This window comes from Cetorhinus maximus, chromosome 1 (genome assembly GCF_964194155.1).
Source record: "Cetorhinus maximus chromosome 1, sCetMax3.hap1.1, whole genome shotgun sequence".
NCBI classification, from domain to species: domain Eukaryota; kingdom Metazoa; phylum Chordata; class Chondrichthyes; order Lamniformes; family Cetorhinidae; genus Cetorhinus; species Cetorhinus maximus.
In genome coordinates this window covers 124,698,565-124,842,743 of record NC_135879.1, presented here as the reverse complement: position 1 = coordinate 124,842,743, position 144,179 = coordinate 124,698,565, and positions in this window count along the sequence as shown.

Genomic DNA, 144,179 nt, shown 5'->3' with positions numbered 1-144,179 from the left:
AGTTCATGAGGCCTCGGGAGCATATATCCTTGCTGAGATGAGGTGTTAGCTGGAGGAGAGCGTCCAAAGAACTCCAAAATTTTCAGACACCATGAGGCACTCAAGGTGGCAAGTCGTTAATAAAGAGCAGGCTTCAGCTTCAGGACATCCTCGCTGCTATCCCATTGCTTCCCTCAACATTGCCTGTTGACAATCTACGATGTGCACCTCCAGAGCATGCACAAAGGCTCTGTTGGCCACCAGAAATCACCATCTGCAATTAGCATCACTCGTCTCAGTGAGTGTTTCGGTGATGGGACCCACAGCGCTGCATCCCGACATTATGACAAGAGACTTGTGGCCCCAATCCAGACAAATACAGGTTGAGAAAAACTCAAGGCCGTATATTTGACTGCCAGGGCAGTAATGTAACTGAGGGGGGCAGAGCTTCGGCACTTTGAGGTGGCAAGATGCTTCCACTTATTGGCCAGCTTAGCAGATGTACACTTGGTAAGTTGGAAATGCGGTTGGCAGGCAGCAGCGCACATGAGCTCTGACTATGGGCCCTTATGAGAGACAGTGAGCACATGGAGTTGCATGAAGGGTATATGAGCCTTCTCCATGATAAACACATCCCTCCTTGTCCACTACACCTTCAACCAATGTGACAAGATAGGAGAACCCCTCATCCTCAATCTTAAATAGCCAAGAATAACATGACATGACCCTGCAAAGCATACGAATGAGATCCCTTCCACAAGCACACTTAACATTAAGGTCAAGGTATCACTGATGTTGAGAATGAACTGAGAGCAGACACAGACAGGTGATATGGAAGCACACTACGTAGATGAGAGGCCCATGATAGTGACATCTATGATAGGTTGGGGGACGGACCATGGTATCGCAACTAATTGTCAGCAACGTAGCTCTTCATTAAAAAGGAGGCATACACAAAAGGAGATGTGAAAGGGTGTGATTCTATTTCCATTATATGTTGTGAATACCCATTCCACTGTTGTGCTCCTAATTTTTTTTTAACTTTCATAACTCTACCACTACATATGAGTACATCCCCGACATCCACAGCGGAGGTGGAGGCAGCCTGCTGGCTGAGGCGCCCTGTTGTCTGTGATGACCTTGGCGGGCATCCTCTGAAAGGCCAAGACTTTGAGGGCCCTGGCCTGCTTTGGTTATCTTGTTGTGGGGCACGTGCACCCTCCTTGGCCTGTGGCATAGGAGGGGATCAGGTCACAGGAAGAGGTTGATTGGGATTGGCCAGACAACCCTGGGGTCACCTGGGTGGATGGCCCTGGGGTGTCCAGCTGCTGCTCCTTCTCTCTATGGTTGCCTAAGGGCTCCTGGCTGACACCCCGAGAAGGAGGGGCAGCCCGAGTAAGATCTAGGTGCCCTGCCCCTATCTCGCACAGCCACTGATGGTTGCAACCAATGGCCATAGCAATGGAGTGCTGCCTCTGAAGCAGTGCAGGAGCTGGGTCCTAGACCAAGGTCTCCATGGCAGCTGCCAACCTATGAGTGTTGACCTCAGTGCATTGGCATGCCGGTGCAATCTACTCTGACTGAAAGTGGACAGACTCCTTCATCGTCTGTTACAATCTGAGAAATGCAGTTGACATCCCTTTCTGATGTTCCCATGATAGTTTCTGCAGCTCCACCAACTGATTTAGGAGTGAGTCCGGAGGCTCATCGTCTGACACAAAATCGGCAGATTCCTAGCCTCCAACAATCCTTCCAGTGCTGGCAACCTCAGATGTCCCTGCCTCTGCCTATTGTGGATCAGATTGTGTGCTGTTCTCACCAGATTGTGACCCCAAGGCTGCACTAGAACTTGATCCCGCTGAGGTGTGTGTCTCTGCGATGCTGGAGGGTGCGTGTGAGTGCGGTGACAGGTGTCTATCGTGCTCTGCTCTGCTTCCTCATCTGAGGTGTTGTCGGGGCTGGAGCTGAGGGCCTGGCTTATGGGTAATCTTGGGAGCTTTCCAAAGGTGCCAATGAAAGAAAGGAGAGATAATTAGCGCATGGCAGGCAACTCTAAAACAAGGCAATGCACTTAAAGTATGGTTGTCTGAGGGCTGAGCTGGTGCAGGATTGTCACTTGTGTGTGCGCCACCCACCTCACTGTCGGTGCAGTGCACATCCTCTCCCACCTTGATGGCTTGATTCTTGCAGGAAGTGAGGTTGAGTTTGGTCACTCCACCCCAGGTCAGAGACCTCTCCCTTCAATTGTGTGCGAGCTTGTCCTGCAAAAAGACAGATGGAGAGTGTGAGCAAGACGCATGCCAGGACAGGTGATAAGGATGCCTGTCGTGCGTGGTTCATGACTGCAGCCATGGATGGGTTGAAGACCAAAGGATATGAGCCCAGTTGGAGATATGAGGGTGTGTGTGAGAAAGTGCATGGTGATGTCCCTTGAGTTGGCAGCATGTGAGATGCCAATGTGTTATGAATGTGTGAGTTGAGGGTGATGAAATTATTGACTTACACTGGCAGCATGGATCACATAATTCATCCTCTTTCTGCACTGGGTGGCTGACCTTTTCTGTGCTGCATTGGCACTGACCACCACTGCCACCACCTACCAAGCCAGAGTGGTGAGTTTAGTGGACCTCCTCCGGCCATCATCGTGTAGAGGACATCACGGCGGGCCTCGGCTGTGTCCAGCAGGCCTTCCAGGGAGGTGTCACTGAATTTGAGCACGTCTGGCTTCTTTCCTTTTGGTTGTATAAGACAATGTGCATAAGTTGCACCAGCAGCAAGTCTTTCTATCCCATTTGTTTTTGTATATTGAACGCATGCTTGTTTTAATGTGTAAATGTTCTACTTTTTGATGGAATGAAGTTAGTGATTATTTTACCTTAAAATCTAAAATATTAGAAAACTATCATTGAGAACGCTAAATTATGTCTTCTGAAGTTAGCCTTTAAACACAAATGGTAACGAAGGTCCGACAGTCAATAAAAGGTAAGCTAAACTGCTATCTGTGCAGGAGTTTCATTCACTCAGCTCTTCAACCTTTTGCCCTTTGTTTTCATTAAACATCACCATAGGAAATGAATCCGCAGAATGTTTATTGATGTTATAAGAGGAAGTCCAACTAACAGACCTTTGCTCAACCTTAAGATGACTCAGCTGACCTTAGAATAATAGACTACATGATGGTTTGAGCTATGTTTATTATAAAGACCCTGATATAAATACAGCTCAGCTGGAAAAATGGAAATTGGATAAATCGGTCACCATAAGTCAGGAGAGTGTTGAAAGAATTTAATTTCCTCAAGCTTTAAGGTCATCTGCTGATTGCATTACTGGAGTGTGTGAGTGTGTGTTTATTTAAAAAAATGCGTTCTACCCAGTTAACTACCTTGGAAATCATCACAAATAATCACGTTACTTGGCTCTTTAAAAATATATGCAGCTTATAACAACAACAACTTGTGTTTTTATAGCACCTTTAACATGGAAAAACATTTGAAGGTGCTTCACAGAGCTACAGGAAAAAAAATAGATGCTATATGCCAAAAGGGGATATTAAAAAGGTGTCTCATAGCTTACTGCTGCACATTGCCATGCTAGCAAGCCATCCCATCCATATGATCTACTTCTCTCTTCAGCTGCCTTTTTAGTTAGGCTTATTAAGTAGTACTGTATACACTCCCATTGCTTCATATCAGCTTCACATCTTAGAAGAGAAAGCGACTCACTTTTGAAGGGCAAAAATCTTTCCAGTCCCATGGAGGCGGATTTGAAGGCGGGATCGGGGGATCGGAGCAAGATCGGGGGTAAGGGCAACGGATCAGTGGCACCGTGCCTTCCTGCCTCCTAGCATTCTTGCCAGAAGCGGGTAAACATTGACAGTGTCTAGCTGCCCAGCAGTGATAGGTAACCAACAATGGTCAATTAACAGTTGACTAAGCAACAGTCGGAGAGAAAGAAGTCAGGTCTTGTCAATGTTGCATGGGGCCGACCTTATGTGAGCACCTCGGGAGCTGAGCTGGGGCATAGTGGGAAGCCAGTGTGCACTTGAGGTTAATGCAGTCATGAACTAAGAGATGAACATTTGCATTGTCAGATAGCTGCCATGGTGTAGTACATGTTCTGATCTCTAAAAAGGGTGTGGCGATAAAGATTTGTTTAATTTGGGCCATTAGAATCATTCAGGACACCAGCACGGAGTGCTGCACAGTAGTGACATATACAATCAGTCATGGGGTCCACTTACTCAGTGGTCAGATGGAACATGGAAAATGAACAGAATGAGCAAAAGGAAAAACTAGCGAAACTTGTCCAAACTGGTCGTATATATCTTAAAATGGAACTCCAGTATTACTGGTGCCAATATTACTGATTTTTACTGGGATTTGAGCATTTTGAACTGGTTTTCCCTTCTGATTTGGGGAGTCAGGAGGGCAGTTACTCATTTCAGAATTAGCAGCCTCTGATCTGCTTTTGTAGCCACAATATTTATACGGCTAGTCCAGTTCAGTTTCTGGCCAATGGTAACCCCCAGGATGTTAATAGTGGGGGGTTCAGCGATGGTAATGCCATTGAATGTCAAGGGGCAATGGTTAGATTCTCTCTTGTTGGAGATGGTCATTGCCTGGCACTTGTGTGGCATGAATGTTACTTGCCACTTGTCAGCCCAAGCCTGAATGTTGGCCAGGTCTTGCTGAGCATGGGCACAGATTGCTTCAGTATCTGAGGAGTTGTGAATGATGCTGAACATGGTGCAATTATCACCTAAAATCCCGACTTCTAACTTTACGATGGAAGGAAGGTCATTGATGAAACAGCTGAAGATGGTTGGGCCTAGGACATTGCCCTGAGGAACTCCTGCAATGATGTCCTGGGACTGAGATAATCGACCTCCAACAACTACAACCATCTTCCTTTGTGCTAGGTATGACACAAACCAGTGGAGAGTTTTGGAACATAGGAAAATAGGGGCAGGTGTAGACCATTCAGCCCTTCGAGCCTGCTCCGCTATTCAACTAGATGATGCCTTCTAGCTCAATGCCACATTCCCGCATTATCCCCGTATCCCTTGATGTCATTGGTACCTAGAAATCTATTGACCTTTGCTTTGAAAGTACTCAATGACTGAGCCTCCACAACCCTCTGAGGTAGAGAATTTCAAAGATTCACCACCCTCTGAGTGAAGAAATTCCTCCTCACCTGAGTCCTAAATAACCTATCTCTTACACTGAGACTGTGTTACCTGGTTCTAGACACCCCCCCAACTTAAGAAAGATCCTTCCTGCATCTACCCTGTCGAGCCCTGTAAGACTTTTGTATTCAATGAGATCACCTCTCATTCTGCTAAACTCTAGAGAACAGGCCCAGTCTCCTCAATCTTTCCTCACAGGACAATCCCAAAGATTAGTCTGGAGAACCTTCATTGCACTCCCTCTATGGCCAGTATATTCTTCCTTAGGTAAAGAGACCAAAGCTGTACACAATACTCCAGGTGTGGTCTCACCAAGGCTCTATGCAACTGCAGCAAGACTTCATTACTTCTGAACTCAAATCATCTTGTAATAAAGGCTAATATACCATTTTGCTTTCTAATTTCTTATTGCACCTACATGTTAGCTTTCAGTGAACAAGAACACCAAGGTCCCTTCGAATATCGATACTTCTCAATCTCTCACCACTTAAGAAATACCTGCATTTCTGTTTTTCCTACCAAAGCGGATGACTTCAATTTTTTCCACATTATATTCCATCTGCCATGTTCTTGCCCTCTCACTTAGTCTGTCAAAATACCCTTGAAGCCTTTTTGCATCCTCCTCACAACTCACATTTCCACCAAGTTTTGTTTCATATGCAAACTTGGAAATATTACATTTGGTCCCCATATCCAAATTATTGATACAGATTGTGAATAGCTGGGGTCTAAGCATTGATCTTTGCAGTACTCCACTAGTCACAGCCTGTCAACCTGAGAAAGATCCACTTATCCCTACTCCCTGTTTTCCGTCTGTTAACAAATCCTCAATCCATGCCAATAAATTTCTCCCAGTCCCATGAGCTCTAATTTTGCTTACTAACCTCCTGTGTGGGAGTTTATCAATAGCCTTCTGAAAACCCAAATACACCACATCCACTGATTCTCCCTCATCCGTTCCGCTAGTAATATTCTCATAAACATGGTTAGCATGATTTCCCTTTCATAAACCCATGTTGACTCTGCCCAATCTACAAGACCATAAAATGTAGGAGCAGAAGTAGGCCATTTGGCCCATCGAGTCTGCTGCGCTATTCAATGAGATTATTGCTGATCTGATAGTCCTCAACTCCACTTTCCTGCCCTTTCCCCTTGATTCCCTTACTGATTAAAAATCTGTCATATCTCAGCTTTGAATATACCATAATGTTCACTTTTCATATTTCACAATCGTCAGAATGTTACTATTTTACACTTGTTCATGGCATAAGTTAATGGTCCGATTGTAATTGATTGGATTTTAATTTTTTTATAAGACCATAAGATGTAGAAGCAGAAGTAGGCCATTATTTTCTAAGTGCCTAGTTATCAAATCATTTAGAATAGATTCTAGCACTTTCCCCACAACTGATGTCAGGCTAACAGGTCTGCATTTTCCTCCTGATTCCCATGGACTCCAGTTTTTCTGGGGCTTCTTGATGCCAAACTCAGTCAAATGCTGCCTTGATGTCAAGGGCATTCACTCTCACCTCACCTATTGATTTCTGCTCTTTTGTCCATATTTGGACTAAGGCTCTAATGAGGTCAGTAGCTGAGTGGCCCTGATGGAACCCAAGCTGAGTGTCAGTGAGTAGGTTATTGCTGAGTAAGAGCTGCAAAATAGCGCTGTCGACAACCTATTCCATCACTCTACTGATGGTTGAGCGTAGGCTGATGGGGGCGATAATTGGCCAGGTTGGATTTGTCCTGTTTTTTTTTGTGGACAGGACATACTTGGGAAGTTTTCTACTTTGCTAGGTAAATGCCAATGTTGTATCATGGATCCTTCACTTGGCATTTCTGGCTGGTTTGTTGCAAATGCTTCAGCCTTGTCATTTGCACTGATGTGCTTGGCTCCTCCCACATTGAGGATGGGATATTTATGGAGCCTCCTCCTCCAGTGAGTTGTTTAATTGTCCACCACCATTCACTACTGGATGTGGCAGGGCTGCAGAGCTCTGATCTCATCTGTTGGTTGTGGAATCGCTTAGCTCTGCGTATCTCATCCTGCTTCTGCTCTTTGGCATGCAAGTAGTCCTGTGTTGTAGCTTCATCAGTTTGACAACTTATTTTTAGGTATGCCTGGTGCTGCTCCAGGCCTGCCCTCCTGCACCCTTCATTTAACCAGTTTGGATCCCCTAGCTTGGTGGTAATGTTAGAATGAGTTATATGCCGGCCCATGAGATTACAGTTTGTTGGTGTATATAGTTCTGCTGCTGCTGATGGCCTGTGGCGCCTCATGGATGCCCAGTCTTGAGTTACTAGATCTGTTTGAAATCAATCCCATTTAGTACAGTGGTAGTGCCACACAGCGCAATGGAGGATACCTTCAATGTGAAGACTAGACTTAGTCTCCACAAGGATTGTGCGGTGGTCACCCCTACCAATACTATCTTGGGCAGATGCATCTTTGACAAATAGATTGGTGAGGATGAGATCAAGTAGGTTTTTCCCTTTTGTTGGTTCTCTCACCACCTGCCGCAGGCCCAGTCTAGCAGCTTTTTCATTTAGGACTCAGCCAGATTGGTCAGCAGTGGTGCTAACGAGCCACTCTTAGTGATGGGCATTGAAGTCCCCCACCCAGAGTATATTCTCTGCCATTACCAACCTCAGTGCTTCCTCCAAGTGGCGTTCAATATGGAGGAATACTGATTTGTCAGCTGAGGTGGGGAGTGGTAGGTATTAACCAGCAGGAGGTTTCCTTGCCCATGTTTGACCTGCTGCCGTGAGACTTCATGGGGTCGTGTCGATGTTGAGAACTCCTAGGGCAACTCCCTCCTTACTGTACACCTCTATGCCACCACCTCTGGTGGGTCTGTCCTGTCTGGGGCATTGTCTGTAAGGTATGATTCTGTAATTATTACTATGTCAGGCTGTTGCTTGACTAGTCTGTGGGACAGCTCTCCCAATTTTGGCACAGGTCCTCATTATTAAGGAGGACTTTTCAGGGTTGACAGGGTTTGGATTTGCTGTTGTCATTTCTGTTGCCTAGGTTGATGCCAAGTGATCTGTACAGTTTCATTCCTTTTTGCAGTCTTTGTAGCAGTCTGATACAGGCTATTTTGGAGGGCATTTTAAGAGTCAACCACATTGCTGTGGGTCTGGAGTCACATGTAGGCCAGACCAGGTAAGGGCAGCAGCCTTCCTTCTCTAAATGACCTTTGTCAAACAGATGGGTTTTCGTGACAATTGACAATGGTTTCATGGTCACTCTTGCCAAGACTAGCTTTTTAAAAAACATCAGATTTATTAACTGAATTTAAATTCCAAAATTAGGATTTTCAGCCATGTCTCCAGAGCGTTTGCCTGGGCCTTTGGATTACAGGTCTAGTGAAATTGCCACCACATCCCACATATCCATTGCATATGGACATGGACTGCTTCAGCATCTGAGGAAATGCAAATGGAGTTTCAGCCTTGTCTTTTACATTGTTGTACTGGACTCCCTCATCATTGAGAATGGGGTCGTTCATGGAACCTTTTCCCCATGTTGGTTGTTTAATTGTCCACCACCAGCCATGACTGGGTGAGACAAGACTGCAGAGCTTTGATCAGCTCCATTGTTTATAGGATCGCTTAACTCTGTCTATAGCATGCTGCTTCTTCTATTTAGCATGCACGCAGTCCTGTGTTACAGCTTCACCAGTTGGCACCTTATTTTCAGATACACCTGGTGCTGCTCCTGGCATACTCTCCTACACTCATCATTGAACTAAGGCTGATCTCTTGGCTTAAAGGTTATAGTAGAGTGAGGTCCTGTTACTTGACAACTCTGTTGAACAGCTCTCCAAATTTTTGGCACAAGTCCTCCAATGTTAGTGAGGAGGGTTGACTGGACTGGATGAGCTGAATCAGCATTGTGTCTGAATCTGGTCTCTAGGCCGATGCCAGCTATTCCATCTGAACATATGAACTATGAGCAGCAGGAGGCCATTTGGCTCATTGAGACTACTCCAACATTTAATAAGATCATGGCTGATCTGATTGTCAACTCAACTCTACTTTCCTGTCTGCCCCCTATAATCTTTGACTCCCTTGTCAATCAAAGATCTATTGAACTCAGCCTTAAAAATATCCAAGGACTCTGCCTCCACTGCTGTTATGGCATAGCCAACAGTAAATGCTGAGTTGCTCAAATCCCAGAGGGAAACTTGAAACAACTTGTTTTGCAGTTTGTATAAATTTCCAGATTGAATTCAGTAGGAATAAGACCACCGAGTCTTATATAGGTTTTTACAAAAATAGATTAAACATTTATTAATAAGAAAAATGATTTTTAAGCACATACATATGTCTACAAATTACCACTATAATAATTTGTAAATCCCTTACTTGATCTGGCTCCCAGTCACACTTTCGATAATGCAACATTGAGATACACAGATTTTAAAAGACCCAGGCAAAGAAACATGACACCCTGAACAATCCAATTCAAAGTGAGTCTTCTTAACTTCATACTTTGTAGACAGCAGCTTGAGGCTTAGATGCTGAAGGTTTTTCACACTAGTTACATCTTATTATGCCTATCCTTATACACAGGCTTCTCTCATTTATTCATATTATGCTCTTTGAATGCAAATTCCCATTGTTTCACTGTGTCTTTGGGCTTTAGCTTTCTGATAATAAAAATCTCTCATAGTACTAAGTTTTACCAGTAAATTTTGGGAAAAATAAACACACAGGGCGGAAATTTATGAGTTCATTGGCGGCAGACGTGATAAATGGCATGCACAGGAAATATGCCGTGACCTGCTTCACGACAGCATGAAGGCAGGTCGCGACCGTCTGCTCAGCCCGCCAATAGCAGGCTGCGTTTTCTGCCTTCAGTCGGCGGGGAGCAAAATGTCACACATTAGCATATGACTAAAAGGCCAGGCTTTTGGAACCTCGACATATCGTCCGTCCACGTTGGCGGAAAAGCACGCTGACGTGTTTCATAACAGCACACAGGCGAAATGCACTTGGCGGCCTTCACTTTGTGGGAACTGAGGTGAATGAGCAGCAGCGTTCTCCACAGCTCGCCCGTTGTTTACAGGCCTCAGGGGCGCTGGGGGCGGAGGCAAGTGTTGGCCAACCTCGGAGGCACCTATTCGCGGCGGGGGGTGTCAAGTGCTGCCCTGGCGCTGCATCCCATGCACAGGCAATCGAGGTGGGGGTCAAGGTAAGCAAGTGAAGTGGCCCCCTCTATTAGGGACACCTGTATAAACTGACCATGCCTCTGCAACTGAGACAGATCAGGCGCAGCCACAGTGATATGATTGGCGTCGGGTTAGACCATAAGACCATAAGGTATAAAAGCAGAAGCAGGCCATTTGGCCCATCAAGTCTGCTCTGCCATTCAATGAGATCATGGGTCATCTGATAATCCTCAACTCCATTTTCCTGCCTTGTCCCCAGAACCCTTGATTCTCTTACTGATTAATCCTCACTGATTACTGATTAGGTTCCTAGCCTGCCCACCCATGCAAGCAACGCGATGGCATCAAAGGGTCACCAAGCGCTCCATACCTTACCCCTGCCCCCGCCACCCCCACTGCCCTCAGACTTTGAGTCTGCTACCACGTTATTGGACTGGGGGGCAGTTGGGCTGCACACAATGTACAATCTCATCGCCAACGCTGGCCATATAACAGTCACTGCTGGAGATGCTCACAGCCCCTTGCAATCCCAGCATCCTGGTTTGGGCCAATGTCCCCCATGTTGCAGGTTGACAGGGCAGCCATGCAATGCACCCATCTCTGGCTATCTGAGGGGTGACCAGCACATTCTGGGAAGCGTTAAGGGGCCAGGAAAGGTGAAAAATACAGCCATGATAACTACGTCTCTCTCCCTTTCATGGTGCGGGAGGACCACGTCAGGATCATGGATACTGGTGACCTAGCTGTATGCCTGATGGCCCACAGAGACCATAGAAGATGGAGGAGAGAGTGACTGAGGCACCTGGCAGCGCAGAGGCAGGAGCAGCAACCTCATGAAGAAGGAGCAGCAGGAGCTCCCGTATACACTGCCCAGGTGCGACAGCAAGCTATGGCTGGTTGGTGCCTAGCAACACCCAGGGTCTATAGGCTCCGCTTGCCATTCCTGCAGATGACTGAGAACCAGTGTCACCAATGACTGCGCATGTCTAGGGACCTGGTGGCTCACACCTGCCACTTACTGCAGGACTTGGCACCGAGGGGAGGCTTTTGGAACCCCGACATATCATCCGTCCACGTCGACGGGAAAGCACACCAACATGTTTCATAACAGTACACAGGCGATGTGCACTTGGCGGCCTTCACTTTGTGAGAACTGAGGTGAATAAGCAGCAACGTTCTCCACTGCTCGCCCATTGTTTACAGACCTCAGGGGCGCTGGGGGCGGAGGCAAGTGTTGGCCAACCTCGGAAGCGCCTGTTCATGAGGAGGGGTTTCAAGTGCTGCCCTGGCGCTGCATCCCACACACAGTCAATCGAGGTGGGGGTCAGGATAAGCGAGTGAAGTGGCCACCTGTATTATGGACACCTGTTTAAACTGACCATGCCTCTGCAACTGAGACAGATCAGGCGCAGCCTTTGCCAGTGGCTGTGAAAGTGACGGCGATGCTCAATTTCTATGCCAGTGGCTCCTTTCAGGGCTCCACAGGTGATCTCTGTGGGATTTCACAATCCGCCACCCACAAATGCCTCCATGAGGACATGGATGCCATCTTCTCCATGGCACACAACTTTCTGCATTTTGCCCGGGACCGGGACAGCCAGGATGCAAAGGCCATTGGATTCACCCAGACCTCGGGATTGCCACAGGTGCAGGGTGCGGTTGACTGCACTCGTGTGGCTCTCAGGTCTCCAACGCTACACACGGTGGACTTCATCAACCGCAAGGGCTTTCACTCACTGAACATGTACCTGGTTTGCAAGCACCAGAAACACACCCTGCAGATATGCGCACGGGTTTCCAGGGAGTGTGCACGACGCCTACATCCTGAGTTTCTCGCAGATCCCTGCAAACTTCCAGGGTCCACAAAGGCTGCAGGGTTGGCTCCTTGGGGACAAGGGTTACCTTCAGAGGCCATGGCTGATGACACCCGTGCGGCGGCCTCACTCTGCAGTAGAGCGACGCTATAATGAGGCTCATGCTGCAGCTCACAACTTGGTAGAGCAAACCATCAGGATGCTGAAGATGTGGTTCCGGTGCCTGGACTGGTCTGGTGGAGCCTTGCAATACAGTCCACAGACGGTGTCACGCATCGTCGTCATCTGCTGCGCCCTTTACAACCTGGCGCTGTAACAGGGAGAGGAGCTGGCTGAGAAGGAGATGGAGAAGCTGGAGGTCTCCTCAGATGAGGAGGACGCTGACAGGGATGAGGGTGAGGGGGTCCTCGCTGGTGATAATGATGGGAATGAGGCTCTCGCACTGGCTAGATGAGGCAGGCGCACTTGGGAGGCCCTCATCGCTGTCACTTTTGTGGAGGATGATGACGACATGCAGTGAGGTGTCCCCATGGGTTCTCACATTGCAGCTGTGAATGTTTGACTCCTGTTTGGCTTATGGCAGCGCCGATACCCTCTGTGAGAATGCTTCTGTCATGAAGATGCAGTGGAGGCCCTAATATTTGCTCGATCGTAGGAGGATGATGACAACATGCAGTGAGGATACTCCATAGATCTTCACATAGCCTCTGAGAATGTCTGACTCCTGTCTGACCGAGGACAGCTCGCTTGCACTCCATCATCAGGGCCATCCCAGAGACCCAGCCATGAAATTTTAGATGCATCTGATGCTGTGTCCGCCTTCAGCGCCTCAGCCCTTCAGGAGCTAGTGCACAGCGTCACTGGTCGCAGATATTGGTGTGATGGGGGCCAGCCCCACCTTAAAGGTGCTGAGAGCACACAGAGAGTATGAGAGAACTCTGTGGCACCTGCCCACTACATTCTGGCAGCAATGACCAGCACTGCCGAGGTGCAGGCATCTGTAATGTTTCCAGGGAGTGTGAGGCTGGACCATCACTGTAGTCGGAAGGCTGCACAAAGCACAGGGAAGAGACCCTGGACTGAGACACCTGCCTTTATCTTGTGCAGAAAGGTATCACATCTGAATGACAAGAACACTGCTCATCAGAACAAGGAGCATCAGGCAGGGAGACATTCTTCGGGAGTTTATTGACAATGTTGAACAGTATGTACAAGTAATCAACACCTGTGCCTACGCTGTGCAACTACTTTTACTTAACTTTCCTAACCCTGCCGCTATGTCTTTGTGCTCCCTGGACATCCACAGCAGATGTGGAGGCAGCCTACTGACTGTGACGCCCTGTCTGTAATGACTTTGGCGGGGGTCCTCTGGAGGGCCGAGACTTGGTGGATCCCGGCCTGCTTTCAGGGTCCTGCTGTGCGGTAGTGGCACCTCCCTCGTCCTGGGAAGCTGAAGCTGCTGAGGTTACAGGAAGAGGGGATTTGGATGGGCCGGTCACTCCCAGAGTCACCTAGGTGGATGGCCCCTGAGTGTGCACCTGCTGATCCTCCTCCCTGTGGGTGTCCGAGGGCCCCTGGCTGACTCCGTGAGCAGAAGGGGTAGCTGGAGTGAGATAAAGCTGCCCAGCACCCCTCTCGCATACACACTGTTGGAGGCCAACTGTGCCATCAGCAATGGAGTTGTGGCCACGCAATAGTGCAGGAGTCTTGTCCTGGGCCAAGGTCTCCATGGCGGCCGCCATCCTACCAGTGTTGACCTCAGTGCATTGCAATGCCGGCGCTTTCACCTCAGCCTGTTGTTGTAGGCACGGGAAAATCCATGATAGCCTTTATTTTCACGTCTCTCGAAGCCACCTTACCATGTCCAATGGTATGGCCCAGATATGTAACTTGCGCTTTTGCAAATTCACTTTTAGTCAAGTTCACTGCTAAATTTGCTTCTTGTAATTGAGTAAATAATTCTTTTAAATGTTGTAAATGCTCCTCCCGTGTCTGACTGAAAATTATCAAGTCGTCAATAAAAACAGCACAATTCCTCAGGCCTCCAATTATTTTACTGTCAGTCTTTGAAATGTTTCAGGTGCATTTTTCATACCAAACAACATGACTTTAAACTGATGTAGTCCATCTGGCCTCACAAAAGCTGACAAACCCTTTGCTCTCTCTGATAACGGTACTTGCAAATATCCTTTGGCAAGTCAATCTTTGTGATAAATTTTGTTTGTCCCACTTTCTCAATGCAACCTTCCAACTGTGGTATAGTACATGAATCTGCTTTTGTCACCGCATTCACCTTTCGATAGTCCACACGCAGTTATGGGTTCCATCTGGTTTCGGTACCAGCGCAATAGGCGAACTCTGGTTACTGCAACTAGGCCCAGTGATATCATTTTGAAGCATGAATTCAATTTCCTTCTGTACCTGTGATAATTTACTGGGTTTAATCTATAAAGATGTTGCCTTCGAGAAGATGAAACTTCTACAGACTCATCATGTATAGCTAAATTTGTCCTTCCCAGCTTATTTCCACAAATATCTTTGAGTAACCGCAATAGTATTTCCAAATCACTCTGACAGTTGTCTGGAAGGTAATTCAATATTACATTTAAATTTTAAAGTACCTCCTCATTATCCAATTTGATTAGAGGAAAATCAATTTCAGGGTCCTGCATTTCTACCTCTTTCTCATTATCTACCATTACTAACACTTACTTTTGATCCTCTTCCCTGTCAAAGTACTTTTTAAGCATATTTACATGACACACGCTCTGCTTCTTTCTCCTATCTAGAGTTGTTATTAAATAATTCACTTCAGTCATTTTCTTTTCAAACCTGTAAGGCCCACAAAACCTTGCCTTTAATGAGTCACCCAGTACTGGTATCAGATCTAGCACTTTCTCCCCAGCAACAAAACTATGAGCTATAGCTTTCCTGTCTGCTTTCATTTTCTCCGCATGCTGTGATATCATTAAATGTTCCCTAGCTAATTCACATGCTCTGACAATCTCTCTCTGAAATTGGATACATAATCCAGGAGAATAGTTTCTGAATTTTGACCCACCAATTTCTCATGAATCAATTTCAGTGGCCCCCTCACCTTATGACCATAGATTAGTTCAAAAGGTTGAAAACCAGTCTATGCATTAGGAGTGTCCCTAATAACAAACAACAAGAACGGAAGCTCCCTTTCCCAATCCTCTGGGTAATTCTGATTATATGCTGCCATCATTGTTTTTAGAGTTTAATGCCATCTTTCAAAAACCCCTTGTGATTCAGAATGGTACGCTGTTGACTTAAATTGTTTCATCCCCAAACTGTTCATTACTTACTTAAATAGCTGTGACATGAAATTTGAACCCTGGTCTAATTGTATTTATTTAAGTAAACCATATCTTGTAAAACATTTAGTTAACTCTTCCATAATGTTCTTGGTTGCAATATTTCTCAAAAGGCATTGCTTCAGGGAACCTGGTAGACACATCCATTATTGTCAGTAAGTACTGATTTCCATTTTTAGTCTTAGGGAGGGGTCCTACATAATCAATTATGACCTTAGTAAAAGGTTCTTCAAATTCTGGAATTGGAATTAAAGGCTTAATCACTGCTTGTGGTTTCCCTATAACCTGACATGTGTGACATATTCTACAGAATTTGAGTACATCCCTATGCAATCCAGGCCAATAAAAATGTTTTTCTTATCTTCACCTGTGTCTTCCTAATTCCTAAATGTTCCCACATTGGAATTTCATGAACTATCCTCAGAATATCATTTCTATATCCATATAGTAGTATAATCTGATGAACATCCCTCCAGTTTTCATTTGCTGATGCATGATAAGGCCTCCATTTTCTCATGAAAACATTACCCTTAAGGTAATAACATTCTGGAATACATTCTTCCTCTGTTTCTGAGCAAGCGGTCTGATATGAATGTTGTATTTGCAAATCTTTTTTCTGTAACTCCACTAACCACCTTGAGTTAAACATTTCAACTTAATTGTCTCCCAGTCTTTCTTTCTGAACAACCTTATCAAACTAATTTCAATTTCCTCACCTTTACCCTGTCTTTGAACTTCCTGTTCTTATTGTTTCAACCTATAAGACTATGATCTCATTATCACACAGTCTGGAAATAATTCAGGGTGCTCTCTCTGCAACGCTTTTTGTTGAAAACACTTCTGAAGCCTGCTCAACCACCATAGACATCACCTATGTTTGTGATTCAGCTACATCATTACCCAGAATAAATTGAACCCATGCAATGGGTAATTTTTCCATTACACCAACAATCACCTCACCTGTTATCACCTTACCCTTTAAATTTTACCTTCCACAATGGAATAGGTTTAGCATCTCCATGAACCCCGCTTATTATGTTCCTGCAATAGTCCCTCTGAACAATGGATGTCACAATCCCACGTTGTTAAGGATTGACTAGTTCCTGTGTCTCTTAAAATTTTAACATGTTTACCTACTCCACCCAGTATACATAGAAAGACTTTTCCTTCTCACACAAAATATCTAAACATTTCTGCAACCTGCTCCACTGAGTTCTCTTGGGTAAATTACCTATCACTGATTCTCCCAGTTTTACCTGTGTACAAACCATTGGTTTTTCCTGTGCCTGAACCTCAAATCCACAGTACTTTTACTTCCAGAACTTTTCTGCACCCTATAATTCCAACAGATTATCTGAAATTTCCAGCACATAGATTTAATATGTCCAACTTTATTACAATGAAACACCTCAATTTCTACCCTCAGTATCTTCCTTTTTATTCTGAGAAAAAACTTCCTGTGAATTTCCACCTACTCCTTCTTTTCCTGACTACCCACCTTCCTTTCACCTTCCCACTTTCTATCTTCTTCTGATTTAAAAGGGTGACAAAAAATGTTTAGCTCTATGAACTAATTCATACCCATCAGCTATCTCTGCTGCTTTTCTTAGCACAAGCAGGATGAGGTTTCCAAATCAAATAAAAATAAACCAAAAACATTAATTTTTCATTTATAACATGTCCCTGCTCATGTGACAGAGTCACATGAGGGGACATGTTTTGTTACATTTTTATTTATTTTAATTTTTTTATGTCTCTTCATCTCCCTGAGGCAGCTCTGTTCCTCAGGGAGATTATGCAATTCTCAATCACACGCATGTGCGAAGCTTGTGCTCAGCTGGCTCGAACTCCTCCCCACCCATACAGGGCAGCACTCAGCACTGCCACTCGTGTTTCACACTGGGCGGGCCTTAATTGGCCTGCCAACATGAAATCACGGTGTGGTGCCAATCGCGGGCAGCAGTCAGCCTCCCGACCGCCCCCGCCAAGGGCAAAAATTCTGACCTAAGAGCTGCATATGTTGTTTCTACCTTTAATGCCCGTATCCACCAGTCGAAATTACTTTGTTTTATTCTTTCTAACTCAATATAACTTTTCCCAGGCTGTTTTCTCATATTCCTAAATTTCTGCTGGTATGCCTCAGGAATCAACTCATATGCACTCAAAATAGCCTTTTTCCCCACATCATAATTCACCGACATTTCTTCTGACAGTGAAGCATAAACTTCATGTGCTTTACCTACCAAACTGGATTGTAACAACAACATCCAGCTTTCCTATGACTGTTGCATTTGTTTAGCTATCTTCTCAAATGAAATAAAGACCCAGGAAAAGAAACATGATACCCTGAACAATCAAATTCAAAGTGAGTCTTCTTAACTTCGTATTTTATAGACAGCAGCTTGAGGCTTAGATGCTGAAGGTTTTTCAAACTTGTTAGATCTTAGAATGCCTACCCTTACACCCAGCCTTCACTCCTGTATACATATTTTCCCCTTTGAATGCAAATTCCCATTGTTTCACTATGTCTTTGGGCTTTACCTTTCAGATAATAAAAATCCCTCATAATACTACGTTTTATCAGTAATATTTGGTAAAAATCAACACACTGTTTCTGAACTTCACCTGGCTAGGTAACACAATTCACTCCCTCTTTTGAAAACAATCTAGTCTGGTTTATTTAAAAATGCAAATGTTCTCTTGACACCTATGTTTACCTACTTAAATTTCAAACCTAGCTCATATTCTACCATATCAAAGCCTTCAGATCAGCTGCCATTAATCCAATTAAATCACACACACACACCACTATTTTACAATAAATTCTAATAACATTATGAGAATTATTATATCTTCCTGACAACTGCTCTCTGGGGAAAATAATTCCACAGACCAATGGCCCCCTGAGAGAAAAAAATTCTCCTCATCTCCACCTTAATTGTTTTTTTATTTCTATTTTGTGACTGTCAACCTGTTGCTTCCTCCCCTTAGCAATTACCTTAGCCTTGGCAACTGTCTGAGGCTAACTCAGACTATTCGCAATCTCTTTGTCACATTTGTCGCCAAAATGAGCTGCTGACCTCAAATTCGCCCTATCACGAAGACCACCTTTTCCCCACCTTCATTAAATTGCCTGGCTTCGCTCCAGCCTCAGCTCAGCTGCTGTGGGAACTCTCAATCACACCCTTGTTACCTTTGGACTCAACTATCCAAACATATTCCTGGCTGGTCTTCAATATTCTACCCCTTGCCCCTCCATGTCTCTGTAATCTCTTCCACACCAAGATCTTTTTAAGACATCTGCTCATACCTAATTCTGGCCTCTTGAGAATCCCTGATTTTAATTGCTCCACCATTGGCGGATGTGCCTTCAGTTGCCTAGGCCCCAAGCTCTGGAATTGCCTCCCTGAACTTCTCTGCCTCTCTACCTCACTTTCTTCCTTGAAGACACTCCATAAAACCTACCTCTTTGATCAAGCTTTTGGTCATTTGCCAATTATCTCTTTCTGTGGTTCGGTGTCATGTTTTGTTTTATAAAGGCCCATAGTTTCAATGGGGTGGCAATCAGAGTTGATTGATTCCCAAGTTCCCGAGGCCTTCAGTTGAGGGCAGCTGAGTTGGAGGTAAGGAAGACATGTCCTCTTTTTGAAGGAACTAGCTGCTGTAAAGCAGATAAGGTTAATTGTCTAGCCACTTTGAGAAGTCAGAGGTCAGGTAGTATTCGAAGGTAAGTGGGCAAGATTGGTGTGGGGGGCAGGGTGGCTGGTAGGGTGGGCTGGGTGGGTGGTCGGAAGGTCAGTGGAGGGGAGTCAGGTGATTGGGGGGGTTTTGGTTGGTGGGTGGGGTCGTGGGGCCGGGAGTCATTTGGGGGAGGTCGGGTGATCAGGGGGCGAGGTGGTCAATGGGGGGAAGTCTGGTGATCAGGGGGTTGGGTAGTCAGTGGGTTTCATCAGGTAGTCAAGGGGCTGGTCAGCAGAGTGTGGTCAGTGGGAGGTTGGTCAGTTGAAGTATGAGGTGGTTGGGGTGGTCATTGGGGGTTGTGGTTAGTCGGGGTGGTTCAGAGGATAGGCAGTGGGAGGGGCAGTCTGGGGACCCCATTGGGGGGCAGGAGTGTCAGTGGGCAGTCAGGGTTCCTGTATGGAATTGGGTAGAGTGGGGTATGTCCCATGCGGGATCGGGATAGTCAGGGAGTCCCTTTGGGGGTCGAGGGGCCCTGTAGGGGGGTTGGGGTGTACTTAGGGGGTGGGATGTTTTTGAGGCAGTGGGAGGCATTTGGCTGGGATTCCTTGCGGGGTCGGGGGTGGGGGGAGTCCTGTGGGGAGTCAGGGGGTTTTAGCACTATAGTTATCCAGAAGTTAGAAGTGATTTTAATTCTTCTAACTTTTTCTGGGTACCTATTTTGGTCAGGCAGTTGGAACCATCCAAAGTTTGTGATTTATATCATACTTTTGGGTGGTTCCCAGTGCAGGGCAATTGTCTAACAGAAGTTTGAACTTCCCGGGCAATTGCCATGCAATCCTTACCTGGGGACCTCTGGGGGAGGGGGTTGTTCCCTTGAGCACTTTTGAGGTACACTCCTAGTTATCACACCCCGAGGTTCGGAATTTACTGGCCAATTTTTCTGTGAAGAGCCTTGGGTCATTTTATTACATAAATGTAAACTCTTGTTATAGGTTTTTGAGCAATTTTCATTTAGCAGAGTTGCTTGCTAGGTCATGTTAGAGGGCATTTGAGAGTCAGCTTCATTGCTACAGGCCTGGAGTCACATATAGTCCAGACTGTGTATGGAGGGCAGATTTCCTTCCCTAAAGGACATTATTGAGCCAGATTTTTTTTTCTCTGACAATCAGTACTTTTGCAGTCATCATTGTTGAACCTAGCTTTTCATACCAGGTTTTATGAACTGGATTTAAATTTTCCTGGCCAATTTGGGATTTGAACTCCTGCCTCATGATTAATAATCCAGGCCTCTCGATTACTGGTCCAGCAGCATAAATGCTTAAATGTCCAGCTTAAATGCTATTGTTTGGCTTTTTAATGTATTTTTACACAACTATTTATGTGGAAATATGAAATTATGGTAGACACCATAATTACTTGTTTAATGCACATAATTTATTGAGTTCAACGAAATGTGCTGGATTTTCAGTTTGGAGCCGGGAACCTGAAGTTCCAGGTCCTGACGCTGCATGTCATGTTCCATACACGCCAACTGGAATTTTTAAAGGGCCAGGCCAATCAATGGCAAAAAGTGGGGTCACCATCCAATTAACGATGGCGGGCCGACTCCCGAGGTTGGTGGGCCAATGTAGATCCTCCAGCACTGATACAGTGGTCCTGGCTGAGAATACATCCTTGGAAACAAAAGTCAGCATTCTTCATGTTTAAAAATGCCACAGCTGCTTGGCCATGTTCATGGAGAAGAAACCCCACCAAGAGATGACCAGCAAATGCAGCTGTGGACCGGTGGCCATGACTGATGTGGGTGCGGGTATCCATCACAAGATTAATCATGCCCCCCTCTCTCGTTCCAATTCCCGACATGAGCCCACCATAATTCACCGGTCATAGTCCAGGTTGATGTCGCTTACCTGTATTGCGAACTGGAAATCCCAGTCTGTGCAGGAGCAGGGCCTTATTATACCCTTTAATTGGCCCTAATTGCTAACTGCTGTTTGCCTCTCCAAAAATGGCCCGGGATTAGAATTGTGACGCCAAACCAGCGCAAAGGCTGGTGCTGCAAAATTGTCAGTCTGCTTGGCTCCAATTGTGACCTCGACCTGATTTAAAATACAGCCTATCATTGTAAAAACATTTTACTGGTTTTTCACTGCTTTACTACTTTTCCCCTAAATTATACTTTCTTAACTTGTAATATATCTCTTATTGTCAAAGTAAAACCTGCTCACTTTTCTTAGATGTGTTTACTGTGGGTTCAGTAAACCCAGTTTATATGTAGATTATTCCATTCAACATGGAGGCATCTACACCAGTGTTTCCATTTATCTTCCCTCTTCCTCAACTGAAAATGGCCCTCCACTGTGGTTGAAAGGGCCCTTGAGCAACTATTCCATTTCCTGCCATTTGGTTCTCACTCCTTCCAGAACTGTGATACGTTACCCCTTGTCCTCATCTTCCACTCCACCCATCTACACATTCAACATATCATGTCCACCATTTCTGCCATCTCTAGCATGATGCCACCACCAAAAACATCCTCCCCTCCCCTTTCAGCATGCTGAAGAGACCGTTGCCTTCGCAACACCCTGGTTCGCTCCTCAATCACCCTCAACATCCTCTTTTCTTCAAACGGCATCTTCTGTGGAAGCAGAACTCCTGCTGTTTTACCTCCTGGCTCATTTGTGATTTATTTTTATATTCTCATACCTGTACATCATAAAAACATTTGGAAACTGCAATACATCTAAAATTAGCTATGTTTAACCTTTAATCTGAGACTATGTTTATATTTTTTCCATCCAATGCATAAAAATTTTTACTGCTTTGTTAGATCCATGTCTGAAACAGTGAATCAGCATATAAAATCAAAGCAATTTGTAAATCATATTCCCATTGTGTATAGAAATTGCAAAACATTAAATATTACCGATCTATATATTATAATATTATTAATTAGCCCAAGAAGATCAGAGTTATCAGAGACTATACATACAAAGTGCTTTCCATATCTGTGTTATCTGCTAGACATCGCTTTTGCAATGATAAGCACCATTTCCTCCAACATTATAAGACTAGTTAATAGGACAAGACTACAGATTGTGATGCTGACTCAATGGATTGCTGGGTTATAAAAACTGAGCAGCATGTAAATCACGTATAGCATCAAGTTCTCCAAGGCAGGGATCAATTTTGTCTGTTAAGTAGATCAAAGCAGCAGGTCTGAGGGCACAAATACCGAAAGACTAGAATCCTGATGTGTAACTGTGCACAGGTTCAAAATGTACCAGTGATTTTAAAACCGACTCAATTCAACCATTTTGTTGTGTAATATTGTGTATTATTCATGAGCTAGGAGGAAATTACTGCACTCAAACAAGCTCCTGTATTTTTCTGATTTATGTGTATTCTATTTAAAATTATTCTGATGTGCAATTTTGCCTTCACGTTCTGCCCCTATCACAAATGCTTGATGAATCAGTGCACAAATGGACTTTGTGAAGTGACCAGGGACTGGATCAGAAAGGTGTGATCTATCATCAATGCTCAGTTATATGGCTCATTAGGATTGCCAGTGAGGACACTACAATTTTCCCTGGTTTCTTTGGGTCAGAGGTAAAATTAGTTCAGGGCTCCTACGCCTCATTGCTATCTGGTGACTGCTGCTAAATGTGAGTGAGTATGGTTGCTGGGGAGGATGTCGGCCAATCATCAGTGACCATGGTCTTTCATCCATTTCATTATCAGACTCATCAATATTTTACTTTATCTATGGGTTTTCAATTACATTTTCGATTCAAAGAGCAAGAATTGTAAGGGTAGTTTCCTTTTCTCTACAAAGCACTCTTCAATCTCGGTCATAAAAGCTGTAAAACTACCTCCCTTTTTTGTCGTAAAAATGATTGAGCTATCTCTTTCTTATTAGGAAATTTAAGCAAAGTTTCAGGGAGACCCACCATTTAGATGAGTTAGTTCCTGACTATGAATGAGAATAAAGCAGAATATTGGAGCGAGCAAACAAGGCAAGAGAAAGGAATATGAATACAAGGGATTAGTAACGGAGATGTGTTGAGAGTAGAGGAACCTTGGATTGCATGTCTATAGATCATGGAAGATAGCAGGACAGGTAGATGAGTTGGTTGAGAAGATTCAGGTTACTTTTGGACAAGGCATAAACTATTAAAGCCAGGTATTGTATAAAACTTCAATTAGGCCAAAGGTAGACAAATCTTTGTTTGTTCTGATCATCATTTTACAAGAGGGATACCTTCACACTAGAGAGGGTACAGATTAGAGTTGCAAGGATATTGCCGGGACTGGAGGAGAGATTGGATAGACGTGGGATTGTTTTCTTTGGAACAGAGAAGGCTGAGAGGGGATTTAATTGGCATGTATTAAATTTTGTGTCAGCTATGACTGAGTTGGTCGCACCTTTGCCTCTCTTTTTGATTCTATTGTTTCAGGGGATGTGGGTACCACTGGCAGGGCCAGCATTTGTTGCCCACCCCTAATTGCCCTTGAATGAGTGGCCTCCTACTAGGCCATTTCAGAGGGTAGTTAAAAGTCAACCACATTTCTGTAGGTCTGGAGTCACATATACATCAGACCAGGTAAAGATGGCAGATTTCCTTCCCTTGGGGGCATTAGTGAACCAAATGGGATAGTTTCATGGTCACCATTACTGAGACTAGCTTTCAATTCCAGATTTTATTAATTGAATATAAATTCCACCAGCTGCCAAGGTGGGATTCAAACAAGTGTCCTCAGAGCATTAGACTGGGCCTTGGGACTACTAGTCCAGTGACATTACCACTACACCACTGGCTCGCAGTGAGTTCCACGTGTGTGAGTTTAAATTCCACTCCAGGGGCAGGATTCTCTCATCCCGCTCATGGCAGGTTTCGTAGCTGGCGGGAACGGAGAATCCAGGGGAAGGCAAAAAGTCCCAAATCTGCTGTCATAAAAATAGATTGTAATTCTACCAATGGTGTGTTCATGGCAGATCGTTTATCGCACCAACTAGCGGCGCAAACACCATTTGCATTCAGTAATGACATTATTTGCAAAGGTGCAGTATGTACTCAGGGTAGGGGGCTTCAATGTCCATCACCAAGAGTGGCTCGGTAGCACCACTACTGACGGAGCTGATCAAGTCCAAAAGGGCATGGCTATTGGACTGAGTCTGCGGAAGGTGGTGAGGGAACTAACAAAAGGGAAAAACATACTTAACCCCATCCTCACTAAACTGCCTGCCGCAGATGCATCTGTCCTTGACAGCATCGGTAGGAGTGACCACTGCACAGTCATTGTGGAGACGAAGTCCCGCCTTCACATTGAGGATATCCTCCATCGTGTTGTGTGGCACTACCACCAGGATAAATGGGATAGATTTTAAACAGATCTAGCAACTCAAACTGTGCAACCATAAGGTGCTGTGGGCCATCAGCAGCAGCAGAATTGTACTCAAATACAATCTATAACCGGACTGAATATTGAGTTCAACAATTTTAGATCTTGAACTCCCTCCTCCATCCCCATCCCCTTTCCGTTTCTTCCCCCTCCTTTTTGTTTTTTTCCAATAATTTATATAGATTTTTCTTTTCCCACCTATTTCCATTATTTTTAAATTTATTCCACCCATCATTTATTTCACCCCACCCCCACTAGAGCTACCTTGCTTGTCCTGCTCTCCACTCTTAATTAGCACATTCTTTTAGATAATATCACCACCTTCAACACCTCTTTGTTCTTTTGTCTGTGACATCTTTTGGTTATCTCCTCCTATCACTGCTTGCTTGTCCCGACAACCGCGCCCCCTCCACCCCTTACTTCTCTTCCAACCCCCACCACCCCCCCCCCCCCCCTCCCCCCCTTAAACCAGCTTATATTTCACCCCTTTCCTATTTTACTTAGTTCTGTTGAAGGGTCATGAGGACTCGAAACGTCAACTTTGCTCTTCTCCGCTGATGCTGCCAGACCTGCTGAGTTTTTCCAGGTATTTCTGTTTATGTTTTGGATTTCCAGCATCCGCAGTTTTTTGTTTTTACAATCTATAACCGCATGGCCCGGCATATCCCCCACTCTACCATTACCATCAAGCCAGGGGATCAACCCTGGTTCAATGAAGAGTGCAGGAGGGCAATGCCAGGAGCAGCATCAGGCATACCTAAGAATGAGGTGTCAACCTGGTGAAGCTACTTGCGTGCCAAACAGCATAAGCAGCAAGTGATAGACAGAGCTAAGCGACCCCACAACCAACTGATCAGACCTAAGTTCTGCAATCCTGCCACATCCAATCGCGAGTGGTTATGGACAATTAAACAACTCACTGGAGGAGGAGGCTCCACAAATATCCCCATACTCAATGATGGAGGAGCCCAGCACATCAGTGCAAAAGATATGGCTGAAGAATGCTAAATGCTTTAGTGAGAAGTGCTGAGTGAATGATCCATCACAGCCTCCTCTGGAGGTCCTCAGCATCACAGATGCCAGTTCTCAGCCAATTTGATTCACTCCACATGATATCAAGAAATGGCTGAAGGCTCTGGATACTGCAAAGACTATGGGCCCTGACAACATTCCAGCAATAGTACTGAAGACTTGTGCTCCAGAACCTGACGCGCCCCTAGCCAAGCTGTCCCAGTACAGCTACAACGCTGGTATCTACCCGGCTACGTGGGAAATGGATGTATGTCCTGTACACAAAAAGCAGGACAAATCCAACCTGGCCAATTACCGCCCCATCAGTCCATTCTCAATATCAGTAAAGCAATGGAAGGGGTCATCGACAGTGCTATTAAGCGGCACTTGCTTAGCAATAGCCTGTTCACTAACACCCACTGATGCCCAGTTTGGGTTCCGTCAGGGCCAGTCAGCCCCTGACCTCATTACAGCCTTGGTTCAAACATGGGCAAAAGAGCTGAACTCCTGAGGCGAGGTAAGCGTGACTGCCCTTGACATCAAGGCCGCATTTGACTGAGAGTGGCATCATATTTGATTGAATTCTTTGAGGAAGTGACAAGAAGGGTTGATGAAGGTAGTGCAGTGGATGTTGTGTACATGGATTTTAGCAAGGCATTTGACAAGGTCCCACATGGCAGATTGGTCAGGAAAGTAAGAGCCCATGGGATTTAGGGTAATGTGGCAAACTGGATAAAAGGTTGGCTTTGTAACAGGAAACAAAGGATAATGGTCGATGGATGCCCTTGCAAATGGAAAGTTGTCTCAAGTGGTGTTCCACAGGGCTCGGTGTTGGAACCCTTGCTGTTTGTATTATATATTGATTTGGACGTGAATGTGGGGGGCACAATTGGGAAATTTGCAGATGACACAAAGATTGGCTGAGTAGTGGATAGTGTAGAGGATAGCCATAATCGCCAAAACGATGTAGATGGGTTGGTGGAGTGGGCGGTAAAGCAGCAGATGGATTTTAACATAGAGAAGTGTGAGGTCATACATTTAGGGAGATCAAACAGTTTCAGGGATTACAAAATAAATGGGAATATACTAAGAGGGGTAGATGAAGTGAGAGATCTTGGCATACAAGTACACAGGTCCCTGAAGGCAACAGTTCAAGTAGACAAGGTTGTAAAGAAGGCAAGTGGAATGCTCTCTTTCATTGCAGAGGTATGGAATATAAAAGTAAGGATATAATGTTGGAATTGTATAAAACACTGGTGAGGCCAGAACTGGAGTATTGTGTGCAGTTCTGATCACCACATTACAGGGAGGACGAAATAGCTCTGGAGAGAGTGCAGAGGAGGTTTACAAGAATGTTGCCAGGGTTAGAAAAGTGTAGCTACGAGGAGAGATTGGATAGGTTGGGGTTATTTTCCTTCGAACAAAATAGGCTGAGAGATGACTTGATTGAGGTGTACAAAATTATGAGGGGAATAGATAGAGTGGACAGGATAAAATTATTTCCCTTGATGGAGAATTCTAGAACCAGGGGACATAGATTCAAGATAAGTGGCAGAAGGTGTAGGGGGCCCATGAGGAAGAACTTTTTTAGGCAGAGGGTACTCCAGCCTGCTTTCAGGCTCCTGCTGTATGGCAGTGGTACCCTCCTCAAGCTGGTAGCTGCAGCAATGCAGGAGTGACATCCTGGACCAAGGTCCCCATGACAACTGCCATCCTGCTAATGTTGACTTCAGTGCATTGCAATGCCGGCGCTATTACCTCAGCCTGAAGGTGGATGGGCTCTTCCATCGTGCCTTGCAATCTGAGGAGTGTAGCAGACATCCCTTCCTGATGTTCCCGACCTTACCTTTGCAGCTCCAGCAACTGTTACATTACTGAGACCAGAGGCTTGTCATCTGACTCAGACTCAGCAAATCTCTGGCCTCCAGCAGTCCTCTGAGTGCTGGACAGCTGGGAAGTCCATGCCGCCACCTACGATGTGCTCACCAGATTGTGATCATGAGGCTACTCTAAAGCTAGCTTCCACTGAGGTGTGTGTCTCTGCGCTGGTGAAGGGTGTGGGTGAGCGCTGTGACAGAACTTCAAGGAGGGTGCCTTCAGATTCCTCTTCAGAGGTTTATTCGGGGCTTGATTGCAAGCCCTGGGTCATGGTCTCTGTCAGCTGTTTAGCAGATGTGCCTTGAAAACAAGGAGAGATAATTAGTGCATGGCAGTGACCATGAAACAGGACATATCACTCATGGCATTGTTGACTGATGGATGTTGCACTACTGAATCCTCACTTGGTAGGGCAGCACCGACCTCACCGTCAGTGCAGGGATGACCCAGTTCCTTACCGGCCAGCTGGATGGCTCTGTTTTCAAAGTTCATGAGGAACCTGATTTCAGGGATTCCTTCACCGGTCTGCGACCTCTCCCTCTTGTGTGCCAGCTTGCCCTGCATTAATAGAGATGGGGAGAGTGTAATCAGGATGCCTGCCAGGCCAGATGATTAGTATGCTTGGCATGTGTGGGTGCTGAGTGGTCCCATGGATGGGATGAGGACAATGACGGTGTGTGTGAGAGAGTGAATGGTGATGTCCCTTGAACTGGCAGTGAGCGAGGGCCCTGTGGATGTGCGATGGGTTTGTGAGTGTGTGAACTGAGAGTGATAAGAAGAGTGACTTACCCTGGTGGAACTAAGCAGATCATTCATCCTCTTGCAGCACTGGGTGGCTGCCATCTTTTGCAAGGCACTGGTGCTTACCATCATTGCCATCGGCTCCCAACATGGATTAGTGAGATTGCTGCCCATCCTGTGGCCAGAGCTGGGGTAAAGGACATCACGGCCTCCACTACATCCAAAAGGCGCTTGAGGGACGTCATTGGACCTGGGAGCTGCAGTATTTTTGCCTTTCAAGGCCATGTCGTCTTTGTAGCAGGTGTGGGCTGGAAGCGCTGAGAGGTGTGTGCGCGGCTGCACTTTAAATATGGCGCCCGGTGTGATGAAACGGCGAGATGCAGGTGTGGCGGATGAATGAGAGCCCGCCCGCCACAGAAATGGCGTGTTTCCCAGAATGCACAATTAATGCAGCATGTCATTGTGGCCAGCAGGTAAAACGTCGTTTTACCCAGCCGCTACCGCATTTAGTGCAAACCTGGGACGATTCTGCCCATAGTCTCATTTCTGGAGAATTCCTCCCAAGCACTTGAGCACAAAATGCAAGACTGATGCTCCAGCGCTTGTGGATTTTTGCATCACTATTGGAGGTGCTGTCTTTCAAATAAGACGTTAAACTGAGGCCTCATCTACCTGCTCAGGTAGATGTAAAAGATCTTGTGGCAGTATTTCAAAGAATGGCTGAGGAGTTGCCCCTAGTGTCCTGGCCAATATTTATTCCTCAATTAACACCACAAAACAGATTATCTAGTCTTTATCGCTTTGCTGTTTGTGGGAGGTTGCTGTGTGCCAAATTGGCTGCCATGTTTCCTGCATTCCAACAGTGATTATACTTCAAAAGTGGGGTAGAGGCAAAAGCCCTCACAGTATTTACAAATTACTTGGATATGCACTTCAAGTGTCATAATTTACAAGGCAATAGACCCAGAAAGTGGGAAGTGGGATTAGGCATGGTAGCTCTTTTTCCATCTGCACAGGCATGATGGACATAATGGCCTCCCTCTATGCCATAAATTTCAATGATTTTATAAATTGGATGATCTCTTTAACTAGTGCTGGTTGGTGGAGCCCCTTGTGCTGCTGTGCATGTTTAAGAGAGGGCATTATATTGACCAGTGAAGCTGAAAATGGCAGGTTGAACAACAACACTTTGTGTAAGCTAGCATGTCACAATCTTCTCCTGTCTGAACCAAATCAACTTCCCAATACAAGAAAGATTAAAATCAATTTATATTGTTGTGTTATGCTTTGCGTTCAATTCTTGGCCGAGGGTGTTAACAACAATCACGATTTGAATTTCTATCACACCTTTAACATAGCATGACGTCCCAAGGCATTTCATAGGGGGTTTAAATCAGATGATATTTGATACAGAGCCACGCAGGAGGGTATTAGGAGATTGGCAAAAATTTATGAATGGTTAATTATCAGGCTGTATCCATTATTCAGTGGGAGAAAGGAGGTTCATTATGGGAGATAATGAAGGTTTACTCTCAATATTCTATACTTAAGAATTTTGTTTTGATTTTGAAATGTTCTAAATACCATATCATACATTTCAATCATTAACAAAATAATAGTTCAAAATTAATATGTTTTCCTCCAGCTGAGGCTCAATGTTAATTTTAATAGATGTCAATCTGTGACTTCTGGTAACAGCATCTAATACAGCTAGATTGGAGGTAAAGCTATACAAACACATTAGGGAGAAAGGAATAGAATTGTATAAGACCATGGAAAGAGGCATTGTGGCCAGTCATGTTTGTGCTGCCTCTTTGAGCTCCATGTCCACTTGGTACCACGTCCTCTGCTCTTTCCACATGGCCCTGCGGGTTTTTTTCCCCATTAAGGATTTACCCAGTTTTATTTTGGAAGTTGTTGTGGAACCTGCTTCTATCACCCTTTTGGAGAGTGTACCTAGTTTGAAACATCTCTATTTTATATCTACAAAAATAAATCTCCATCACAATTGTTTTAATCTGAAGACTTTTGGCACATGGGTGTAATGCCCCAGCTAACACCCTCACCAAGGTGGCATTTGGCATGGACTGTGTCCGACATGGGCAGATGTCATTTCTCTTCGAAACCAGCACTGTAGCACTGAAACTGTTGGCGCTATGGAGGCAAATTTTGCAGCCTTTGTGTTGTACATATTGAAAGCAATTATAATATTCTCTCTTTTGCTATTCAGTATCAAATACCAGAGACTTGGAAATGAAGATGCTTACGTACCTATTTTGGACTGTTTATATAGCTTCTTCTTCAGTTTTCTGCCTGAAGGCAGTTCTGACACACAGCGCTGTGATCTTCACCAAAGTTAGGGCAAGGAGGTTCCAATTCGACCCCAGCCAGAATGGGGATCAAAGCCCTGCTGTTGGCACCAATCTGAGCCACATGGGCCATCCAGCCAACTGGCGCATCCACCCCATGTCACCCCCACTCCCCAAGGAGCCTGAGTTGTTGTGCCAACAGAAACTTTTACACGCATGTTGTAGTCCAATGAGGTTAATGGTAATGGTAGAGGCTCAATTTTATTTCCATCAAATGGCTGACCAGAAATCTCTCTCACTCTTATGCCTGCCATTGCCTTATGTTGGAAGGATTTGTAGATTGATACTCAACCTGTTTGGCTATGTTGTGAATTCACCTTCCTTGGCCATAAAGTCCTGGAGTTGAAATTGAACCCAGAGCTTTTGGCTCAGAGATAGAGATGCTACCCATTGCACCACAAGACCTGCTCTTACATAGTTAGTGTTGTAAGATGTTGTGGTGTCTACATGCCTTTGTAATGTAAAGTTGTTCGGTAGAGCAAGGGTTAACGTGGGACTGGAGAATAATATTGCCCATGGTATGATGTATAGAGTCACATTGTAATAGGCTCTCGGAAAGCAGACTAGAGAGAACACCCTGGAACCAGGCTACATGGAGACAACAGCACAATGCATGACCATACCTTGGATCTGTAAAGAGTTAAATGTTTACATTAAAGGGTTCATGTTTAAGTATACAAGTCTCAGGATCTCATCATTGAGACATCCAAAGAACCCATATTGCAACATGGTTGGCAGCAGCAGTTGCTTCTAAAATATATCGTATCAGAGTTAGTACAATAATCTGACATGGTGATCTGCAGTGATATGAAAGCAGGCAGCTAAATGATGAACCCAGGAGAATATCCCAAGGTATGAAGCACTAAAAGCAGCTGAACCCAAACTAGAGAGGTGTGCATCTATGAAGAAAAATTGAAGAAACAGTTGAAGAAGCTTTGCTACAGACTTAGAAGTTGAGGAATCTGCCAGAGTGAGTGGAAGTTTATTGCATGACCCCTGAGTGACACAGAGTAAAAGGGGAAAAAAAAAACCTGGTCAGATCACAGAGATGGCTGAGCAAAAAATACAAAAAATTCAAGAGCCTGAGTGACAAATTTCATGAGATGGCGAACAAAATTACAAAAATGTAGCTATACTTACATATTAGAATATGTGGCAGTCCCAAGGGCTCAGCAGATGGAAGCAGTGGTAGCCATGCTGCACAGAAGTTAAAAACAAAACAAGTTAAATAAGAAAGGCTAGCAGAGTCAAGGGAGAAAACTGCAGGCCACAGTAGAAATCAAAGGTAAAAAGCCTGCAGAGTTTAGGAAAAGGGGAACCTATTCCGTCATGCCCCTGGCTCCCTGCATAGAAAAGTGCTTCAGAGTTGACATCCCGTAACTTGAGAAAAAAAATATACGCATCTGCCGAACCTCTCAAAGTGTGGGACATTCCAGATAAAAAGACCTGCAGAGGCACAAAAAAGGCAAAAAAAAGAATTATCCAAAATTTTGAATTTATTAAATGCTTAAAAAAGAAACAGGCTCAAAATCACAGGAGAGGCAGCCAAAACTAGATAAGTGTAGGAAAACCACAGAGCTAGAGCTGACAGCTGCATATAGACTGATTGAAAAAAAATGGTTACTGCACTGACAGCTCTTAAAGGGGAACAAAATTTAAAGCTGTAACTACAAGAAAAGAAAGCAGCCATGGACAGAAAATTGGGTGAGACCCCAGGGAGAAGGCAACTCCACCAAGGGCAACCCCAGAGAGAAGGCAACAAAAGGCCACAGAGAGAATACAATAAAATACCCCAGAGAGGGGCAACAAAAGACCCTTTAATGAAAGCAACAAAAGGCCCCAGAGAAAGGGTGGCAGAAAACCCCAGACAGAGATAGAGCCAAAAGACCCCAGAGAGAGGGAAACAGAAGGCAGTGCAGAGTGAGCAGATGGCTATGAATGAAGGAAGGCTACTTGAGGTAACTCAAAAGAAGCAAACATACAAAAAGAAAATGAAGCTGTTCTACAGGGAAATGGTTTCATCAGAGCTGAACTGGAAGATTTGAAGTGCAAGATTCAAGCTGAGTATATACTTCTGAAAATGTACAATAAACTGAAGCCTTCAATGCACCAAACTGTTCAAGATCTGAATAAACAAATTTCAGAGATGGCACAAAGATGTCAGGAGGAAAAATGACCCTCAATTCCACAGTTGGCAAATAAAAGCAGGAGTTGGAAAAACTCAACTAGATGTACAGCCAGGCAAAACAGCAGGCAGAAAAGTCATGCAAAGAAGTTGCAACCCTGAAAGACTCCTTGGAGAATCAATATGTAGCCATGGAAAGACATGAGAAGCCACAGAGGAGGTTGAATATTAATTTCAGAAAAAGCTGTGTTGGAATTATCCGTAGCACAGAAGCAATGCACTGAAGCCCAGAGAGAAGAGATTAACAAGAAAATAAACAGTTGAAAGAACAGTTGATTGCCCTTCAAGATCAAATACAAAAGGAATGCGTAACCATTCAGCAACATGAAGACTATCTTAAACAGCGGAATGGAAGCACAGCAGAAGAAACTCAGAGAGACTCTATTGAATTGCAGGAAAGTTCAAGATGAAGCAAGCAAGATTTGCAAAGAAAAGGAAAACCAGTTGAAAGACCTTTACATGTTACAAGAATCCTTTAGGTCAAAGTTTATTCCTCTGGAAAATTACAAAGAGAAGAAAAATAAATTTCACATCACTCTGAACAAACTGAAGAAACAGTTGGCTGAGAAGACTCAGCAATGTTCAATATTCCAGGTAGAAGCTGAAAGCTCTGAGAGAAAGAAACTGTAGAGCTGAAGAAACAGTTGAATGGAAAAGAGGTGGCATTGAAAGGAAAAGCTGCAGGAATTTCTAAACTGCGAGCAGTTAATGAAGCCATGAGTAGCACAATTACAGAACTTAAACAGGTTAAGACTTTTCAGGAGAGAGACCCCGGCCAACAGTGAAGCCAAAATGAAGCACAAAGACAAAGTTCTGCTGCAGACAGAGAAAGAAACGACAGAAACAAAATCACAACATGTAAACCTGACACTGAAGTGCAAGGAACTAGAAGAAGAAAGAGCACTGGATGTCTTAGACGTACTGAAAACTATTGAGCTGAATGACATGATTCATAAGCTTGAAAAGCGGATTGAAAATAAAACAGCAAACAAATGCATGGCTGAAATTGTGAAACAAGTGGAAATGAAGATTCCATTTGTGAAACGTCAAGGTCCAGCAAGAAGATGGCGAACACTGTGGAGAAATAAAATTAGAATACAATCTAGGAGTGGAGTGCACATTCTCCTTGGAAGGGACAGGACAAACCACCAGTGTCCAAAAAAAGCAGACGAGTTGTTAATAAAGTTAATAAAAAGAAACAGAATTTAAAGAAGTTCAAACAGTGAACCAAATGAAGATAGCCAAGCACCAGAAACACAGAGTACTACTACCATTCCTCCAGACAAGACAGACTGAGATGTGGAAGAACTGTCAAGCCTCAAGACAGTCCGAATTTATAAAGTCAGAGACTTGAGATGGGGGAGCAGGGATAGCAAGTAAAGATTGTATTACAAATAGTTATACTCCACAGGAAGGCAAAATTTCCTTTGGAGAAGAAAGGGGAATGCTATATGATGTGGTCCTTGCGTGCCATTGTAATGTAAAGGTGCTCGGTAGAGCAAGGGTTAAGTGGTACTGGACAATAGCGCCACCCATGGTATTATGTATAGAGTCACATGGTAATAGACTAAGTCTATTCTAAGTCTGGAGTGAACACTCTTGAAGCAGCCTGCATGGAGGCAACAGCTCCATACATGACCATACATTGGACCTATAAATAGCTAAAGGTTAACAGTAAAGGGTACATCTTTAATTGTACAAGTCTCAAGATCTCATCATTGAAACAGCTAAAGAACCCATCTCCAGAATTTTGACGTCGGCGTGCAGGGGCCGGCCTGACACACCAATGCGTAAAATGACATGCAGTGATGCTGGGTGTGCGTCCCGATGTCAGCGCGTGTCATTTAGATATTACTTTCAGCAGGCTCACGCCGGAGGCGGCTGAGGGCCCCGCCGAACTGTCAACAGCCAATTAAGGCCATTAAAAAACCATTAAAGTAGTTATTGATGCTGCCCATCCAACCTTAAGGTTGGCAGGCAGGCAAAGAGCCCAAGCGGCCTTTGTGTTTTTCAGGCAACCTCATCCACGGGCGGGATGAGGTTTCCTGAAGGTTTAATAAAATCAATAAATAAATTCTGCTAAATTGACAGACATGTCCCAGCTCATGTGACACTGTCACATGAAGGGGCATGCGTAAATAATTTTTATCTTTCTTTTATTAAAAAAATTTAATATGTACTTAATCTCCCTGAGATGTGCATGCGCGAAAAAGCGCAGGCTACGACTCCCTCTCTCCCCCCCTGCCCGCACAGGTAACATTGAGCGCTACTAGCCATGCATCAAGCTAGGTTGGCCTTAATTGGCCCATCTACGTAAAATTGGGGCATGGAGCTGATCGCGGGTGACGATCGGCTCCGCACCTGCCCTTACCCGCGCCCACTCCCGACCGGCCAGCCCGACATGCAGAAAATTCTCCCCCATATTACAACAGCTAGAATTATGTAAAATAGTAGTCACCAGGTGCTTTCGGATTACTTCTGGAGGTGATAGGAGGACAACCATTGTAAGCTTGGACTTCCGAACATTTGTAAACATGGTAGGTTACTGCTTTGAGTGTAAATAGTGGTCTTAATGTATGTTTTGTATCTTTCTTTTTTTAATTTATTTGTTCATGGGATGTGGTTGGCACTGGCTAGGACAGCATTTATTGCCCGACCCTAATTTCTCTTGAGAAGGGGGTGGTGAGCTGCCTCTTGAACCACTGGAACAGCCACAGTGCTATTAGGGAGGGAGTTCCTGGATTTTGACCCAGCGACAGCACAAGAACAGGGATGAAGTTCCAAGTCAGGATGGTGTGTGGCTTGGAGAGGAGCTTCCAGGTGGTGGTGTCCTCATGCATCTGCTGCCCTTGTCCTTCTAGATGGTCGAGGTCATGGGTTTGGAAGGTGCTATTGAAAGCTTTGCTGAGTTGCTACAGTGCATCTTGCTGCCACCATGTGCCGGCAATGGACGGAATGAATGTTGAGGGTGGTGGACAGAGTGCCAATCAGTGAGATGGGGACATTTGGGAAGCCTCCTCCTATCGTTAGTTGTTTAATTGTCTACCACAATTCACATCTGAATTTTTTGATAAAATGCCAAAATTTCATTTATTTCACCAATCATCAGGTCTTGGGACATTAATAGCTTTAATATAATATCGTGAAAACTTAAAAGCTGTCACTTCTTGGCTGCTAAAGAGATTGTCTCACATTGTGACAAAAGAATTGAACTATAAAATCACAGGAAGCTTGTGATACCAAAACGAAAATGCTGAAGACAAGCATATGCTCCATGTAGTATTTCAGTCAAACATGATGATTATTAATGACTTGAATGAGTAATTATGACAAAAAATTAAAACAAATGAGCTTTGAAAGCAAGCCTGAGGTTGCAGAATATCAAACAAAACAATACAAAACATACTTTGCAATTCCACTTCAATTCCTACATTTCTTATTTATAACTTTGACTACTCTTTTTTTTTGGAATTAACATAAATATTCTTTCACATTTTTAACTGAGAAAATCTATAAAAGAGAAGATTAGAGAACACAGAGATTATCATTGAGGATAAAAGTGGAGAAAAACTTAATGAGTTCATACAGTATTGCTTTATTGGCTGATGGATTAACTCATTTAACAAAAATAAGTAACAGTCAAGCTAAGAAAAGCGAGAGATGCAAATTTCAGCAACATAAGAGTGAATATTATGCTATCCAAATTGCAAAACAGATGAACAGAACATAAATAAAGAGAAAATATTCTTTGGGAAATGTATGTCTGAACTACATAAAAAGCCTCGACAATGAGAAATTTTCACATAAATTAGCTTTGAATTTGCACAGGAATTAAATTGTTATACAGGATTTTTTAATTCTTTCATGGGACATGGCTAGAGCAGCATTTTTATTGCCCATCCCTATTGCTCTTGAAAAGGTGATGGTGAACTGCTGCAGTCCATTTGGTGTAGGTACACCCAAAGTGTTATTAGGGAGGGAGTTCCAGGATTTTGACCCAGTGACAGAGAAGGAACCTTCACCTTCCCGTTGTCTCCAGCTCTGACACCACAAAATATACTCCGTCAGGAAGAGAATATCTAATTGACATGGGCAATATTATCAGCTAGAAGCCACATATATTCACATACAGGGCCCTTTCCTTTGCAGACAGAAGGAGCATGTCCAAGCAATGCACCTTTTTCAACTGAGCAAAAGTTTGGGGATAGATATTCCCTGGTTCTTTCTCCATGGTAATGCCTTGACCAATCAGAGTTGGCCTACCTGGATTGAATTTTGAACAACAGCTTGACAGCTCATTGTTTCCTGCTGCATTTCCAATGACAATGCCAAAACAAATCAAAGTCCACTTGCCAACCAATCAGCATTCGCTTCTCATGAAGCCTAAATTGTTGTTTCCTTTACTGTTGGTATTTTCTTGCGAACTGTCCTGATAAGTGCAAGATGAGCAAGCTTTGATAGCATGTCTCTTTTTTCAGCAATAATATGTAATACCTCAAAGATAAACCTGGATTCAGAATAAAAATTAAGGTTAAATGATTTCTATTAAAATATTAGCTGTACGTTTAAATGAAATAATCACAGTCATAAGTCATAGAGTTATCAGCACAGAAACAGGTTCTTCGGCCCATCATGGCCATGCCGGCCATCAAGCACCTATCTATTCTAATCCTATTTTCCAGCACTTGGCCCGTAGCCCTGTATGCTATGGCATTTCAAGTGCTCATCTAAATACTTCTTAAGTGTTGTGAGGGTTCCTACCTCTACCACCCCCTCAGGCAGGGCGTTCCAGATTCCAACCACCCTCTGAGTGAAAAAAAAATCCTCAAATCTCCTCTAAACCTCCTGCCCCTTACCTTAAATCTATGCCCCCTGATTATTAACACTTCTGCTAAGGCAAAAGTTTCTTCCTATCTACCCTATCTATGCCCCTCATGATTTTGTATACCTCTATCAGGCCCTCCTAAGCCTTCTCTGCTCTAAGGAAAAAACCTTAGCCTATCCAGAACAAAAATAAAAATACCTGGAAAAACTCAGCAGGTCTGGCAGCATCTGCAGCGAGGAACACAGTTAATGTTTCGAGTCCGTATGACTCTTCAACAGAACTAAGTAAAAATAGAAAAGAGGTGAATTTCACCTCTTTTCTATTTTTACTTAATTCTGTTGAAGAGTCATACAGACTCGAAACATTAACTGTGTTCCTCGCTGCAGATGCTGCCAGGCCTGCTGAGTTTTTCCAGGTATTTTTACTTTTGTTTTGGATTTCCAGCATCCGCAGTTTTTTGCTTTTATCCTGGCCTATCCAGTCTCTCTTCATAGCTGAAACACTCCAGCCCAGGCAACATCCTGGTGAATCTCCTCTGCACCCTCTCCAGTGCAATCACATCCTTCCTATAGTGTGGCGACCAGAACTGTAAATACTACTCCAGCTGTGGCCTAACTAACGTTTTATGCAGCTTCAACATAACCTCCCTGCTCTTATATTCTATGCCTCGGCTAATAAAGGCAAATATTCCATATGCCTTCTTAACCGCCTTATCCACCTGTGCTGCTGCCTTCAGGGATCTATGGGCATGCCCCTCTGACCCTCTATACTTCCTAGGGTCCTACAATTCATTGTGTATTCCTTTGCCATGTTAGTTCTCCCAAAATGCATCAACTCACACTTCTCAGGACTAAATTCCATTTGCCACTGCCCATCTTACCAGCTCATCTATATTGTCCTGTGATCTAAGGCTTTCCTCCACACCATTTACAACACCACCAATTTTTGTGTCATCTGTGAACTTTCTGATCTTGCCTCCTATATTCACACCTAAATCAAACAGCAAGGGTCCCAGCACGGATCCCTGCAGTACACCACTCGTCACAGGCTTCCAAATGTAAAATGCTCTATGATTTTTCTTGACTTTTATTCAAATATTATCATTTTTAAACTGTTGGGAGGGTCTATACTTTCTGCAACAGGATAAAATGTTTACAGAAAATGCAATAATTTGCTGCACAATGGCTGGCAGAAAGATATCTATGAGTAAAGGTTTCGAAAAGAATGATAAAAGAGGAGAGGGAGAAGAACTGTATTGTTGGATTTCATGATCTTGGTTCAGCTCTGTCTAAACCAAACTAAACTAACATATCAAGGATAGTTTGCTCATCAAATATTAAAGATTACCAATGTTTATTCTAGTATCTGTCTGAAATAATAGAGTGCAGCTCGGAGGAGCTGCAGAAGAGGCGGAGATCTCACAGCTGCTTTCTGAGAACACAGGGGGATTAAAATCTTCATGATAGGAAGTAGGAACTGAGTGTGCAATGGCTGTAGAATCAGGAATTCACAAACTAGGCAGCTCCACACACTCATTACGTGTGCTGCATGAAATCTCATACCTAATTTCCTATCCCTGATATTTGCTGTCCCACAGAATTCAGATCCTAAAATTCCTACCAAATTAAGTCATTAAGATGCAGCACTTGATTCCATGTAAAGTGGATCTTAGAGCTCGCAAGATTACTCGGAAAGGGAACATAAAATAACAAGATCATTTCTTTCAACCATCATCGGGGCCTGAAAATTCAATTGGTGAGCCCAAAAATTAGCTTGCAAGGGGCAACCAAGTGCTGTGCATGCCTATTCATGTGGTCCAATGCAGCACCTTAAATTCATGCTGGAATCTCATTGGCACGTTTCAGGTGTGTGCACCTGTTATGGTGGGGGTTCAATTTTGCTACTTTGTGGCTGCCAGCACCTCTGAAAGGGGAGGTGCACTCTGGTTTCAGAAAGCAGAACTATTGTCCAGGTTTAACTAGATGGCTGGGAGACATTCTGTGATGCTGCATTGGAGGCTATGGTTGAGGTGGTGGACAGGAAGATCGAGGTCCTATTTCCCACAGGGAAACACATTTGCTGCCAGTTCAAATAGAATAGAACCATGGGGCTGGATTATATGCCCTCCTGCCAGCGGGTTTGAATGCGGGGTGCATGTAAAATCCAGCAGGCGTCGTTTCCACCACCTACCTGCCTGCCCTTGCCCACTGCAGGGCATGGGAGAGCCAATGGGCAGCCTGATCACCCTTGTGCCTTTTGAGGCTCTTAATTGGCTATTTAATGGTCACTTAAGGGCCACACTTGACACCTTGCCCCCCTCCGCCCCCCCCCCCCCCCCACCCATGGTCACCCCTCTCATTTAACTCTCCCCCATGGCCTCTTGAATCTGACCCCCAACCCCTCCCATACCCTCATCTTCCTTGCTGGAGCCTGCCAGAGGTATCTCCACATTTTCAGCTTCTTAGACAAAAGGAACGGAGAAGAAATAACATTTAGTGTGATGGAAGACCAAGGCAAATTAAGTGGTTAGTAAAAACAGCGCAGTTTGTCATACGCTGGTGACAGCCCACTGTTGAAAGTTCTGCGCAGTTTTCTCCTGCAAAAGAGAAGGGAGTATGTCAGTGAAAAATGTGATTATGTTCAAAGAAGATAGCTTAGAAAAGTTGGTATGCTGTGTGTAAGATGTGAGGTATGGGAAGTGAGTTTTGCAGGTGGTGAGTGTGTGAGTAGGAGGAGAAAGAGTGACGGTTGTGAGTCTGGAGATGCGGGTGTCTTCAGTAGAAAGCAAGAGAGCAGCATTGTTACCTTGGGAACTCTGGTAAGGTCATTGAACTTTTACCTGTGATACAGCCATGCCCTAGGAGCTAAGCTCCTTCCATTGACCCCCTCTTTAACTGGAACAGACACAATGGACAGAATGGCCTCCTTCTATGCTGTAGCCATTCAATGATTCTATGGGCTAGATTTAATGGGGTGCCAATGTCCCTGTCTCCCGGTTCAGAACTCAGAACTGAGTTCTCTGCAGCTAAGCTGGCACTAGTGTTGATCTGCCCCCTGCCATGGCTCCTGCACACTTGTGCCCAATGAACACCACTTGAAGACCTGCCCTCAAACCTAGTCTCTAAAGTAAATGTGGTGCCATTCTCTGGCTTCTTCAGATGCTGCATTCAAGGACCCAGTACACCAAAGAAGGTTGATGGGCATATATTGGGAATTGCTTGCTGCACTAAGCAGCCTGCCAGCATGCGCGGGTGAAATGCCCAGAGCATAGGCCGGTCTAGTTCAAATGTGTGTCAAAACTTCTGAGAGAGCATGGGAACCATTCTGTCCAACATGGACCAAACCATTAGCTCCATGAATATGACAGTAGACCACCATGATGAAGTCAGTATATTACTTAGAGCTTGTCAAAATTGTCCACTGTGGCCATCTGAAGTGTCCTCAGTGGAAGATCAGCAACCTTGCACCCACCAAGCTATAGACACTAGAAGGACACTTTATAGGAGCAATAGGATAGGTAAACAAGCAGAGAAGAAAAGCACTAATAGTTTGCATGGAGTGATTCATAATTCCTCCTGTTCAGATACAGACAGGATTCCATTGCTTGATCAATTTGTTTTTGTTCTGGATTTGGTATTTATCTTTGAAATGAAGTGAAGGCAAGACACGTAAAGCTGGACTGAAGAAAAACATTTGGATGATGGCATTGAGGAAGCTGCTGACAAGGATTATGGGACTGTTCTTTTATTGGGGATACCAGGGATGGTTCTCATGAAGCTTTCTTGGATGAACTGCTCTTTAGGAGCTTGGGGTACTGCTGACCATGCTACTCTAGCTCTTCCTTCTCTTCATGCAGCTTCTCCCCCTTCTGCTCCTGGTTCACCCCCTCCTTCCAAGCTTCTTACTGCCTAGGTGGTAAGAAGGACTGGCCTCTCCCGATGGCAAAAATATATGGAGTAGGCACCATGCAAATTATGCAATTGTGCCCAGGTTTCAGACAAAAGTCACAGCCAAGTCTGATGGTGATAATTCTTGTCACTTAACAGCCAGTTGATGACCTTGGCACCCTGGTTAGAATAAAAATGGTACAGAGGAATCATGCAGAATAAATTAATCATGCATATTGCCAGGAAACTGGATATAGACCTGTTTTATGCCTTCCCCATGCTTTCAACCAAGCTGGAAGTTGAGTGAGTGGAATTATTTTCTATTCAGAAAGACGATAAGATGGTGAAACAGAGCAAGAAAATTAATGTGGGTGGCGCCTGTGGAATTTTGTACCTTGGGGAAGCCTGCAGTGTAGGTGAAGTCTAAAGATCGCTTATCCTGCATCGCACTACTTGTTGGAAAAATGATGTAGGTGTCCCTTCTGGAGGTGACCTCCCTGTTACAACAGTAGACAGTAAACTGGCAGATATTGCTGATATCATCTGCTACAGCCATGAAGGAGTCTGTTGGATAATATTAAAGGCCACAGTGACTTCGACAGCCACAGACAATGCTGCCCATAACTTGGTTAAAGTCTCAGATTGTGGCTGCAGCAGATGACGTAATGCAGTGGTAACCTCTTTGTGAAGTGGAGATGCCTGAGACATTGACCGTCAGTGAAGTTCCGGTAGAAAAAACACTCAATGATGCCCCATCATGAGTATGCCCTCCTCTTCCTCCCCTCCTCACCCAGGAGACCTTCAGATCTGTCTTGTCTTCTTTGATGCTCCCCTTCATTTGTTAACTCCAAAAGGCTGACATACCGGATCACCCATGAATGGAATGAAATTGTTTTGAAGTCAGGTAAAAGCAGTGGAGCACCAACAAAAAATGTCTTCGTACAAGTCAGAGGCCTGAATTTTTCCCTCATCGGACGTGCGTGATCGACGGGCCCGGCCCCCGATTGGCCCACAACCGTGATTTCATGCTGGCTGGGCAGTTAAGGCCTGTCCAGCGTGAAATGCGTCTTCCCAATGGTCGGGAAGGGCCGGGTGGGCATAGAGGCCTGTCGGGCGCTGGGTCCAATGGCGACCCCCCCAGGTGGTTTAAAAATGGCATACGCAGCTCCCTGAAGGCTGCCAGGGGAGAATCTTTCTTTGGTCTGGAGACTGGGGCAATGGTTTCACCAGCGGCTGGAGACATCAGGTGGGAGGGCAGGTCGGGTGCACACTCGGCCCTCCATTTTTTGGAAGAGTGCCTCGCGGTCCTCGTGGAGGAGGTCAGTGTCAGGCTGGAAACCCTCGTTCCCAGGGATGGCAGGAAGAGGCCACCATACCAGACCGAAAAAGCTTGGGAGGAGGTGGCAGCCAAGGCCAGCAGCCCCGGTGTTGTGCGGCACATATGGGTGCAGTGCTGCAAAAGGTTCAACGACCTGCTGCGCTCGGCAAGGATGAGTACCATGTCGGCATGGATTAGTGTGGAGAAGTGCTAAGGGCTGGCCGTTCCGCCATGGATCTCAGGGGTGTTAGAGTCTGAGTGAGTGCCAGGCACCAGCGCAGATACCAGCACCTCGGTGGGTGTTAAATCCTTGGCTAGAATGTTGGTGCACAGCGGTGTGGGCACTACACCCTTGCTTGAGGTGCAGGCGGAGGCAGAGAGTGCTGGAGACTAGGATAATGCTGAGTCGAAAGCAGATGATAAGCAGCTGGAGTCGTTCGTTAGATGTTGGATGTCCAGCGGGAGGATCTGGCGGAGATCCATGAGGGTATGCACACCATGGACCCCATTGGGCGGGAGTCCACGCAGAGCACAAGCACTGTGTTAACCCTCATGGCCGATTGCACTGCCTCCTCCATTGAGAGTGTGGTAACTCTCCAGGAGATGCAGCTCCAGGGACAGAATCAGGGGTTCCTGGGGTTTCGCTTGGATCTGCAATCCCTCACACAGGCAATGACCTCAGGTGGTCAGTGCCAATGTGAGCAATGGATGAGGCACCCGGTATCCCAGCTAGGTGCCTGCCCATCAATGGCAAGCCGGGAGGTCCAAAGCGACTTCATGTTGGCGCACGAGCTGCTTATTGTCGCTGCGGACTTCTCTCAGGGCATTCTGGATGATGGCAGAAACTTCTCTGTCCCTCTGCCAGTGACCATGGCATCTGATGAGGCTGCGATGACTAGGGAGATGCCAGCTATGGCACTGTCCGTTCCATCCCAGATGGGGCAGCACAGGCTCCACAGGCCAGAGGACAACCGCCAAGTTCATCAATCCAACAAGTGAACACAGTCAGCATGCTGCCTCCAAACACTCGTAAGTTTAAGGCACCATGAATACAAGAGTTCACAGACAATCTTCTATTCTGCCATGTTTTGGTTGTATGTTTACTGGTGTGGGCATTAACATCAGATATGGTAATGTTCGTTTGCTGTGAATGTCAAAATTATATAAATTTTGCTTTTTTCTTAATGGCCTGAATATGCTTCACCTTTTTATAGATGTAGGGCATGCCAGTATCTAATGCTGGACACCATGGCTCTAACTTTATTGCACAGTCACTGAGTGGACTTTGGGTGCAAATGAAAGGGTCATTTCAGACATCCGGGATGGAGGCGGCAGCCCCGGCATGAGGTGGGAGCAGATCTTTGGCAGCCTAGCTGAAGGGGTGTTGGATCAAGGTCCCTGGTGTCCCTGCCTCCCTGGAGGTTACAGAGTTCTGCCTCCACACCCTCAGTGTTCTCTTCACTGTGCTCTTCTTCTGACGCACCACTGGATTCATCATCTGTGGCCTGTGGAGCTGCCTCAAGATCCAAGATCCTCTTCCTCCAGTGGGTCCTCCCTTGCCAGTGCCAGATTGAGGAGAGCGCAGCATGTAACGACTATCAGCGACACCCGATCTGTGGGGTATTGTAGTGCACGCCCTGAACAGTCCAGGCATCGGAACCGCATCTTCAAAAGACCTATGGTCCTCTCTATCACTGTCCTTGTGGAGGCATGACTCCTATTATAACACTGCTCTGCCTCTGTTCTTGGATGGCGGAGAGGCATCATAAGCCACCTTTTCAACAGATAGCGCATGTCACCCAGCAGCCATGCATCCAGTCGGGCTGGAGCCATGAACAGCCTTAGCACCTGGGAGTTTCAGAGGATGTATGCATCATTGGAGCTGCCAGGTTACCGTACGCAGACTTGCAGAATCTGCGTCTTGTGGTCACACGCTATCCAGACGTTCATTGAGTGGAATCCCTTCCTGTTGATAAAGGCTCCTGGCTGACCCACTGACTATCCTACAGCATATGATTACCAGGCCTTATTGGCCACACTTTATGCAATCAATTGCACCCTGGATGTGGGGGAACTCAACAATTGCTGCAAAGCCTCTGGCTCGCTCAGACTGGCTGGCCTTGTCCATATGGAAATTAATAAATATCATTACCCACCTGAACAGAGCTCCTGTCACCAGCTTGACACAACTGTGGACAGCTAATTGGGACACTCTACGAAGATCCCCCACTGACTTCTGGAAAGAGCTGGAGACATGGAAGTTGAGGGCCACTGAGTGACCTTCAAAGCCACTGACATGCGGTATCCATCCACACAGTTGGAGGTGATCTCAGGTCAAATCATATGACAAATGGAGGTTACAGTCTCCCTGGAGAGGCGGGGCCTCCTTTGGCATTGCACCTCAGACATATTGAGGTAGCTGCATCATTGCCGGTAAACCCTGGCAGCAGGATAGTGGCGCCCTCTGCGGCCCCTTATGCCTTGGACTTCCTGCTGGCCCTGCGCCCCTTGTGCCTGTGCCTCTCCTCTCATAGGTCGCTCCTCCAGAAACTGCATTGGGACACCTGGCCTACTCTCCCTTCTGACCCCTCTTTGTCCTCAGAGGAGGTGCCACCAGTAGAGACCACAATCCTCATTACCAGGGTAAGGGAAGACTGTCTGATACCTGAAAGGGTCCACACAGTCCAAATTCTCTGGGAGCCTTTGGGACACCAATGAGTCCTGAAATGAAGCTTGGAAATGCCACAAATGAAGCTCAGAACAGATGAAGCTGTCAAGTTCAAATAAGCCACCAGCAGCAAACTGTCTCCAAAACTCCTCACTACTCCCATTAGCAAAGCTGCTGACCCTTTTTATCATGCCCTTGGATGAGGTTTTGTGAAAAGTGTGCTGCCTGCCTGCCTGTTTTGCCCCTGCGACGAGTGCGAAATCACATGGACAATGTAAAATTGTGAACAATTGCCTTTGGAATGGCCTTAAGTGGCCTTTTAATGGATGCCGGGCGTGGCTCCGACACCCGTGCGCACCCACCGACCTGAAGATTGCTAGCCTGCTGGATGACGTCGGGATGCTTGGCCAATGTCATCTCGGATGATTTTACACTCAACCAGGCTGGGCGTGCCCAAGCAACATAAAATTCTGCTCAGAATTAACTTTTATAAGCAGAAAACTGGCCAGAAAACACCCATGCCAAGAAGGACAAGCCAACAAATGACTGACCTGCTTCAGCTGAGCTCTTTAAATACTGTTACTGCAGGGTCTTTCCTGTGAGCATTACAAGCTGCAATGCAGGTTTAACATATTGTGATGTTATTGAGTGATGATTCAGGCACTGGGACAGTCCAATATCACAAAGCTATCCTACAGCACATGAGTAAATATATTAATCAGATTTTTACGTACTTCCTGGGTGCCTACAATGGCAGCCCCAATGGCATACCTCCAGTGCCGAATGAGTGCTCATGTTCCACATAACATATTCAACGCTTAGTCATGACAGCAAAAAAACAGTTCCAGTTTAGAATTTTCTGGATGACGTGTGGGGTCGGGCCCCGCTCGTCGGCGCGTAAATTGACACACGGTATTTCGTTGGGCGGGTGCACAATGAATTAAACGGCTAGTTAAGGCTCTTAACTCAGCAATCAATGCTGATTTTCAGGCGCCCGTGCGATCTTCAGCTCGGCACACGAGCGCAATGGGCAGGTGGGTAAGCGACTTTTTAATAAAACTCATCCACGGGCGGGATAAGAGGGCTCAGTGGGGTTGACAATCTGGCCTGTAAAGCATTTATTGCAGAAAATGTTTTAAACTTGCCTGTGTGATCTGTAGCAGTTCAGAACAAATTCCAGCAGCTTTCTATGTACTTTGAACCTTCAGCTCAGCACTCTTCAGTCAGGAATCTTTATCGGGCCTGCAGATTTCCGGAGGCCTCCCTTTAGCCTGGGTATGGATTCTGACCTGTCCACTGGAGGCAGCTCCTCTGAGGAGAAAGGGAGGGCTAGAATAAGGAGGAGGCCAGGAGTGCACAATCAGCCTCCAGGGGAGCCACCATTGGGAGTACAGGCGCAGGCACAAGGGGCGCAGGGCCAAGAGGTAGTCCAAGGTGGAAGGGGCCGCAGAAGACGCCACTATCCTGCTGCCAAGGTATACAGGCGGTGAAGCAGCTACCTCAATATTACTGAGGTGCAGTGCCGAAAGAAGCTCCGATTGTCAAGAGAGACAGTCAACTATATCTGTCAGATGATTGGCCCTGAGATCTCTCCTAACTGTGTGGGTGGACACCCCATGCCTGTGGCTCTGAAGGTCACAGTTGCCCTCAACTTCTATGCCTCTGGCTCCTTCCAGGGCTCGGTGGGTGATCTTTGCGGTGTCTCCCACTCAGCTGTCCACACTTGTGTCAAGCAGATCACAGACGCTCTGTTCAGGTGTGCATTGACATTCATCCACTTCCGCTGTGACCAGGCAAGCCAGACACAGCGAGCCAGAGGTTTCGCGGCCATTGCTGGCTTCCCCCGCGACCAGCATGCTATAGACGGCACACATGTGACCATCAAGGCGCCAGCAGGTGAGCCCGGTGCCTTCGCCAACAGGAAGGGCTTCCACTCCATGAACGTGCAGATAGTGTGTGATCACAGGATGCAGATTCTACAAGTCTGTGCAAGGTACCCAGGCAGCTCCCACAACACCTACATTCTTAGACACTCCCAGGTGCCAGGGCTCTTCAGAGCTCTAGCCCAGCTGGATGGATGGCTGCTGGGTGACAAGGGCTCTCCTCTCAGAAGGTGGCTCATGACACCTCTCCGCCATCCAAGAACAGAAGCTGAGCAGCGGTACAATAGGAGCCAGACCTCCACAAGGACTGTGGTGAAGAGAGCCATTGGTCTTCTCAAGATGTGCTTCCGATGCCTGGACCGCTCAGGGGGCGACTCCAGTACCCCCCAGATCGTGTCTCTCTGATAGTGGTAGCATGCTGCACTCTCCACAATCCTGCGCTGGAAAAGGGGGACGCAGCGCACGACGAAGATATTGACGCAGTGGATGCGGCTGCACACGATGAGTCTAGCAGTGGTTCAAAGCACAGGGCCATGATGAGGGGCTGAACACTGACCCGGCACTACACCAAGGAGGCAGGGACACCCAGGAGACATTAATCTAATGAACCTTCAGCTAGCTCCACACAAATGGATCAGGAGGACCAGCCTTGCCTGGCGCATCCATACGCGGCACTTAAGTGCTACATCTGCCACTTCATCAGCTGCAGCTAAGGGCTTTGTACATAAACCTCAATGTCCACTCAAACACTCATGACATGTCTGTGAAACATACAAATGCAGCACAAAGGAGCCACCCTCAGCCATGATAGCACATCTGGATATCATTTTGATCCATCATATGATCCAACAAAATGAGTTCCAAATGTTTTTACAATTCCAAAAAATAATAATTCTCTAATCTAGGGCCAACACAAAAGCACCAGTGAGGAACCCATGGTGTGCCTAAGGTGCCTTATGCTTACGTTTATGGGTGCTAAGACTTGGTGCCGCCCCATCGCTCGGAGTAGCTTGTGAGACAGCCTGCTGACTCTGTTGTCCTGTTGGCCTCGATGACCTTGGCAGACGTCTTCTGGCCCATGGAGCCTGTGCTGGCCTCGCCTGGGAGGGAGCAGCCAGTTCCACAGCTGGCATCTCCCCAGTCGTCGCAGCCTCAACGGATGTAATGGTCACTGGCAGAGGTGCTGCCCTCATCCAGAGCGCCCTGAGAATAGCCCGCATGGACGACAGGCAGCTGCTGCGCCGACGTGAGGTTGCTTTGGACCTCCCTGCTCACCGTAGATGGATGGGCACTGAGTTAGCACCGTGGCAGACGACTCCAGCGGCACATCATCATGTCCCAACTCAGCATGTGCCTGGTCCCCTGCAGTCCTCCGACTGCTGGCGCCATTGGCACTCTCCGTCTCTGCCATCTCCTCCAGTGATTGTGAAGTGCCCTCTCCACTGTGCCCCAGGACACTAGCCGATGTAACAATTCCCACCAATGTGCTAGTCGCTGCGCTGGTGCCTGCCTCGCTGAAATGGTGTGACACAGGTGACTGTTCAGGGCCCTCAGGTGTGAGAGGGGGCATCTGCAATTCCTCCTGGCGGCCATTCTCTGATGATGCTGAAATTAACAACAAGGACAGTGGGTCAGTTAGCGTGCACACAGTGACACACTTCATCCCTTTCCCCCCAGGCTCATAATCTTCCAGAACCTATGGAGACGAATATTGGTGGGGTGGCAAATAGTCCGGAGGAGACCCTAACATTACAGGCAGATACAGATGGACTGGTCAGATGGCCTAAGGAATGCCAAGTGGAATGTTCTGTGGATAAGTGTGAGGTGATGAACTTGGGCAGATCAAACAAGGTATGGGAATACACAAGGAATAGTAGGACCGTGGAAAGTAAGGATGATTAGAGGGACCTTGCAGGGCATGTCAACAGGCCGATTAAGGTAGCGGGACAGTTACATAAGGCGTTTAAGAAGGTAAATGCCATACTTGCCTTTATTAGCTGAGGAGTAGAATGTAGGAACAGGGAGGACATGCTGCAAGTGCAGAAAACGCTGCCGAGGCCACAGCTACACTTCTGCATTCAGTTGTGATCAGCGCTTCATGGGAGAGATGTGACTGGAGTGGGGAGAGTGCAGAGGTCACAGACCAGGATGCATGCTGGCCTGAAGAGTTGGAGTTATGAGGACACATAGCATACACTGGTGAAATTTGCCATGGAGCACAGGAGATTGAGGGGTGACATTACTGAGCTTCATAACATTATGAGGAGCATAGATCGGGTGGAGAGAAAGCAACTTTTCCCCTTGGCAGAGGGATGACTAACCTGGTGGCATTTATTTAATGTAAGGGGCATGAGATTGACAGGTGAGGTGATGAGGAACTTTTGCACACAGTAATGTGGGACGCACTGGCTGAAAGAGTGGTGGAAGCAGAAACCCTCCTAAGATGTAATAAGTATTTGGAAGTGCAGTAGCGATGCCATAGCATACAAGGCCATGGGGATAGTGGTCAGAAATGGGATAAGGCGACTTTGGGAGGTGCTCGACACGCACATCTTCGAAGGGTCAAGGGACCTTTGTCGATGGCCCATGCGTCTGACTCTCTCAGTCTTTAAATGAGCAATGTTGCTACATTAACGATTCCAACAATCATCAGTGCTTTGATGGTGGGAAGACAGAGCGGATGGGACTGTGGACCTCAAATACCTGGCCGCTCCACTCCAGCCTCACCAACACCTGTGGCCCTGGGCGCTTGGTGCCTTTCAAGTTCCAGGGCCTCCTGCTCAAAATGGCTCAAAATTACCAACTGGGTATCTCCAGTGTGCAAACACTCATAAGCATTGTGCAAATTTTTCTCCTGCAAAACAGAGAAGACCATTCATTGGGGATAATTGCACATGTGATCTGCATGCGCACACTGCACCCAACCACAGTGGCCCATCTGAGGCCTCCAGTGCCTCCTGTCTACGTTACTGCTGATTGGTTAAAACAATATATTACAGCTGCTCCCAACCCCTCATGGCCACCTTGGACACATTCTGCGTCCATCACTTTCAGAAAGACATGTTCTTAACTCCCATGGCAAGGAGGCACAACTAGGAGCGGCGCCAATGGCACCGCATGGCTCTTGGCCATGAGATCTTGAGGCTCCCCTTCCACCATCTCATCACCGTGAATAGGACATGTGTTGGCGTTCTGAGTATGCGCTTAGCTGCATCTCCTGCAGGTTGCCCCCAGACTACCCATGTGTGACTAAGACCAACACATGGTGCGGGGAGAACCCATATTCTCATGAACCACTGAGGCTGATGTAAGCATGGTCACTACCTGCTTGACCACCCAGCGTGCGACAACATGAGTCAATGCAGTCACGACTGTAAGCTTTTGGGTGGGAGGGGGGCGGAGGGGGTAGCCCTCAAAGGCTAAGGCTACCTTCTGGGTTAAATGCCCAACGCCAACATGATACTCATCCTTCCAGAGCGCAACAGATCGTTGAAGCGCTTGCGACACTGGATCCAGGTGCGCCGCACCACGTCGCAGGAGCTCACCGCCTCCGCCGCCTCCTCCCAGGCACGTTTCATCATGTGGGGGGGGTCCTCCCCCTCCCATCCTGGGAAAACAGCACCCCCCACCGTGCTGCCACCTCCTCCACAAGGGTAGCAAGGCAGTCATCAGAAAAGCGAGGGGCACATTTACTGGCTTACCCTGCAGCCTACCCTGCTCCTGGCCCACACCCTGCAGCCTGCCCTGCTCCTCTGGCCTTTCCTCTACATTGGCCTGCTGTGCAGACCCCCTGCGGTACCACCTGCAGCCATGGTAAATAGCCTAAAGGAGGCTGCCAGGCCTTTTTTTAAACAGGCTGCTGGGTTGCCACTGGACCCTGCGGTCTGTACACGCCCGCCGCAAACTTAAGACTCCCGCGGAAATGCACTGGGTGTGCCTTAATTGGCTCGCCAGCGCAAAATGGCGGTGCGGCCAGCGTCAACACCAGCTCCGCCCGCCCGCCTAATGGAAAATTTTGGCCCTAGTCCTGGGACTGCCATCACGCTTGGAGATATTAAATTGCCTGGCTGTAGCATGTAGAAGGAGGGCCGCTTGTCTGATGCACAAACTACTTGATTTTCTTTTTGTCCTGCAATTCAAATGAGCAGGTAGAATGTTGACTGAATAAAACTTTGCATTTTTACTCAATGGGAAGCTCTCCTTGACGGAGCTTATATGTTTTAAACAAAGGAAAATGCAAAATAAATGTATTTATGTCTAATGCCTGGGCTTTAAAGTTTTACTGCTTTGTTCTTTATTCTGCAGAATCTCATTTTAAAGGGCATTATCAATAAGCCCTATTTATTTACCACTGTTAACCTAGTTAATTTCCCATTAACCTTGTTTGACCCTCTTATGGTTCCCCTACAGTTGTTCCTTTGTATTCAATGCAAAATGCAATTCAGTTACTAAAAGCAAAAAAAAGTGTTTCTGCAAGAATTAGTAAAGACTGTCACTGGAAAATACTTAAGCCAGAGGATGGTGGGGAAAGTATGATGGTATCTCACTAAAAAATTCTCTTGTTCCAGTTTCATCTCAAACTGACATTTCCAAGCTGGAAAATATAATTCCACACTTTGGCAGGTTTCACAAAACATTGCAATGACGGATGCCAAAAATACATTGTGGATATAGTGGCATGCATGACAGTCAGTGTCTGAGTGAACATCAATCTTGAATGTGACTATCCTAGTGGAGAGAAGTGGAGTGTTATTCTAAGCACAGCTGGTGCTAATTCTAAGTTTAAAGCAAGATTGCTGTTGTCTAGGAGAGGGAAAGTTTTGAAAGAACAAAGTGTCATTTGCAGTGTAAGAATATGCACATATGCTTGTACAACTGTCTGGTGTCCTCCTTGGCTTTTCTATATTGAGATTGACCTAAATCCATTAGGCTATAGCACAAAACATAATTATAGAAAAATTGATCCAGGCATAGAAATGGAAAGTTCTGTGTCCAGGCATAAACTTTGCCCCCCAACTCACACCCCCACCCCCACCCCATCTGCTTTTTAACATTCGCACATGCTTTTTCTCTTCTTGCGTTCCGCTTCTACAGTTAATGACACACCCTATGGACCTTGAAAACAAGAGTTGTATCTGTAAATAAAACCTAGTTCAACATTTCCTTTCTCTAATTCTAATGGAAAGAAACTACAAACAAGTGAAACTGGGCACTCAGTAGAGTACATACCTCCACCATGCTGTGTTAACTCAATGTTATTACCATTACACAGCTCTTCCTTGAGGCTGTTCCCTGCCTGGTTGATGCTTTGTAAATACAAAGCTAGAAACAAAGAATTTTTTAAATAAGAGCTTCCATCTCACTGAGGAGGTTTAAGGCCAATCTTCAGCCAACAACCTGCCCTGAAAACTTTGCTCACATTTTGACAGTTTTGACAAATTGCACCACAGAAGTTAAGATAATCCACAGCATTCTAAAAAAAAATCAATAACTTTCTAAATAAAACAACCCACAAGATTCTAAAGAGAAAGTCACTTTTCACTATCTCCCAATGTTAATGATCCCTTAAAATATTTCAGGACCTGGATCTAGGTCTATATTTTATCAGAAACTAATCAATTCTTCATTACCCTATCTATGCACTAGGTTTCACTGAAATATGCCCATTAGTTTTTGAGATATATTGTTTACAAACAGACAAACAAGCAGGGTTGAAAACATTACCTCTGCAGGTCTTCAGTGGCAGAGGTAATAGCAAACTTAACGTTAAAATAGTCTATAGAAAAATCTAATGAAAAATTACAAATGCTCTCAGTAAATTCCCACAGTTAATGAAGAGATATAAGTGATTGGATGCTGAAGCTTCAAGTTTCACCCTGTTCTTTCCTCCCTTCCAGCAATAACATCTTGTCTTTGCAATAACAGGGATATTTGTATGTTATCCTGCACCTGCCAAAAATCCGACAGTCAAAAATCAATATATTTTGCAGAAGAGCAGTTTTAGTAAAATGTTAAAGGTACATTTAACTTTTGCAATGTGTAATGCTTCTAAATGCCCTCATAAGCCTATATTCTTACAGGAGACACAACTGGGACACATGCCAAATGGCACATTTTCATCTTTAATGTCTGGGCAGTAATCAGTGGAACAAAAGTTGACCTGGATCTGTGATGTCAGCCAGTCCACTCAGGTGGTGCCCAGGTGGTGAAGACAGGAATCTATCCCATTGTCTTCTTTATGATGTAATGTTTTTAGCTTTTGCAAATTATGGCATTATATGTTTAAAAAGAAAAACAAAAAGTGCGTTAAAATGTCGCAACTAGCATAACTCCCAAGGTCTTACACACACGGTGGGCTGAATTTTACCAGCAAACAGGAACAGGCTAAGGGGCAGAGGGTGGGGGTGACCATAAAATGGTGAGGAGTGGAGTGCCTGATGCCTTCTTGATGCCATGGAATTTTATCAGTGGCAGGGAGGGTGGAGGATTGGGACCCTTAAGTGGCAATTAAGGGCCACTAAATACCTCTTCTTGCCGCTACTGGCGTTTTACCAGTGGCTGGTGGGGCCTCTCCTCTTGAGACGACTCAATAAACCTGGTGGCCTCTTCTGGGCTCGGGGGTGCGTGGGACCCTCCTGATCAGGCACGTTATAGACCATAGAGAGGACCCCCCCCACAGAAACATTCACCCATTGCCCTCACCAACCCCATTCTTCACCCCATGCTGGGGCCTGCTTGATAGGCTGCGATGACACCGGACCCCACTTACCTTATAGGGGGTGTCCATTTTTGACAGCTACAGTCCCAGCAACGGCCAACACTCTTGGTGGCGTTGCTGAGACTGAAGAGCTACCAGCCCTTTGATTGGCTAGCATCTCTTGGGGGCGGGCTCCCATCTTTTAAAGGGATGGGAGCCCCAGTGATAAGCAATTAATTGCTTAAGGACCGGAAAACGCAGCCAGGGGTTCCCCAAATGCCCGAGGCAGGATTGCCTGCATCGAGACACCACTGTGCCGCCAATATTTAGCCCAGTCAGTCAGATTACTCATTGTTTATCAGAAAAAAAGGAAGTGAATTACAGATGTCGGGAACATTTCTGGTGATCTAATTATGCGCAAAGACAACACTGCTTTGGTTTAGAATGGAGGTTATCAGTTTCTGACATAAATAAATTATACTGGAAGTAGGATGGCAAACCTGACACACCAATGCCAATTATGTTCATTAAAAGCTTATGTGCAGCAGGAGAGAAAGGTGGAAGCCCAACTAAAAAGTATCAGTTTGCAACTTCTGTTTACTTAATGCACTGTCACTAACATCAACACCAGTTCTTCACCCTCAACTACAAGCTGCAGCATTTAGCCACTGTAAGACTAGTCAGGAAATTTCAATTAAATTGATCTTTATCCCATTGTATGACCTATGTGTGCCAGCAAAGCCTAGATAAAACCCAGCACAACAGGCAGTACACCATCAGTGCACAAGCTGTTGTGTCTTGAAAAAATAATTTTAATCTTTACTGTACAAGTCAACCAAAGCATGTGGATTGATTGCAGTCTCCCCTATTCTACACCACTTCATAAAGTAAGGGTTTGGAGCGGGAAGGTGTGTGCCCAACCCATGCCCATTCTGAATGAAGAAATCATATTACTTGTGTATTAGCAAGAAATAATTGGGTGCAATTTCTGCAGGGTTCCTCAATTTCCCCCTATGACATTGGTGAAAGATCAGCAGTAACAGTCTATATCTCCAGGCTTTCTGCTGATCTTCAGCTGAAATTACAATGAGAAATCAGAGCGAATCAGAGAGATTCTCGGTGAAAGCAATAATAAAAAGTGAAATTAGAAATAATGTGATATGTAATGATTTTAGTTAAAAGCATTTCTTCACACATCTATCTTGATAATAGTAACCAACCATATACAACTCCCATTCTAGCCTTCTACCCACACAGCTTTTGTTAGTAGTTGATGGATACAATGGCCTGGATTTTGTAACCTGTTGTGAAGCTTTTGACTTGGAAGTTGGAATGTGAGGACTATGTGTCTGTTGGATCCAGTTACCCTGGTTTGTCGGGGCTAAATGATCTGGGTTGCACACTTGTTTCGGGGTGTTCGAGTTGGTACTAAGGCAGAGAAAATCTGTAGGCCTTTCTTTAGAAGAAACACATTCTGTTTATTGACAAAAGGAACTCAGCAGCTACACTTGTGTGCTTACAACTCAAAATCCTGCCTTTTCTCTTCAGACTCTTACTCAAGACTCAACCTCTCTACAGAGGTTGCCCGCGCTACTTTGTTATCGGGTATCAAGATCAAGTGATCTTACATTACAACACTTGTCTGAAAGGTATATTACACATCAGACTACTGCAGTGTCCTGACATGAACAATGACCCACAATCCACAGCAAATGTTGGCAAGATGGTCCTGATTGTTGTCAACATTGCCACTCTAGAAGAAAGCTGATTAATCAATACAGACTCTGTTCAGGAGGCTAATTACGCCTTCTAATAGCATGGAAAGAGTGCTGAAGAACATAATGAACATGGTGTAGTCTTTGCAATGAGCAAACAGCTGACACAACCAATGGAATTGCTAGTAGCAACCTCGGAGCACCTCATCTCCCTGTAACTGTCGTCTGATGGAGGCACAATTAACACCACACACCAACTCTGCATGCCAGCGTCCCAGACAAGGAGCATTTCTATAACTCCCTAGGTGACATTCTGAGGCCCATTCCAAAAGGCAAGACACTATCCATCCTGGGTGACTTCAATGTATGTGTTGGGGCTGACAGTGATTCATGACTGATGTGTCTTGGTTATCATGGGGTGGGCAAGATCAATGATAATGAACAATGCCCTCTTGAGTTTTAATGCCTTGAATGAATTCTGCATCACCAACACCTTCTTAACGTAAGACATTGGTGTCACCCAAGGTCTGGACATTGGCACCAATTAGGCCTGATTACCACAAGAAGGCATGATCTGTCCAGCGTTCTCCCACCCGCACCTACCACAGGCAAGTTGCGACACCGACCACTCTCTTGTCAGTAGCAGAATGAAGGTGGATCTTCAAAATTTTCACAGTTCCAAACATGACGGCCCACCACACATCAACAACCCTTGCACAAGTAATGATGCTGAATACCAGTACTTTGTGCTGTCACTACAACGATTGCTACCCACCAAAGGTTTAACAGGAAGTGCTGATATTGGTATTGATGAAGCTTGGAAGTCACTGAGTTCAATCGTATATGAAGCAGCAGAAGCATCATTTGGTAAAAGTGGAACCTGCAACAATGACTCGTTGACACCTACTCAGCCAAGGTGGCATCTGTCATTGATGCAAAAAATAAAACCCACATGATGCACAACATAAACCCAAAAGCTAAAACTCTGCATAACCTGAAAGTAGCCAAGGCAGCTGTGCAAAAGATAAAATGCTTCACAAATAAATACCCATACTGAAGCCAGAGCCTCTGCTATTGTTCACACAGACCAAAGGAGGGAACGGCAGCCAGAACCCCTCCAGACCCCCTCACTCCAGGCCTCATTGCCCCGGCATCGAGTCAGTGCTGACGACCTCCCCACAGAATCGATGGCCCAGCTCCAATGTCAACTGCAACTTCAGGGTACCAGTGGCTCCCAGAACTACAACCAACAGCACCAAGTGGCTCAGCGGTGGCAACCTGGCAATTGGCAGGTGCTGACAATGCCTGAGGACATATGTGTATATTTGGCTTTGAGTCAGCATCATGGGGTATAGTGTGTTTTTTTTTTCATGATGTGCGAGCATTGCTTGCAATGCCAGCATTCATTCCCCATATCAAATTTCCCTTGAGTAGGTAACTGTGAGTCACCACCCTGAACAACTGCAGCCCATGTGGTTTAAGTTCACCCACAGTGCTGCTCGGAGGGAGTTCCAGGTTTTTGACGCAGGGATAGTGAAGAAATGGTGATATAAGTCAGGATGGTTTGTGGCCCTCTATCTTTTTAACCATAGCTCCCCATTGGAAAAGTAGAATCAGCAAATTTACCTGTTAGTGTTTGGTAAAGCAGCAAATGGTTGTAATCATAGCTCTGCAATGACTTGTTTTCAACATTTCATGAACAGCACTTATCATGCAGCTGCTGAGAGGAAAACAAGTGCATTACCAGGTTTGTAAGTTGTTTGCCTTGAATGGATAGCTATTCCATTAAAAGCCTTTAAGGCTTGCACCTGTAAAATTGCTGCCCAGATTCTTATACATAAGTATACATTAAAGATTGAAAATCTGCCTCCAGGTACATGATGGTTGCTGACAGGAAGATTTATGAAGCAGAAGTGATTTCAGGAACATGAGGTGGGATTTATAGTGAAAAGCAGCTTTGTCTGCTAGTTTTATAATTGGCTTCCCTGTTGAGTTTCCTTAGTTCTCTGTGTACTCTGTGGTAATCCAAGCAATGGGAGGAGGAAAAGAAACTTTCTGGAATTTTACAGCTCCCTCACGGCAGAGACTGGGCCCAAAAATGCTGCAAAAATGCCTAAACTCCCTTGACCTCGGCAGGACTGGAGAATCCCGCTGTTGTAAAATTCCACCCCATGGAATAGATAATGGTCCAGATTTTGCGGTCAAAGTAATGATGAGGCTGTCAGTGCTGACGGTCATTGGAGTGCAAATTGGGCAGCAACTCCTGGGGCAGAATGTTTTGCTCGGCATGCAGGCGCACGTGGGTGCCGGAGCTGCGCCCGCCATTAAATAAAAGGCCACTTAAGGCCATTAAAAAGTCAATTGACGCCAATTTTCCATTGCTCCTGCGATTTCACACTCATTTCATGGGCAAAACGGGCAGGCAGCCAGCCGACAATTTCAAAAACCTCATCCAAGGGCAGGATAAAAAGGGTCAGCAGCATTGCCAGTGTGAGTAGTGAGGAGTTTGGTAGATAGTTTGGTAAATTATTGGTACTTAGCAGCTTCATCCCTGTTTGGGGCTCCATTGTTAGCTTTTCCAGGCTTCATTTCAGAACTCATTGGTGCCTCCAAGAACCCCAGAGAATTCCAATCATGTGTCCTTCCAGGTATCAGACAGCCTTCTGTTACCCTGATAATGGGGATTGTGGTCTCCGCTGGAGGCACCTACTCTGAGGAGGAAGAGAGGGTTAGAAGAGAGAGAAGGCCAGGTGTCCCTATGCAGCTTCCAGGGGAGCAACCTGTGGGAGGGCAGGCGCAGGCAGAGGGGGCGCAGGACCAGCTGGCAGTCCAAGGCAGAAGGGGGCACCTATCCTGCTGCCAGGGCTTACAGGCAGCGATCCAGGTCCCTCAATATATCCGAGGTGCAATTCTGAAGGAGGCTCTGCTTCTCAACGGAGACAGTGACCTCCATTTGTCAGATGATTGGGCCTGATCAGCTCCAACTGTGTGGGTGGACACCCCATGCCAATGGCTCTGAAGGTCACAGCGGCCCTCAACTTCTATGCCTCTGGCTCTTTCCAGAGGTCAGTGGGGGATCTGTGTGGAGTCTCCTAATCAGTTGTCCATAGTTGTGTCAAGCTGGTGTTCAGGTGGGTATTGACTTTAATTTATTTTCGTTTGGACGAGGCCAGCCAAGCTGAGTAAGCCAGAGGCTTTGCAGCGAGTGCTGGGTCCCCCTGCGTCCAGGGTGCAATCAACTGCACACATATGGTCATCAAGGTGCCAGCAGGTGAGCCGGGTGCCTTCGTCAACAGGAAGGGCTTCCATTCCATGAACGTGCAGATAGTGTGTGACCACAGGGTGCAGATTCTGCAAATCTGTGCAAGGTACCCTGGCAGCTCCCATGACGCTTACATAGAGTCATAGAATCATAGAGTCATAGAGGTCTACAGCACAGAAAAAGGCCTTTTGGCCCATCGAGTCTGCGCCGGTCAAACAAGTACCTAGCTACTCCAAACTCATTTTCCAGCACTAGGCTCATAGCTTTGTATGCCATGGCATCGCAAAAGCACATCCAAATACTTCTTAAGTGTTATAAGGGTTTCAGCCTCTATCACCCTTTCAGACAGTGAGGTCCAGATTCCCACTACCGTCTGGGTGAAAAAATTCTTCGTCACATCCCCTCTAAGCCTCCTGCCCCTTACCTTAAATCTATGCCCTCTGGTTATTGATCCCTCCACCAAGGGGAAAAGTTCCTTTCTGTCTACCCTATCTATGCCCCTCATAATTTTATACTCCCCAATCATGCCCCCCTCAATCTCCTGTGGCACTCCCAGGTACTGAGGCTGTTCAGTGCTCCAGCCCAACTGGATGGGTGGCTGCTGGGTGACAAGGCCTATCCCTTGAAAAGGTGGCTCATGACGCCTCTTTGCCACCCAAGTACAGAGGTACAACAGGAGCCATGCCTCCACAAGGATGGTGGTAGAGAGAACCATAGGTCTTCTGAAGATTTGCTTCTGAAACCTGGTCTATTCAGGGGAAGAACGACAATACCCCCCCAGAGTGGGTGTCACTGATAGTGGTTGCATGTTGCGCTCTCCATAATCTGGCATTGACAAGGGGGGGACCCACTGGAGGAAGAGGATTTTGAGGCAGCTCCACAGGCCACAGATAATGAGTCCAGTAATGAGTCAGAAGAGGAGCACGGTGAGGAGAACGCTGAGGACATGGAGGCAGACCCCTGTAACCTCCAGGGAGGCAGGGACACCAGGGATGCCTTGATCCAATGCTCCTTCAGCTAGGCTGCCAAATAAGTGCTCCCGCCTCATACCAGGGGTGCCACCTCCATCCCGGATATCTGAAATGATCCATTCCTTTGACCCCAAAGTCAACTGGGTGCCTGCACAATAAAGTTTTAAGCCACCCACATCCAGAATTACATTAAATTAAAAAGGTGAAACATACTTAGGCCATTCTAGTATAAGAAAATTTATCACGTGTTGATAGTCAAAACAGATTAACAAAATCTTCTCTGGTCTTCAACCCTAAACCAGTTAAAATAAACAAAACATTGCACAACAGAAGATTGCTTGTAACCAGCCCCTCTTGTGCTCATGGTGCCTTAAACTTATGTTTGCAAGTGCTACGTCTTGGTGCTCCCCTATCACTGGTATTGGCATTGGACACTGCCTGCTGACTCTGCTGTCTTGTTGGCCTTTATGACCTTGGTGGTTGTCCTTTGGCCAGTGAAGCCTGTGCTGGCCCCACCTGGGAGGGAGCGGCCACTGCCGCAGCTGGCATCTCCCCAGTTGCTGCAGCTTTATCAGATGCCATGGTCACTTGCAGAGGGGCTGAGCAGTTGCTGCCATCAGCCAGAACACGTTGAGAGGAGCCCGCAAAGATGCAGGCAGCTCATGCACCAACGTGTGGTCATCCTGGACCTCCCTGCTCGCCATTGATGGATGGACACTTAACTGGGATACTGGGGCCTCATCCATCTCCCACACAGATACTGATCACCTGAGGTCATTGCCTGTGTGAGGGCTTGCAGGTCTGAGTGTAACCCTTGGAACCCCTGATTCTGTTCCTGGAGCTGCCTCTCCACGAGAGCCGCCACTCTCTCCATGGAGGAAGCATTGCGCTCGGCCATGAGGGTCAATGCAGTGCTCATGCTCTGCATGGACTCCTCCAGGACAGAGACCATGGCGTGCTAACACTCATGGATCTCCACCAGATCCTCCTGCACATCTTGCTGGACATCCAACATCTGCTGCCTAATGGATGACTCCAGAGGCTCATCATCTGCCTTCGACTGAGCATCATCCTGGTCTCCAGCAGTCCTCCAACTGCCAGCGCCCTGAGAACTCTCTGCCTCTGCCTGCACCTCAAACGAGTGTGAAGTGCCCTCACTGCTGTGCACCAACACTCTAGCTGATGATCTAACATCCACTGAGGTGTTGGTATTTGTGCTGGTGCCTGGTTCAGTGAGCCATTGTGAGGCAGGTGCTTCTCAAGCATAGCAGCCATCTGGCGTCAGGGGTAGGTCTTCGGGGTGCTGCGATCGGGTGCATGGTGGCAAACCTAAGGGAGAACAACCATATGTCATTAGTTTAAGTCATTACAATGTCACTGTGCATGCCAGGCACCCTGGTGAGACTATGGAGATCTGCATATGATGCCATTGCCTTTCAATGATCAATGGCATTTCTCATTGTCCAGATGGAGGAAAACACAAGGTAGATAGAGCCTTCTGTGAGGAGTCCTCCTTCTCCTCATTCCACTTTGCAGCCTCTGCTCCATTTGTTGGTGGTGATATAGATCCAAAGACACTACAATGACAGCTCTCATACCTCTTGCAGACTGCAAGTGACCAAACCCTCTGCCCTCAATGAATCAAAGCACGAGCTCACCAATAGATCTTCAAAAACAAGCCACAGCACTTCCACCAATTTTGCAACAGCAGAAGTCAAAGTCACCTCACCTTCTCCGGAGGTCCCCAGCATCACAGATGCCAGTTTTCAGCCAATTCGATTCACTCCGCATGATATCAAGAAATGGCTGAAGGCACTCGACACTGCAAAGGTTAAGGACCCTGACAATATTCCAGCAATAGTACTGAAGACTAGTGCTCCAGAACTTGTGCGCCCCTAGCCAAGTTGTTCCAGTACAGCTACAACACCTGCAACTAACCAGCAATGTGAAAAATTGCCCAGGTGTGTCCTGTACACAAAAAGCAGAACAAATCCAATCTGGCCAATTACCCCATCAATGGCCCCATCAGTCTACTCTCGATCATCAGTAAAATAATGGAAGGCGTCATTAACAGTGTAACAAGCGGCACTTGCATAGCAATAATCTGCCCACTGATGCCCAGTTTGGGCTCCGCCAGGGTCACTCAGCTCCTGACCTCATTACAGCCTTGGTTCAAACATGGACAAAATAGCTGAACTCCAAAGGTAAGGTGTGAGTGACTGCCCTTGACATCAAGGCAGCATTTGACCGAATGTGGCATCAAGGAGTCCTCGCAAAACTGGAGTCAATGGGAATCAAGGGGAAAACTCTCCACTGGCTGGAGTCATACCTAGCACAAAGGAAGGCGGTTGTGGTTGTTGGAGGTCAGTCATCTCAGCTCCAGGACATTACTACAGGAATTCCTCAGGGTAGCATCCGAGGCCCAACCATCTTCAGCTGCTTCATCAATGACCTTCCTTCCATCATAAGCTCAGAAGTGGGGATGTTCGCTGATGCACAATGTTCAGCACCATTTGCGACTCCTCAGGTGCTAAAGCAGTCCATGTCTAAATGCAGCAAGACATGGACAATATCCAGACTTGGGCTGACAAGTGGCAAGTAACATTCGTGCCACACAAGTGTCAGGCAATGACCATCTCCAACAAGACAGAATTCAACCATCGCCCCTTAATTATAATGACATTACCATCACTGAATCCTCCACTATCACCATCTTGGGGTTACCATTGACTAGAAAATGAACTGGACTAGCCATATAAATACTGTGGCTACAAAAGCAGGTCAGAGGCTAGGAATCCTGCAACGAGTAACTTGCTTCCTGACTTCCCAAAGCCTGTCCACCATCTACAAGACACAAATCAGTAAATGTGATGGAATACTCCTCACTTGCCTAGATGAGTGCAGCTCCTACAACACTCAGGAAGTTGGACACCGTTCAGGACAAAGCAGTCCGCTTGATTGGCACATCCACAAACATTCACTCCCTCCACTACCGACGCACAGTAGAAAGCAATATGTACTATCTACAAGATGCACTACAATTCACCAAGGCTCCTTAGACAGCACCTTCCAAACCCAGGACCACTACCACCTAGCAGGACAAGGTCTGCAGATAGATGCCTTGAAGTTCCCCTCCAAATCACTCACCATCCTGACTTGGAAACATATCCTCGCTCCTTCACTGTCGCTGGGTCAAAATCCCGGAACTCCCTCCCTAACAGCACTGTGGGCATACCTACACCACACGGACTGCAGTGGTTCAAGAAAACAGCTCACCACCACCTCCTCAAGGGCAACAAGGGATGGGCAATAAATGCTGGCCCAGCCAGTGAAGCCCACATCCTGTGAATGAATTTATAAAAGGACCTCTCCTCCTATATATAGAGCTAGTGGATAATCATGGAGAGGGTTACATCTTTGGTGTTTTACATGCAGCTGAATACCTGTTCCATTTGGAATCATTAGCAGAGGCATTCAATGGATTTGCACAGTCAAGGTTTCAGTAGAGATAGGCAAATCAGCTAAAACAGTGCCTCACCTCAGACTACAGGTGCACACATAGCACATCCACATCAGCACCCTGCCCAACATGAAGTGCCCTGCAAGACGTGGCCGGCATATGGCCCACACCATTTAATGCCTTCGGGGCTTCTACAGCACCACCACCAGTGCTGCTACACTGTCACAAAAGTTGAAATGAAATTTTTAAAAAAGTAGGTTATGATAAATGCAGGTAAATGAGTCAATTGAGGATCAGTCTGTGCAGTAAGTATTATGCACATGGATTTTCAAAAGGCATTTGATAAAGTGCTACATGATAGCTTGGTTAGTAAAATTAAAGTGCAAGAGAATAGTGGGACAGAGGCATTATGTATTAAAAGGTGGCTAGGACATAGAAAGCAGAGTGCGGTTGTGAACTGTTCTCTAACAGAATGGAGGGAAGTTTACAACGGTGTTACCCACAGGTCAATATTAAGACCCCATGCTTCCTTTGATAAATATTAATGACCTGAACTTGAGCATACAGGGCATAATTTCAAAGTTTACAGATAACAGAAACTCAGAATTCTAGTGAGCAATGAGGAGAACACTGACCACATGTGGGCATAGAGAAACTGTTAAAGTGGAAAGACACTTGCAGGTGAAATTTTACTCAGAGAAATGTGAAATAATTCATTAGAGAGAAAGAGGAAAGACAATGTGACCTAAATGGTACAATTTTAAAGGGGGTCCATGAACAGGGAGCCTGGGGACATAGGTACACAAATCTTTGAAGGTGGCAGGTCAAGTTGAGAAGGCTGTTAAATAAAAAATAAACATATGGGATCCTTGGCTTTATGAATAGAAGCATTCAGCTCAAAAGTTACAAATTTATCTGAAGTTTCTACTTTTAGAAAATTCAGGATAAGCCTCAGCCAGAGTATTGTGATCAATTCTGGAGACACAAAAGCCTTAGAGAGGGTATTGAACAGATTTATTAGCATGGTATCAGAGTTGAGGAACTTCAGTGATGTGGAGAGACTGATGCAGAGAAGGTTAAGAGGAGATTTGATAGAGATGTTTAAATCATGAATTGTGATGGATTAAATAAATATAAACTGTTTCCAGTGGCAGAAGGGTCAGTAACCAGATTATAGGTGATGGGCTAAAGAACTAGAAGCCACATGAGGAAACAATTTTGTTCTATTGCATTGTTGTGATCTGGAATGCACTGCCTGAAAGTATAGTGGAAGCAAAATTCAGTAACATTCGAAAGTGAATTGGATAAATACTTGAAGATCAAACATTTGCAGGTTTATTGGATAATATGAGGGGGATGGGACAAAAAACTCTACCAAAGAGTTGGCACAGATATAGGCATTATGGGCCAAATGGTCTCTTTCTGTGCTGTTTTGATGATGACCATTGTTACAAATTTGGCACTGTCACAGCTTCTTGGGTTCAAGTGGTATCAGTCACTCCTTTAAGCAGTCTGACTGTCTTATTTTTATGAGTTTTGAGTCACACTGTCCTATAACAATAATTGACATTATAAGAACACAAGAATACAAGAAATAGGAGCAGGAGTAGAGTATACTGCCCGCTGAGCACGCTCCATCATTCAATACGTGTAAGGTTGACATCAGCCTTCAACTCCACTTTCTCCCTGTTCCCCATTTCCCTTGATTCCCTGAGAGACCAGAAATTCTATATTTATATATTTTTTCCTTAGAGTAAGCCAGGAAAACAGCATCCACTAATGATCTGGAGTGGATACTTGTTTTTCACATAAGAATTTCTTCATTTTTTATGAAGATGGACAAAGTGAACATTTGATAAGACATGAGATGATATGAATCATTAACATGTCTTATTTCTCATCAGGTAAACATATACAACAGGAGTTATGATTGAATTCATTCATTTTCATCAATAAAATTTGTATTTCATGTAATGAAATAAAATTAGTGTGTGTATTTCTCTCTGCACTTTAGAGTCTTCTTGTTTGTCTTAAAGCTAACTTTGCTCTTCCATATGCCATCCTTCTCACAGTTCTTTGCTGCCTGACTATATATAAATTTTGTAATTGTCTATCTTTTAAAAGCCTGACTCCTTTGATAGCTTTTAGTCAAAATGACTACCTACTCCAAGTAGAATCCATCAGCCTAACTTGTCAATGGCCCCTGCTGATTTCAAATGAATATAGTCGATACAGCAGCAATAAGAGTAAATGCTCACTTGAATTTCAATCTCTTAGTGTTCCAACATGCTGATTCTGACTAATTGCAGACAATCTATCTGAAATGTAACTTAACCTAAGAGCCTTCCTTACCTGCAAATTTTACGCTTTGACAGCTGAGTTTATCTCAGTAATACACTTTTAACATAAAATACCAAGGTCCCCTGTGGAGGTACTGAAGCTAAGCAGCCACCTGAATAACTCAATGTTACTGCATCCACAGGCAGCAAAATGTCTTCTTTACTTCGCCACAATAAATATATTTTTGGAGATCTTGACTAAGACTGAAAAATTTCAAGACAAAAAGAAAAATGGACGTCTAGGAATACCAAATTATTACCTATCTCTCTCTCTTTTAAGATGCTCCATAAAACTTACTTCTTTGACTGAGATTTTTGAGCTACTATCTGATGATGTGGATCAGTACCAAATTTTCTCTGACTACCCTCCTCTGAAGCACTTGAGATGTTAACAGGACTAAAGGCAAAATATAAATACAGTTGTTGTTGTCATTTATGGATCTCCCTGTAAGGGTCACACAACCTTCATTGATGATAACTATAGTTCATTCCTATCTTTTCTAAAATGTACCTATGGGAGATATTCCCTAACCTAAATGACATAGAAACACAGTGGTAATTTAAGTTAAATATACGGGGACTTGACAATCTGTGGGACTGCTCTGAATGCAGAAGCATTGGTTAGCTCAACATCTGCCTTCTGGGAACTATGCTGCTGACCCCTCCAGGATTCATAGGGTTAGCTCCTTTAAATAATAATTGTTGGGACAGGACACAACTCCCATATAACATTGAAGTAACTTGCTGAAAGAGTGCAGGGTTTAAAACCTGCACCAACTTGAAGTGGCTACTTCCTGGGAACACCACAGAATCACAGAATTGTTACAGTGCAGAAGGCGGCTATTTGGCCCATCGTGTCTGTATCAACTCTCCAAATGAGCAACTCACCTAGTACCATTCCCCCATCTTCTCTCTGTAACCCTGCACATCCTTCCTTTTTAGATAACAGCCGAATTCCCTTTTGAATGCTTCAATTGAATATGCCTCTACCACACTATCAACAGTGCATTCCTAACTCTAACCACTCACTGCGTAAAAAGGTTTCTCCCCAGATTACTTTTGCTTCTTTACTAATTACTTCAAATCTGTGCCCACTTGTTCTCGGTTCTTTCAAGAGTGGAATGAACAGCTTCTCCCTATCTTCTCTACCCAGACCCCTCATGATTTTGAATATCTCTATCAAATCTCCTCTCAACCTTTTTTCCTCCAAGGAAAACAGTTCTAACTTCTCCAATCTATCTTCATAACTGAAGTTCCTCATCCCTGGAACCATTTCCATGAATTTTCTCTGCACCCTCTCTAATACTTTAACATCTTTCCTAAAGTGCACCACCCAGAACTGGATGCCGTACTCTAACTGAGGCTGAACTAGTGATGTACACAAATTGATAATAACCTCCTTGCTCATGTACTTTATGCCCCTATTATAAAGCCCAGGATAATGTATGCTTTATTAGCCGCTCTCTCAACCTGTCCTGCCACCTTCAATGATTTATGTACAGAAACCCAGTTCCCTCTGCTCCTGTACCCACTTTAGAGTTACACCCTTTACTTCATATTGTACCTCCATGTTCTTCCTGCCAAAATGAATGACTTCACATTTCTTTGCATTGAAGTTCATCTTGTTTGTCCATTCCACCAACTTGTCTATGTCCTTTTGAAGTTCTACATTATCCTCCTCACAGTTCATGATGCTTCCAAATTTTGTATCTTCCGTAAGCCTTGAAATTGTGCCCTGTACATGAAGGTCTAAGTTATTAATAATATGTCAGGAAGTGCAAGGGTCCCAACACTGACCCCCGGGGAAATGCACTACAAACCTTGCTCCAGCACGAAAATCATCCAGTAACCACTACTCTGTTTCCTGCTGCTCAGCCAACTCCATATCCATGTTGCTACTGTCCCTTTTATTCCATGAGCTGTAACTTTGTTCATAAGTCTGTTATGCAGCACTGTAACAAATTTATTTTGAAAGTCCATATATACCACATCAACAGCATTTCCCTCATCAACCCTTTCTGTTACCTCTTCAAAAAACTCCAGAAAGTTAGTTAAACATGATTTTCATATAGGAAATCCATGCAAGCTTTCCTTAATTAGTCCGCATTTGTCCATGTGACTATCAATTTTGTCCTGAATTAGAGTTTCTAGAAGTTTCCCCACCACCAAAGTTAAACTGACTGACCTGTCGTTCTTGGGCTTATCTTTACACCGTTTTTTGAACAAATGTACAATGCTTGCAATTCTCCAGTCCTCTGGGATCACCCTGAGTTGAAGGAAGACTGAAAAATTATGCCCTGAGCCTCTGATTTCACTCTCACTTCCCTCAGTGTCCTGGATGCATCTCAACTGTTCCCATTGACTTGTCAGCCTTAAGTACAGATAACCTATCCAATAATCCCTCTTTTTTTATTTTAAACTTTTCTACTGTCTGAAATACCTCATATTTTACCATGACCTGGATAGCACCTTCTTCCTTCATAAAGGCAGATGCAAAGTATTCATTTAATTTCTCAGCTATGCCCTCTGCACCATGTGTAAATCGCCTTTTTGGTTTCTAATAAGCCCTATTCCTCCTTTTAACACCCTTTTACCCTTTATATGCTTATAGAAGACTTTCAGGTTATCTTTTGTGTTAGCTGCCAGTCTGTTTTCATACTCCCTCTTTGCTTCTCTCATCTGCTTCTTCACCTCTCTTCTGAACCTTCTATATTCAGCTTGGTTCTCAATTGTATTTTGTACCTGACACCAGTCAGACACATATTTTTTCTCCTTTATCTTAATTCATATCTTCTTTCTCACCCAGGGAGCTCTGGATTTGTTTGCCCTACCTTTTCCCTTTCAAGGGAATATAACTTGACTGTGCCCAAATCATCTCTTCTTTGAAGGTAGCCCATTGATCAGCTACTGTTTTTTTTCTGCCAACCATTGACTCCAATTTATTCAGCCCAGATCTGATCTTATGTGATTGAAATTTCCCCTAGTTAATTTTTCTTACTCTGGACTATTCTTTGTCCTTTTCCATTGTCAGCCTAAAATGTATGATGCAATAATTACTGTCGCCTAAATATTGTCCTTTACTGATACTTGACCTACTTGGCCCACCTCATTTCCAAGAGCCAGGTCTTGCAGTGCTGGAAATATACCATGAAAGAACACTTTCCTGAACACTCTAGGAACTCTTTCCCTCTTCTGCCCCTTACGCTTCTGATATCCCAGTCTGTACTTGGATAATTAAAGCCCCCGATTATAACTACTCCATAATTTTTGCACCTGTCTGTAATTGCTTTGTAAATTTGTTCCTCTATATCCTTCCCACTGGTTGGTGGCTTATAGACAACACTGAGCACTGTAACTGCACCTTTTTTGTTCCTGAGCTAGCCAAATAGATTCTGCACTTGATCCCTCAGGGACATCCTCTTCTTCCAGTACTTCAGGTTTCTCCTTTATCAATACAGCCACCCCTATCCCTTTTCTTCCTTTCCTATCTTTCCTGAACGCCTTGTATCCAGGGATATTTAACACTCAGTCCTGCCCTTTTTTGAGCCAGGTCTCTGTTATCACCACAACATCATATTGCCACATGGCAATCTGTGCCTGAAACTCACCAATCTTATTTACCACACTCCAGGCATTCACATACATGCACGATAACCCTGATTTAGATTCTATTACTGTCTCCCTTACTCTGACCCCACCTTTTAACTTATTATTTTCTACTCTAGTGATATCTATCTCTCCAAGTATCATGTGCTCCTTGGCATTCCTCTTTAATAGTATCTCCCGGTCCCCAAACCACTGCCAACCTAGTTAGTTTAAACCCTCCCTAACAGCACTAGCAAGAAATAACAAGTCAATTGTGTTTTATCTTCCAGCTTTTGACATGCTGTAGTGACAAAGTCCCATGGCACTGAGGCAGGCCTTTTAAACAACCTGCCTTCACACCCAGCAACCTCTGTGTCTGCCTCTGCACTTCTTTCCAGGTCAGTTGACCCAACACCAAGCCTGCACCCGGCAGCCAGCAATAAAGAGCCTGCCTTTGCGAACACTTTCTCTCGAGGCGGGTGGGCTGAGCTGAGAATTTTCCCAAGTCCCTCTAACTGATGGTGAAAATCAAGGCTAATCTGTACAAATCAGTTCTTTGATTTTTTTTGTTTTCCCTGGTTACCAGAACTTGAAAAAACCCCACAAAAATGCACTCTGTGCTAAAAACATTGTTCTATGAAAGAACAACTAGTACAGCACCCAACAAGGATGGAGGGGGATTACACAATAAGTATTTTCTGGAAGCTTACACCTGGATTATAAATGTGATGTTCACAATAAGGGATCAGCTAATAATATAAAGGTTATCTACCTGAGAATATAGTTGTAGCAACCTTGCTGGAACACCAAAGGAAGCCCAGGACTTCTGAATGTATCAGAGGCATGAACGTTAACAGGTGCAGCCCTGGCCAGTGGGCCTACTCCAATATCTTCTATTTAGCCTTGTTCTTCCATACCCTCTGCAGTTCAACACTATGGCTAGGGTTTTGTAAACAGTGTGTGATTCTTGACATCATAACTGGAACTGTGCACCACTTCGGCTCGGTCTCTTTCTGTCATCTCCCATTCTATTATAATTAAAATTCTAACTGTCAGCGGTGTGCATACAAAACACATTTGATTTAGCGGCAGGGGAAGCTTTGCGCTGATGAAACCTGCCATCAGCTGACAAAGCTGTATCCATGGACGGCCTATAAAAGAGCACCCTGCTCAAACAGGGAGGCTCTCCATCATGGCCACAACTTTCCTGCCCAGCTACATTGCAATTAGCATAAGACTTGAGAGTACAAAGATGGCACAGGCGTTTTTTCGAAATTAATTTGCACTTGTAAATATTTCACTTTATATTGGTTTCACTTTATTTATATGTGCACCATCATTATTTGTTGAGACCAGCTTAGTCAGAGAGCTAAGTTTAATGGCATACTCCATGGTTGGCCCTCATTAATGGTTACAGAGGAGGTAAGAGCATTTCCTTTATTATGTAAGAAACAATGGGTGGAATTTTCCGTGCCTGCTGGCGTCGGACGAGATTGGTGGCGTGAGCAGACACAATGGCGCCATCAGTTCCATGACAGCACAAAACCAGTTCACGATTGTCCGCTCAGATCGCTGATGGCGGGCCGCGTTTCCCGCCATCGGACATTGGGGACCTCATTGTAATACGTCAGCATATCATTATTAGGCCAGCCCACTGGAATCGCTCCCCCCACCAACCCTGGCTGGATTGTCCGTCCACGTTGGCGAGAAAACACGTCAAGGTGTGTCACAACAGCACATAAAAGTCGTGCACTTGGCAGCCTGAACTTTGAGGGGAACTCAGAGGTGAGTGCACAGTAACGTTGTGCAGTGCTTGCCAGGGTTGCCTGCTGGACTTCAAGCTTCAAGGGCATTTGGGGTAGGGGCTAAGGGCAGCCCAGCCATTGATGTGACCTGTAGGGGGAGGGGGGCAGGGGCAAGGGCAGCCCAGCCATTGAATATAGCACACAAGCATTCAGCGTGGGGGGTAGGATGGATAAGGGAAGTGGCCACGCATTAGGGAAACCTATATAAAGTGACTCTGCAGCTGAGAAAGTTCAGGTGCAGTCACATTGTTATGATTGGAGTTGGGCTTCTAGCTTACCTGCCCAATCAAGCAATGCAGAGGCATCAAACTGACACCAAGTGCTCCAGAGCTTTTCAGCCCCCCACCCCCCCCCCAACACAAACACACAGACTGCAAAGCCATGAGCATTTGAGTGGATGGCAGAACAGTTGGACGACTGCACACGTTGTACAATCTCCTCACTAAAGTTGGCCATGGAGCAGTCACTGCTGGAGTGCCCACAGACACTTGCAATCTCCGCATCCCTGTTTGTACCAGCCTCTGCCATGGTTGAAGCTGACAGCGCAGCCTTGCAATGCAGGTTAGGAGAATGCCTGTGCCTGAGCTAAGAGCACAGCATGCAATCCAATGGGCAAAGCTGCCGCCAATCGGTCAGGTGGAGTGGGGCAGAGGTGGTGAGGTTTTGGACAGCCATGCAGCGCACTAATCTCTGGCCATCCAAGTGGTGACCAGCACTCTCTGGGATGTGTTATGGGGCCTTCAGATTTAACCAAGACAGGTCCTCAGAACACCTATGCTAACCACATGGCTCTGACTTTCATCCTGCAGGGGAAGTACATCAGGATCATGGAGCTTGGTGGACTAGCTGTATGCCTGATAACTAACAGAGCGCGAAGAAGATGGGGGAGAGAGTGACAGAGGCTACAAGCTACACAGAGGCAGGAGCAGCAACTTCAGGAAGAAGGGGCAACTGGGACTCCTGCACATGCCGCCCAAGAGCCACAGTGAGCTGTTGCTGGTCAGCGTCTAGCGAGACCCTGGGTCTATAGACACTGCCTTTCATTCCTGAAGATGATCGAGAACCAGTGTTGTCGAAGACTGCGCATGTCTAGGGAACTGGTTGGTCACATTTGCCAGCTGCTGCAGGATTTGGTGCCATGGGGACATGGAGGGCATCCACTGCCAGTTGCCATGAAAGTGACCACAGCACGCAATTTCTATGCCTGTGGCTCCTTTCAGGGCTCCACAGGTGAGCTCTGTGGGATCTCACAAGCCTCCACCCACAATTGTGTCCATGAGGTCACGGATGCCATCTTTGCGAGGACACACAACTATGTGCATTTTGCCCGGGATGAGGACAGCCGGGATGCAAGAGCGATTGGATTCGTCCAGGTCTTGGGTTTCCCACAGGTGCAATCGACTGCACTCATGTGGCGCTCAGATCTCCATCACAACACGCGTTGAACTACATCAACCGCAAGGGGTTCCATTTGCTGAATGTGCAGCTGGTGTGTGACCACCACAAATGCATCCTGCGTTTCCAGGGACCGTGCATGACTCCTACATCCTCAGTCAGTCACAGATCCCTGAAGTCTTCCAGGGTCCTCAGAAGCTGTAGGGATGGCTCCTCGGGGACAAGGGCTACCCGGAGAGGCCGTGGCTGATGACACCCATGTGGCGGCCTCAGACTGCAGCAGAGTGACGGTATAATGAGGCTCATGCTGCAGCTCGCAACTTCATGGAGCAAACCATCAGGATGCCGAAGGTGTAGTTCCAGTGCCTGGACCGGTCTGGTAGAGCCCGGCAATTTATTCCGCAGAGGGTGCCATGAATCGTCGTTGTCTGCAGCGCCCTTTACAACCTTGTGCTGCAACCATGAGATGAGCTGGCTGAGGAGGAGATGGAGGAGCTGGGGGTCTCCTCCGATGAGGAGGATATCAACAGGGATGAGGGTGAGGAGGTCCTCAGAGGCGACGGTGATGGGGTGAGGCCCTCGCACTGGCCAGAGAAGGCAGGAATGCTTGAGTGGCCCTCATAACTGCTAGATTTGTGGAGGATGATGACGACATGCAGTGAGTTAACCCCATATTTCCGCACATCGCAGCTATGAACGTTTGACTCCAGTCTCACTTATGGCAGTGCACATACCCTCTGTGAGAATGCCCCTGTCATGGAGACGCAGTGGAGGCCCTAACAGTTGCCCAATTGCAGGAAGATGCTGATGACATGCATGAGGACACTCCATAGTTCTTCACACAGCCTCTGAGAATGTCTGACTCCTGTTTGGCCGAGGGCAGCTCACTTGCGTTCTGTAATCAGTGACATATCATAGAGTAACAGCCATGAAACTTTAGAAGCATCTGATTCTTTGTCTGCTTTCAGCACCTGAGCTCTTCAGGAGCACAGCACCACTGGTTACAGATGCTGAAGAGATGGGAGCTAGACGCAGCTTAAAGGTGCTGAGAGCACACAGAGAGAATGTAAGGAGCAATGACAAGAACATCAAGGTGCAGGCATCAGTAATGTTTCCAGAGAGTGTAAGACTGGACGATCGCTTTGGTCTGAAGGCTGCACAAAGCACAGGGAAGAGGCCCTGGACTGAGACACCTGCTTTTGTCTTGTGCAGAAAGGTTTCACATCTGAGTGACATGAACACTGCTCATCAGAACAAGGAGCCATAGGCAGAGAGACATTCTTGGGAGTTTATTGACAATTGTGAACAGTATGTAGATGTGATTAGCACCCGTGCCAGGCTGTGCAATGAATTTTTCTTAACTGTCCTAACCCTGTCTTGGTGCTCCCCGGACATCCACAGCAAAGGTGGAGGCAGCCTGCTGACTGCTACGCTCTGTCTGTGATGACCTTGGCAGGCATCCTCTGGAGGGCTGAGACCTGGAGGGCCCCGGCCTGCTTTCGGGGTCCTGCTGTGTGGCAATGGCGCCCTCCTCAGCCTGTAGAGCTGGAGCTGCTGAGGTCACAGGATGGGGGATTCGGATGGGCCAGACATTGTCGGAGTCACCAGGTGGATGGCCCCGGAATGTGCACCTGCTGATCCTCCTGCCTATGGGTGCCTGATGCCCCAATGCTGACTCCTTGAGGAGAAAGGGTAGCTGGAGTGAGATCAAGCTGCCCGCCACCGCTCTCACATACAAGCTGTTGGAGGCCAACTATGGCATCAGCGATGGAGTTGAGCCTGCGCAGCCATGCAGGAGTGAATCTGAGGAGTGCAGTGGACATCCCTTCCTGATGTTCCCGAGCTTGCCTTTGCCGCTTCAGCAACTGTGACCTGACCAAGTCCAGAGGCTCGTCATCTGACTCGGACTCAGCAGATTTCTGGCCTCCAGCAGTCAACCGACTATCGGACACCAGGGAGGTCCCTGCTGCCACCTGCTGTGGATCAGACAGTGTGATGTGCTCACCGGATTGTGATCCCGAGGCTACTCTTAAGCTTGGTCCCACTGAGGTACATGTCTCTGCACTGGTGGGGGGTGTGGGAGAGCGCTGTGATGGGATTTCAGTGACGGTGCCTTCAGGCTCCCCTTCAGAGCTTGATTAGAGGCCCTGGGTCATGGACTCTGTTGGCTGTTTGGCAGATGTGCCTGCTGAAGCAAGGGGAGATAATTAGTGCATGGCAGTGGCCTGTGAAACAGGAAACATCACTCACAACATGGTTGTCTGATGGATGTTGCACTGCTGGACCCTCACTTGGTAGAGCAGCGCCGACCTCACCGTCAGCACAGAAACGGTCTAGATTGTCGCCAGCCAGCTGGATGGCTCTGTTTTCAAAGTCAGTGAGGACCTTGATTTCAGACATTCCTCCACCGGTCTGCAACCTCTCCCTCTTGTTGTGTGCCAGCTTGTCCTGCATGAATAGAGATGGAGAGAGTGTAAGCAGGACAGCTGCCAATCCAGATAATAATTATGCCTGTGGGTGGTGAGTGGTCCCATGGGTGGGATGAGGGCAATGACGGTGAGTGTGAGAGAGTGAATGATGATGTCCCTTGAACTAACAGTGAGTGAGGGCGCTGTGGATGTGTGATGGGTTTATGAGTGTGTGAGTTGAGAGTGATGAAAAGAGTGACCTTCCCTGGCAGAAGGAAGGATATCATTCATCCTCTTGTGGCACTGGGTGGCTGTCCTCTTTTGAAGGGCATTGGTGCTAACCACTGCTGCCACTGCCTCCCAAGCCGGATTAGTAAGGTTGCTGCCCACCCTGCGCCATAGCAGGGGTAGAGGACATCCCGGCAGGACTCCACTGCATCCAAAAGGTGTCCCAGTGATGCACCACTCAATCGGGGGGCTGCAGTCTTTTTGCCTTTCAGGGCCATGAGTTCTATGCTGCAGTCATAGTCTGGAAGCACTGAGAGGCGTGCGCACGGCTACACTTTAAATATGGTGCCCGGTGTGATGCAGCGGCGAGGTCATGGTGGGCAGACGAATGAGAGCCTGCCCACCATGGAAAAGATATGTTGCCCGGGAGTGCACAAATAAATGTGGCGGGTTTGGGATGATATGGCGTGAAAACCCGCCATCCAGGCCGGTGGGTAAAACGTCATTTTATCTGCCTGCTCCAGCACTTAGTGCAAATCTGGGGAAATTCTGCCCAGTGATGTGTTTTTGCATTCGCTCTTTATTGAATGTTTATGATAGTGCCTAGTGTTGCACTTGCAACTCTGTGGGATATGGCTGCACTTGCAGGCTCAGCTGGCCCTCACTCCTATGTATTGAAAAGGACATTGTCTGAGAACGGGGGTAATTGAAATGTTGAAGGCAAACTCAAAACCCTGTGAGGACTCTGCCAGCCAACACCATTAGATGGAACCACATTTGGACAGTATTGACACCACCTTTTAGGCTCCTCATTTTCTTACTTTGGCTGACTTATTCTTACCACCACCCCTTGTAGGCTGCATAGAATCCCCTCCCCACTATTATTTTCTTTTAGATACATTTACAATCATTGAAGGGCTTATCATCCTCTTTTTTCTTATTTTTGTCTGGGTCCTGTGTATTTTTTTACCATTTGGAAAATGAAAAACAAATGACTGTGAGATAGGTTATTAAATTAATTTTGAGTTGTGCAGTTCTAATAGTGTACGCTTCACGTGGCTTCCTCTTGTGATTGTCTCATGTCTGTCACAAACTAAGAATATCTCTCCCTAATCACCCCAACAACACAGAGCCTTTTCGCTGAAACTGCCTTTGTAATGTTGTTGACTTATTTTTAACTGGTCTTCTCTACTCTACACCTCAAAATTTATAAAGGTAAGTGGCTTATTATCTGTGTGAGAAGTGTGAGCAAATACAGTTTTTGCAGGGTGCATTGTAGATTTATTGCTATTTTTTCAGCATTGCTTGTAAATTTACTTTCGTCATTCTCAACACATTGGAATGCCTCTTGCTATGTCAATTTTGTTTCATATCCATTAATAATTATAAAACATGTTTTAAGCATTCTTTCTACGAACAGAGTGAATATCAGCAGCTATATTTGATCAGAATATCAACTGGGCAAGATTATGGTTGGCTTGTTATGTAAAAGATGATAAATGCAAAATGACATCCTTGCAGCTCTTAGTGAGCGATATGAGAGGAGTTTTCACCATAATTCAACATTAATTTGATGACATTCTGCATCATTCGGGGTGGTTAGTGATATATGGTGCAGAAAATGAAAATGTTCGACTGATAAATAGGTGCACTATTTGGGGTGAGGGACGTCCTTGTGCAAATGTCAAGGCACAGGAAGAAAACTTCATTCTTCAGATTTCTGCAAAATTGAAGCATTTCCTTCAGACTCACGTTTATGATTCTGTTAGAACTGGTAAACAGAGTCGCCGGAACACTCACCTTCAGATCCGTCTGTTTTATGACTCTACCAAAGTTGAAAGTTTTGCCCATTAAATATTTCCCAGCAGTGAGAATGTAATTATACTCTGAATCTGAGCTCCAGTATCCCTGGGCTGGGAATGCTAAGTAATGCCATTGATGACAAAAGGAGAAATGTTGCTACTCCAATATGATTTGCCACCGTCCAGTGATAAAATAATGATGATGATGAATTTCTCCTTTAAAACTGGGCAGTATTACTTAGTGCAGTGTACCATGTTTATTGTAAACAAGAGACTGTTTCTATAAATAAACATAAGGAGACATTTATTAATAAAAAGTATGGGTAGCAAAATATTTTCAATGCAAGCATGATTAAATTTTAATAAAATCTATATGCATACCACATGGTCTGCATTTGAAAAGTTTAATGGATTTCTGAAAGATTCACAATTCGTGGCCTGGAAAACTGCAAATCTCTATTTAATTCAATCTGAATAATTTCTGTCAATGCTGTAGTGCCGCCTGATGAATGATCCTTATTGACAATGCATCAGTTGAGGCAGTCACTATTTTGGGAGATGCAGAAAAGGTTGAAATTCCACATCTTGATTGCACGAAATGTATACTGAGTAAGTAGAGCAAAGTTTTGCCAATTTCTGGATGCTTGCTGAAGATGGGGTGAATGCCAATCACTTTCAAAAGGTAAAGAGAATACTAAAATAATTAGTGTGGCATTACAGTGTCTAATAACCCACCACTAAACTAAGAATTCATTGGCAATTGTGCAGCCTTTTGCTCCTCCACAATATGAAAAAAGCAATATTTTTATACACAGTAGCTGGGGGCTGTATCTTTCTCATGAGCAGGAAGACACTGATAATGTATCCACACTGCCAATGCATGTACATTTTTAGGTCAGATTTCAAAACTAACATATGGAAAGTCAGAAGGGAAAATCAAACTGTAACAGCCAGCCTGATCTACTGAAACAAAAGCAGAACAAACAGCTGCCGTGTATCATAAAAGGAAGGAAATGTAATCAAATAATCTTACTTATGATAAAGAATCAAAAAATGATTGGATTCCTCTGTAATGTGTTTGCATTTGTTTATGATGCTAGGCAGGGAATTTTACCAATGAATGAAGTATTAAAATATTTGAGGAGCACTGTTATGATCTCTGAAGAGACTGATGACTTTAAAAAGAAGATTCAAACATTCAGTTCATTCTTGATAGAATGACATATCAAAATTTCACGGTTTAAAACCTTTGTCGTAACAAATGGCTAAGAGCACTAATATCTGAACTAAACACTATTTTCTTTTCGTAGCCAACTTATGCTTTAACTACAGAAAGTGACATTCCCCCTATATACTTGTCAGCCATTGCATACATCGTGGTGTTTAATCTGTACCAACGAAATGCATAGAACAGTTAATATTTAAAATCCTTCTTATAGCAAATTCTTAAAGTCCTTCCTCTCAAATGACATAAAAGTGGTTTCATTGCTAGTAGCTACTTTCTCATGAAGATTAAAGTTTGTTTTGGTTCCATGTCCTTGATTAATAGGTGGTATATTTTTTTTCAGCCTGGGAAATTTTGTTAAGATCATTAATTGCAGACAATCACTGCTGCCACCGCCACCCAAGCCTGGTTGGTCATGCCACTGCCCATCCTGCAGCCAGAGCGGGCATAGAGGACATTGCAGCTGGCCTCCATGGTGCCCAAGAGGCATTCCAATGACACATCACTAAACCTGGGGGCTGCAGTCTTTTGTCTTCCCTGCAGTACTCATGGGTGGAAACAGGTGTGTGTGCACAGCTGGACTTTAAATATGGCACCTGGCATGATGAAGCAGTGAGGTGATGGCATGTTGGACAAATGGGAGCCCACTCGCCATGGAAATGACATGTTTCCCTGAAACGCATAGCAAATATGGCCAGTTTAGGATGGCATACCGTGAAAACCCACCCTTGCGGCCAGTGGGTAAAACATCATTTTATCCGCCCATTTTATCCACTTTGTGCAAATCTGGGGTGATTCTGCCCATTTTGTCCAGTCTTTTCATCTTGCACTCATCAGGACAATCATAAGAATACCAATGTCAGGGGAAGAAACAATTTATACTGTATGAGAAGAAAGTGCTTATTGGTTGACAAGTTGGCTCTAATTGATAGATGCATTTGCATGGAGAGTGCACCAGTCAATGGTGACTGACAGTTAGCTGCCAAGCATTGTTTAAAATTTAAACCAGGCAGCTTGGCTCTGATTGGTCATAGTGTGGCGGTTGGGTGTACTGGAAGCTACATATATTAATAGTCAAGTCCCTGTTCTTTGCAGGCACAAAGAAGATGTACAGATATTGACCCTGTTTCAGCTAAGCAAAATAAGTGATAGCCATTTGCTGGTTCATTCCTCAGAACAATGCCTTGACTTACTAGCCCGGCCTGGGAGGCAGTGGCAGCAGTGGTCAGCACCAACAAAGCACAGAGGAGGTCAACCATCCAGTGCAGGAAGAGGATGAATGCTTTCATTCGTTCCACCAGGGTAAGTCAACCACCACATCACTCTTAGCTCACATTCCTAAACCCACCATAAATCCATGGGGATCTCACACCTCAAGGGACAACTAACTCTCATAGAACCCTCATATCCTCTGGCTCATATCCTCTGGAGTTTACATCCTCATACCCTCCATGGCTCCACTCACCACAAAAACATTCCACTCAGTGCCATGCGTTCTGCTTTCACTCCATCTGTTTTCATGCAGGAGAAGCTGGCTCACATCAGGAGGCAGAGGTCCCAGACTGGGGGTGGAGTGGCCAACCTTAGGCCCCTCACTCATTTTGAGGAGCATGCAATTGCGCTGACTGGTGAGGACATGGGCACCCACATGATCAGGGCATCCCTCCCTCAATGCAACTGTGAGTGCTCGCTCTCCTGTTTTTGACTCTGCTGCCATACACTAATTATATCTACTTTGATTCACAGGAGCTCTGCCAAGTGACCGACACCTTCAGCTCCATCCACGTCCTCACCTCCAGCCAAGAGGACACCTCCTCCATTTAAGAGCTGGAAATAAGCAGCCTGGAACACCCGTTACAGTGCTTACCCACACCCTGCACCAGCGCAGAGACATACATCTCAGTGGGACCTAGATCTAGAGCAGGCTCAGGTTCACAACCTGGTGGTCACCGCATGGACACGCATCCGCAACAGGAGGAGGCAGGTTCAACAGAGCTCCCCAGCACTCGGAGGACTGCTGGGGAAGAGGCATCTGCGAAGTCTGAGTCAGATGATGATCCTCTGGATCTGGCCTTCCAACTCATCCTGGAGAGTCCGCAGAAGGTGGGGGAACATCACTCAGAGCTGTTGGAAGCCCTAAACAGAGTGGCATACAAGTTGGAGGAATGCATCCGCCTGCTCTCTGATGATGTGGTGCCCACAGGCATGCGTATGGAGGTCCCCATGGGAAGGAGATCAGGCGCCGTGGAGACCCTGGCCCAGCAAAAGTGGAAATGTGTGCAGGCCTGCATGCCATAATATTAGCCATGGCTGAGTTCTTGCAGTGGCAACGCGAGGGGAAAACAGGGCACCTCGACATCCCTCCAGGTGCTGCTTCCTTCAAGGAGTCAGACCGGGGCCCTTGGGCACCAGAAGGGAGGAAGAGCAGCAGCTGGACGCCCCTGGGTCATCCACCCAGGAATCTCAGGGGCTGTCCTCTCCCTCTGAGTCCCCTTTTCCTGTGACCCGTCTCACCCTCAGCCTCTGTCAATGCAGAGGGAGCAGCTGGCCCACAGGAGGACAGCCAAAGCGAGGTGGGGTCCTCAAGGCCTTGGCTCTTGAGAGGACGCACAACAAAGTTATCAGAGGCAACAGGGCCACCCATTGCACAGGCTGTCTCCACCCCTACTGTGGAAGTCAGGGCTGCACCTAGGAGAAGTGGTAGCCCTAGAAAAGTTAAGAAAGTTTGATCGTAAGTGGCACCATGCCATGGTGAACACATTTTGTCACTTTATAATCCACTATCGAACTCTTCCACTGACCTTGCTACAGTTCCCATTGTCACAGGTGCAGGAGATCGTGGTATGGTAGCATAGTGATTATGTTACTGGGCAAGTAATTCAGGGGCCTAATGATCCAGAGACATGCATTCAAATCCCACCAGAACAATTGGGGGATTTAAATTCAATTAATTAAATATGTCTGGAATGAAACACCAGCACCAGTAATAGGGACCATGAAACTGTTAGATTATCATAAACACCCAGCTAATGCACTAATGTTATTTAGGAAGTCCTTACCCAGTCTTGTCATTGTAACTCCAGACTGACAGCAATGTTGATTCTTAACTATCCTCTGAAATGGCCTAGCAAACAACTCAGTTGTATTCAAGAAGACAGCTCTACGTCCTCTAATCAACGTCAGTTAGGGGTGGACCATGCATGCAATGCCCACATTCAAGGAATGAATAACCCAATATTGCATCTGCAGTGCCCTATCAATTAACCTATAAATGGTGGCAGCAGTTGACTGGCCTAGCATGTGTAGTTTCAATCTGCTCTTCCAGGTAAAAGAATCTAGCTGCTTTTGTTGCCTGGTAGCAAGGACTGCTTGAATTTCTTTTTGGCATTTGGTCTTGACTCCCACCTCAAGATGGCTCTCAGCAGGTACAACTTCTGCTGGGATCAGATAGTTCCTCCTGATGAGACCACGCATACCTGTGCCAATCATAAGCTAGATCCTGATTGAGGGTATAGAGATGGGAGCTCTTGATTTCCTCACCTTTTGTACTGCACCACCATATCTCAGGAGGGGAGGTGATGGTGTAGTGGTATTGTTGCTGGACTATAATCCAGAGACCCAGGGCAAAGCTCTGGGGACCCAAATATGAATCCCACCATTTGAATTCAATAAAAACCTGAAATTAAAAGTCCAATGATAGCCATGAAGTCATTGTTGATTGTAGGAAAAACCCATCTGATGTCACTAATGACATCCTTACCTGTTCTTGACTACATGTGACTCCAGACCCACAGCAATGTGGTCAATGCTGAACTGCCCTCTGAAATGGCCTAGTACTCAGTTTTATCAAACCTCTAAAATGAATGGAACCAGATGGAACACCTGGCATCATTGTGCCAAAATTGGGAGAACTGTCTCACCGACTAGTCAAGCAACAGCCTGACATAGTCATATTCACGGAATCATAACTTAGAGAACATGTCCCAGAAAGCTGCATTACCATACAGTCGAGAGGGAGTTACCCTGGGAGTCCTCAGTGTCAACTTTGGACCCCATGAAGTCTCAAGGCATCGGGTCAAACATGATGACTAACATTTACCGCCCCACCACCGCCACCCCCCACCTCCCACTCAGCACTCCTCCATGTTGAAGGACACTTGGAGGAAGCACTGAGGGAGGCAAGGGCGCAGAATGTTCTCAGGGTGGGGGATTTCAATGTCCATCACCAAGCGTGGCTCGGTAGCACCACTACTGACCAAGCTGGCCGAGTCCTAAAGGACATAACTGCGAGACTGAGTCTGTGGCAGGTGGTGAGGGAACTCACAAGAGGCAAAAACATATTTGGCCTCATCCTCACCAATCTGCCAGCCCCAGGTACATCTACCCATGACAGTATCGGTAGGAGTGACCACCCCACAATCCTTGTGGAGATGAAGTCCCGTCACATTGAGGATACCCTCCATTGTGTTGTGTGGCACTACCACTGTGCTAAATGGGATAGATTTCGAACAGATCTAGCAGCTCTAAACTGGGCATCCATGAGGCGCTGTGGGCCATCAGCAGCAGCAGAATTGTACTCGAACACAATCTGTAACCTCATGGCCCAGCATATCCCCAACTCTACCAATACCACCATGCCTGGGGATCAACTGTGGTTCAATGAAGAGTGCAGGAGGGCATGCCAGGGACAGCACCAGGCATACCTAAGAATGAGGTGTAAACCTGCTGAAGCTACAACATAGGGTTACTTGTATGCCAAACAGCATAAGCAGAAAGTTATAGACAGAGCTAAGCGATTGCACAACCATCGGAACAGATCTAAGCCCTGCAGTCCTGCCACATCCAGCTGTGAGTGGTGATGGACAATTAAACAACTCACTGGAGGAGGAGGCTCCACAAATATCCCCATCCTCAATGTTGGGGAAGCCCAGCACATCAGTGCAAAAGAAAAGGCTGAAGCATTCCCAAAAATCTTCTGCCAGAAGTGCCGAGTGGATGATCCATCTCGGCCTCCCCTGGGGGTCCCCAGCATCACAGATGTCAGTCTTCAGTCAATTTGATTCACTCCACGTGATATCAAGAAATGGCTGATGGCACTGAATATGCAAAGGCTATGGGCCCAGACAATGTTACGGCAATAGTACTGAAGACTTGTGCTTCAGACTTGCCATACTCCTAGCTAAGCTGTTCCAGCACAGCTACAACACTGGCATCTGCCTGGCTGTGTGGAAAATTGCCCAGGTATGTTCTGTACACAAAGAGCAGGACAAATCCAACCCAGCCGAAATAAAAACAGAAAGTGCTGGTAAAAGTCAGCAGGTCTGGCAGCATCTGTGGACAGAGAAACAGAGTTAAAGTTTCAAGTTCATATGACTCTATGACATCAATAGGGAGAGAAACATAGGGTTGAATTGTCCCAGATTTGCACTAAATGCGGTAGTGGGCAGGTAAAATGACGTTTTACCTTTCAGCTGCGATTGAGGCTTCTGATGCCGTATCTTCTCACGCCACACCAAACTCACCACATTAATTATGCATTCCCCCGAAACACACCATTTCCATGGCTGGCGGGCTCCAAATCCCCCCTCACACTGTCACCTCGCCGTTTTATCATGCCTGGTGCCACATTTAAAGTACAGGACACCTCTCATGCTTCCATCCCAGTACTGCTGCAAATAAGACATGGCCCCAAAAAGCAAGAAGGTTGCAGCCCCCAGGTTTAGTGACACTTCCCTCAAGCGCCTTTTGGACGCTGTGGAGGCCCGCCATGATGTCCTCTACTCCTGCTCTGGCCGCAGGAGGGGCAGTTACATTACCACTCCAACTTGCTAGGCGATGGCAGCGGTGATCAGTGCCAATATAGCACAGAAGAGGTTGGCCATTGAATGCAGATAGAGGATGAATGATCTCATCCATGTCACCAGGCTAAGGCAGCCATCTCATCGCTTTAGACTCACACACTCAAGCCCATCACACATTCTCTGGCATCTCACTCACTTCCAGCTCAAGGGACATCACCACCCATTCTCACACACATACCCTCACATGGCCTCATCTCCTCTGGAGCATCAAATTGTGCCCCCACACACTCCCTGGGAGACCCCACTTCCTCAGTACAGCCCTCAACCTGCAATTTCTTCCCTTGCTTGAGGCCACTTCTCCCCTTTCCCCTAAGCAAACCCTAGCCCAGCAGCCATACAAAGCCAGCCCCACCTTATGGCTGGTCTGGTAGGTAGAGAACTGCCTTTGAGCCCCCCTAAAAGTGATGTGGTGCTGTCTGCGAAGACTGGCGCAAATGACTGCGAGTGCTATCCGAAGCAAGATAGACAAACAAACCTCGACGTCCCAAGTGAAGTGCAGCTCGCCAGGTGCACGTCACCTATGGGCTGTTGTGAAACACGTCGGGTGGGCGGACCATCCAGCGCGGGGGCATCAGTCCGGCGGACTAGCCTTACAACAATACGCAGGCGTATTACAATGAGGTTCCCGATGTCTGATGGCAGAAAATGTGGCCTGCCAACAGTGGGCTGAGTGGACAATCGCAACCTGGTTTCATGGCATCGTGAAACCAATTTTTGGTCTTTTGGCCATATTGTCTGCACAGGCACCGAGCACGCCTGATGCCAGATGACATGGACGATCCCTTCCATAGTTAACATTTCATGCTAACTGTTTCTTTCTCCAAAGGTGCTGCGAGATCTGCTGAGTATTTCCAGCATTTTCTGTTTTTAATTCAGGTTCCCAGTATCCACAGTGCTTTGCTTTCAGCAATATTAGTATTAGACTAGGACCTGATGCACCCCGGTCGTTGCTAAATTTGCTGCTAGACTTAAATTGTGAGTCATCCAGCACAACCACATGATTTTGGGGTCAGTATCTCTTTCATAACTGCATATGTATGACTGTAGTCTTTTCTACAATGAATTAGATTACGGAATTCATCAATCTCCATACAAATGAATGGAATGTGCAATTGACATCCCGACACTCTAGTGTGATATTTCATTTTCTGAATTCAATTTTCTATTCCAAAAGAAAATATGGAAAACAACAAACTATGAAAACAATGAATGGCATTCTGCCTTCACTAAATTGATTGACAACATATAAAATGATGTGCAATGTCAACAGAAAGCATTAGAGCACCAATAGGCTTACATGCTGTAGCCTTGTAGTGGCCCTCCCCCAAAGAAGTGGAAGAAAGCTATAGAAAGAAAAGCAGATTCTTTTGCTTGTTGAAACTTTTTCAGGTCATTAATGACTTATGAATCCACATACTGTTCCTTAGGTGTACAGTACAATTAGAAAATGAGCTCCTTAAACATTATAGCCCAGAACAAAGGCATTCTGCCTGTTGCACTGTTACTGCTGCCAGTCTTCCTTGGATTTGCTTACTGTTCCCTTCCTCCATGTGCTTTTATAGTCCTTCTTTTCAAGTACTTATCCAAAGTATTTGGATTGTGGCCAATGAAACTTGGCAAGGAACAAATGACAGCATGATGCCAGTATGTGATTCCTGCATACTGCTTTTGCCCAGAATCAGATAGGGTTGTTTTCTACCACTGGCTGAGACATCTGCTTTTTTTCTCCACCTATTCAATAATCATGGCTTAGGGTAAGGTTTGCAGGTGCTTTCACTTCCACGCATCTTGGATACTGTGGTAGGACATCCCTCCTTCCAAAAACTAACAGATAGAGAAAAATACCCAGGTACATGTGGTATCATTGCATTAAATAACTTTAAATAATAGATACATGACAGCTAGGCTTCAGCATTTGATAATATGAATCATCTACACTCTTGTGGCATCAGTGCTATAAGTAGTAAGCAATGCATTATTGGCTCCGCTGTCAGTTGTGCAGGACTTTGTGATGGCATAGATTGTGCCGTGAATATGAAACAGTTGCTCATGTGCTCCTTAAGTTCCTATGAGAAGACATTTCCTCCTAATGTCCACCGTTCTGCAAGCATGGGAATCTGTGAAGTTTCAGAGCCCCTCCATGCTTAGTTATTTCCAAACTGAACTGACCTTGTGCTAACACTTCTTATTACTTGTCACATATGAACTGAACTTGGGAAGGTGTCAAACTTTTCATACTCTTTATTCTCAGAATCAATCATCTAGCATGACCTGTTCAAAGATAGTCAAGGGCTTGAAATTTCTATTCCCACCTTCAGTTTCAAATTGTTCACATCTGTTGTCCATCTTCTCCTACAGGGTGAAAAGTAGTCATGCATTGCAAGTTTCAAAACTCCATATAATATACAGAACTAGCATCCTGTAGCCCATTCTATGTACCAGAAAAGGACATGAATTATGTAGTTAGGCTTTGTTGGAAAGATATGATGCATTAAACCTCTTTTATCAGTTCAACTATAAGTTGCAGCTTGGTATCTGTGCTCTGCCACAGTGTTGTCATGCATGGTAGCTTTCAAAGGGCTGCAAGGCTACATGAACATTTTAGATGTGAAGCGGCAACAAGTTTTGAGGAAACATGGTTTTTACTAGAAAACCTCAGGCAGTTGCTAGATATAGCATGCTGTAAAGCAGCCTTGATAGCTTCCCTCAAGTGTATCTTCTTCATGACGCTTTGCAGTGAGGTCCTCTGTGTTCCAGCCATTGCCATGCAAGTTATTTCCTGCCACTCTTGTTGCACACTCTTTTCTGCGGAGGGTACCAAAGAGGAAACATTCCATTTGGTATATTCCATTCAGGTTGATGTCAAGAGCAGTATCTCTGAATCTGTGGATGGGCAAGAACCCACCATGGTACAAGAATTTGGCAGCTCTAAACCCTTTCCTTTGTCCTGCAGGTTAATGTGTGCTGGAACCTGCTTTAAATTCTCAACCAGCTGCATTCCACATGAAAACATTCTTACAGGCAGCTGAATAAATAGCTAATACAATTCAAATCCTGAATAATGAATAATAAATGTCCTTGCAAGTGCAACTGCATCACAGTGCGTTTTCCCCCAATTAGCATGCATTTTGGAAATTCTAAGCTTGAATTTCATTGTCCATGGCAGAGCCAAAACCTGTTGCTTGAAACTACCCATAATGGGAAATAAAAAGGACACATGTCTTACTAAAAAGTGATTCATCAGGTGATAATTTGTGACTGCTGAAAGTTTCACTTGAAAGGAAATTATAAATCTGTAAGTCAATATAGTATTTATTCCTTTGTTTTACTACCAGAAGGCAATTTAGTGAGTGAAGACCTTCTTGAAAACTACTGCAAAAGCACTGCAGAACACATGTCATCACCTAATTCACAGATGGCTTCAATAAATCAAATGTATTTCAATCTCGGTGGAACATCACCAACTTGCCACCAGTCAACAGAATTTGTGACAATATTTTAAGAAAATTCCCAGACTGATAGCAGTGTCAAGCTGTTCACACCTAGAAGCAAGTCTGTTTTAAGTGTGAAAAAAAACAATAAAAAGCTTGTCTGTTTGTCTGAACTTCTGCCAGTGTTACAGAGGCTTCTGATTAAAATAAAATGAACCTTGTGTCTATAAAGCAAGCTAATGTATTTTAATAGACATATCATGGGGGGCGGGGGTAACTTTAACCTAATCCATCAAGTGGGAAACTGATGTGATCAGATCAGCCAACTGGTTTATACACCACACGTTCAAACTGTGTGTTTACTACATTGTGTGTTCCTATCATTTTCAATATTAAATATGTAATGTTCAGAATATCATTGAATGTCAACTGATACCTGGGGCAGGATCTTTAGGTCGGTGAGCAGGAGGTGGGGCCCGCTTGCCGATGCGTAAAACGACCCGGGATGGCGTTGGGTGGAACTCCCGACGTCACCCTGCATCATTTCAATTTTCAGGTCGGCGGGGGCGCAGCCGAATCAGCTGTGTGCCCGCCGACCTGTCAATGGCCTATTGAGGCCATGGACAAAGTCATTAACCTTATTAATGGACCTGCCCATCCAACCTTAAGGCTGACAGGCAGGCCGGGAGTCCTGGTTGGCTTTAGAAAAAGCATGAAACCTCATCCACGGGCGGGGTGAGGTTTCATGTAGGTTTTTAAAAATGTAAAAAATGTATGATTTAATGTGATTTACAGTGTCACATGAGGGGTCATGGCAGGGAAATTTTGTTCTTGCACCTTTACCATTTTAAAATTTGGCACTGATCTCCCTGAGGCAGCACTTAGCCTCAGGGAGATGAATGCACTCTTTCATGCGCATACGTGAATGAGTGCACTCTTGGCTGAGGGAATCCCCCCCCCCCACCCACACAGGGAGCGCATAGTGCTTCCTAGCAGATGTCACGCTGGGCGGGCCTTAATTGGCCCGCCTACGTAAAATGGTGGCGCGTCCCCAATCAGGGACGCCGATCGGAGGCGCGCCTGCCCGCGCCCACTCCTGCACTTCCCCCCCCCCAATGGGGGGAATTCTTCCCCAAGTGTTTTGGCTACAATGATGCAGCATGTAAATTATTTGTGTTCATTGTTTCATTAATTTAATTAATATATTTCTCCAGAAACTCACAATACTGGTCCCTAAATCGCACTTTGAAGGCCTCCTCTCTTCCATTTCCTTTTCCTCACCCTTCTCCTCATTCTGGTCCTGCCCCTCCTTCGCCTCCTGCTCCTCAGCTGCTGTCTGTATAGCTGGTGGCAAGTGCTATGTGTCCTTACAATGGGTGAGGTTGTGCAACATGCAGCAGACTGGACTAATTTTAATATCTGCTTCGTCAAGGACAGCAGGGTTCCTCCAGAGTGATTCAGGAAGTGAAATATTGGGAGGATTTATTTCCAGGCACTTGAAGGCAGGGTTGGAATTGGGGTGGTGGTGGGGGAGGCAGACAAAATTAGAGAAAACGAGGCAGATCAGTTTGCCAACATGTTCCCTCCTCCGGCCACTTTCTCCACGGGTGGGCTTGTCCCAGTATCAGCTACACACCCGGCAGTGGTGAGATTTTAATTGAAAGTAAAGAGAGACTTGCAATTATACAACACTTTTCATGACCACCAGACATCTCAAAGTGCTTTACAGTCAATGACATACTTTCGAAGTGTAGGCAGGAGACATGGCAGCTAATTTAGGCACAGTAACTCCCACAGACAGCTCTGTTATAATGATCAGGTCATATGCCTTCATGATTTTTTTCATTATTCTTCCATGGGACATGGGTGCTGCTTGCTAGGCCAGTATTAGCCGCTCATCCCTAATTGGCACTGAGAAGGTGGTATTGATTGAGCAGCCAAGAGGCGAGGAATAATTCCCCAGCTCTTCTTCAAAATAGTGCCATGGGATCTTTGATATCTACCTGAGCAGATAGATGGGACCATGGTTTAATGTTGCATCTAAAAGACAGCACCTCTGACAGTGCAGCACTCAGTACTGTGTTCGAAAGCCAGCACAGATTTTTGTTCTCAGTCCCTGGAGTGGGACTTGAGTCCCAAACCTGGTCATCCAGAGGCAAGAGTGCTACCAACTGAGTCATAGCTGACACTATTTGAGGAGGATAATTAGGCAATTAACTGCAATTTTCTACCAATATTGCAATTTTCACAGTGTCACACAGGCTAGGTCTGCAGGTCAGCAGCTCAGAGGAGGGGACTGCACAGCAGGAGGTCAGAGAGACATGAGTGTTCAAAGCTTTCTAAATAATAATGCTAAAAATTAAAATGACAAGGCTGATGTCTTCCACTGGCAGAGACATGGCATTACATGAAGAGCTCTCGGAGACTGATATCTTAAATAGTGCTGGGGATGATGCATTGGCTGCCACTTCCATCAGGCTGACCACAGCTCCTGTGTATCTCTCCAATTCCTGCTGCATTTCCCTCAGCAGCACTCTCAATGCAAACACAGTAAAGGCTGCCAACTGCCCTTGCAATGGGGGGTGTGCTGAATCGACTGCCTCCGGCTGCCCCCTGTTCCTAACTGGAGGGCATTCCTGGAGGCAGGTTCTTAACTGGCTGCCTTCCAGAAGATAAAATTGGAGGGAACACTGTGTTTTGTGATGGTCCTTCTTACCTGTGGACTCTAAGCGTGGTACATAGTTACTGGTCAAATGGTAGTTATACTCTGGCATCTGCTTAATACTTGTTTATTAGTACTACATCTAAATAGATTAGTCTCAGCATGTTACTCCTGAGCCTGGTATTCCAACCTCTCTCTCTTTCAAGAGCCTATCACATGGCTAGCTGATGTCAGTGATAAATCATCATCTACATTATACATTAGCATAGCCCATCTGTTAACCATTTATACTACACATGCTAAAAGCCGCATATATAGACTTGTGCTCCAGAACTTGCCGAACCCCTAGCCAAGCTGTTCCAGTACAGCTACAACACTGGAATCTACGGAGCAATGTGGAGAATTGTCCTGTACACAAAAAGTAGGACAAATCCAACTTGGCCAAATACCACCCCATCAGTCTACTTTCCATCATCAGCAAAGTGATGAAAAGGGTCATCAACAGTGCTATCAAGCAACACTTGCTTAGCAATAACCTGCTCACTGACGCGCTCAGTTTGGGATCCATCAGGGTCACTCAGCTCTTGATGCCATTACAGCCTTAGGTCATGCATGGGCAAAAGAGCTGAACTCCAGAGATGAAGTGAGAGTGACTGCCCGTGACATCAAGGCAGTTTTTGACTGAGTGTCACATCAACGAGCCCCAGCAAAACTGGAGTCAATATTACCAAACCAATTGACTCCAATAACACGTTGCCCATGCAATAAAACGTTTGGCATGGACAGTCCAGTGGAAACAGGGGGCCCACTTTTTGAAAACATTTTTCAAAAGGCGGGAAGGCAGGAGATTACTATCTTCAGGGACTGCCCTTTGCAGATCAAGGTCAGTCTCCCTAAGATAGGACCACCCACCCATCCCACTTTCTTTCTACCCACTTACTACATTAAGCACACCACTCACACCCATCCCACCCCATTCCCTAACCTTCCCAAACCTTCCCTGCCCAAGACTGCGGACTTACCTGTCTCCAGGATCCATTGAGCCTTCATCATTTCCCTCTGTGCAGTCCCAGCAGCTCCCATTAATGCACTTTTGGCACTGCTGCTACTGACGGAGCTGCCGGCCATCAGCTCCCATGGGTGGGACTTCCTCCCTGATGAGGGGTAGGCATCCCATGCTGTCCCTATTTAGCCCACCTGCAATGTGTTCTGGCTGCAGGGTGGGCTGGCTGGAACGGGTTGGTTCCACACCGATTTTGCTTGCAGGACAGGCAAGCCATCTGCCTCCCTGTAATATCCTGTCCCTGGTCTCTCTGTGGATCCTTAATATCTTCAAGTGGCTGCAGGCTGAATCCCGAGGTCAGCATGATCGTACTGAAAGCTGGAGGAGGCTTGATGGGCCTTATGGTCACCTCCTGCTCCTATTTCTTGTGTTCCTGTGTTCTTTCAGTTGCAGTACATTTCAGTGTTGACATTCAGCATCCACAAAGCAATGTCCGTGCAGCCAATGGGACCTCACATCATGGAGAAGCCTGAAATCCTTGCAAAGTCATGCACTTGCTCCACCTGCTTCTCTCTGACAAGAGAGAATTAAATGTAATCAGTTGTCTTTGAGTAAGGGGCATCCTTCATGCAACAGTGGATAGCAGACTAATGATGCCAAGAGATGTGGAGATAGCGTGGGAAAGTGGCATTGAGGTAGAAGACCTCAGCTTACTAGGCTGTAACTTGCTTGAAAAGATTAAATTGAAATGGGCTGAAATTTTTCAAATTACAACGAAAAGCTTGCAGGAATTGTTACAAAAGTATGCTCCTGTTTTCAACGATGGGTTAGGAAGGATTCGAGGGCTATGGGCCAAGATCCATTTAGACTCAAGCATAACCCCCAGGCTTATAAGAGCCAGACCAGTCCCTTATGCTCTATGGGACAAAGTGGAAACCAAATTTGACAGACTGGAAAAATTGGGCATTCTACAACCAGTGCAATTTTCTGAGTGGGCGGCACCCATTGTACCTGTACTGAAGCTGAACCAAAACGGTGACTATAAGCTAACTGTCAATAAGCTGGCCAAACTTGATAGGCACCTGATAACCAAGGCTGAGGCATTATATTTGAAGTTGGCAGGGGGCACCATATATTCGAAGTTGGACATGAGCTATGCCTACCAGCGGGTAGAGTTGGAAAAGGACTCTAGGGAATTTGTCACCATTAATACACACCGAGGATTGTATCAATACACACATCTACCCTTTTAAGTCCCCTTGGCGTGTGCTATTTTTCAAAGAACGATGGACAACTTGCTCCAAGGATTGCCCCATATTATTGTTTACTTAGATGACATATTGGTCATGGGACTGACCGAGGATGAACACGTAGAAAATCTAGAAGAGGTGCTCAAATGCTTTGCACAAGCTAGGGTACGTTTAAAATGAGAGAAGTGTCTGTTCCAAGCTAAGGAGGTAGTTTACTTGGGCCATAAGGTTGATGCGCAGGACCTGCATCCTGTGGAAGAAAAAGTCCAGGCTGTTCACGAGGCATCTGCCCTGAGAAATGCCAAAGAGCTTAAGGCTTTCTTAGGCATGGTAAACTACTACAGCCGATTCCTCCCAAACCTCTCGACTGTGCCGACCCCATTGTGCGTTCTGCTTAAGAACCAGAAATGGAGTTGGCAAGCCCCGCACCAAGATGCCTTCCTGAAAGTGAAGATAGTGATAAGATCTTTGACTTTGTTGGTCCACTTTGACCCCAAGGATGAATTAATTTTAATATGTGATGCATCCCCTTATGGAATAGGGGCTGTCCTTTCACATTGGATGGCGGATGGCTCCGAACAACCCGTTGGTTATACATCTCGCACACTCAGTGTCGCAGAGTGATGATATTCCCAGATTGAAAAGGAGGGCTTATCTATTGTGTTCAGCATCCGGACGTTTAATCAATATCTCCACGGTCACCATTTCCATATTATAACTGCCTACAAGTCCCTGCTGGGATTATTTGGAAAAAATGAAGCGATACCACTTATTGCATCGGCTCACATCCAGAAATGGGGAGTAATATTAGCCGCCTACGCATATACTTTTGTTCACTGTTCGGGAACTCAAGTCGCACATGCTGACACACTAAGCCGCCTTCCCCTGCCAGATAATAACAGGGAGGCTCTGATTCCCCAGGAAGTGGCCTTTGTGCTAAATTTTCTGGATTCCTCCTGGGTTCAGACCAGACAAATCCATGAGTGAACAAGCCAGGACCCATTATTGTCTAACGTCCAAGAGTAGGTCTTGAAAAGTTGGTCAGGTGGATGTAAATCCAAGGAGATAAAGCCTTATTCTGATCGCAAGTATGAACTCTCCTGCCCGGACAGCATATTACTCTGGGAGCAATGGTTATCGTGCCCCCGAGGGGGTGAAGTCCATTATTAGCTGAGCTACATAGCACTCACCCGGGCATTAGCAGAATGAAGATGCTCACGCGCAGCTATTTGTGGTGACCAGGCATGGACTTGGATATAGAAACCCTGGTCAAAAGCTCTCCTCAATGCCAGCACCCCTCCCCCCTTAGATCTATTGCACCCATGGGAATTGCCAGAGTGGCCATGGGTGCACCTCCAAGTCAATTACATGGAACCCCTCTTGGGCACAATGTTCCTTTTACTGATTGACTCCCACTCGAAATGGATGGATGTCTATGAAGTCCGGTCGCCCACGTCAGCTGTCACCATAAAGCCGTTTGCGGCAGAGTTTTGCAGTGCATGGGTTTCCGGAGGTCCCCGTGTTTGACAATGGTACAGCTTTTACCAGCGGGGAGTTCCACAGGTTCACGAACCTTAACAGTATTACCCATATCAAAGCCTCAGCAGGCATCGAATGGCATGACTGAGCGGGCAGTCCAAACCTTTAAATCTGGGGATGAAAAAGATGGAAGTGGATTCTATCAGCATGAGATTGCCCCGGTTCTTGTTTGCATAGCGGACCACGCATACACGATGACCGGCACTGCCCCTGCAGAACTACTAAGGAAGCGATATCTCCGCACCCGCCTGACCCTTATTTAGCCGAATTTAGAGGGGAGGGTGGGGAAAAGCCAAGAGGCGCAGAAGACCAGGAACGTTGGTCATGGTCACGAAAGAACTTTCACGGTGGGAGATGCAGCCCTCGCAAAGAACTTTGGAGATGGGCCCAATTGGCTGTTAGGTGAGATGAGTGCAGTAACTGGAGCCTCTCCTATAATGTATCGGTAAACAGCCGAATAATTAGATGACGTGTTGATCAACTCTGCGAAAGAACATCAGTCCCACAGGAAGAAATGCAGTCTTCACCTACGCTTGAGTTTGTGCCGCATGTAGAGTTCAGGCTACATGATTTGGAAACATTGGTGGGGCCTGTGAGACCCAGGTTGGTTGGGGAGACAAACCTGCCAATTTCCACTGAGGACAACTGTCCCCTGAAACGGAGGTCTTGGAAAAACCTACCGAGGCTGTTGAACTGAGGCGCTCAACATGTCTGAAAAAGCCTCCTGAAAGACTTGATCTGTAAATCGTTATTGTGTAAATAGTTAATGTGTTTTAAGATTGTTTGCTGTACTTTTAAGTAAAGGTGGAGGAATATGGTAAAATGAGGTACACTGTCCCTTTAAGAGAATGCAAGTGACAGCACTGACAAATCACTGTACAGTGCGGGCAACTAGGAACTGTAAGTCTAGTTCTGGAGGTTTCTGAGTGAGCACATATGATTTGATGCTCTGCCCTATGTCTCAATAAACCATCACTGTTTCTTCTTACATCAGTCTCTCCCCATTATTGATTGCAAGCAGCAATTGATGAGAAAACAGGAAGATGTGCTGTTAGAGTTTGGTTGGCCAAAAAACTCATTTACCCAAGGCATAAAAGAGTTTATTTACAATAGTGAACTCTACGGAGGTGTCCTCCCGCTTTCCATCGGGGACCTAGGGTGGAGGGTGTTGCACGCAGTAGTCCCCCACAATCGAAGAATGTGTAGGTTCACTGACTCCCAGGATACTTGCCCTTTTTGTGGTCTTGTGTAGTCCGTGGACCATGCTTATATAGGGTGTGGTAGGCTGCACTCCCTTTTCAGTTACTTAAAAAACCTTTTATTACTGTTTTGTTTGTACCTCAGTCCCACGCTCCTGATCTACGGACACCCGGTGCAGAGGGGGGCCGGGAAGGAGGAGGACCTACTCGTGAACCTGCTCCTGGGCCTGGCCAAGTTGGCCATTAACAGGTCCAGGCAGCGGGCGATCGAGGGGGTCATCCCGCCTGACTGTTTGGCCATCTTTCGCGGTCAGGTGTCCCTGGAGAGGGAGCACGTGGTGTCTGCCGGCACCCTCGAGGCCTTCCGTGCCCGGTGGGCACCGCGGGAACTGGGGTGTTTTATCGACCCCTTTAATCACATTTCGGTTTGATGTTTGTAAGTTTCCTTTAAACTTTTTCCTTGGTTTTACAGCTGACCTGACTTAGGGGCTGTGTTTGTTTTATCCTTTATTTTGTTAATTTAGTTTAATTGGTTGACTCCAAAAGAATTACATCTTCTTAACCTTCCTAGCACTGCCATTGCATCTTGCTGCTCCCCCGACATCCACAATGAAGGTAGAGGCAGCCTGCTGACTGCTATGCCCTGTCTGTGATGACCTTGGCAGGCGTACTCTGGAGGACCGAGACCTAGGGTGCCCCAGCCTGCTTTCAGGGTCCTGCTGTGTGGCAGTGGCACCCTCCTCGGCCTGTGGAGCTAGAGCTGTTAGGATCACAGGAAGATGGGATTCGAATGGGCTGGACTCTTGAGGAGAGTGAAAGCTGAAGTGAGATCGTGTTGCCCGTCATTTCTCTCGTGTACACACTGTTGGAGGCTAACCATGGCATCAGTGATGGAGTTCAGTTTGTGCAGCAGTGCAGGACTGATGTCCTGGACCAAGGTCTCCATGGCGGTCCCAATACTGCCAGTGTTGACCTTGTTGCATTGGTATGATGGTGCTATCTCCTTGAACTGAAGGCGAATGGACTCCTCCATTGTACCTTCAATCTGAGGAATGCAACTGTCATCCCTTCCTGATGTTCCCATGATGTTCACTGCAGTTTCACTAACTGATTGGGGACTGAATCCAGAGGCTCATCGTATGACTTGGAGTCAGCAGATCCCTTGCTTCCAGCAGTCCTCTGAGTGCCAGAAATCTCAGCTTTCCCTGCCTCTGCCTGCTGTGGAACAAATTGTGTGCTGAGATCAGCAGATAGTGAACCTGAGCTTGCTGTTCATGTAGGTCCCACCAAGGTATGTGTCACTGCACTGGTGGAGGGTGTGGGTGAGCGCTGTGACAGGTCTTTGAGCGTGCTGTCTTCGGATCCCCATCCAAAGTGCTGTCGGTGCTGGAGTCAGGGCCAATGTTGCCAGAGGGCGACATGGCAGATGCGCCTATGAGAGAATGCAGAGATTATTAGTGCTTGGGTGCCATGGTGCACAGACCAGTGGATGCACAATTGAGTTGCCAGAGGGATGACCTGCTGCATGATCGTCACTTGGATGCTTGACGCCGACCTCGTTGTTGCCGCAGGAACGGTCCACATCCTCTCTGGCCAGCTATAACGCATGGTTTTCAAAGAGAGTGAGAACCTTGATGACTGGCACTCCACCCCTGGTCTGGGACCTCTCCCTTTTATTGTGCGTGATCTTGTCCTGCCGAAAGACAGATGGAGAGAGTGTGAGCAAGGCGCATACCCAACCAAATGAGAAGGGTGCCAGCTGTGCGAGTGTCTATGTGCTGTGTGGAGACTTGGATGGAATGAGGAGGCAATCTCCAGAGGAAATGAGGCCAGATGGAGATGTGAGGCTGTGTGTGAGAGTTGGTGGTAATGTACCTTGACCTGGCAGTGAGTGAATGCCAGTGAATGTGTGACAGGTTTGTAAGTGTTTGAGTTTACAGTGATAAAATGGTTGACTTACCCTGGCGGCACTGATGAAATTGTTCATCCTTTTTCTGCATTAGAAGGCCGCCCTCTTGTGAGCACCATTGGCAGTGGCCACCTCTGTCACTGACTCCCAAGCTGGATTGGTGATCTTGATGCCCCTCCTAGAGCCAGGACCTCTCCTAGAGAGGACATCACAATGAGACTCCATGGTGCCCAAAAGGTGTTCAGGGATGCATCACTGAATCAGGGCATTGCAGTCTTCTTGCCTTTTTATGTGCTATGTCTTCTGTGTAGCAGTACTTGCTGAAAGCCATGAGAGGTGTGCGCGTGGCTGCACTTTAAATATGGTGTCCGGCGTGAGGAAGTGGTGAGTTGACAGTGTGGTGGGCAAATTGGAGGCCACCCACCAGCGAAATGGCGTATTTCCCAGGAATGCATGATTAATGAGGTGGGATTGAGATGATACAGCGTGAAAAGCTGCCATTGCATTTGGCAGGTAAAATGCCCTTTCTTCCACCCGCAACTGCATTTAGTGCAAATCTGGGATGATTCCCCACATCAACTGGGTTAACCAAATCAGCGCTAATACTGTGAAAGAGGAATGCCTGGAATGTATATGGGTTTCTGGGGCAGCACACTGAGGAGCCAACGAGGGATGAGGCTATTTTGGATTTAGTGTTGTGTAATGAGAAAGGAATAATCAACTTGCTGTAAAGGAGCCTTTGGGAAATAGTGACCATAACATGATAGCATGTTGCATTAAGTTTGAATGCAATATAGTTGATTCTGAAACTAGGGTCTTAAATCTGAACAGAGGGAATTATGAAGGTATGAGGGGCAAGTTGGCTATGTTGGATTGGGAAAATACACTAAAAGATTTGATGGTAGACAGGCAATGGCTAGTATTTAAAGAAATACTACACACTCTACAACAGATGTACATTCCTCTAATGCACAAACACCCAAATAGAAAGGTAAATCAACCGTTGTTAATGAAAGAAGTTAAAGATTGCATTAGATATAAGGAAGTGGCTTATAAGGATACGAGAAAAAGTGGGAAGCCTGAGAATTGGGAGCAATTTAGAACCCAGCAAAGGAGAACCAGGAAACTGATTAAGAAAGGGAAAAGAGAATATGAATGCAAACTAGTGAAGAACATAAAGGTGGACTGTAAAATCTTCTTTAGGTATGTGAAAAGTAAAAGATTAACTAGGACAAATGTGGGCCCATTACAGATAGAGACAGGAGAATTTATAGTGGAGAACAGGGAAAAGGCAGAGAAACTAAACAATTACTTTGCACCTGTCTTCACGGAAGAAGATACAGGAAATCTCCCAGAAATAATAGCGACCAAGCGACTTGTAAAACTGAGGAACTAAAAGAAATTAGCACTTGTAAAGAGGTAGTACTTGAAAAGTTAACTGGAGTAAAGGTTGCTAAATCCCTTGGACCAGAAGAGCTGCGTCCCAGGGTGTTGAAGGAGGGGCCCAGAGCGATAGTGGATGCATTTCAAAATTCTATAGATTCTGGAAAGGTTCCTGCAGACTGAAAAGTAGCAAATGTAACCCTACTATTTAAGAAGGGGGGAAGAGGGAGAATGGAAAACTACAGACCTGTTAGTTTGATGCCAGTAGTATGGAAATTGTTAGAATCAATTATAAAGGATGTGATAACTGAGCATTTAGCAAAGAATGGTAAAATTGGGCAGATTCAACATGAATTTATGAAAGGGAAATCATGTTTGACAAACTTGTTAGAATTCTTTGAGGATAGTACTTGCAGCATTGACAAAGAAGAACCAGTGGAGGTGGTGTATTTGGATTTTCAGAAGACTTTTGATAAGGTCCTACACAGGAAGTTAGTAAATAAAATTGGAGCGTATGGGATTCGGGAAAATATACTACTATGGATGGAGAATTGGTTAACAGAAAGGAAGCAGACAGTAGGAATAAACGGATCATTCTCAGCATGGCAGGCTGTTACAAGTGGAGTACCACAAGGATAAGTGCTGGGTCCACAGCTTTTCACAATCTATATAGATTATTTGGATGTGGGGACCAATTGTAATATTTCCACATTTTCTGATGACACCAAACTGGCTGGGACTGTAAGTTTTGACGAGGATGCAAATAGGCTTCAAGGGGACTTGGACAGGCTAAGTGAATGGGCTAGAACATTGTAGACGGAGGGGAGGTGGTGGTGTAGTGCTATTGTCACTGGGCTGGTAATCCAGAGACCCAGGGTAATGATCTGGGTTCAAATCCCACCATGGAATTTGAATTCAATTTTTTAAAAAATCTGGAATTAAAAGTCTAATGATGACCATGACACCATTGTTGATTGTTGTAAAAGCCCATCTGGTTCACTAATGTCCTTTAGGGAAGGAAATCTGCCATCCAGGTTCTGGCCTAGATGTGACTGCAGACCCACAGCAATGTGGCTGACTCTTAAAAAATGGTCTCTGAACAAGGGTAAATAAATCACCTAGCCAGCGATGCCCACATCCCATGAATGAATTAAAAAAATATAGTGTAAAGTTATTCACTTTGGTAGAAAAAACAGAAAGGCAGAATATTTCTTAAATGATGAAAGGCTAGAAAGTGTGAGTGTCTAAAGGGATCCTTGTTCATGAATCACTAAAAGTTAGCATGCAGGTGCAGCAAGCAATTAGGAAGGGAAATGGTATGTTATTGCCTTCATCGCGAGAAGATTTGAGTACAGGAGTAAAGATGTCTTGCTGCAGTTGTTTAGAGCCTTGGTGAGAGTTCACTTGGAGTATTGTGTACAGTTTTGATCCCGCTATCTAGGAGGGAAATACTTGCCATTGAGGGAGCACAATAGAGGTTCACCAGACTAATCTCTGGGATGGCAGAATTTCTTGTGAGGAGAGATTGGGGAGACCTGGTCTGTATTTCCTAGAGTTTCGAAGAATGAGGGGTGACCTCATTGAAACTTACAAATTTCTTACAGGGCGTAACAGGGTGGATGTAGATAAGATGTTTCCCTTTGCTGGTGAGTCTAGAACCAGGGGACACAGGCTCAGGGTAAGGTGTAGGCCATTTAAGACAGATGAGGAGGAATTCCTTAATTCAGAAGGTGGTGAACCTTTGGAATTCTCTACACCACAGGGCTGTGGAAGCTCATTCATTGAGCATGTTCAAAACAGAAATCAATACATTTCTGGAGACTAATGAAATCAAGGAATATGGAGATAGCACGGCAAAGTGGTTTTCGGGTAGATGATCATCCATGATCTAATTGAATGGCGGAGCAGGCTCAATGGGCTGAATGGCCTACTTCTACTCCCTTGTTCCTGTGTTCCTTATACACATAGTTGGATTAGCTTGAAGTTGGCGTTTATAAGACTAAAGCAAGGCTTGTTGCTTGGGGTTTTGAAGAGCAACTGGGTGATACAGGTGCTAGAGTGGACTCTCCAATAGCGGAAAAAGTAATCCCAAAAATCTCTTTCGCTCTTTTGACCACATGGAAGCATAGATCAATCAACATAAAAGCTGTGTTTCTGCAGGGTGAAAACATCTAGACAGAAATGTTTTTGAAACCGCCTAAAGAGGCAAGTGATGTAAAAGGGAAACTATAGACACTAAGCAAATGCATCTATGGCCTGAGTGATGCTTTGAAGGTGTGATATTTTTGGTGAGATCTGTTTTGCTGAAGGCAGGCTGTGTTTCACTAAAAGCAGGTGCCCCTATATTTTATTGATACCAAAAGGGGAGCTTTCAGGTATCTTCATGATGCATGATAATGATTCCAGATGGGGTGGTGCAGTAGAATTTTAGAAATCTGTTATTAATAAGATTAAAGCAGAATTTAAATTTAAGCGTCAGGCTTCTGGGACTTTTAAATATACTGATTTAGGTATTAAGCAGAATAGGTCTGGAATAACTTCAAATCAGCAATCCTATTTAGATAGTGTTACTCCCATCCTGGTTAATCATTCTAGGTCATCACAGAAAGATAATGTTACACCTAAAGAAGACAGAGCAGTTGTGAAGCTTAATACGTCAGTTGAATTGCTTATGTGCTCAGACAATGTCACTAGTTTTGATGCATTGGAATTAAATACTTTGATGAAACACCCTAGTCGAGAATGAATTAAGGGCAAATAAAACATTACAAAAATTATGTAGAAATGCATACTTAAGTTTCCATCTTTGCGTGACCCAAAGAACATGACATTTGTCATTTTTGTGATGCTTTGCATGCTAATCTTATGATGGGAATTCAAGTGCAGCTGGTTTCATAATATTTTTGATAGGTGAAAATTGGAAATGTTCTTTAGCCTGGGAAACTAAGAAAAGAAAATAAAGTGTTGTTAAAATACTTTAGCTGCAGAAACACTGGCTCTTTTGGAAATGGTGGATATAGGATTCCATTTTTCATATACTTTACCTAATTCTACACAGGAGCATATTGAAAATGGTTTGTCCATTGAATGTTAGAGGCAATCATTATTTGTGGGATAATGTACACTCTACAAAAGTGAGTGGAAATAGATTCTGGATTAACCTTGGTGGATTGAAACAAATGTTGGAGAGAAAGGAAATTCCCACAATCAAATGGGTCGATGGAAGTCATGAATTATATGATTTTTGTCATAAAAAATAAATGGTTGTATTAAGAAATTGTTGGGGTTCCTAGAAGATGAGCGCCTCATAATGTAATGCTTTATGAAGAATATGGACAAATTATTTTTTTCTCTTTGATTTGTTTTGAAATATTCTTGTGCATCTTAACTATTCAGTTTTATTTGAAGTGAAAGAAGTGAACCTGTTAATTTTATCAATTGTGACTAAGTGTATACAGGTGAAGGTTATTGGTTGGATGGTTACTTGGGCCAATATAAATAGGCACTTACTGATACAGGATCAGGGTGGAGCCAGGAGCTATACACTTGTAATGTTTCACTGTGAAAAGACCTATTCTAAGTAAAGTCTGGATTTGGTTTCTTCCTTCACCACTGGCTATCAAGAGTATCTACTGCATCTATGACTGGAGTAAGAGGGTTGTGCAGGAGCCCTGAAGTCAGCACTTGCCACAACACCCCCTGTAAATATTGGCAACTTGAAAGAATTCTAGAAAGCACCAAACACTCGTACAGGTGTAGCAATAGCCAGGAGAAATCATTCAGCAACTAATTAGGAGGGGTCTTGACAGAATAGATAGGGAGAAGCGTCCCAGTGGTGGAAATGTTGAGAACAAGAAGACACGGGTTTAAGGTGAATGACTAAACAAGTAAAGGTGACATTTATGAAGAACTCTTTTACACAGCAAATGGTTACGATCTGGAATGCACTACCTGAGAGCATTGGGGGTAGCAGATTCAACACTGTCTTTCAAAAAAAAAGATAAGAAAAATCTGCAGGGCTATGGGAGAAGGTGTGGGGGTGTAAGGCTTAGCTGGGTTGATCTTAGACAAAACTAACATGATGGGGCAAATGGTCTCCTTCTGTGCAGTAACAATTCTATAATTCCATGATTTTATTAAAGTAGTTGTTGATCCTTTTAAATAGCTCTTGGGGTGGGGAATGAGGAGCTCTTTCCTGCTATTGAATGCATGTCCAGCTATGCAAGGTTAAGAGAGGGCTTTTGCTTGAGCATTGAGCTCCATAACAGCAGCACAGGTGTCAAATCAGCGTTATGCGCTGATTGATGTCATGATCTGACAACTCGGCTGCATACCTCTGGTGGATGTTCACTGCGTGTACACTAATGCCCTTGCCAATACAGTGTCCAGTGTAACATGCACCAGATCTGTACGTGCACACTGCGGACACCATTTTGGACCTCTAAGGTCACTCGTAGCACCTAAAACAAAGGATCCGAATTGTGTGTCCTTTGTGTTAATGATTGGAGAAAGTAAACATTTGTATAAAGTTGTAGAAGAGTTTTTCAGTTGGTACAGTTGGTATTATTGGCCCATGAAAGAACAAAGCAAATTTGATTGATTTGGAATATTTCAGAACATTTGAAGAAAACATATTGAATCTCCAGGAATTTTATAACTATGGGCATCTGAGTTGTTAGAAAGAGGTAGAAGTAACAGAGAATCAAACCTAATAAGAAATAGTCCAACGGAGTTAAAATGTGTCATTTGATCATGATGCTAAAGAAACATCATGAAGGCAAGGTGGTAGGTGCACAATTAGGCTTGACTCAGGCTGATTAAGTAAATGACATTATACATTTCGAGTCACCTTACATCATTGCACATCTGTGGAACTCAAATGGGACCCTCTTAGTTACACTAAAACCTCAGTTTATATTTTTGATAACTGAAGAAAGTGCAGTGACAAATGGATAAAAGTCCTGCAAAAGATGTGGTCATAAAACATTCTAAATAAAAACTAAAATAACCGCTTTGGGGTACATTTTATAAGCTATTAGAGCAGTGACCTCAGCTTGTCCTGCTGCACCACTCTCATCATCTACATTATCACAGCACTCTACTCACCTTTTTGCCACCTTCTTTCCAACACTGTAAGTGCTCATATTGAGAAGATTAGAATGCTGTTCTACTAATATAATGATCCAGAGAAAGTCATTTGCCATGACATGTGCGAAGAGAAATGTTTTAACGTCTAGTAGTGAACCCAGCTACCACAAGATAATTAATTTGACAGGTTGACGATGGATTCATCTACTGAAAATTAATCACCCCATGTAACAATTAAACTACTGGGGAGTTTTTTCCCTTAGACTTGGAATTATTCTAGTCATTATTGCAATGTGCTCTCAGCAATGGAAGAAATTCATATCAAGGGCAGTGAAAAGCATAGTTTAAAGTTTAAACAAATTTCAGTCCTTTTCACACATCCCTCCAGTTCCTTTAAGAGCCTTTATTGACCTATGCAATCAATGTTGCATGATTTTTGATTCCTGAACAGGTGTAAAATGTTTTACTTTCAGTATTTTTTTTCAGCATTAACTTTGGATGCACCACCTGACTAACACTAATAGCCACATAGCATAAGGTGCATGACATATTAATCGTTCAGTCAAAGAGCTTGAGAATAAACTGTATAGCCATGAGTAATAGTAGCACATATTTTCTTGGATTCCTCCCAGCTACTCATTCAAATGTCAAATCTCAAAATAAAAATTTACTTCAAAAACATATTGCAAGTACAATTTATTTCGGTTTTATAGAACAGGAAATAAGGCAGTGTGTAAAACATATTGCCGATTAACTATCACCCATTTTTATGCTATTGTCTAAGACCAATTTCATCTCCATTGGGTTTTAAAATCTTATTTAAGTAGGGGGGAGTATTTAGTAGGGGGAGGCAGTGCTGTAGTGGTAATGTTACTGGACTAGGCATCCAAAGGCCCAGGCTAATGCTTTGGGGACATGGGTTCAAATCTGACCATTCCCACCCATCTGGTTCACTAATGTCATTTAAGGAAGGAAATCTGCTGTCCTTAACTTGTCTGGTCTACAACTGACTCCAGGCCCACAGCAATGGGGTTGACTCTTAGGTGCCTCTGTAATAGCCCAGCAAGCCATTCCGTATCAAGCTGCTACAGAAAAGTCAAGGAGTGAAACCAGACAGACCACCTGGCATTGACCAAGGCACCAGAAACAACAACAGCAAACCCAGCCCTGTCAACCCTGAAAAGTCCTCCTTACTAACATCTGGGGGCTTGTGCCAAAAATTGGGAGAGCTATCCCACAGTCTAGCCAAGCAAAAGCCTGACTTTGTCATACTCACAGAATCATATCTTACAGATAATGTCCCAGACACCACCATCACCATCCCTGGATACGCTCTTTCCCTCTGGCAAGACAGGCCCACCAAAAGTGGTGGTACAGCGGTATACAGTTGGGACGAAATTTCCCTAGGACTCCTCAATATTGAATCATGAGGGAGCTGATGGTGTAGTGGTATTGTGGCTAGACTACTGAGCCAGAGACCCAGGGTAATGCCCTGGGTACCTGGGTTTGAATCCTGCTACGGCAGATAGTGGAATTTGAATTCAATAAAAACCTGGAAATAAAAGTCTAATGATGACCATGAAACTATTGCTGATTGTTGTAAAAACCCATCTGGCTCACTAATGTCCTTACAGAAATCTGCTTTCCTTACCTGGTCCGACCTACATGTGGCTCCAGACCAACAGCAATGTGGTTGACTCTTAACTTCCCTCAGAACAAGGGCAATTAGGGATAGGCAATAAATGCTGGCCTAGCCAGTGATGCCCACGTCCCATGAATGAGCTAAAAAAAATCCAGATCCCTTTAAGTCTCATGGTCATCATAAGCATCAGGTCAAACATGGGTAAGGAAACCTCTTTCTGATTACCACCTACCCTCCCCCAAACCCTCAGCTGATGAATCAGTGCTCCTCCATGCTGAACACTGCTTGGAAGATGCACTGAAGATGGCAAGGGCACGGAATGTACTCTGGGTGGGGGACTTCAATGTCCATTATCAAGAGTGGCTTGGTAGCACCGTAGACCAAGCTGGCAGAGTCCTAAAGGATATAGCTGCTAGATTGGGTCTGTGACAGGTGATGAGGGAACCAACAAGAGGAAAAACCGAATTGACCTCATCCTCATCAACCTAATTGTTGCAGATTGCATTTGTCCATGACAGTATTGATCGGAGAGACCACCCCACAGTCCTTGTGGAGACAAAGTCCCATCTTCACAATGCCCTCCATCATGTTGTGAAGCACTTACTATTACTATTGGCTATCCCTCAAGTGAGGATGATTGTCTTCCATGAGTCCAAAAATGGCTAACGATACCAATTTATGACCTGCAGATTTTAGGGCCTGCAGGGCATATCTTGTCATGCGGGATGCCTGGTTGTGTATTATCAGTTCAGGTCATGTTTTTTTTTTGCCACTTTCACTTTTCCTCTTCATTTTGTCATTGTTGGGTCTCAAAATGCTGGGATCCTTCCCACTGCCACCATGTGGTTCAGTCAAATGTGATGGTCTCCTATGCTGCATCTGCCCTGACTGAGCTGGGGGAAGAAGACCTGCTTTGGGAACCTGGTATCTGACATCTAAACTATATGACCAACCCAATGAAGCTAATGGCAGATGATCATTGCCTCAATGCTTGTAGTGCCTGCTTGTGAGAGGACACTGACGTTAGTGCATCTGTCCTCCCACTTAATATGTGAAAAATAACTTCTAAGGTACTGGAAGTGTTTCTACAGTTTCCAAGCACTCATCATGAATGGGCAGATTCATCCAGTCCCATTGGCGATGGGTATCATGGCAGGCGTGAGCTGAGACATGTCAATGAACTTTAATGAAAAAATGTATTTAATTTACATGCCCTTCATGAAACCTCATCCCGCCCGTGGATGAGGCTCCATGAAAAATGCAAAGGCCGCCCGGGCTCTTTCTCAATAGCTTTAATTAGTTAATTAATGGCCTTAACAGGAAACAGAATTAATGGTCTTAACAGAAAATCTAAATGATGCACAGTGACATCGGGACGCACACCCTACGTCACCCCGTGTCATTTTACGCCTCGGCGAGTGGGCCCCACCCCCGCTCGATAAGCCGAAAATTCTCCCCTAGGTACAAGTGATTAACACCAATGCCCAGACTGTGCAATTACATCTTCTTAACCTTCCTAACCCAGCAGGATCCTCACATGGGTGTTCGCCGCCAATCTCACCGGTGCTGCAGGAATGGTTCGCGTCCTCTCTGGCCAGCTCCAACGCGTGACTCTTGAACGGTGTTGGGACCTTGATGTCCGGCACTCCATTCTCGGTCTGACACCTCTCCTGTTGATTGTGTGAGAGAATGAATGGTGATGTCCCTTGAGCTGGCAGTGAGTGAGATGCCAATGAATTGTGATGGGCTTGTGAGTGTGCGAGTTGAACGTGATGAGATGGTTGCCTTACCCTGGTGGCACGGATGAGATCATCCATCCGTTTTCTGCACTGGATGCCTGATCTCTTGTGTGCAGCATTGACCCTGACCACCTCTGCTACTGCCTCTCAAGCCAGTGTCGTGAGACTGATGGGCCTCCTCCAGCCAGAGTCGGGGTAGAGGACATCGTGGTGAGCCTCCACAGCATCCAGAAGCATCCCAGGGGTGCATCACTGAATCGGGGGCCTACACTCTTCTTGGCTTTTGGGGCCATATCTTCTGGGCAGCAAGCATTGAGAAGCGTATGCGCAGCTGCAGTTTAAATATGGTGCTGGGTGTGAGGATGCGGCAATCCAGCCATCCAGTGTATTTCCTGTGATTGCATAACTTATGAGGTGGGAAGGAGATGATATGGCACGAAATCCCACCATTGCGGCCAACGGATAGAACGTCCTTTTTGACGCCCACTACCACACTTATTGCAAATCTGGGACGATTACGCCCCTAATCAATGGAGCTGGTATGTGTGCATTTGAAGCTTGCTGATGGAGGATTTTGGTCTTCTGAATGCTGAGTGTAAGCCCCACCTTCTCATGTGGCTCAGCAAATACGTTAACGATTCTATGAAGATCAATTTCTGATACAGCACTTATGGCAACATTATCACCATATCAGAGCTCAATAATTGAGTTTGAGATGGTCTTAGTTTTTGATTGGAGTCATCTGAAATTAATTTCGATAAATAACGTGCACTCCAGCAGAAAGCTTGTTTGTAGTCAAATGGAGCATGGCAGCAAGAAAGGTTGAAAAAAGAGTTGGAGCGAGGACACAAATTTGTTTGACTCCCGTCTTAAACTCAAAGGGTCTGTAATAGATCCATTGTTAAGCATCACCACTTGCATGACATCATGAAGCAGGCAAAGAATTGTAATGAATTTTGGCGAACAACCATACTTCAGCAGGATCTTCCACAGCGCTTCACAATTTACAGAGTCCAAGGCCTTTGTCAAGTTAAACAATGCAATGTAGAGAGGTCGATGTTGTTTGCAACATTTTTCTTGTAGATGGCAAGCTGTAAAAATTGTGTTGGCTGTGCCTTTTGATGGTGTAAACCCACATTGAGATTGGGGGTGTATTTCTTCAGCAAGTGTGATAAGTCAATTCAGAAGGGTTCTTTCCTGCAGTAGGAAACAGGAAGATGCCTCTGTCATTGCCACATTTGGGTTGTCCCCTTTCTTGAAGATTGTTACAGTCAGGGTGTCCTTTGGGATATCTGAGATCATTTGGGACTTCCTCTTAATTCCAGACATGTAGGATAAGGGCATGGAGCTGGAATGTTATTTCCTCTCCTCCTTGCTTAAAGATTTCAGCTGGGATTTCATCACTCCCTGCCGCTTTGTTGTTCTTCATTTGTGTGATGGCTTTCATCACCCCCATAGGTGTTGGCTGAATTCTGAGCTTATCTCTAACTGGGTGTTGTGGGATGGAATGAAAACATCCTCATCAACAATTGATTCTTGATTGAAAAGGTCTTCAAAATGCTCCCTCCAACGGACATTGACAGCTTCCCTTTCCTTGATCAGATCTCCCCCCTATCCTTGGGCCTTAGAAGAGATGGTCTTTGAGTACTTGCACCATAAATGATCTTTGTGGCTGTGAAGAAGCCATGGATACCATTCATGTCAGTGAGATGTTGAATTTTCTTTTGCCTTGTCTGCCCACCACGTGTTCTTCCCATCACAGGTCCACCTTTGGACCTCGGCCTTTGCTTGTTGTTAAGCCAGATTCTTTTGTTTTGAGTTTGGGTCATTCCACCAGGTGCAGAAAGTTTTGTGCTTGTGATCAAATAGTTTGTTGATAACCTGGCTATTTTCATCAAAGCAATCCTGATATTTCATGAAAATCCAAGTGTCTCTTTGCAGGCATTGATGATATTGGCGTTAAGGACATCCCCAGCACTGTGGATACTTCTGTTCTTGATTGAAGTTTGAACGTTTTTCCATAAGGCGTTGTTGGAATCGGTCTCTTTTGATTGACTCCTTCAGAGCTTTGACACTGATCTTTCGTGGACATCTCTTGTGTTGCACCAGTCATTTGGGAGCCAGTTTGATGGACATAATTAAATTAATAAGTTGTTGATTGGTCCAGTGGTCATCAGCTTCTGTCAATGCTCTGGTGGCATGGACATCTTTGCAATTCCAGGCACGGACAATGACATAATCAATTAGGCATCAGTCCTTGAACCATGGGTGTTGCTATGATATTTTGTACCTATTTTTCTGGCAGAACAGGGTATTAGTCATGATAAGTTCATGTTCTGTGCATTTAGTAAGGAGAAGGTTGCCTTTGGAGTTGATATTTCCAATTCCTTCCCTGCTAATAGTTTCATTCCAGAGATTGGAATCTCTTTCAACTCTGGCATTAAAGTCTCTGAGAGTAATAAGCCTGCCCTCCTTCTGAACTCCGTGGTCAAATTTGGCATCTAGAAATCTTCCTTGGTTTTGTTGGTGGTGTCTAGATTTGGGCCATCTGTGTTGATCATGTTGGCGAATTAGTTCCTTGCCAGTTTGAGACGAAGAATTATGAGGCACTCATTTCTTCCATGAGGGAACTCATTAAGATGTTTCACAAGTTCATTCTTGACGACAAATCCAACTCTGTGAGCTTTCCGTTCCTCTTCTGATTCCCCTTTCCAGAGGAAAGTATATTCATCTCGAAGTTCCTTGTGTTGTCCCTCTCTAGCTCACTGGGTCTCATTCAGAGCAGCAATCTTGATGTCATATTGCCAGAATTCTTGGGCAACAAACGCAATGTGACACTCTGGGCTTTCACTTGCAAGTGTGCCCATGAGGGTCGTGATGCTCCAGGTCCCAAACTTTGCTACTTGTGTCTTTTGTGTGTTTCTATTGCAGAAGGTGATCCCTCTGGACATGGCTATCCAGTCAGGAGAGATGAGGCAGACTATGTTTAGGGCACCTTTTCTAGCCCCCTCCCCAATAAGTGGTGAGCAGAGTGGCTCCTAAAGAGGGATACTTAATCACAGTTACAGCTGCCGAAAGGCACCCTGCCTTGTCCAGTTGCTAGACGACCATCTTGTAACTGCCACATCTGTGCCAGATCATGACTCGGTGCTTCCAGACAACACACTCCTGCTCCTTGTTGCTACTTGTTGGCCGACGAATGGCTTGGGAGATGTGCTCGGAATGAAAGATGGCTGTGCATTACATCTTTAAATATGGAGAAGCCATTGCACACCAGCTTCCACATGTGTCATGACAGAACAAAACCTTAATCCAATGACAAGGAAAACAAAGTGATTGGAGCTTTCACTCTGCTGCAAACTTCGTCCTCTGGAACAGCCATTGAGATATTCCAGCTGGCATAGCTTCATCTGCTTGTTCTGCCATTGAGGACTTGATAGCCAGAGCCCCATCTTCTGAGTATTTCTGGTGTTCCTAACAGGACTTCATATTAACTGATGTGGCCCAGGGCATAAAGAGACCCACGGTACATCACTAAGCTTTGATCGACCCTTTCTTACGCATTGCCCAGGTTCCGTAGCAAGGAATCCTTTATGGCACTTCCATCATACTAAATAGGGTAGATTTTGAACAGATATAGCAACTCACAACTGGGCATCCATGAGAATTGTATTCAACCACAATCTGTAACCTCATGGCTCGGCAAATCATCTACTCTACCACTACTATCAAGCTGGGGGATTAACCCTGGTTCAATGAAGAGTGCAGGAGAGCAAGCCAGGAGCAGCACCAGGCATATCTAAAACTGAGATGTCAACCTGGTGAAGCTACAACACAGGACTACTTGCATACCAAACAGTGTAAGCAGCAGGCTATAGGCAGAGCTAAGCGATCCCATAACCAATGGACAGAGCTAAGTGATCCCACAAGCAACAGATCAGATCTAAGCTCTGCAGCCCTGCCACATCCAGTCATGAATTGTGGTGGACAATTAAACAGTTGATGGGAGGAGGAGGCTCCACAAATATTCCCATCTAAATGATTGGGGAGCCCAGCACATCAGTGCAAAAGACAAGGCTGAAGCATTTGCCTCCATCTTCAGCCAGAAGTGCTAAGTAAATTATCAATCTTGGTCTCCTCCTGAGGTCCCAGCACCACAGATGCTTCCAGCTAATTCAATTCGCTCCATGTGACATCAAGAAATGCTTGAAGGTAGTAGATACTGCAAAGGATATACACCCTGATAAAATTCCAGCTATTGTACTGAAGGCTTGTGCTCCAGAACTAGCCAAGCTGTTCCATACATTGGCATCTATCCGGCAATGTGAAAAACTGTCCAGGTATCTCCTGTACACAAAAATCAGGACAAATCCAACACAAATACCATCCATCAGTCTACCCTCGATCATCAGAAAAGTGATGGAAGGTGTTGTCGACAGTGCAATCAAATGGCACTTATTCAGCAATAACCTGCTCACGGGTGCCCAGTTTGGGTTCCGTCAGGGCCATTCAGCTCCTGACCGCATTACAGCCTAGGACAAAAGAACTAAGCTCAAGAGTCGAGGTGAGAATGAGTGCCCTTGACAAAAAGCAGCATTTTACCAAGTGTTGTATCAAGGAGCTCTACCAAAAGTGGAGTCAACCCGCTTGACTGGCACCCCATCCACAACCTTAAACATTCACTCCCTCCACCACTGACGCAAGGTGACAGTAGTGTGTACCATCTACAAGATGCACTGCAGCAACTCACCAAAGTTCCTTTGACAGCACCTTCCAAGTCTGAATTCTACCACCTAGAAGGACAAGGGCAGCAGATGCATGGGAGATGCAAGTTCCCCTCCAAACCACACACCATCCTGACTTGGAAATATATCGCCATTCCTTCACATCCTTCCATCACAGGAAAAAAGTCCTGGAACTCTCTTCCTAACAGCACTGTAGGTGCACCTAGACTTGGTGGACTGCAGCGGTTCAAGAAGAAAGCTCACCACCACCTTCTCAAGGGCAATTAGAGATGGGCAATAAATGCTTGCCTAGCCACTCATGTCTCCATGAAAGAACTAAAATAAGTTAAAGGAGTGTTAATTAGGGACAATTCATTTTTCTACCCTTATGCCAAGTGGTATTCCTGAATTTCTATTAATTTTACTTCTAAACTAATATTTGCTACCATTGGATTTTTCCATTTCTTTACCATCGTGACAAATATAGGAAGGTATACAATTAATATCATCACTTTCTGCATCACATGATTCCTTTAGACAGTGCCACTGTTTAGGTTCAGGTTCATCAACACTACAATGCAGCTTAATAGGATTTCACTTTAATGCATTCATTCCCAAATAAGCATTTTGATTCTACTAATGATTCTCTTGCAGTGTGAACAAATTGCTTTCAGTTCGCCATTTGTTATGAAGAGCTGCCAGGGGTTATAATTCAAACTACTGTAAAATAGGTATCAATCTCATTATTTTATCAATTTCAAATCTTTACTTTGGCTTCTACATCTGTCATGGAATATTATAGTGAAGGCAATGGAGCATAAAATCAGGTGGGGTGGTCGATCAACTACCACTTGCATTTTGCCATGGCCAAAAGTTAAAAATCAGTTCTTGCATTGTTTCTGTCAAATCTCCCTGTTTTCATCCAAATTGTTGTATTGCTGCAAAACCAAACTCACATAGTAGAGGAGGGTAATAAATGGAACACATGGTGGGTCTTCCCAATTCTGTTCTCTAATAATTAACATAAACAAGGGCTTAACAAGCATATTTTTCTGTCAATTTCTTTGAACACACTTTAGCATCAGAGCAAGCTTTACGATACCAGCAAAAATGGAGGAAAAGTCAGTTAGTGCTTTACTGGTCTTGTCTGTTTGTTTATTGATGTACATTATTATAATTAACGTGGAGAGGAAATTGAACCTATTAGATTATCACAGCAACAACAACCTACATTTATGTAGAATTTATATTTATATTTGCATTTGTGTTTATTAATACTTACCTCTCTACCTCTACGCCTCTCTTTCCTCCTTTAAGATGCTGCATAAAACCTACCACTTTGACCAAGTTTTGATAACTGCCTGAAAATCTCCTTATGTGCCTTATCAAATTTTTGTTTGATATCTCTATTATGAAGTGCCTTGGGATGTTTTACTTGGTTAAATATGCTATATAAACACAAGTTGTTGTTAATTCAGGGAATATACTGCCTGATGAAATGCCCATTATTTACACTCAACCGTGTCCTCATTAATTCATTGGCCTAGAAACTGGGTACAATTTCAGGGTATGACTGAATTTCCAGGCCATTGTTTCCATCAAAATGTGCTGCAGTTAGGATAATTTTATTACCTTTGCTTGTTTGAATCTTTTGAAGTAAAGATCAACAAACAAAATAGGGAAAACACATTAAAATATGAATTGACAGCCACAAACTGTGACATACACTGGTTAATTTATTGTTCTTTCTATTTGTTTAGGCTACTCACAGTCTCCAGGGCAGAACTTACCTGATAGCTTTAGTCAGTTGCTGACATTAACATAACACATTACCTGATAGCTTTAGTCAGTTGGTGACATTCAAATAACACATTTGACATATAAACGTAAATTGAACTCAGCGTAATTCGTCGACACACATAATTTGAAAACATTGACAATTGAACAGAGTTGTATTATGGTTTAAAAATTAATTAAACTTGGAGATCTTGAAGATAAGCCAGCCACTTAGGTTTAAGCTAGTTAAGATTTCAATATATTCCTTGGCACTTGAACAAAAGTTATCAGAAAATAATATTTGCTAACTATAGTTTGGAGCAAATTACTAATATAAAAACTACCACTTAATCACTGAAGTACAGTAAGTCTTGTACACTAAGTTTGTTTTATATCTCTCTGCTTAACACTGTTTCACTTAAAGTTGACTTTAAAGTTGGCTTGAGGATCTTTGGCTCAGAGTCATTGAGCTGGAGGCCGAGCTGCAGACACTGTGATGCTTCAAGGAGGGGAAAAGTTATCTCAACACTTTGTACCAAGAGGCAATAACACACCTTAGGACAGGTTTTTCTGATTTGGTCAGTGGTCAGGGACAGGAGAGTGTGACTGTGAGTGAGGTAGGAACAGGGGCCCAGAAGTGTCAGCCAACCAGAGAGCAGGCTATACTAGATCTGGTCGTGCGCAATGAGACAGGATTAATTAATGACCTCATAGTGAAGACACCCCTTGTTAGCAGTGATCATGATATGATTGAATTTAACATTCAATTTGAGGGAGAGAGGAATGGATCTAAGTCCAGTGTTTTAAACTTAAATAAGCACAACTATGAGGGTATGAAAACAGAGCTGGCTGAAGTTAAGGAATAGGTTAAGGAATAGGTCAGTAAGATTCAATGGCAGAGATTTAAGCAGATATCTCTGTATTACTACCTGAGCTTCGAGCTAATTAGCATAGGGTAAATACGATTAGAGAGCTAAGTGCATAGCTCAGAGATTGGTGTGGGAGAAATGGGATTTGATTTATGGGGCACTGGCAGCAGTATTGGGGAAAATGGGAGCTCTACTGCTTTTGGATGGTTAGGGGGTGGGGAAATGGGGGATCTTCATTTGAACAATGCTGGGACAAGTGTTCTGGTGAGTCATACAACTACAACAATAGAGAAGGATTTAAACTAAACAGTGAGGGCAAAGGATCAAGTTTGGGAGAATGTGATAAATTATTATTTTTTACTCATTCATGGAATGTGGGCATCACTGGATAGGCCAGCATTTATTGCCCTAGTTCAGAGGGCATTTAAGAGTCAACTGCATTGCTATGGGTCTGGAGTCACATGTAAAGTTAAGACAGCAGATTACCTTCCCTAAAGGACATTAGTGAGCCAGATGGGTTTTTCCTGATAATCTGCAATGATTTTGTGATCACCATCAGGCCTTTAATTTAATTTTTTTTTAATCAAATTAAAATTTCACCATCTGCCATGGTGGGGTTTGAACCCAGGTCCCTAGAGATTTATGCTGGATCTCTAGAATGGTAGTCCAGTGACAACACCACTATGCCACTGTCTCCCCTTCAAATAGAGAAGACAAGACAAGAGAACAAAGTAGGAATAAGAGAAATGATGATCAGAGTGTTGCAGGGAGGGACAGAGATTTGAAACCTAAGAGTACACAAACCTAAGAGTGCACCAGCATATAAAGCTGGAAGTTACAAAATAGTAAAAAGGCAGGACCAAAGACTCTGTAGCTGAATGCATAGAGAATTAAACTGACAGCACAAATATAAATAAATATGTACCACCTGATATTCCTTACAGAGACATGGCTACAGGATGACAGAGTAGAACCTAAATATTCAAGGGTACATGACATTTAGGAAGGATAGGAAGCTCAGTAAAGGTGGAGGGGTTGCTGCGTTAATTAAGGATGACTTTGGTACACTCGAGCTACGGGCAAATGAACTTAGCTCCAGAGATCAAAATATAGCATCCGTTTGGGTAGAGATGAGAAATAGTAAAGGTAAGAAGCTACTTGTGGGAGTGGTTTATAGGTCCCCTAACAGTAACCACACTGTAGAATGAGGTATACAGAAAGAAATAATGGGGGTTTGTGAGAATGTACAGCGATAATCGTGAGTGATTTTAATCTACATATAAATTGGATGAATCACACTGACAATGTTTGTCTGGATGATGAGCTCATAGTGTGTTGTTGGGACAGTTTCTGAGAGTAACACATTCTAGAGCCAACCAGAGAGCAGGCTATACTAGATCTGGTTGTGCATAATGAGACAGGATTAATTAATGACCTCAGAGTGAAGGTGCCCCTTGGTAGCAGTGATCATAATATGATTGAATTTCACAATTGGTTTTGGGGTTAGAGGAGTGGATCTAAGTCCAGTTCTTTAAACTTAAGTAAGCACAATTATGAGGGTATGAAGACAGAGCTGGCTGAAAATTAAGGAATATGTTAAAGAATAGGTCAGTAGGAGGCAATGGCAGAAATTTAAGCAGATATTTCAGAAAATTTCATTTCAGGGAGAAAGAAAGAAGGGGCAGAATCATCTCAGCTTAGCAGGTAAAACGACATTTTAACTGTCGGCTGCAATGGCCGCTTTTCACACCGTATCATCCCAAGCCCGCCGCATTAATTATGCATTCTCTGGAAACACGCCACCTCCATGGCGGGCAGGCTCCCATTCACTTGGCATGCCATCACCTCGCCGCTTCATCACACCAGGCGGCATATTTGAAGTCCAGCTGCATGCACACCTCTCAGTGTTTCCAGCCCATTACTGCTATATGGAAAACATGACCCCGAAAGGCAAAAAGACTGCAGCACCCAGGTTTAGTGACGTGTCTCCCATTTGGATGCCGTGGAGGACAACCTTGATGTCCTTTACCCCATGCTCTGGCCGTAGGAGGTGCAGCAGCATCACCAATCCAGCATGGGTGGAAGTGGCGACGGTGGTCAATGTGAATGCCCTGCAAAAGCGGGCAGCCACCAAACGCCACTGTAGGATGAATGGTCTCATCTGTTCCGCCAAGGTAACTCACTCTTCTCAATCACTCTCAACTCACGCACTCACAAACCAATCAAACATCCACAGGGATCTCACACCTCAAGCAACAACACCACGAGCTCTCACGCACACCCTCACATCTCCATCAGGTTTATATCCTCTCGAGTTTGCGTCCTCATCCTGTCCATGGCTCCGCTCACCACAAAAACATTCCATGCAGTGCCATGCTGCTCACACTTTCTCCGTCTGTTTTCATGCAGGAGAATCCTGCTCACATCAGCATGGAGGGGTTCCAGATGGAGGGGTCAGAGGGTCTTGAATCTTTGGAACTCTTCCCTGAAGAGTGGTGGAGGCAAGGTCATTGAATATTTTTAAGGCAGAAGTAGATATGTCCTTGAGTAACAAGGGAGTCAAAGGTTATTGGGGTTGGGCGGAAGGTGGAGTTGAGGCCACAATCAGATGTACCATGATCTTATCGAATGGGAGAACAGACTCAACATGTTTGGATGTGGCGGCACTCTTTTATGAATGGTTCTCCCTGTATTCCATCTCTATCAGGTGAGAATATTGCACTAAAAAAAAGCACCTTCAAGGTGTTGTTCCTTCTGGAAAATTGCCAAGGTCATCCTATCAGTCTTGATGACTTGTCTGATAAAGTGAAGGTGGTTTTCCTGCCACCCAACACAACATCATTGCTACAGCCCATGGATCAGGGAGCAATAGCAACATTGATGGCCTAATACCTAAGCTGTACTTTCTCCCAACTTATCAAAGCAACAGATGGTGAGAATGCACCATAAGTCAGGGAATTTTGGCACGGCTACAACATCCTCAAGGGCATCAACAATGCCACTGATTCATGTGATGAAGTCACATCATAGTGTTTGAACGTTGCATGGTGGAATTTGTGGCCCGAGTGTGTCAGTGATGACAGAGGATCTCATGATTCTGCCCTTGAGGTTCAGCATGAAATCATCACCTTAGCAAGGGAGGCTGGCTTTGATGAAGCGGATGAGGCTGACGTGGCCGAATTACTTGCATCTCACGGAGAGGAATTCAGTCCAATGAGGACTGAATGCAGCTAGAGAGGAAGAGCTGAAGAGGAAGAGCACACTGGAGCACCACTCCCTCGAATTCTGTCAACAAAACAAAAAAGAGCTTTTCAACTCTGTAAGAGGCAGTGAAAACCTTCACTCAGGATGACCCAAACAGAGGACACAGTGCCAAAATGAACAGAGTGATCAATGGTGACATGAGCTGCTACGGCGAGATCTACCAGCAGAAGAAAAAGAAAAATATCCAAATACAGTTTTTAAGGCTGTTGATGATCCTGGTCCTTCATCCCATTAACTCCACCTGGACCTGTCTGTTGCACGCCACCTTCAATTCGTAACCAAAATCATTCCAACTGCCGTTATTGTCTTTCTCAGAAGAAGAAGACCAGGATCTCAAACCCAAACCTAAAGTCAAGGCATCTGGCACCTCAAACCACCACTGACAGTATCTTTAAAAGATCCTGCAAATTCAGTGGCAAGAACAGTGGTGCAAAAGCAAAGTCTTCCCTCAAGCTAAGATGCCCAGCATCGAGGCGCTAAATCAGTTAAAACTACCTCCACTGAAATGCTTCAGGGGTGGCCTCAAAGCATCCCTGAAGAGGCCAAACACCTCCGCCAAATTATGTTGACTGACCAAAAGGGAAGAAGGTTCATTTGGGAAGGCACTGGGCACAGAGAGACTTCGTCGGGAATATGTAGAAGTGAAGTCAAGGTGCCAGAAAGATTGTACAAACCTCCAAACAACTCATTTAATGAACCCCCCAAGCAACACCTGTACTGTATGTGCCAGAGTCTGCAGATCATGCATTGGACTTAGCAGCCACCTGAGAATCCATCGAACCAGAGTGGAAGCAACTCACCCCTGAACCTATGGGACTTCCTAGGATGAAAGAGAGGCTGGTGAGTGTTATCTAATTTGAATTTATATAGCATTTCTTGTATATTTAGCAATTTGTTTTATTCTGCAAGTGATTTCAGCTAGGAATGCACATGCTGCACACATATAATATAATATTTCAATTTTTACATTGGTTTTACCAGAAGAGAAATTTCTAAATGGGACAAGTAATGTTAAAAAGACAAGCCTTAAGGCTTTGCGCTTTAACGTGAGGAGCATTCGTAATAAAGCAGATGAATTAACCACGCAAATAGATGTAAACAGGTATGATATAGTCAGGATTACAGAGACATGGCTGCAGGGTGACCAAGGATGGGCACGGAACATCCAGGGGTATTCATTATTTAGGAAGGACAGACAAAAAGGAAAAGGCGGTGGAGTTCCATTGCTGGTTAAAGAGGAAATTAACGCAATAGTGAAGAAAGATGTTAGCTCCGACAATGTGCAATCTGGATGGGTAAAGCTGAGAAACACTAAGGGGCAAAAAACGTTAGTGGGAGTTGTATATAGACGCCCAGACTGTAGTGGTGATGTTGGGAATGGCATTAAACAGGAAATTAGAGATGCATGCACATATGTAATTATGGGTGACTTGAATCTTTATATAGATTGGGCAAATCAAATTAGTAACAATACCATAGAGGTTCCTGGAGTGTATACGGGATAGTTTTCTGGGCCAATACATTGAGGAACCAACTAGAGAACAGACCTTCCTAGACTGGGTATTGTGTAATAAGAATGGAATAATTGGCAATCTAGTTATGAGAGGCCCCTTGGGGATGAGCGAACATAATATGATAGAATTCTTCATCAAGATGGAGAGTGAAGTTGTTGATTCTGAGACTGGGGTCCTGAATCTTAATAAAGGAAACTACGATGGTATGAGGCACGAGTTGGCCATGATGGGCTGGGAAACATTACTTAAAGGGATGTCGGTGGATAGGCAATGGCAAACATTCAAAGAGCGCGTGGGTGAACTGCAACAATTGTTTATTCCTGTCTAGCGCAAAAGTAAAACAGGAAAGGTGGCCAAACCATGGCTTACAAGGGAAATTAGAGACAGTATTAGATGCAAGGAAGAGGCATACAAATTGGCCAGAAAAAACAACAGACCTGAGGATTGGGAGCAGTTTAGAATTCAGCAAAGTAGAACCAAGGGATTAATTAAAAAGGAGAAAATAGAGTACGATAGTAAGCTTGCAGGGAACATAAAAACTGACTGTAAAAGTTTCTATAGGTATATGAGGAGAAAAAGGTTGGTGAAGACAAATGTAGGTCCCTTACAGTCAGAAACAGGGGAATTTATAATGAAGAACAAAGAAATGGCTGACCAATTAAATACATGTTTTGGTTCTGTCTTCACAAAGGAGGACACAAATAACATACCAGAGATGTTGGGGAACACAGGGTATAGTGAGAAGGAGGAACTGAAAGAAATCAGTATTAGTAGGGAAATGGTGTTGGGGAAATTGATGGGATTGAAGGTTGATAAATCCCCAGGGCCTGATAATCTACATTCCAGAATACTTAAGGAAGTGGCCCTAGAAATAGTGGATGCATTGGTGATCATCTTCCAAGATTCTATAGACTCTGGAACAGCTCCTACAGATTGGAGGGTAGCTAATGTAACCCCACTATTTAAAAATGGAGGTAGAGAGAAAACAGGGAATTATAGACCAGTCAGCCTGATGTCAGTAGTGGGGAAAATTCTGGTGTCCATCATAAAAGATTTAATAGCTGAGCACTTGGGAAACAGTGGCAGAATCGGACAGAGTCAGCATGGATTTACGAAAGGGAAATCATGCTTGACAAATCTACTGGAATTTTTCAAGGATGTAACTAGTAGGGTTGATGAGGGGGACCCAGTGGATGTGGTTTGTTTAGACTTTCAGAAGACTTTGGCAAAGTCCCACATAAGAGATTGGCGTGTAAAATTAAAGCGCATGGGATTGGGGATAGTGTATTGAAATGGATAGAAAACTGGTTGGCACAACAGGAAACAAAGAGTAAGAATAAACGGGTCTTTTTCTGAATGGCAGGCAGTGACTAGTGGGGTACCACAGGGATCGGTGTTGGGACCCCAGCTATTTACAATATATATTAATGATTTAGATGAGGCAACTAAATGTAATATCTCCAAATTTGCAGATGACACAAAGCTGGGTGGGAGGGTGAGCTGTGAGGAGGATGCATAGATGTTTCAGTGTGATTTGGACAAGCTGAGTGAGTGGGCAAAAGCATGGCAGATGCAGTATAATGTGGATAAATGTGAGGTTATTCACTTTGGTAGCAAAAACAGGAAGGAAAATTATTATCTGAATGGCTATAAATTGAGAGAGGGGAATGTGCAACGAGGCCTGGGTGTCCTTGTACACCAGTCATTGAAGGTAAGCATGCAGGTGCAGCAGGCGTTAAAGAAGGCAAATGGTATGTTGGCATTCATAGTGAGAGGAACAGGGTTGTCTTGCTGCAATTATACAGGGCCTTGGTGAGACCACGCCTGGAATATTTTACACAATTTTGGTCTCCTTATCTGAGGAAGGATGTTCTTGCCTTAGAGGGAGTGCAGCGAAGGTTTACCAGACTGATTCCTGGGATGACGGGACTGTCATATGAGGAGAGATTGAGTCAGTTAGGGTTATATTTACTGGAGTTCAGAAGAATGAGGGGGGATCTCATAGAAACCTATAAAATTCTAACAGGACAAGACAAGGTAGATGCAGGAAGGATGTTCCCAATGATGGGGGAGTCCAGAACCAGGGGTCACAGTCTGAGGATAAAGGGCCGAACATTTAGGACTAAGATGAGGAGAAATTTCTTCACCCAGAGAGTGGTGAGCCTGTGGAATTCGCTCCCACAGAAAGTAGTTGAGGCCAAAACATTGTATGTTTTCAAGAAGAAGTTAGATATAGCTCTTGGGGCGAAAGGGATCCAAGGGTATGCGGAGAAAGCAGGAGCAGGCTATTGAGTTGGATGATCAGCCATGATCATAATGAATGGCGGAGCAGGCTCGAAGGGCAGAATGGCCTATTCCTGCTCCTAGTTTCTATGTTTCTATGTAAACAAGCCTAACTCTGGTTTTAACATTGATTCCTATGGGACCTCGCGATTCACTTAAAGTCGTGATTTTCAAGAATACAACTACAACTTTAAGTGAGGACTTACTGTAGCGGCCTGCAGGCAGGCCAGGGTAAAGGGTAGTTCATTAGCCAATTCACCAGAGATGGGCAGATGATTTCTGCAGCGGAAGGCTCAGATGGGGATCTTGAATGGGCAGCATACAAGAGAACACTGATGGATATGCACAGTGACATGTTGGATGCATTGTCTGACCAGCCAGACAGCTTCCTGTCACTGTCGAGGAGCATGGAACAACTTGGCTCCAACCTGGCAGACATCATCCTCCGAGCTTGCTCTCTCCATAGCCGCTGCTCCATCTCCCTGTCTTGTTTCAGACCCAGAATCACTGCAATTGCTGCTCCCACATGTCACCTACTCCTTTGTTCCTTGCTGAGGATGCAGAAACACTCTGTGGCAAATCCAGGAGCTTACCAAAACGCCTCCAAGAACACTCCAGAGAACTCCAGAGCTTTAGCATTGGAAAACATTCCAAATAATGGCCGTGTAGGATAGACAGGTATAGCAGTGCAAAGCCTTCATAGTGTCACCACAAGCAATACTCTACAATGCAATATTTGCCAAACATACCTAAAAGAACAACTAAAATCTACATAATGGGCTAAAAAAAGTGATGTTGAGAACTGCACATTAAATCTGGATATAGATATAAGGGATAGTTTAAAAAAATTGCACACCTAACACAAAGTATCATCCACAAGAAGCACAGATTCAGAATTTTGATATGCGCTCCCTCCATTCAAAATGCAATTATACTGGACTGTATAATTTAAACAATGATATAACGGGGTGGCTTTCTGTAAGGCTTAGGAAGGTCCAAGGGATGACCACTGGTGTTTGCTGTGTCAGCTGCTCTCAGCCAAGGTGGAATGGAGATCTATATTTGGCTTCAGCATTTGCAGACAACTGAATGTTATTCAGGTTTCCTGCTCCTGATTAATATTGGTAGTTCATACCAGATGTGTGACTATTAGCATGGATTAGATACCGATAGTTGACTTTCCACTATGTTCTTCCAATCCCACTGTTCTCATCATTGACCCATAGAAGATAAGTTCTTCCCAGCTTCCCCTGAGTTTTTGTCCTCCACTCATCATGATTTTATCTGTTCCCTTGCTCTTCCTTAATTCTCACTGTCTCCCACCGATGATACTCCTTCTAATACAGGCCCAATCATTGCTTCGTCAAGTCAGAGTGGCGCAGAAACAGAAAGCAACTGACACACAGATTGCCATATTATCAATAACCAGATCTTGGTGGATCAAGTCAAACACTCCTGTGCTTCACTTGCCTCCATCAAACTGTTCAATCCTCCAGGATCACCTCACAGGACAACCTTGGGCTCCTTATTTGCCATGTGAAGACTCATGGTATTCTTCATCTCCATGAACAAAACTATTTCTGAAGATGCCTCCAGCCTTCCTTCCCTTTCATGCTGTCTTGTCCCCTCTTGTCTCTCAGAGTGGAATTGTCCCAGATTTGCACTAAGTGCAGTAGCAATGGTGGGTTTTCATGTCGTATTGTCCCATTCCCGGCGTGGCCCGTTTCATTGATATGCATTCCCGGGAAACGCGCCGGATTGCTGGTGGGTCAACTGCAGATTTGCCTGCCCTACTGTCACCTCAGGCCTTCAACACAACAAAAGGGACAGGTCGTAGACTTGTGGAGGAATGTCCGACATCAAGGCACTCACAGGCTTTGGAAAGAGAGCCATCCAGCTGGCCGACAGTGACCTGGACCATTCCTGTGCTGACGGTGAGGTTAGCGATGCCCTAGCAAGTAAGGGTCCAGCAGTGCAACATCCATCAGATAACCATGCTGTGAGTGACTTCCCCTGTTCTGCAGTCCCCTGCCATGCACTAATTATCTCTCCTTGCTTTTGCAGGCTCACCTGGGAAGCAGCTGAGGGTGTCCATGAGCCAGATCCTCAACTTGAGCCCTGAAGACACCTCGGAAGAAGGATCTGATGACACCCTCATCCAAGACCCATTACAGCGCTCACCCACACCCTCCACCAGCACAGAGACACATACCTTGGTGGGGCCTAGCTTTAGAGTAGCCTCGAGGTCACAATCTGGTGAGCACATCACACTGTCTGATTCACAGCAGGTGGAGACAGAGACTTCACAGGTTTCTGGCATTCGGAGGACTGCTGGAGGCCAGAAACCTGCTGAGTCTAAATCAGATATGGAGCCTCTGGACTCAGTCATGGATCAGTTTCTGGAGCTGCAAAGTCAAGCTTGGGAACACCATGAAGGGATGTCTGCTGCACTCCTCAGATTGCAAGGGAAGATTAAGGAGTCAATCCGCCTTCACTCTGAGGTGATGGAACCAGCATGCCACCTTCACTGAGGTCAACACTGGTGGAATGGCAACTGCCATGGAGATTGTGATCTAGGACATCAGTCCTGCACTGCTGTACATGCTGAATTCCATTGCTGATGCTATAGTTGGCCTCCAACAGTGTCAATGCAAGAGGGGTGTGGGCAGCTCAATCTGACTCCAGCTTCCCCTTCTCCTCAAAGAGTCAGCCAGGGTCCGTCAGGCACCCATAGGAAGGATGATCAGCAGGTGCACACCCCGGGGCCATCCACAAAGGTAACTCCGGGAGTGTCCTGTTCGTCTGAATCCCCTCTTCCTGTGACCCCAGCAGCTCCAGCTCCACAGGCCGAGAAGGGTGCCACAGCCACACAGCAGGTCCCAAAAGCAGACTGGGGCCTTCCAGGTCTCGGTCCCTCAGAGGACGCCTGCCAAGGTCATGACATAGCAGTCAGCAGGCTGCCTCCACCTCCGCTGTGGATGACAGGGGAGCACCAAGAGGTAGCAGCAGGGTTAGGACAGTTAAGAAGATGTAGTTGCGGCGCTTGAGCATGGGTGTTAATCACTTGAACCTAATGTTTGCTATTGTAAATAAATTCCCAAGAATGCCTCCTTGTCTATGGCTCCTTGTTATGATGAGCAGTGTTTGTGTCACTCAGATGTGAAACCTTTCTGCCCAAGATAAAGGCAGGTATCGCAGTGCAGGGCCTTTACCCTGTGCAGCCTGTAACCTTCAGACCAAAGTGATGGTCCGGCCTCACACTCCCTGGACACATTACTGATGCCTGCACCTCGATGGTGCTTGCTATTGCTGCCAGAATGTCGTGGGCAGGCATCACAGAGTTACGTCATTCTCTCTATGTGCTCCCAGCACCTTTGAGGTGGGGCTGGTCCCCGTCTCTTCAGCATCTGTGACCAGTGATGCTTTGCTCCTGAAGGGGTCAGGTGCTGAAGGTGGACAAAGGGTCAGTTGCATTTAAAGTTTCATAACTGCGTCTCTATGATATGGCTCTGATCACAGAACACAAGCGAACTGCCATCAGCCAGACAGGTGTCAGACATTCACAGAGGCTTTGTGAAGATCTACAGAGCACCCTCATTACATGTCATCATCATCCTCCTGGAATCTAGCGACTATTAGGACCTCCACTGTGTCTCCATGACATGAGCCTGAGCACTGAGGTTATGTGCGCTGCCATCAGCCACACAGGAATCAAACATACACAGATGCAAGGTGAGGATTTCAGGACTGTCCTCACTGCACCTCGTCATCATCCTCGGCAAATCATGAGTGCCTCCCGAGTGCGCCTGCCTTGACTGGTCAGTGTGATGACTTCGAGGACCTCATCACGGTCATCCCCTTCGATGTCCTCCTCATCTGAGGAGATGTGCAGCTTTTCCTTCTCCTCCTCAATGGGGTCCTCCCATCGCTGCAACGCCAGTTTGTGGAGCATGCAGCAAGCAACGATGATGTGAGACACCCTCGGTGGACTGTATTGGGGTTTTCCACCAGTCCTGTCGAAGTACTAGAACATCATTTTCAATATGCCTATCGTTTGGTCCACCAACGTCCGAGTCACGGCATGAGCCTCAGTAAACCATCACTCGGCTGCTGTCTGAGGGTGTCACATGGGCGTCATGAGCCACATTCTCTTTGGGTAGCTCTTGTCCCTGAGGAGCCAACCCTGCAGCCTTTGTGGACCCTGGAAGATGTCAGGGATCTGAGGCCTGCTAAGGATGTAGGAGTTGTGGATGCTGCCTGGGAATTGTGCACAGACCTGTAGGATGCACTTGTGGTGGTTGCACACCAGCTGAACATTCAGCGAGTGGAAGTCCTTGCAGTCGGCCTAGTTGACTTCTTGTTGTCAGGTGGCACCCTGCACCTGTGGAAAACCTAAGGTCTGATCCCAGACGAAATGCGCAAAATTCTGTGCCTTCACGAAGATGGTGTCCATGACCTCCTGGATTCACTTGTGCATGGAGGATTGCGAGATCCCGCACAGGTCACCTGTGGATCTTTGAAAGGAGCCACTGACATAAAAATTGAGCGCCACGGTCACTTTCAGGGCCACTGGCAGAGGTTGCCTGCATGCCGCCGTGGCGCCAAATCCTGCAGCGGTTGGCATATGTGACCAAACAGTTCCCTAGGCGTGTGCTGTCTTTGGCGGCACTGGTTCTCAGTCATCTGCAGGGATGACAAGCGCTGCCTATTGGCCCTGGGTCTCGCGAGGCATCTATGAGCAATGGCTCACTGTGGATTTTCAGCTGTGTGAGCAGCAGGCCCTGCCGCCCCTTCATCTTGAGGAAGGCGTTCCTCCCTTTGCTGATCCAGGCACCTCCACTGCTCTCTTCTTCTACTTCTCTGGTCTCTGTAAGTCATAAGTCATACCACTAAATCACTTTCATGCTTTTACATTGCTTGAGTGGGCAGAAAGGCTTCAGAGGCCCAATTCCAAGCATGTCAATGGAGCTGCTGCTGAACGGCTTCAGCTGTGGAAAAATTTTCACTTTTAACAAACTTTTCCAACTGCTTGGCCACTTCCCTCGTGCTTCTCCCAACCAACCCCGGCATATACTTGTGTATTCCCTTCAGCCTGTCCTGCCTTGCTCCCAACCCCCGCCCTCTGGCCTGGACTGCACTGGAGCCCTTGACCCAGCACCACACTGAAGGCCAGCAGGGAAAAAGTGACTTGCCTGTGCCCTCCATGAATACACAGCACCTCTTCCTTGATGTCCTATGGGTGATGCTCACATGCGCTGCGCAAGGTTGTGTGCACTCACCTCTGAGTTCCCCTCGAAGTTCAGCTCACCAAGTGCACGCCTTTTAAAGGCAGTCATGAAGCACGCCATTCTGAAGTCATGCCGATGTGGGCAATAAATTTGACGTTGGGGCATGATTCTGGCAGACAGGTCTTATAATGAGATGCCAAAGCACTGAAATTAAGTTCCCAACATGTGGTGGGGGGGAAACGCAACCTGCCATTGATAAGTGCAGTGGATAATCACAAACTGGCTTCATGATGGCGTAAAAGTAATGTTTGACCTTCTCGCCATATTGTCCCCACCCCCGGCTGCCATGACGCCTGTTGCCAAAGGGGCAGAAAAGCTCTGGCCTCAATCTCCTTTGCATTCCAATGACGAATCCCCACTCTTTGTAGATTAGTGATGGGCAATAAATGCTGGCCTAGCCATGATGCCCACATCTTGTGAAAGAATAAAAGGAATTCTTGTCTGCATGGTGGCAGTAAGATCTACACTTTGGTCTCAGCTCATCTGCTGCTGAAACACTCATTCACGCCTTTGTTGCCTCTCACCTCGACTATTCCAATGCACTCCTAGCCAGCCTCCCACCTTGCGCTCTCTGTGAACTCATGCCAAATTCTGCTGCCTGTACCCTAACTCACACGATGTCCTATTCACCCGTCACATTTCTCATTGACCGACATTGGTTCCTGGTCTAGCAACAGCTCCACTTTACAATTCTCATGCTTGTTTTCAAACACCACTCCTCCCCACCCACCACCCCTCAGTCCGCACCCCACCCCGCCCCCCCCACCCCCCGCCCCCCACCATGCCTCCTCCCTCCCCATCTACATAACCTTGTCCAGTCTTTACAACCCCTCAAGATCTTTCCACCAATCCTGGATCCTTGCACTTATTAAATTTTCATTGTTCTAACATTTTGTTTAATAACATGCCTGTGAAGCAACTGGAGATGTTTTGTACTGTTGACAATGCTATATAAACCCTTGCTGGTGTTGCCTTTTATGAAATCTTGCTGTGTACAAATTTGCTGTTATGTTTCCTACAATACAACAGTGACAACATTTCAATAAGCACTTCATTGGCTGCATTGTGCTTTGGAACGTTTCGAGGTCATGAAAGGCACTACATAAATCTTTCTTTCAAAATAATGAGGCAAACCTGCTTTTTGGAATAGCATGGCTTAAAATTTTGTCTTTCTGGCACCACTGGAGCCCATGCTCCAATGGATGTTGGTAGCCCTCAGAATGGCATATGCAGCATTTCTGGTCAATTATGTCATAGCCTGCACAGCACCCCAAACTGCGCAGTTCAATAGCACTAGCATGGCCATGCACCAGAAGGGTCCCAGCTGGCCAATTTATTTTTTAATTCATTCATGGGATGCATCACTAGGCCAGTATTTATTGCCCATCCCTAATTGTCTTTGGTCAGAGGGCATTTAAGAGTCAACCACATTGCTCTGGGTCTGGAGTCACATGTAGGCCAGACCAGGTAAGGACGGCAGATTTCCTTCCCTAAAGGGAGTTACTGAACCAGATGGGTTTTTACAACAATCAGTCATCATCAGGTTTTCAATCAATTCAAATTCCACCGGCTGCAGTGGAGGGATTCAAACCCAGGTCCCTAGAGCATTACCCTGGGTCTCAGGATTACTAGTCCAGCAAAAATACTAATACACCATCACCTCCCCTGCAATACACATAATAAATAACAGCAGCTTGTGACTGGATGATTTGCTGAGAGTTTTTGAACAACTGAACACTGAAAAAATGTGCTATTCACTCACAAAGGAACATGCATTCAGTTGTAAGAGGGGTCCCAACTTGTACTATATAAAAAAAATTAGCCATCCAAATTGCCGCTAATGTGATTTAGATTAAATGCTATTATTTCAATGTTTGTGGAAGTATTGTGGAGTGATTTTGAATGTATTATGCTGAGTTGCTGGATTTGACAGGGAGTGTTGCTGCATCTTCACAGAGAGGGCAGAGGATTTGAGGACTTGTCCACCGAAAGGCTACAACAGGTATGGGGCATGTAGCCGCGGTGCCTCTGGGTCTGCAATACGACAGGAAGATGGAGCAGAGGATGCAGAGAGGGAAAGCATTGTGCAGAGGGAGGGGGAGGAAGACAAGGAGGAGGGAAGCAGGGTGAGAAGACATCTAGGACACTTACCCTCTAGATGGGCTGCCTGTGAGTGCCTACACAGACACTGGTTCCTTTAGGATGGCATCTCTTTGCTACCATTGCTCCACAATTCTCCACTTTCCCATTCACCTGTGATGTTCCATGGGCATGCTACAATGAAAGGCACCAACAAAAACCTTACCATAACAGTTATCAAACAACACATCTAGTAACACAAGCTAAATTCACCCTTGTGCATCCCTAAGAGCTTGACTTGTGTATTTGCCTGTGCCTGTCCTTGTGGTCCCATGCAGTGTTCCTTCAATGACTGCGTCATGACTGCTGACTTTCTCTGGGGGTCTGCAGATAACCTAGGAGGACACTCTTGAGCAGCTCTGGGCATTGAGGGCCTGGCTTTGGACTGCACAACCTCAGCATGGATAGCAGCAGTCTGGGCTGGCTGCCTGAGAGGCAATAGCATGGACACTAGTGGAGTGGCAGTGGTGACACCACTAATACTGTCACCCTGAGATAGGACAGCAGTTTTGTGCTCCATGGAGCACTTGCCACCGCCCTAGGACGGCACTTCAACAATCCTAATAATCTGTTGGAGGTCAGAGTGTTGGACAGCTGTGAGAGTCTGCAAGCCCCTTTGAGCACTGAGATCCACATCTGTGAGGGCAGCAATCTGGGCTTGCATTATAACAACAACAACAGCAACAACGTATATTTTTATAACATGCTTAACATAAAGGTACTTCACAGGAGCATTGCAAAACCAAGTATGACAGTAAGCCACATAAGGAGTTATAAGGGCAAATGACCAAAAGTTTTGTCAAAGAGGAAGGTTTTATGCAGAGTTTTAAAGGGTGCAAGACAAGCAGAGAAGCAGAGAGGTGTAGGGAGGGAATTCCAGAGTTTGGGCCGAGACAATTGAAGGCACGGCCACCAACATTGGAGCAATTATGATTGGAAATATCCAAGAGAACAGGATTAGAGGAGTGCAGATATTTCAGACGGTTGTGGGGTTGAAGGAGATTAAGTGATAGGGAGGGGCAAGGCCCTGGGGGATTTAAAAAGGAGGATAATTTTAAAATCAAGACTTTGCTTGATCTGGAGCCAATGTATGTCATGGAGCACAGGGGTGATGGGAGAATAGGAATTGGTACAAGTTAAGATAAAATGTAGGATCAATGTATCAGATTTGATCCATAAATATGATAACTACACAAAATCATGTTTATAGGTAACTATATGGTAAAAGTTAAGCAGCAAAGCATGATGGTCAAGATTATTCGCAAAATTCTAAAATATAATTATAACATTGCTATGGCGCAGATACTCAGCTCAGCAGCTGCACAAGGGAAAGGCACTGGAGGCAGTTCAAAGGAGGTTTACTAGACTGATACCTGAAATGAGTGGGTTGTCTTATGAGGATAGGTGGGATAGACTGGGCTTGTTTTCACTGGAGTTTAAAAGAGTGAGGGGTGATTTGATTGAAGTATATAAAATCCTGAATGGCCTTGACAATGTGGACGTCAAAAGAATGTTTCCTCTTCTGGGTGAGTCCAGTACTAGGGGGCACTGTTTCAAAATAAGGGGTCACCCTTTTAGGACAGAGATGAGGAGAAATTTTTTCTCTCAGAGGGTTGTGCGACTTTGGAACTCTCTGCCTCAGAAGGTGGCCGAGGTGGGGTCATTGAATATCTTTAAGGCAGTGGTAGGTAGATTCTTGTTAGGCAAGGGAATCAAAGGTTATCAGGTTTAGATGGTGATGTGGAAATTGAAACATAAGAAGATCAGCCATGACCTTATTGAATGGAGGAGCAGGCTCGAGGGGCCGAATGGTCTACTCCTCTTCCTATTTCTTATGTTCTTAAGTGAGATTAGATGGCTGAGCTAGAGTTTTCTCACCTGGATTGTATGTGAGACAAAGATCAAGTGGTATCCTTTTTGATATTTTGATCTTTCAAATGAATATATATATAAAATAAAACATGACCATAAATTTTCAGTCTTCCTTAGACTCGGGTGTGTTCCCGGAACTGGAGAATTGCAAATGTTACACCCTTGCTCAAAAAAGAGTGTAAAGATAAGCCCAGCAACTAAAGGCCAATTAGTTTAACTTTGGTGGGATGGGTGGAGGGGTAATTTCTTGAAGCAATAATTTGGAACAAAATTGATAGCCACATGGACAAATGTGTATTAAATAAGGAAAGGATTTCTTAAGGGAAAATCACGTTTAACTAACTTGCTAGAGTTTTTTGAAGAGGTAATGGAGAGGGTTGATGAGGGCAATGCTGGTGATGTGCTGTACATCGACTTCCAAAAGGCATTTGATACACTGCCACACAGAAGACTTGTGAGCAAAGTTAGAGCGCATGGCATAAAAGGGCCAGTAGCAACATGGATATAAAATTGGCTGAGTGACAGGAAACAGAGTGTAGTGGTTAACTGATGTTTTTCAGCTGGAGGAAGGTTTGCAGTGGGATTTCCAGGGGTCAATGTTGGGACCCTTGCCTTTTCTAATACATACTAATGACCTATCCCTCGATGTACAGGGCATAATTTCAATGATTGCAGATGATACAAAACTTGGAAACATTTTAAACCATGAGGATATTGTAGAACTTCAAAAGGACATATACAAATTGATGGAATGGCTGGACAGATGGCAGATAAAGTTCAATGCACAGAGATGTGAAATGATTCGTTTTAATAGGAGGAACATGGAGAGACACTATAAAATAAAGGGTACAACCTGAAAGGGGTGCAAGAGCAGAGGGACCTGGGTGCATATGTGCATAAATCATTGCAGGTGAGAGAGTGGTTAATGAAATATACAGTATCCTTGGCTTTATTAATAGGAGCAAAGAGTTTAAGATCAAGGAGGTTATGTTGAATTTGTGCAAGTCACTAGTTTGGCCTCCAATGGAATATTGAATACAGTTCTGGGCGACGCCCTTTTGGAAGGACGTGAAGTCATTAGAGAGGGTGCAGAAAAAATTTGTAAAAGAAGCAAAATTGTTCGGAGGAAAAACATGTTCACACAGTGAGTGGTTAGGGTCTGGAATGCACTGCCTGAGAGTGTGGTGGAGGCACGTTTAATTGAAGCATTCAAAAGGGAATTAGATTGTTATCTGAAAAGGAAGAATGTGCAGTGTTACGGGAAGAAGGTGGGGGGATGGGACCAGGTGAGTTGCTCATTTGGAGAGCCGGTGTAGACGCAATGGACTAAATGCACTGTAGCAATTTTGCGATTCCATGTACTTATACCTATTAACTTATGGCTTAAGAAAGGACCTTGACCTTTGCCCCAGTAAATGTTGAAAAATGTTTCTTAAACTAATCATACTAATAAAAATTGCAAAAGTGTGAATTTGCAGGAAGTGCATGATGTTGCAGACACGTGAGCTTTGGGTTGTCTGCAAACAGCGTAAAATAGGAAACATCTGTAAGAGCTGCATTGACCCAAGGCATGATTATAGACAACTAATCAGGTAATTCAGACCAATCATGCTGACCAGAGATAACTATAGCCTAATATAACATGAAAAGGTTCCCTCGACAGGATAAAAGAAGCTCACTTTGAGACATCGTTGGCACACCTCAAGAGAAGTCAAGACTAGGTTCAACAGAACATAACCCAGAAGATGATGCTCCAGTGACTTTGGAGAACCAGGACCAGGGGTCGCTGTTACTGTCATTGTTAAATATCAATTTTGTGTATGTTAATTGAGTTTAATAAATTTCTGCTGCCAATCGAAGCATTAAGTGCCCGTACCTGTTGGGTCAAGGGATTGTTAAGATCTCCATATTCCAAAATCCTTACAATGGGCAGCAGAATTTTGGATGACCTCAAGTTTATGGAGGGTGGAAATGGAAGACTGGCCAGGGTTGCATTGGAATAGTTGCATCTAGAGGTAATGAAGGCATGAATGAGGATTTCAGCTGCAGATAAACTGAGATATGGGAGCAATCGAGTGAGGCTAATTAAGTGGAAAATGGCGTCTTAAAGATGGTTAGAATATGAAGTCGGAAGCTCATCTCAGGATTAAATGTGACACCAAGTTTGTGAATGACTGGCTTAATCACCCAGGGAGAGGTTTGGAGTCGATAGCTAGGGAATGGAGCTTGGAGTGGGCACCGAAAATAATAGCTTTTGTCTTCCCAATATTTAATTGGAAGAAATTTCCATTCATCCAGGACTAGATGTCCGATAAGCAGATAGAACAAGAGAGGTGGTGCTAAGTAGAGCTGGATGAAATCAGCATACACGTAAAATCTAATGCCTTGGGGTCACCAGTGGTAACAATGTGGGTGAAGGAAGAGAAGTCATTGCAAGTGATTCTCTGGCTATAATTAGATGAATAAGAATGGAACTAGTTGAGGGCAGAGTCTCATCCAGCCAAACAACAGTGAAGAGGTCTTGGAGGAGGATGGTGTGGTCAACCATGTCAAAGGTTGGAGACAGATCAGAAAGGATGAGGAGGATCACATTCACAAAGAATGTTATTTGTGACTAACCCCAGCACCGCCACTCCCCCACCCCCCTAACCCCCTCGCTCCCCCAAGCTGCTGGAACCTGTAATATTACCTTATGGATCTGCAAAGCTTCCATCAACCAAGCAGCAGCTCAGAACAAGAGCTCAGTCCAGGTAAATGCCCGGCCCCCATCTATACTGTTTCTTCTGGAGCTTCTGAACTTCTGTACCAGTGTGACCAATTTATCTCTATGTGCCCATCTCATCGGGGAAGTCATCTCTACTGGAAAGTGAATTATCCAGCAACAGTCTTCAACCTGCCGACTCTGAAAGAATACACTATTGAACTTTGATCCTGGGCTCTGAACTCACGTGAAACAATAATTCTTATTTTGTCTGTGGTCTTTGCCTTGCACCTCTTTCTTTTCCTTATCCCTCTTTCATTGTATGAAGGTACCAGGGGATACCCAGAGACACCCACCCCTCCTGCATTTTGAGTGTGTATGAACTAAACTAAGCCTCTGATTTTACCCTATTTCGAGTTTGCTGTGGAGTTGTTAATAGAAATTGGATCACACCAAAACTGAAGGGTTGGGGAAAATAATTCACCAGTTATAAAGAGAGAAATCAAAAATCAAGACACCTTTCTGTTTATGGATAGGTGGTGGGAGGAGATATCAGGGCTGTTTAAATTAATCCCTTCTCCTGTCTGCAATAGTGGGAATAGGATGAAGGGATAATGAGTTGTGTCTCATGGACAAGATGAGTTCAGAGAGGGCATGAGGAAGATAGGTGAAATATTAGAGAAAGATATGAGTCCAAGGCTGAAGAAAGGAGAAGCATTAAAGAAAGTTTGGCCAGGTGGGCTATTGGAAGGGAGAAACATGGTAGAGGCAGCTGATTGGAATGCCTCAATCTCAGTGACAAAAAAGTCCATGAGCAACTTGGATTTGTTGTTGGGGGGGGCGCACGGGGGTGGTCGAGGGGACAGTAGGGGAGGGGTTTAAGGGTATTATTTGTAGGAGAGAAAAGAAGCTGATTCTTTGCATTCCGGGATGACCCTGAAATATTGGATGGTTTTACCAGACAGCAACAGGGCCAGATAGTGTCTAAGGGGTTCAGCTGGATCTGGCAGTGAATGGCAAAACCAGTTGTGCGCCAAATCCTTTTAAGCCTGTGTCCCTTGGACTTAAGGGATGGAGATGAGGCCTGTACTGGGGTTACATCCAGGTTGAGAGAGAGCAATAGTTTTATTGGTGACTAGGGCATCAAAGGTGGAGTTGAGGATGCAATTGAGTAAATCAGTAGCTCCAAAAATGTGTAAAGCAGAAGGCCAAGTGTTAGACAATTGGGATTTTGAAAGTGATGTTGTAAGTGAATTGGGAGATAGTTTCTTCTGGGGAAGGATACAGAAGAGGTAGGGTTAGGGGATGGGAGGGGGATGTAGGTAGACAGTGATACAAGGAAGTGATCAAAGATAGCCCTATCTGTGATTAAAACTATGGGACTAGCAAGACCATGTGAAATGGTAAGGTTAAGGGGATGGCCATGAATATTGGTTGGCGAGTTTACATAGAGGGAGAGATTTAGGGAGGATGAGAGTGCAGTGAACTCAAAGGAGAGAGAACATGATGAGTTGAGATGAAAGTTGAAATCACCGAGGATGAGATTGTTCAGCACAGAGGCTGAGGGAGGAAAAAGGTGAAGATATCTTGGTGAGAACATTTTTTATGTGCCTGGAAGGTCGGTAGAGAATGATGATTTTGAATGGGAGGTTAGAGGGGTGGAACAAGGTGGGATGCTCAAAGGAGGAGAAAGTGCCAGAGGAGTAGGGGGGCCAGGCTAAGTTGTGATCTTGTTATAAACACCACACCGCCACCACCACTGTCTTGAAAGGACAAATGGTGGAAGATGTGGCCAGGCAGGAAGGTTTCATTAACAACAAGAATGTATCTCATAACCTCCGTCTGAGTTTCCACTGCAGCACTGAGACATTACATGACCTCTGTCTACGCTGCAATGGAAGCTGAGACAGTGGCCACCAGACGCTGCAACACATGTAGGTCTGTAAGCACTGTCACGGAGTGGCCACCGTTTCTAGACTAGAAACGATGGGCTTCAAGCTCCTGGGCATCAGGTGGACACTCGGCCTGACCCAAATGAGTATAAAATGACAGACAATGACCTCGGGCGAGCATCCTGATCGATTTTTCGGGCATGCGCAGGAGTCAGCAGCGAGCCTGCCGACAATCAACAGGCCTATTAAGGCCATTAAAGTACCAATTAAATTAAGTTTTCACTGCCCCTTCAACCTTACGGTTGGCGAGCAGGTGAAAAGGCCAAGCAGCCTTTGGATTTTTTAGGAAACCTCATCCACGGGCGGGATGTGATTTCCAACAGCAGTTAAAAATTGAATAAAAAATTTAACATTTCATTCATAACATGTCCCTGTTCATGTGAGGAAGATACACGAGGGGGCATTTTTTAACTGTTAAAAATTCTTTATTTTTCGTTTTTTAAATCTCCAGCTCCCTGAGGCAGCTCTGTGCATTAGGGAGCTTTCATTGCACGCATTCACGTGCATGTGCGAACTTGCGCACTTGCCCTCCTCCCGCCCTGACCCAGGCAGCGTTGCAGCGTGCATTTCACCCTGGGCGGGCCTTAATGGCCCGCCGGCATTAAATCATGGTCGGGGCCCGACAAGGGCAAACTCCTGCCTCCTGTGTCACATTGGTGATGGACTCTTCCATGCTCCCTAACAGTAACAAGAGGCTGTCTGGCAAGGCATCAAATTCACAAAGCATCTCAGTGGGCAAGTTGATCAGCATTCTTCTGTGTGTCACCCCATCAAAAGTCCTTATCTGACCCTCCTGTAGCAGAACTCATCTGAGACCTGGCCATCAGGGAAGCTGGCACAGGAACTATCATTTCCTTCTCGCCTGGCTGTGAGACACTCACGCCCAGAGACTCACCATATGCTGATTCTGATTTTATACTCTCTAAATTCCATGCAGTGGTGCTTGTGAGTGTCAATGGTGTTTGCTGTATTCTTTCTCTTGCTCTTCCTAAGCTGCTGCAGCTGGCCAGGCAGCATTTCTTCGGTGTCTGAAAGCATAAATTCAAATTGGAAGGGCTTGGGTGAGAGAAAGGGGGTGGGGTGGAAAGCAAGAGTCAATTTTCACACCATCAGCAGCTTCCACATCAGGCCAGGTAAGAGGAAGAGGATGAGGAGGAAATTGAAAAGGAGCATAAGGCAGGAACACACCATCATTATTGATATTCTCAGCATTGCTGGATGCAGCGGGCTGTGTTCTAGCCGGTCCCACGCTACGGAAGCTGTTGTATTAGGGTATTTTGGACTGTAAGGGTTAATGTGGGACTGGGGAAATAGTACCATCCACATTATGATGTAGAGAGTCACATGGGTGTAGTAGAGGTAGTAGTGAGTCTGGTAGAAGTCAGCATGAAGACAGCGCCTAGTCAGGACGGTATCCTATGTATATATGTATCAGTTATGTGTTATTATTAAACAGTTATTGTTCAACCATACGAGCCTTTAGACAATGACACTTCATGAGGCAACATACAACCTTACAACGTGGTGGCAGCAGGTGAAGGACCCTAAAATTCCAAAGAATGAAGAAGTAAAGAAACTAGTCTGACCTGAGAGAAATGCACCTAACTTGAAGACCTCAAATACAGAACTGGGATCATCTAAGAAGCTCCGTTACAGGCGTGGAGGCTGGAAGGCAGAAGAAAGTTTCACAGTGCAGTGTAAGAGGACTCTACCAGAGCAGGTGGAGGTCCGTTGCGAGACCCGATCGAAAACAGAGTCAAAGGACCTAGACAGATCCCAAAAGGGTGAGCAAACTCCCCAAAATAAATCTTGAAATATGCTTTTAAATTTGATGCAATAATTATGCACTGGCAGAGCAATTGTTTAATGAACGTGGCTTGAAGAACACTGTAGCGCGGATCCAGAGTCAGCGCCATAACAAGTGGCAACCACGTACAAATGGAAAAAAAACAAAATTTAAAGAGAAGTGAAAGCAAAAAAATCAGCCTCAATTTGACTCTCCAAGCTTAGAAAAGCAAACAGCTGGCCAAAACAATTTGCTGAAGTTGGAAACAGCTCCATAACTGTGACGGGAGCTGTTATCCTAACAAGCACAGGAAGATAAAAATCAATCACTGCAGTGTCATTTAATAAAAATAACTAAATCTGTATTCTTGTCTGCTGAAAACGGCCATGGGTGGTAAATTGACACTGCCAGACCACTTAAGGCAGATGGAAGGGCCAGACCAGGCACAACATTGAGCGTTATGGAGAAGAAAAGTTTTAAGATATATGATAGCATCAGGCTTCATTAAGAAAACAGAGGCTGAACAAGTGAATACACTATTGTATTCACTAGTCCCAATAGCTGACGACATAATTGCCAGACAGGGAATAAATGAATCTTCTGATAGCTTTTTAAGAGGTCATGAAGTCCTTTGACGCCTAAGTCCTTTAACCTAAGAAGCAAATATTTTTGGAGAGAGGAACATTTAACAAAAGAGTCCAAAAGTCCAGGGTATCCGTAAATTTTTTCAGAAATGAGTTATACAGATTGGCTAAAGGCTGTAACTATGGTGACCTTAAGTTGGAGCTCATAAGAGACTGAATAATTAATAGTGGGAGTAGCTGATGATACTCTTTCAAATGTGTTCCAATCTAAGATGACTTTGGAAAAAGCCATCCAAATTGTCAGGCAATCTGAAGTCTGCCAGCAAAACCAATCCATTTTGCATGGCGAGGTTAAACCATGGCACAGACCAATGTGAATAGTCAGGCTCATAAAGCAACAAAAGGGCAAGGAGACTCCAGGGCAAGGAAAGCAATACCCAAGGAAACACAAGATGGTGGCTGACCATGTCAGTGCTGTGACACCAAAAGACCTCACAGATGTGAGCGGTTTCCAGCAATCACGGTGCAGTGCTTTCATTGCAACCGCCTGGAACACTCTGGAAAGATGTGTAAGTCCAAAACTTTGAGACACACGGAGGATCCCAAATGAGTTCATGAGGTAGCTGAGCTGCACCAAGAAGTCCAACAATGCTTCTTGGGAGAAATTAAGGATCCCAGATTCTCTGCGGAAACATGACCTCCCTCCTCCTGTCACCTCCCACCACTATAAGGTCTCCAACACTGCTTCTGTGAACCCACGAGCCCTGTCTTTTCCTTGGTGTTCTATTTGTAAAGCTTCTCTACTTGCAGCCAGTGTCAGTACAGGCAGTCAGCAGCAGCTAACTTCCAATAAGTGCAGCTTCCTTTTAAGAGGGACAGGTTGCCTTCAAGAGGGACAGGCTGGCTACATCATGTGTTATCAGTGCATGGTGATGGGCCCTCTGCTGAGCACTCAGCCCATTAACAGTGTGATCCTGTTTTTTTAATCATTGTTATGATCATTTAAATGAAAAGGCAACATAAAATTTGTGTGCTGCCTTCTTGAAATGAAATTGGGAAGTGGACTCCCTCCACAAAATGGATGTTGAAGGGTTCTCAAAATTCCCACATTTTTCATATCATCAGCAAGGATATGACTTTTGGACTTTTATGGCAGAGGACTCAACTACTGAGTTAAGTGTAGAGCACTGCAGACAGTAGGCTAGGCCCATGAAGGCCTGGGACTGGACATGCACGGCTTGTTGAGTGCAGTGTGGATTGATGCCTGAAACCAGACAACGAAAGGAGATAGAATACGCATTCTTCCCTTTAAAACAATCAACCCAGAGAAAGATTTCATCTTACATGAAACTAAAGGCCATCATAATCTTGCATAAATAATCGCTACTAACTACAAAGGCAGGAAGGCAGCAATCAATGCACTTATGTGAACTTATCAAGACTCCACACATACAATGGGTTTCAGTTCAAGACTAGTTACGGGGACAGGAAGACAACGATAAACATCATGCGAGCCCATTAAAACCAACGAGACAACAATCACCTGAAGAAGCCCACCAAAATCAAACAAAGAACTAACATTGATTTGGATTGAGATAAGAAATTTGAAAAACAGTATAACTGGGCCACCAGTTACGAAGGGGAGGAGGGTGAGCAGTTTTGGAGCGGTTGAAGCAGAGTTTAAGCAGGGAGAGGTAGCTGAGCCAAGCGGAGGGAGAAGATCTGGAGGTTTGTAGGCCCACAGGCAACATCACGGCGAGTGGCACGGGGTGGCAGGCTCAACCGATTACAACAAGGCCACAACCGCAGCCCTACACGAAGATCGACCACCCACAACCGTGCCCTCCACCCAACTGAAGAACTTTCGCAGATTCCACAGACCAGGACCACGTGAGGACGGCAGGCCCCAGAGGACACAAAGAGCGTACCCCAAAACTGCAACCAGCTTACCTGGCTGGATTTCGAACTGTCAAGGAACCCTGATTGGTGAGCATGATCCCTGACCTCTCCTAGTTCAATTTAATTAGGTTTTGGGGGTGGGACAAGGGTAAGGGGATTAGTAGCATGATTTTCCCTCGTTAAGCCGTGTGTTCCCCATTCTTACCTAAGTGTACTTTGTAAGTCTGCATAATCTCAGTGTAATCCTAATGTTATAAATTCATTTGTGACTTCAAAAAAACCCAGTTTTTTTTTTTTGCACCAAAACCAGTTGTCTGCTGCACTTTGTCACAACCCCCAAATAAGTCCAAAGTCTAGAACCCATGGCGTGGGAGCGATTCGAACCGCTCAGAAGTCAGAGGTGAAGCTGACACACACACCACCCCCTACATAATGGCGACCACGACAGGACCTTGGCAAAAGGGATGCGATGCAGTGGACACTGATTTGGAAGAGAGAACTGTAATGGAAGAGAGGATTTCAAATGATGTGTTCAGTAAGGTGAATATGGAAAAAAAATGGGTCACTAACCTGTTAAAGTCTGGGCGCCTGGTAGATGCTGCAGCTAAATGGACAGAAGGGAAGGATCATAAAAAATCTATAGAAAAGGCAGTCTGGCTGATGTGCTTCAAGAAACAGATCCAGCTTTTGGACAGGCTCATTGAAGCACAGGCAGCTGAGACTCGGGAGTCAGCCCTGGAAGTCCAAACAAAGGCCCGAGCAGGGGAGAAGTCACTGTTAGCATTGCAGGCTCTGAACCAGGAAAGGGTGCAGTTAGTGAGGGAGCATAAGCCCCAGCAGGAATATTTACATTGTCAGGTCACCGAAGCCAAGGACAATTAGCTGGGGTTGCGGCAAAAGAATGTCCACCTAGCAAGACAAGTAAGAGAGCAGGAGGAGAAAGTAAAAGGCTTACAGGCAGCCTATAAGATAGTGAGCACACAGGGGTTTGAGGATGCAGACCATGGCCCCTGTCAGAAGCAGATAGAGAGTCTGAACCTTGCTCTAAGGATGGCAAAAGGAATGGTGTGCCTCATAAGCCCTAGGGCAGCCCAGGTCGACTTCACAGGGAACCTGCAGAGGATGGTTCAGACACCACAGGTAGTGCCAAGGAACTACCTGGTTGAGGAGCAGGAGGGCCCATGACCACCACCCGTAGCACCAAGCTTTAGCGAAATCTGGCAGGGGGGGGTGTGGAATTAGGGGCAGAAGTTGAGGAGGAAAACCCCCAGCAAGAGAGGCTGGGACCGGGGCCGATGTGCCCGGCACAGCTGCAAAGGTTCGGCCCACCCGCTGATAAAGGGGATGAGGGACCCCTCCAAAACCAGTTCGTAGTTCCCCACGGCACCCAACAGCTTAGGGCCATGGTAAGCCATTTAACTAAACTTGCGGTAAATGGGGATCCCTCGGTCCACTTCAGTGAAGTGGAACAAGCAGCAATCATCAACGAGTGCAATGATGCTGAACAGGCCAAAATGCTGCTATTCTCCCTGGAGAGTAAGCTCTTCCAGTCCCTCTCTGACCAATGTAAGATGGGACAGTGTGATTATGGGGAGCTCAAGGAGGAAGTTCTTGAGGCCATGGGGATGAATGAGGGAAGTCCTTTCTCCCGGGTGGAAAAAACAGTGCAGCTCGTAGGAGAACCCCCACAGGCTTTTGCAGACAGGTTGTGGCCGGTGTATAGGAGCGTATGCAGTGGGACGCCTAACCAGGCTAACCCGGACCAGGATCAGCGGGCCCACTGGTTCCGTTGCCTGGTGGCAAACAGCTTGCCACAGGTCAGAGCCATGGCAGGAATGTGGTTTGACCCAAAGAATCCCCTGACTACCGAACTCACAGTGATCAGACAATTGACCAAAGCTTACCGTAATGGTAACGGAACCGATGCACACCCACTTAAAGGGAAAGTGCATGAAATGAAACCCGGCCAGCGTAGGAAGGAGTGGCATCAGGAAGTCTGAGACGACATTCAAACTTGAACTGATAAGTGACAAGGACCATTCGGACCACACAAGTGTGAAGCAATGGCCATCTCCAACAAGAGAGAATCTAATCATCTCCGTGGGATCGAGTTGGGCCCCCTGTTTCCAGATGCAGTTCAAAGGTGGCCTTAGAGGCTAACGAGAGCTGAGGTGGGCTGGTTGGAATGCCTAACTCAGTTCTCTGGGGCTTTTTCCCAATTGTGTTTAATGCTGCTAGTCCCTCTAGCCTCAACCCTTCACACCCTCTCACCCCCACCAACGCTCCATTACCCCTCCATGCCCTTCATACCCCCATGCCCCCTGTACCCCCATGCCCCCTCCAAGTCTCCATTTATCCTCCACAGCCACTCACCTAGTATTGGCCAGACCTCAGAGGCTGTATGGACATGAAAGTAAAGATACACTTTTAACAATCTCAATCAAACACACTTGACACAGAAAAAAACTCTAATTTGTGAAACCCAATCAAAAATGTAAATCCTCTTAAGGAGTCAAAACAAACAAATATGTGTTTCACTAACCACATCAAAGACAGTTCATCCCTCAATAACTTCTTAATGCTATCAATCAAAATGTCTATGCAGCCCCTGGCTGGGATAAGTAGTTCTGGACTTTCTGAAACCTATCCAAGCATTCATAGTGGCCTCAGCTGTAATAAGAAACTTTGGGAATTGTAAACAATGGAGTCTATTGAAATTTCAAAAAACAGATGGCTAATGCATTTTGTAAACTGCAGCAGATGGTCTGTCAATCAATGTACTCCAGCAGTTTTTCTTTACTCTAAGTGAAAGTTGTAGACTTTTTTCTCAATTTTAAGGGATTGTGGTTTTAAATTACTTCATATCATGACACTTAATTCATATCAGACCTTAAATCTACCTTTCACAATTGTTTACACCGCCTCCATAAAATTTTGATTCCCACACTGCTGGTTAAGGCTCTTAGAAGAGCAAACCTGGGGTCTGTTTGAGTTCAACACTAAATCCAAATGGTTTAATGCCTATATGATGCATGCCCCACTCCCTCAGCCCAGCGGGAAAAAATGGGATCTGCTGAACTACCCTCTGTAAAAATCCAGGCCATAGAGTACAAAAACCCCAAAGTTATGCTAAACCTATATAAAACACTAATTTCACTCCAATTTTGGGCACCACATTTTGGGAAAGTTGTGAAGACTTGGAAAAAGTATAAAAGGGATTCAATAGAATGGCTCCAGACATGAGGGATGGTAGATGTGTAGCTAAACTGGAGAAACTAGGTTGGTTCTTCTTAGACCATAGAAGCCTAAGAGGAGATTTTTTGAAAGAGACATTTAAAATCATGAAGGATTTAAACAGAGCAAATGAAGATAAACTGTTTCCTATGATTGAAGGGTTGAAACCAGAGTGCACAGGCTTAAGGTGATTGGCAAAAGGTTCAGAGGTGATATGAGGAAGAAGCTTTTAAGCAATCTACTGTTAAGATTTGGAATGCGGAATGCAATGGTAGCCTACAAAAGGGAATTGGTTAAATACCTGAAGCAAAACATTATTGCAGGGATGTAGGGAAAGAGAGGAGGCATGGGACCAACTGGATTACTCTTTGAAAATGCCAACAGAGGCTCAATGGGATGAATGGCCTCCTTCTGCTCTGATTTAATGATTCTATGCACAGTTCTGGTCATCATGTTACAAAAACGATATCTTGAACTATTAAAAGCATGCAGAGAGAACAACCATAATACTGGAGATGATGGAGGTATTGAATTATGAGCAGCAATTTTCTCATTTGGTCACGTTCTCGCTGGAACAGAGTGAAATGATAGATGGTATGTTTTCTGGCTTTAGGATTTGGCCTATACTTGCAGCTGGGTAGAGTAAAACTAATTTTAACCCAATGCATTCTTTAGGAATCTGACAAAACTAGATGCAATGCTGGTTTCCCACTCTGTGCAAGTGGTCAATCTGTGAAACAGGTTCCCTAGGGAGCCCTGAAAGCAGGAAATTTTGACTCACAAATGAATATGCTTAGGAGGACTTATGGCTCCCAAAGCTTTCCAGCAGTGGGAGTTTTCCTCACCTCATGTCTGGATCTTTGGTAAATTAACTGACAGAGATTGGTTGCTATGCTTAGTAAACAATTCCATTATTGCTGTATCATGTGATGACCATAATGGTAGCAAATAGAGGTCTGCCTGTGGCCAAAGTGCTTGTCCAGCAACAAGCATTGGATGGCTCAGAACTTCCTCTGTTCCAACATTGGGAAGCTAAAAGCCAGTTCCTCTGACCCTGTCACAATCTTCAACAAGGCATGGAAGGATTTAAATATGAGGGCAAGGAATTTAGCGCTCTTGGGGATTACAAGCTAGTGTGTGTCAATGAGGTCAGGAATGATGGGTAAACAGGGTATGTGCAGCAGAGTTTTGAACTCTACAAAGTTTATGCTGGAGGTTGGTTGAGGAAAGTAAAAGCTTCGGTCATTTTGCCAAGATTCAAATCAGTATTGTGTCATTTCAGTTACTTTGACCCAAAATCATCTTCATTACTTAGGATGCTTACTTTCAACTCTGCAATGCTGTCTACCTC